Below are 131,654 nucleotides of genomic sequence, written 5' to 3' on the forward strand. Positions count from 1 at the left end.
GACACTGGAGGATTTGAAGTGATGCACAAGCGGTGTTCACTACACCTTATACAGGACCTGCCAAAGAGAAATTCTTGAGCTATTCTATAGAGTAGTGACAAACAGAAGAGCACTTTGTTTGTTGCACCTGCTATTTTTAAGCTCACCCACATAATTTAAGCCTAAACTGAAAAAGTTTGTTCCCCTTTCAATTAGTATTAATGAATTAATGCCACTGAGATTGGTTACCATGGTAAGCACCATGGAACTGATGAAAAATTGATTTTTTATTAGTATTTTATTCTTATTAGCAAGGAAATTCCACAATCATGCCATTACACATAATTTTGAATCAGCAGCTTCTCATAATTATGAAATATAGAGTTGTGGAATCTAATTTAAATAATTCTGCTTCTTCTCTGAGGGTTTTAATCACATCTGTGATTTTTCTTTTCAAGACCAAAGATGACAGGTTTGCCTTTTGTGAAAGAAGACAATTTACTTATCAACAAAATCTTATTGTATCATAATTACTAATGCGTCTATTTCTCTTTCTGGCGTTGATTTAAAATATTTTGAAATAACAAAACTGCTGTAACTTAACTTTGTGCATATGCTTCACAATTCTCCTACTTGGCCTGGTTTACTAAAATTACCCAAGTATGTATCTATGTGTATGGAGTTTGGGGTGGAGCATTGAGGGGAGAGTGGAGAAAGTTCATTTTGGAAGGCAGTATTATTAATACCTGCCGTTTGCTGAACTCTTGAAATGTGCTAAACAAATGATATTTCTGTATCATGTCATTTAATATTCATCAACAGGCATTTTAATCTGCATTTCATAGGTAAGGACAGTGAAGGTGGGTTGAGCAATATGTCCACAGTCACATAGCAGTAAGCGATTTGCGTGCATGCGTGCATGCTCAGTTGTGTCTGTCTCTTTACGATTTAGCCAGGATTCAAACAAGTGTCTTTTATTTCAGCATTCAGGCTGTTATTCAGTACAGCTAGCTGCCTATGATTTAGATGTCTGCAATGACCAGGGGAGGACCTATAACTCTTGTACACTGAGTCCATTAGAAATTGGGTCTCTTGCTTAATGTCCGTAGTCAAGTGTCTGGAAGCATCTGTCACTGCTCTCTCCTTTTGCAGTTTAGAGCCATGGACACCCTGTCCAGCTTGGCTGCCAGGTACTGTCCTTTCCTTGTCAGCTGGTCAGATCATATTGCTTGGCTTTCTACTGGTATATTCTCATAGCATTCTAAGCAGCACATTATTCCCAAGAAATGCAATGCATTAAAAACAATCACATCTCTATTCATCAATTTTTCATCAACCTTACAGATGTCCATTTTGAGAGTTTTTAATGAAGTTTTTAAATATTACTTCCTCAATTGCACTAATAATTTGAAAGCTTTGCTGTTGTTTGGGCCTCTTTCACAGGAAAAGTCCATATGGCCTCCCTATTCACTTAAAACCCACATAACTCCCATCCATATTCTCAAATAGTGAATTAAACAGTATTCATTAAATTCATTAAAATCACCTATTTTTTCTTTTAACATGTCTAAGTAGGGACATGGGCAATTAATGAAATTATTGTTCTTCATTTCTCATCAAGCAGAAATGACCCAGCCTCACTCTAATGGCAAAAAGTGAAGAGGAACTAAAGAACCTCTTCATGAAGGTGAAAGAGGAGAGTAAAAATGCAAGCTTAAAGCTCAACATTCAAAAAGCTATTATCATGGTATTTGATCCCATCACTTCATGGTAAATAGATGGGGGAAAAGTAGAAACAGTACAAACAGAAAAAGTAGAAAACAGGCAGATTTTGTTTTCTTGGATTCCAAAATCACTGTATTGTGACTGCAGCCAGGAAATTGAAAGATGCTTGCTCCTTGAAAGAAAAGCTACGACAAATCTAGAAAGTATATTAAAAAGCAGAGACATCACTTTGCTGACAAAGGTTGTACAGTCAAAGCTGTGGTTTTTCCAGGAGTCATGCATGGGTGAGAGTTGGACCATAATGAAGGCTGAGCACCAAAAAACTGATGCTTTCAAATTGTGGTGAGAATCCCGTGGACAAAAAGGAGATCAAACCAGTCAATCCTAAAAGAAATAAACCCTGAATATTCATTGGAAAGATTGATGCTGAAGCTGAAGCTCCAATACTTTGACTGCCTGATGTGAAGAGCCAACTCATTGGAAAAGACCCTCATGCTGGGGAAGATTGAGGTGAGGAGGTGAAGGGGGTGACAGAGGACGAGATGGTTGGATGGCATCACCGGCTCAATGGAAATGAGTTTGAGCAAACTCTGGGAGATACTGAAGGACAGGGAAGCCTGGCATGCTGCAGTCCATGCAATCGCAAAGAGTTAGACCCAGCAACTGTACAACAACAAGGCAAAGTGGGTTAGAGGCAATATTCTGGGTTTTTTATTTCTAGAACATGTATGGCTCAACTTGGAGACAATCACCTTATCTCTGCCCGAGTCTCAGCAAATGTTTCTCTGTAATTGGTAATGCTTGACCAAATTAGCCTGTATGTCTTGAACCAAGACTGCTGAAAAATGCTGAGCTTAATTAATTGGCAGGTAGAATGTCTTTATACACATCCTAGTTCCTGTTGGAACAGTTTGTGTTCAAATGGGTCATCACACTAAAAGAGAGGTTAAATCTTTCATCTTGTTTTGCCACAAGTTTCCAGTTAATGTATAATACCATTTGTGGTTATAAGAATGATTAAAGCCCTGCAAAAGAGTCTATAGCAATAATTAGCTAACTATACATCAGAAGGATAAAAGACACTAAGAAAGTGTGTTTACCTAACTAAGCTTTACTCTGGGAGAGGTCAGAGTTCTTTTGCTTTGGGAGATTGTTATTGTCGCTTCCTCAATAGAGCAATGGGCATATGATGAGGAGAGTTAAATTACCTACAGAGTAATTCCTGAATTGTGGGGTCAAGATTCTTTGTGACAACCCCCAAAAGGGAATAAATGCTTTTCTGAGATAGTCATATCTCTGTCTCAAGTTCTTACATTGATCCTGGCCCATCAGAGGCTACAATCACCCGATAAGTCAAGAGAGTCTAACTGCTGTAACAGACAATTTCAATGTCTCACGGACTACACCGAATAAAGATTTAGTTCTCATTCTCCACGTAGTCCAATTAAGTCATGAGTGGGAAGCCGTCTATAAAGTCATTTAGGACCCCATACTCTCCCCATTTTGTGGTCTGCCATCCCTAGGTGCCTCAGAGTCCTCCGCTGGATCCTTTGCTTCAGTGACAAGAACAGGGAAAGAATATGGAAAAGGCTCACCTATTTTTAGCATCCTTACCCAAAGTGTGACATGCATGGTGTCACTCACATTCCATTAGCAAGAACTAGTCACATGCCCCATCCAGATGCAGGAAGATTAGGAGATGTAGTCTAGCCATATGCCCAAGGAAGGAAAGGAAATGTGTTGTGCCTGACACTGGCACAACAGTCAACACACTCCCAAAGTGTCCTTTAGTAGCATTCTCTTTGATTACTTTCTAACATGTCACACAATCCTATTTATTTGTTGATTATTTTAAGATTTACCTGTTGTTTTGTCTTATTTGTCTGTCTCCACATCAAGAATGTATTTAGGGCATGTCTGTGTTTTCCGCTATTGTATTCCCAGAATTTGTCATAGTGTCTGGTACTTCATAGGCACTTCAGAGTTGCTAAATGAGTGAATGTCAGCGCCACAGTAACAAAGATGAGGGAATAATGCAATTGTTCTTTAATTCTAAGATGTGCTATCTAATGAGTAACAGATTTTCAATGGAGTGAGGAAATACCACCATAATAAATATCTTTGTTGATGATAAGACACATTCAGATTCCAAAAATATTGATCAGAAAAATATATGAAAATGGATCATAATTCTGACAGACTCTGGAAAGTTTCACTGACAATATGTTATTTGAGCTAATGGAAAGATGGCATTGTCAGGTTTTAAAAAGTTGGGGAAATACGTTTTGGACATGGAAAAGAGCATGCACAAAGGCAGCGTAGCTTCCTTCCTTTGGGAACAGTCAGAAATTTGGTAGTTAACTTGAAGCGTGCTTGAGGGGGAGAACTGAAGATGACCCGGAAAGGCAGGCTGGAGCAATGGGGTGCCATTGACAACTATGAAACCAAAACCTGTCATTTTCAGGCTTGTGTTTTACCAAGTTCATTCTGGCAACAGTAGGAAGAATAAAATTAAAGGGGTCTAGAATGGAGTCGAGGAAGGAAGTTTTAAGGTTACTGGAAGTATGGAAAGTACCCAGAAAGGTTTGTGTTCATTCTATACATCAGTTCCACAAAATGGAATATGAAAACATACAATTTAATCCCTTCTTTACAAAAGATAATATAAATTTAAGGAGTAGGCAAAACACTTGTTGTATGGGATTATTTATTGCACACAATTCTTTATTACCCCAGCAAATGAACTTGAACTGCCCAAAAGAAATAGAAATGGTTTTGTTAATACAGAACTCTTTTTCATAACGATATTCTTTATAATGCCCTGTATTAAAACCCAGTTTTTCCTTCTGTTTGTTTTAGCAACTAAGAACATTCCATCTCCTTCATCTATTAAACTATGGTATATGTGGAGATGGAATATTTTGCCTTCTTTATGCCCATTTCCAGGTCTTTTTTCCTGTGTAAATAAGGATTTATTAATTTTTTCAATATTTTATTTACAGATTTGGCGCTCTGCTAACACACCTCTTATTCTTAATAGCATTGTGATTGTGGAACTAAGAAAAGTAAACCTTCTGAGGGCTATACATTCTACTAAATATATTGCAAGGATGATCTTATGCTTTCTAGATATATCTCAGTTTAATGGGAAAAACACAGGCTTTATAGTCAGAGCAACTTTGCTGAGTTCCAGCTCTGCCACTTACTAGCTGTGTGACCTTGGGCAGATGACTTCACCACCGCCCCATGGGTTAGTTGCGGAAAGGAAGAGGAAGTACCTCCCTACTCTGGATAGAGGGTCTACGACATTGTCCTAGGGCTCAGCTAACAAGAATCTGATCCATCCTCCAGGGCCCTAGTCAGCCATCCAACTGCTGCCCAGTTTCATCCACCCTTTTTCTTTTCATGTCAGCGCTAAATTTTGACTGGCAGTCAAACAGTGTTTTTTCCTTTTCTTATATTATTTATAGAAAATATTTTTGCATAATATTCCTTGTCTCTAGTGTTCCATGTAAAGTTGTTTTCCTAAGTGGCATGGCGGGCAATTCTGCCTATTTCTTCCCATCAGTTTTTATAGAATTTTCTCCCACAAGAGTTTATTTCTTTAAAGTTTGTTCCTTAACAGCAGTAATATTTGGGTTTTTTAATATAAATGTATTTATTTTAATTGGAGTTTAATTACTTTACAATACTGTATTGGTTTCGCCATACATCAACATGAATCCACCACAGGTATACACATGTTCCCCATCCTGAACCCCCCTCCCTTCTCCCTCCCCGTACCAGCCCTCTGGGTCATCCCAGTGCACCAGCCCCAAGCATCCAGTATCATGCATCAAACCTGGACTGGTGATTCATTTCATATATGATATTATACACGTTTCAATGCCATTCTCCCAAATCATCCCACCCTCTCCCTCTCCCTCTGAGTCCAAAAGTCCGCTATGCACATCTGTGTCTTTTTTGCTGTCTTGCATACAGGGTCATCATTGCCATCTTTCTAAATTCCATATATATGTGTTAGTATACTGTATTGGTAGTTTTCTTTCTGGCTTACTTCACTCTGTATAATCGGCTCCAGTTTCATCCACCTCATTAGAACTGATGCAAATGTATTCTTTTTAATGGCTAATACTCCATTGTGTATATGTACCACTGCTTTCTTATCCATTCATCTGCTGATGGACATCTAGGTTGCTTCCATGTCCTGGCTATTATAAACAGTGCTGCCAGGATTTGTTATAAAAATTAAATCAACAGCAATTGTTTCTTAACTGTCCCCTGTAATAAATGCTTTGCCTTGTATCTTTCTCCCAGTTAAGTAGTAGCCTTGTGACATGTCCATATGATCCTCTTTTTACCTTAAAAAAATTGTTGTTGTTTTCTAAAAGTTGGAAGCAACACTTTTTTCCACTGAGGAGATAGTTTCAATGAAATCTCAATTCTCTAATTTCCAGTTTAGTGTACACAACTATTTTAGTAATTGTTAATATTGATACTTTGGATCCAATCTTCTTGCCCTGAACCTTTACTGAGGCATCAGCATTGTATAATCTTTCTTACACTCCCACATCTAGTTATTCTTGGTCCATAATCATTCCATTTGGAATCTGGCTCTGTTAGGTTTTACTTAACCTCTGTAAACATCCTTGCTTATTCCTCCTATTCAATTGCTTTGGCTATGTAAACTTGATTACAATAAAATAGATTTTCTGCAACTTATGATATTCTTTCTTGGTGGTGGTGGTTATAGGGAATTCCTTTTAACATTCTTATGTATTTTAAGACTCTTTTATTTCTTTATTATACAAGGTGAGCAGGAATCACTGCTTCTGTGCAGTTTTTAATCTATACATTAAAAGCAACTTAAGACATATCAGTCTTGAAATCACTTGGAAAATGGAGAATGTCCCCCACACTGATATGGAGTATCATATTTTCTACTGAAAGTGTTGAAAGGGACATTACAAATAGTACCCCTTTCTTCCAGCTTTAAGCAAAGGACCACCTCCCAAACCATTGAATACACTCAGAGAATTGTTGGGGAGGAAGACATTTTTGTCTACCCTTCTAAGTACTTTTATTGGAGAAGGCAATGGCACCCCACTCCAGTACTCTGGCCTGGAAAATCCCATGGATGGAGGAGCCTGGTAGGCTGAAGTCCATGGGGTAGCAAAGAGTTGGACACGATTGAGCGACTTCCCTTTCACTTTTCACTTTCATGCATTGGAGAAGGAAATGGCAACCCACTCCAGTGTTCTTGCCTGGAGAATCCCAGGGATGGGGGAGCCTGGTGGGCTGCTGTCTATGGGGTCGCACAGAGTTGGACGATGACTGAAGTGACTTAGCAGTCGCAGCTAAGTACTTTTGGCTGGTCTAAGAATTAAATTGACATGAGACATATTTACAGGAGAAAAATTTTTTTTAAGTTTAATAACATATGTGAGAGAGACCCAAGAGAACTAATTCTCTAAAATGGCCAAAATCCTCACCTGAAGATGATATTCGGATAAAGACAAAAAAAGATGTTGAGGGGAGTGGTTTGTGACTTCAAAGGGGAGGGAAGCCTGTGAGTGTGTCATGTTGCTTGCTGATATATTACAGTAAGTGCATACTAAGGCTCAAGGTCTAGTGGAAGTCAACTCATCTGCCATCTTGGACCTAATTGGTTCTAACCAGTTTATGTTGTGCCACAGGTTATGTCATTTTTTTAAAGGTCGTGCTCTGATCCCTTCCTGTCTAACTTCTAGGCCCTAAATTCCTTGTTTCCAGTGGTAAGGGTGTCTCTCTATCTTCCTGGTACAAGGAGGATATCTTTCACATGGGATATTTAGCTCTTGCCTTCAGGAGGTCAAAATATCAGAGTGTCCATCTTGTGCCAGCAATTTCCTAAGTAAAATTCAAAATAATCAGTATTCCGAAGGGGCAAATTTTTGGGTGACATATCCTGCTACCCTTCATAAGAATGGTTTCCGGTCATGTATACTGGAGCTTTTACTTTGCAACTACATGAGGAAAAAAAAAAGTTTTGTTTGGAAGAGGGGCACTGAGGGAGACTGGAGTGAAGAACTCAAGGGGATGGAATAAGCTCTATCTACACTGGGTTTTTTCCTGATAGCTCAGTTGGTAAAGAATCCACCTGCAATGTGGGAGACCTAGGTTCTATCCCTGGGCTTGGAAGATCCCCTGGGATAGGGAAAGGCTACCCACTCCAGTATTCTGGCCTGGAGAATTCCATAGACTGTAGTCAATGGAGTCGCAAAGCGTCAGACACGACTGAGCGACTTTCATTTCACTTCACACTGGGTTTTTGGACTGGGTTTGGCCCTGTTACTACTGTTTCCTTCTGAAAAGAGTACATCAGAAAGAAAAGCTAAGAAACAAAACACAATCCTGCTACCCAAAGAGAAGATCCTTGACACAGAGGAAGAAAAAAAATTTTTTTAATTTTTTCATGTTTGGGGGTGGTTCATTCTGCTACCCTTCATCATTATGGTCTACAATAGCAGTGAGGTCCTGCCAGGATATTTTAAGGGTAGTGGTTATAAACAAATGGGAGTCAGAGGGGAAGAATACAAAAGACTCTACTCATGAAAGTAGTTGACAAGCTGGTTTTCAGGCTTAGGTAAAGCAATACTCTGAGGACTCTCTGAAATAACTGGGGGAACATTCATAGGTTGTAAGTCTGAGACCCTGTTTCTACGCAGTTGGAAGTTAGTAAGTCAATGACTATCTGGGTTACAGTTGATAACACTTTCCCATACTAGCACACAAAGCACAAGGTGTGGAGAGCTACAACTCAAAACTGTCATGTTCTGGCCTCAAAAAGAATTTGTTACTAAATAACTAACGACTTCTCCAGAAATGGAAAACTCTCCAGCTACTCTGTAAGGAACCCCAACTCACACTGACACTCATATCAACATATATGCACACACATCATTGTGTTGAAAAGCAGCTCACAAGGCTGCATTGTCAGTTTACCATATACCGCACCTCCATCCCACATCCTGGAAGTCAAGTGGGTCTCAGGAAGCACCACTACAAACAAAGCTAGTGGAGGTGATGGAATTACAGTTGAGCTATTTCAAATCCTAAAAGATGATGCTGTGAAAGTGCTGTACTCAATATGCCAGCAAATTTGGAAAACTCAGCAGTGGCCACAGGACTGGAAAAGGTCAGTTTTCATTCCAATCCCAAAGAAAGGCAATGCCAAAGAATGCTCAAACTACCACACAATTGCACTCATCTCACATGCTAGTAAAGTAATGCTCAAAATTCTCCAAGACAGGCTTTAGCAATATGTGAACTGTGAACTTCCTGATGTTCAAGCTGGTTTTAGAAAAGGCAGAGGAACCAGAAATCAAATTGCCAACATCTGCTGGATCATCGAAAAAGCAAAAGAGTTCCAGAAAAACATCTATTTCTGCTTTATTGATTCTGCCAAAGCCTTTGACTGTGTGAATCACAATAAACTGTGGAAAATTCTGAAAGAGATGGGAATAACAGGCCACCTGACCTGCCTCTTGAGAAACCTGTATGCAGGTCAGGAAGCAACAGTTAGAAGTGGACATGGAACAACAGACTGATCCCAAATAGGAAAAGGATTACGTCAAGGCTGTATATTGTCACCCTGCTTAGTTAATTTATATGCAGAGTACATCATGAGAAACGCTGGGCTTGATGAAGCACAAACTGGAATCAAGACTGCCAGGAGAAATATCAAGAACCTCAGATATTCAGATGACACCACCCTTATGGCAGAAACTGAAGAAGAACTAAAGAGCCTTTTGATGAAAGTGAAAGAAGAGAGTGAAAAAGTTGGCTTAAAGCTCAACATTCAGAAAATGAAGATCATGGCATCTGGCCCCATCACTTCATGGGAAATAGATGGGGAAACAGTAGAAACAGTGGCTGACTTTATTTTGGGGGGGCTCCAAAATCACTGCAGATGGTGATTGCAGCCATCTGCAGCCAACTTTACCCCTTGGAAGGAAAGTTATGACCAACTTAGACAGCATATTACAAAGCAGAGGCATTACTTTGCCAACAAAGGTCCATCTAGTCAAGGCTATGGTTTTTCCAGTAGTCATGCATGGATGTGAGAGTTGGACTATAAAGAAAGCTGAGCACCGAAGAACTGATGCTTTTGAACTGTGGTGTTGGAGAAGACTCTTGAGAGTTTCTTGGGCTGCAAGGAGATCCAACCAATCCATCCTAAAAGAGATCAGACCTGAGTGTTCACTGGAAGGACTGATGTTGAAGCTCCAATACTTTGGCCACCTGATGTGAAGAGCTGACTCATTTGGAAAGACCCTGATGCTGGGAAAGATTGAAGGTAGGAGGAGAAGGGGACGACAGAGGACGAGATGGCTGGATGGCATCACTGACTCAATGGACATGAGTTTGAGTAAATTCTGGGAGTTGGCCATGGACAGGGAAGCCTGGAGTGCTGCAGTCCATGGGGTCACAAAGAGCTGGACACAACTGAGCAACTGAACTGAACTGAGGTATATATTCTAGGGTTCCTTTTCTCTGAAGAGTTTGATACTCCCTTATTGGTCTAAAATTCAAAATAACAATAAAAGTTCTTCTGGTAATTAATGTAAAACTGTCTTAATATGGTCTCAAAACAAGACCAAAATGGCTGGGAAAAGGCCATCAGTGGGAAAATTGCTCTTGGTCTAGTTTGCGGTAATGAGGACAGGACCTTAGTGGGTGAACCTAAATTATGCTCTTTTGTTATTCAGAAGCAGTGGGATGGAGACAGAGCCACAGGAATTGTACTTTCATAAATAGAAGTAGGTTAAAGTAATTAATCCTATGTCTTGTAGCTCCAACATTCTCTCCCTTAAGAGAAAGTATCTAGGGTCCAAGGCAGCTACAACAAGGTGAAATGATAAAGTGATCAAGTTCTCTATGATTTGGGACCTGTTATTTGTTTCAGTGTATGTTGTGTTCAAAGCACATGTTTTAATGAAAGAGCAAGTGTAAATTTGGTGTAACCTCATTTGCTTTCCAGTCACAGATATGGAGAATCCTTTTAGAAACATAAAGTCACATTTTTAAAAGCAACTCACTGGAACTGTTTGAGAAGCAATTAGATGCCATCCTGGGGGGGGAAGAAAGCTTCAATAAAATGAGTGGGTGATTTCTCTTAGCATTTCTTATATTTCTAGTCTCATGCTTAATGAAATGGAAGCATGAGAAAGAGGTTCTGCCCAGTACTGGTGGTTTTTTTTTTTCTTTCTTTCTTTCTTTTCTTCCTGGGATAACTTTGAAGTCATTTTTCAAAAATTCACCATTATTTAGACTCCAGAAAAATAACTGCATTTAGAAGTCTTATTTCTACCATGTTAACCCCAGAACTAAATGCTTCGTCTCCCCTTGTGGCTCAGCTGGTAAAAAATTCATACATTAGAAAACACCAAAACAACCTTCAGAAATCCATTTACATAACCCCCCAAAAAGATGAATCTGCAATTTTAAGGCTTTGCCAGCACAGTAGTACGCATATTCCTTTAGAGCAGAGTGCCTATTATGTGCCAGGCATGGTGCTAAGTGCCATGCCTAAGTTAACTCACTAAATACACAAAATCCTTAGACAGAGGAACTTAAACATTCCCACTGTAAATGTGAGGCAACTAAAAGCTCAAAGAGGTTAAATGGTTTGCCCCATGGAGTGTGGAGCTGCTCCAAAGTGGTTGAAAAGCCCATGAATTTCCACATATTCATCCCAGTACATAGCTTCATGGGTACACAGCATGCTTCTAAGGCACATAAGTAAAGACATATGCCAGTCTGTGGGCATTAGCATTAAAACTCCGTCTGACACTGATTAGAAAGAGCCTGAGACAGGTGTGGAACAGCAGAGTTGAAATATACTATGCCCAGAAAACACAGTCTTTTGTTGATTCAGCAACAGATCAGAAACACAGGGTCTGTTGGTTCTCCTTAAAGCCTTGTCTGAGCACAGATGCAACCTTGATCTCACTAATAAACAATGCTGGCCTCGGTTTTCTCATCCATGAATTAGAAATGTAGACTTAGAATACTTCAAAACATACACAGGTGACAGGAAATTTTAAGAACCTAAGCTCTCATACTTAATGTACAACACATAGTTCTGTATGGAGTTAAGTATATGCTCTATACAGAAATGTGAATCAAAGACCTATTCCCTTTTAGGGGAATAAAAAATATTTACCAAGTTTCTCTCTGCTAATAATTGTCACCTTAATAGATGTGACTAAATAGAGCATTGAAGGAATGGAAAGAGCTGCCATTTTGAAGAATAAACTTTCTGAACATTCTTTGTTTCTAGACTTAGTCAAAGTAATATGGCTTCAATAAATATGGAGCTAATAAGATAGTATTATTTTGAGCTTATGGATTGTTAAGCTTATTTTTTATAATGATTAATGATGAATCATTTTATAAAGCTTGGGTGATTCATCAACAGAGCAACATGACTTTAAAACAGGTGTTCTGAGAATTTAGAAACTCTCTAATATACAGTTTTTTATTCTCTAATTTGGAAATTTCCAAATTACCTACAAATAGGAATAGAAACCAGGACGGTAGGAGACATATACTCTTAGCTCTTTATATTGCTTCCATCATCATGAAATCTTAACAAATTCATCTATAATAACATGTAAAACAAGCAGAGTCCAATTTCAAAGGAGATCTAGCACCATTATCTAAAAAAGACTGTGTGGCTTTTATACTAGTATTTTCTTTCAAGTATTTTGTCCCTGCAGTTATCATAAAAGATTTTTTTAAGTGGAAGAGTAGCAAAGCTATGTCTGCTCCAGAGCTCAGATGTTTTACAAAATGTAGACTGCTTCCCTGAAAGTAGTTTTCAGAAGGAAGAGTATAAACTTTATTTTAGGTTGAGATATAAGGAGATGTGACAAAGACTAAGGAGGAAAAAAAAAGATGATAACTATCCACTTAATTCCACTTCTCTGAACTCATAAAATCATCATTTGATGGAAAGACAATGATCATGACTATACTTTTATCTCATGATATTTTTATCTGGAAAGAAAGTCAACATATATTAACAACAATGAAGAAATGCTTAAATTATGATATACCTATTAGATAGAATATGCTGCAGCCATTATAACAAATGTTTTAGAAGAATATTTAATAACAGATGGCTTAAAACATAAACAAAAATGCCAGAATACAAAACTATAAAGAGACTGAACTCAATTTAAGATACACAACTAGAAAAAAAAATAAGGTTAAGCAGTATTTCAGTGGTGGTTTTATTTGATCCTTTATACTTTTCTGTATTTCTCAAGTATCCTACAATTAACATATATTTGTTTTTCTATTAGAAAATAAATAAGCATTTTTAAAGTTTAAAACTTGTACTACCTTTCAGATGAGTCATATATGTTGACTTATTTTTATCACTTATTTTTTATTTTTCTAGAAACAAAACAAAAGTTACTTGCATAAGGTCAAGAGTGAGAGAATTTTACTTTTTATACTCTCTCTGTGTCAGGTTATATGACCCTCATTCTTGAGAGTTCTGTAAGCCCAAGCTTGAGCGCTCACATTCTATATGATGTTCAGCTTTCCTCTGTAAAGAAATCCATTGTGTTTATACTTATCAAGTGTTAATGTTTGTATAATCAGTTATACATTCATTTATTCGCTCAGCATTCTCTTATTGAGAAACATAGGCATAATAAGAACTCAATGTGGGGGATAGTTTGGAAGAAGAGAAACTCAAGATGGTAGACCAGTCAGACAAGGAAAGATACATGCCTAAAACAGGCTGGTTAGCATGAGAATGTGAAGGTAGAAATTCAAAAGTTATTCTGAGAGAGAAAGACAAATATCATATGATATCACTTATATGTGGAATCTAAAAAATGATACAAATGAATTTATTCGCAAAACAGAAATAGACTTACAGACAAAGAAAACAAATTTATGGTTGCCAAAGGGGAAAGGAGGGAGAAGGATAAATTAGGAGTTTAACAGATATAAACAGATATATATATATATATATATATATATATATATATATAATAGATAAACAACAAGAGCCTATTGTATAGCACAGAGAAATATATTCAACAATTTGTAATAATCTGAAGTGGAAAATAATCTGAAAAAGAATATATATATATACACACACATACACATACCTGAAACATTGTACACCTGCTGTATACATGAAGCACTGTAAATCAACCATACTTCAAAAAATAAAAAGATATCCTGAAAATATAAAGAACAGAATGCAGTGACTTTTTGTTTTTGTTTTTGTTTGTTTGTTTGTTTGTTTGCTTGTTTTTAGTTTTTTAATTTTAAAATCTTTAATTCTTACATGTGTTCCCAAACATGAACCCCCCTCCCACCTCCCTCCCCAAAACATCTCTGTGGGTCATCCCCATGCACCAGCCCCAAGCATGCTGTATCCTGCATCAGACATAGACTGGCGATTCAATTCTTACATGATAGTATACATGTTAGAATGCCATTCTCCCAAATCATCCCACCCTCTCCCTCTCCCTCTGAGTCCAAAAGTCCGTTATAGACAGCTGTGTCTTTTTTCCTGTCTTGCATACAGGGTCGTCATTGCCATCTTTCTAAATTCCATATATATGTGTTAGTATACTGTATTGGTGTTTTTCTTTCTGGCTTACTTCACTCTGTATAATCGGCTCCAGTTTCATCCATCTCATCAGAACCAAAGCAATTTACAAATTCAATGCAATCCCTATCAAGCTACCAGCCATATTTTTCACAGAACTAGAACAAATAATTTCAAGATTTGTATGGAAATACAAAAAACCTCGAATTGCCAAAGCAATCTTGAGAAATAAGAATGGAACTGGAGGAATCAACTTCCCTGACTTCAGGCTCCACTACAAAGCCACAGTCATCAAGACAGTATGGTACTGGCACAAGGACAGACATATAGATCAATGGAACAAAATAGAAAGCCCAGAGATAAATCCACACACATATGGACACCTTATCTTTGACAAAGGAGGCAAGAATATACAATGGAGAGAAGACAATCTCTTTAACAAGTGGTGCTGGGAAAACTGGTCAACCACCTGTAAAAGAATGAAACTAGATCACTTTCTAACACCGTACACAAAAATAAACTCAAAATGGATTAAAGATCTAAATGTAAGACCAGAAACTATAAAACTCCTAGAGGAGAACATAGGCAAAACACTCTCAGACATAAATCACAGCAGAATCCTCTATGATCCACCTCCCAGAATTCTGGAAATAAAAGCAAAAATAAACAAATGGGATCTAATTAAAATTAAAAGCTTCTGCACAACAAAGGAAAATATAAGCAAGGTGAAAAGACAACCTTCTGAATGGGAGAAAATAATAACAAATGAAGCAACTGACAAACAACTAATCTCAAAAATATACAAGCAACTTATGCAGCTCAATTCCAGAAAAATAAACGACCCAATCAAAAAATGGGCCAAAGAACTAAATAGACATTTCTCCAAAGAAGACATACGGATGGCTAACAAACACATGAAAAGATGCTCAACATCACTCATTATCAGAGAAATGCAAATCAAAACCACAATGAGGTACCACTTCACACCAGTCAGAATGGCTGCGACCCAAAAATCTGCAAGCAATAAATGCTGGAGAGGGTGTGGAGAAAAGGGAACCCTCCTACACTGTTGGTGGGAATGCAAACTAGTACAGCCACTATGGAGAACAGTGTGGAGATTCCTTAAAAAATTGCAAATAGAACTACCTTATGACCCAGCAATCCCACTGCTGGGCATACACACCGAGGAAACCAGAATTGAAAGAGACACATGTACCCCAATGTTCATCGCAGCACTGTTTATAATAGCCAGGACGTGGAAACAACCTAGATGTCCATCAGCAGATGAATGGATAAGAAAGCTGCGATGACTTTTTATGTGTAGTTATGCCTAGTACCAGATAGTGTGATAATTTTGATAATATGACAGTAAACAAAACATCTTCTCATTTCTCAAACCTCCAACCCAACCTCACTTATTCCCCCTCACTCTCAACTGATGTTCTGGGAAAATATCTGGGGGGAAGAAACAACTTGCTTCTTAACGTCAGAAGAATTTGTATTTTAGTTTACTGCTGCTTAGTCGCTCAGTCATGTCCAACTCTTTGCGACCCCATGGACTGTACACCACCAGGCTCCTCTGTCCATGGGGATTCTCCAGGCAAGAATACTTGAGTGAGTTACCATGCCCTCCTCCAGGGGATCTTCCCAACCCACAGATTGAACCCAGGCCTCCCGCACTGCAGGCAGATTCTTTATCATCTGAACCACCAGGGAAGCCCAAGAATACGGGAGTGGGTAGCCAGTCTTCTCTCCAGGGGATCTTCCCAACCCAAGAATAGATCCTGCAATCAGTTCAGTTCAGTTCAGTCGCTCAGTCGTGTCCAACTCTTTGCGACCCCATGAATCGCAGCACGCCAGGCCTCCCTGTCCATCACCAACTCCTGGAGTTCACTCAGACTCACGTCCATCGAGTCAGTGATGCCATCCAGCCATCTCATCCTCGGTTGTCCCCTTCTCCTCCTGCCCCCAATCCCTCTCAGCATCAGAGTCTTTTCCAATGAGTCAACTCTTCACATGAGGTGGCCAAACTACTGGAGTTTTCAGCTTTAGCATCATTCCCTCCAAAGAAATCCCAGGGCTGATCTCCTTCAGAATGAACTGGTCAGATCTCCTTGCAGTCCAAGGGACTCTCAAGAGTCCTCTACAATACCACAGTTCAAAAGCATCAATTCTTCAGCTCTCAGCCTTCTTCACAGTCCAACTCTCACATCCATACATGACCACTGGAAAAACCATAGCCTTGACTAGACGGACCTTAGTTGGCAAAGTAATGTCTCTGCTTTTGAATATACTATCTAGGTTGGTCATAACTTTTCTTCCAAGGAGTAAGTGTCTTTTAATTTCATGGCTGCAGTCACCATCTGCAGTGATTTTGGAGCCTCAAAAAATAAAGTCTGACACTGTTTCCGCTGTTTCCCCATCTATTTGCCATGAAGTGATGGGACCGGATGCCATGATCTTCGTTTTCTGAACGTTGAGCTTTAAGCCAACTTTTTGACACTCCACTTTCGCTTTCATCAAGAGGCTTTTTAGTTCCTCTTCACTTTCTGCCATAAGGGTGGTGTCATCTGCATATCTGAGGTTATTGATATTTCTCCCAGCAATCTTGATTCCAGCTTATGCTTCTTCCAGTCCAGCGTTTCTCATGATGTACTCTGCATATAAGTTAAATAAGCAGGGTGACAATATACAGGCCTGACGTACTCCTGTTCCTATTTGGAACCAGTCTGTTGTTCCATGTTCACTTCTAACTGTTGCTTCCTGATCTGCATATAGGTTTCTCAAGAGGCAGGTCAGGTGGTCTGGTATGCTTATCTCTTTCAGAATTTTCCACAGTTTATTGTGATCCACACAGTCAAAAACCTAGAGCCAAACATCCTGGAATGTGAAGTCAAGTGGGCCTTAGAGAGCATCACTACAAACAAAGCTCGTGGAGGTGATAGAATTCCAGTTGAGCTATTTCAAATCCTGAAAGATGATGCTGTGAAAGTGCTACATTCAATATGCCAGCAAATTTGGAAAACTCAACAGTGGCCCCAGGATTGGAAAAAGTCAGTTTTCATTCCAATCCCAAAGAAAGGCAATGCCAAAGAATGCTCAAACTATCGCACAATTGCACTCATCTCACATGCTAGTAAAGTAATGCTCAAAATTCTCCAAGCCAGACTTCAGCAATACGTGAACTGTGAACTTCCAGATGTTCAAGCTGGCTTTAGAAAATGCAGAGGAACCAGAGATCAAATTGCCAACATCTACTGGATCATCAAAAAATCAAGAGAGTTCCAGAAAAACATCTATTTCTGCTTTATTGACTCTGCCAAAGCCTTTGACTGTGTGGAACCTGCAATGCAGGTGGATTATTTTAGTTTAGCAGACTAAACTAAGACTCTAAAGAGCTCAACATTCAGAAAGCAAAGATCATGACCTCTGGCCCCATCACTTCATGGGAAACAGATGGGGAAATAGCAGAAACAGTGTCACACCTTTTTTTGGGTGGGGCCCAAAATACTGCAGATGGTGATTGCAGCCATGAAATAAAAAGACACTTACTCCTTGAAAGGAAAGTTATGACCAACCTAGATAGCATATTAAAAAGCAGAGACATTACTTTGCCAACAAAGGTCAGTGTAGTCAAGGCTATGATTTTTCCAGTAGTCATGTATGGATGTGAGAGTTGGACTGTGAAGAAAGTTGAGCACTGAAGAATTGATGCTTTTTAACTGTGGTGTTGGAGAAGACTCTTGAGAGTCCCTTGGACTGCAAGGAGATCCAACCAGTCCATTCTAAAGGAGATCAGTCCTGGGTGTTCTTTGGAAGGAATGATGCTAAAGCTGAAACTCCAGTACTTGGGCCACTTCATGCGAAGAGTTGACTCATTGGAAAAGATTCTGATGCTGGGAGGGATTGAGGGTAGGAGGAGAAGGGGAGGACAGAGGATGAGATGGCTGGATGGCATCACGGACTCAATGGACGTGAGTCTGAGTGAACGCCAGGAGTTGGTGATGGACAAGGAGGCCTGGAGTGCTGCAATTCATGGGGTCACAAAAAGTCAGACAGGACTGAGCAAATGAACTGAACTGAAGAGCAAGTATGTATTCTCATAGTGATATGGTTTTGTAAAATTTATTAAGATACAAATTATTCTGATGTTGTGAAGCCAATTTGAGAAGATACTTTGGAAACATTCCATAAAACAAGTGGAATTATATAGACTCCTTATTTGGTTGAATATAAAATGAACTCCTTTTTTCATCTTTAAATTTATCTATTAAAGCACAGAGAGAAAATTCAGATAACAAATTAATAAAATGTGAAGCAAAAGTGAAGTGATGTGAAAAAGATGAGTGATGAAATCAATAGAAATTATACTGACATTGAGAAGTGAATTGAAACATTTTTTCCAGATTATGCCAAAAGCAATAATTCATTAAGAGGAAGAAATAAATTTTGAATAGAAGCAATGAATGGGCTCTTAGATTGTTTAAGAGTTCAAAAAGTGAAGAGAAGTTAATCGTATGACTATATCGGGAAAAGATTTAAATTTCTTGCTGGTTTGATACAAAATATTGACATTGATGAAGATAATGTAAAACCCATAATAATGCCACTTACAATGAGCACATTGATGCAAAACTGGTTCATGGGTGTCATCAATTCAAATTGTATTTGATATTAGGCACTGTACAAAAAATTGAAGTACTCTGAACTCTTACAGCTTATAAATTAAATAAACTTGATAGAAGTTTCTCAAATTTGACAAAAATCCTTAATCCTTATACATTTTACCAATATATGTGGAGATGAAGGAAAGTGCAAATGTTATCAATTTAAAAAAATTGATCAACTGTGATAGACTGACTTCTCAAAGAGTTGCAGACAAAAACTATACGGGGGAAAAGAAAAGATACTATAGCATGTACCAGACAGTTAATTGCTATGAGTATTATGTTATTTGCCTGGATTTGTGTCATGTTTGTGGTATTTGCCAGCTTTTTAAACAAAATGGATGATTTATTGTGATATCTTTTCTTATTCTATAAACAACTGCTACTGTCAATTGCTGCGATAACAAATGAGTCCAAAACTTAAACAATAACACATGTATTATTTCATATCTGTAGGTCAAGAATTCAAAGGGTCTTAACTTGGTAGCTGTCATTTGAGGTCTTTTAAGAGGCTGCAGTTAAGATGTCAGCTGCTATGCTAAGTCACTTCAGTCGTGTCCGACTCTGTGCGACCCCAGAGACAGCAGCCCATCAGGCTCCCCTGTCCCTGGGATTCTCCAAGCAAGAACATTGGCATGGGTTGCCATTGCCTTCTCCAATGCATGAAAGTGAAAAGTGAAAGTCAAGTCACTCAGTCATGTCCAACTCCTAGCGACCCCATGGACTGCAGCCTCCTCCGTCCATGGGATTTTCCAGGCAAGAGTACTGGAGTGGGGTGCCATGTGAAGGCTTGAGTGGTGATGGTGTTGCTAAACTTTCCATCCTGTATATAATAAGGATTCCCTTTCCTGCAGTTTCTAACATTCCCCATTTTCCTTAAAGCCCTCATCTGAAGCCTCATTAAAGCCCATCAGGATGCTATGAACAGTCTTAGCAGTGATAGCCTTAACACAGCACTTCATCAAAATCCTTCCACCCTCTGATTACTAACTAATTTCAAAGTTTCTGCATAGTTTAGGTCTTTATTATGGTGGTGTTTCACTCTTGGCACAAAAATCTGTGTTAGATGTTTTTTCTTACAAAACAAATTAGCCCCAAACTTAGTGTCTTAAAACGTTTAGTAACTCACACAGTTTCTGTCTGTTGGGAATTCAGGAATGGCTTCACTGGATAGTTCTAGCTCAGGATCTTTTATATTTACAGTTAAAATATTCTGGGATGCACTCAAGATCAAAGGGGACCACCTTGGAAACAAACCACAACACATTCAAAATAAATATTTGCCTTCATATCTTATTTTTATTTGCAATTTTATATTTATTACATGTAGAATTTTCCTTTTCCACAACACTTGGATCTCCAATAAATCAGACCAAAACTCATGACTTCTCTCATCGTCTCAGACCACATAGGTGGTCTATTAGTATTACACATCCTGTTAGGTCTACCTTCAAAATATATCCCTAATTCAGGTACATATCACAACTTCAATTGTTACCAAATTTCCTTAAATGATAATCATTGCTCACTGGTATATACTACAATAGTCTTTTCATTGGTTTCCCTGCTTTTGTCTTTGTCCTCCTCTCATCTGTTGGCAACATGCAAAATGATCATTTAAAAATAATAGCCATGTCATGTTACCACTTTTTCAAATCTCCAATGACATTTTTTCTGACTGTCAAGCAAAAGCCAACTTCCTTTTATGTTCTGTAAGACTCTAGGTGATCTGGTCCCTGTCTCCCTCCCTGACAGCATAACCACCTCTCTTCTCCTGCTCACAGTACTCCAACTAAAACGGCTTCCATGCGGTCCCCACCTCAAAAACTTTGTACTTTCTATTCTATTGCCTGAATGCTCTTTCCCCCCAAACACCTCTTTTTATATGTAAACACACTATATACTTTACTCTCTAAAAAATAGTTTGTATTGCCTCATGACCTCCACTAAAATGTAAGGTCTCTAGGGGCCAGAACTTTGTTTGGTACTTGGCAATATTTCTACCACAAAGAACAAGGCCAACACATGATAGATAGCCAATGAATATTTACTGAAAAATAAATAGATTAAGGAATGAATAAATAATTGAATGTTTTAAGAGATCACATCAGAGTTAGAACTGTGCAGTGTTCATACAGCCAAGAGGAAAAAAGATTCAGGAAAACAAGGGTTATTATAGGCTCTGTTAAATGCTGTAGAAAGGTAGAATAAAATGAGACTGGAATACAGAGAAGGGGGGAAAAATTCAAATTTGGTGCTTAGAAGATTCAGTTCAGTCAGTTCAGTTTCTTAGTTGTGTCTGACTCTTTGTGACCCCATGGACTGCAGCAGGCCAGGCTCCCTGTCCATCACCAACTCCCAGAGCATGCTCAAACTCATGGCCGTCGAGTTGCTGATACCACCCAACCATCTCATCCTCTGTCGTCCCCTTCTCCTCCCACCTTCACTCTTTCCCAGCATCAGGGCCTTTTCCAGTGAGTCAGTTCTTCGCATCAGGTGGCCAAAGCATTGGAGTTTCAACTTCACTATTAGTCCTTCCAATGAATATTCAGGACTGAATTCCTTTAGGATGGCCTGGTTGGACCTCCTTGCTGTCCAAGGGACTCTCAAGAATCTTCTCTAACATCACAGTTCAAAAGCATCAATTCTTCACTGCTCAGCTTTCTTTATGGTCCAACTCTCATATCCATTCATGACTACTGGAAAAAGCATAGCTTTGACTAGACAGACCTCTGTCAGCAAAGGAATCTCTCTGCTTTTCAATGTGCTGTCTAGGTTGGTCATAGCTTTTCTTCCAAGGAGCAAGTGTCTTTTAATTTCATGGCTGCAGTCACCATCTAAAATGATTTTGGAGCCCCCCCCCAAATAAAGTCTCTCACTGCTTCCATTGTTTCCCCATTTATTTGCCATGAAATGATGGGACCGGATGCCATGATCTTAATTTTCTGCATGTTGAGTTTAAAACCAACTTTTCCACTCTCCTCTTTCACTTTCATCAAGAGGCTCTTCAGTTCTTCTTCATTTTCTGCCATAAGTGTAGTGTCATCTGCATATCTGAGATTATTGATATTTCTCCCAGCAATCTTGACTCCAGCTGTGCTTCATCCAACCCAGCGTTTCTCATGATGTACTCTGCATATAAGTTAAATGAGCAGGGTGAAAGTATACAGCCTTGACGTACTCCTTTTCTGATTTGGGACCAATCTGTTTTCCATGTCCAGTTCTAATAATTGCTTCTTGACCTGCCTACAGATTTCTCAGAAGGCAGGTCAGCTGGTCTGGTATTCCCATCACCTGAAGAATTTTGCACAGTCTGCTGTGATCCACACAAAGGCTTTGGCATAGTCAGTAAAGCAGAAGTAGATGTTCTTCTGGAACTCTCTTGCTTTTTTGATGATCCAACGGATGTTGGCAATTTGATCTCTGGTTCCTCTGCCTTTGCTAAATCCAGCTTGAACAGCTGGAAGTTCACTGCTCACATACTGCTGAATCCTGGCTTGGAGAATCTTGAGCATTACTTTGCTAGCGTGTGAGATGAGTGCAATTGTGTGGTCGTTTGAACATTTTTAGCATTGCCTGTCTTTGGGATTGGAATGAAAACTGACCTTTTCCAGTCCTGTGGCCACTGCTGAGTTTTCCAAATTTGCTGACATATTGAGTGCAGCACTTTCACAGCATCATCTTTTAGAATTTAAAATAGCTCAACTGCAATTCCTTCACCTACACTAGCTTTCTTCAGAGTGATGCTTCCTGAGACCCTCTTGACTTCACATTCCAGGATGTCTGGCTCTAGGTGAGTGACCACACCATCGTGGATATCTGGGTCATGAAGATCTTTTTTCTATACTTCTTCTGTGTATTCTTGCCACCTCGTCTTAATATCTTCTGCTTTTGTTAGGTCCATACAATTTCTGTCCTTTATTGTGCCCATATTTGCAAGGAATGTTCCCTTGGTATCTCTAGTTTTCTTGAAGACATCTCTACTCTTTCCCGTTCTATTGTTCTCCTCTATTTCTTTGCACCGATCACTGAGGAAGGCTTTGTTATCTCTGCTTGCTATTCTTTGGAGCTCTGCATTCAAATGAGTATATCTTTCCTTTTCTCCTTTGCCTTTTGCTTCTCTTCTTTTCTCAGCTATTTGTAAGGCCTCCTCAGACAGCCATTTTGCCTTTTTGTATTTCTTGATAGAATAATTGTAATGCAGTTGTGGAAGCAGAAATCACTGCCAGAAGTTAATGAGTAAGGTAGAATATCATATATTCATAGATGCTATGAATATCCTTTTGAAAAAGAGGATAATGAAAAAAGGAACAGAGGGAGATAAGAAAGGAAAGAGGGAGGAAACAGGGAGGAGAGAGAGAGAGGAAGGGAGGTATATAAAGAGAAGGAGAAATGAGAGAGAAAGAGAGAATGTGAAAAAGAATACCCAGCACAGTGGTTAAGATCTTGAGTTTTAGGTTCAGACAGTAATGCTTTCAAGTCCCAGCTCCACTACTAAATACTTGCATGATTTGGAGGTAAGCTGCTTAAACTCAAGTGCTTCAGTTTTCTCTGTCAATTGAGGATAATATTACCTATTTTATAAGGCAGGTTTGAGGATTAAATAAAATAACTCATGTAAATAGTTGAGTTTGATCCACTTTCCCAAACACAGTAAAAGCTTAGTGAATGCTAGCTTAAGAATAAATACCATTTTAAAAGTCACAGGGTTGAAAATGGGAGTTGTGGGGTTTTGTTTTATTTTTTTTTCTTTTCAGATATGCAAAGACTTGATTGTGCTTAACAGCCAAGAGGAATAAGTTAGTGGAGGGAAGAGAATGAATATGTAAAAAATGTTCAAGTGAAATGGAAGTTGACAAGTACTGATATTGCTGAAAAGAGTGAGGTTGAATGAGAAGAGCTTCTTTCTGACATTGAAATAGGTAAGTGCAATTGAATGAGTGACATTAAGGGAAGAGGGAAAGCTGACTTGTATTTAATAAAAGAGAAAAAATAAAGACATCTGCTGAGAGGATGTAGATGTGGGGTTTAAAGCTGTACAATGCACTGGCTTGTTTCAAATTTCCGTTTGCTTTTTAGAGGCTCACACATTATTTCTACTCAAACAAATTCATGTTTTCGTTTTCTCCAACACAATCAGATATTGTCTTATGCTTGTCTTTGTAAGAGAGAGAAAAATGGAAGTTCCTTTTTAAAAGATGATATGTATCACTTGGTAGATTATATTATATATTATATATATATAATGTAAGTGAATTATGAATAGTACATTCACAACATGTGGACCATGAACCTCCAGATGGTCAACAATTTCAACAACTTTATGTTGAATTTCCAGATGTTCAACAACAGTACATGAACTGTGAACTTCCAGATGTTTAGTACGTGAACTGTGAACTTCCAGATGTTTAGTACATGAACTGTGAACTTCCAGATGTTCAAGTTGATTTTAGAAAAGATAGAAGAACCAGAGATCAAATTGCCAACATCCATTGGATCATCAAAAAAGCAAGAGAGTTCCAGAAAAATATCTACTTCTGTTTATTGGCTATGCCAAAGCCTTTGACTGTGTGGATCACAACAGATGGTGGGAAATTCTTCAGGAGATAGAATTACCAGACCGCCTTAGCTGCCTCCTGAGAAATCGGTATGCGGGTCAAGAAGCAACCACTAAAACTGAACATGGAACAACAAACTGGTTGCAATTGGGAAAGGAGAATGTCAAGGCTATCTAGTTTTACGCTGATTATGTAACTTATATGCAGAGTACATCATGGGAAATGCCAGGCTGGATGAAGCACAAGCAGGAATCAAGATTGTGGGCAGAAATAGCAATAACCACAGATACACAGATGACACCACTCTTATGGCAGAAGGCAAAGAAGAACTAAAGAACCTCTTGATGAAAGTGAAAGTGGAGAGTGAAAATGTTGGCTTAAAGCTCAACATTCAGAAAACGAAGATCATGGCATCTGGTCCCATCACTTCATGGGAAATAGATGGGGAAACAGTGGAAACAGTGTCAGACTTTATTTTTTTGGGCTCCAGAATCACTGCAGATGGTGACTGCAGCCATGAAATTAAAAGATACTTACTCCTTGGAAGAAAAGCTATGACCAACTTAGACAGCGTATTAAAAAAAGAGACATTACTTTGCTGACAGAGGTTCGTCTAGTCAAAGCTATGTTTTTTCCAGTAGTCGTGTATGGCTGTTCGAGATGGAGCATAAAGAAAGCTGAGCACTGAAGAATTAATGCTTTTGAACTATGGTGTTGGGGAAGACTGTTGAGAGTCTCTTGGACAGCAAGGAGATCCAACCAGTCAATCCTAAAGGAAATCAGTCCTGAATATTCATTGGAAGGACTAATAGTGAAGCTGAAACTCCAATACTTTGGCCACCTGATGCAAAGAACTAACTCATTGGAAAAGGCCTTGATGCTGGGAAAGAGTGAAGGTGGGAGGAGAAGGGGATGACAGAGAATGAGATGGTTGGATGGCATCACTGACTCAATGGACATGAGTTTGAGTAAGCTCTGGGAGTTGGTGATGGACAGAGAAGCCTGGTCTGCTGCAGTCCATGGGGTCACAAAGAGTCAGACAAACCTGAGCAACTGACATGTGTGTATATATGTGTATATGTATGTGTGTGTATGTATGCAAAAAATTAAGTTCATGGCATCTGGTCCCATGAAAGTGAAAGTGAAGTCGCTCAGTCATGTCCAACTCTTTGCGACCCCATAGACTGTAGCCTACCAGGCTCCTCTGTCCATGGGATTTTCCAGGCAAGAGTACTGGTCTGGTCCCATATATATATAATAAATTGCTCAGGATGCATCTCAAAAGCAATTTTAGGAGGTTTTTATGTCTCTCCTACTGGGTCATTGATAAATATACAAAAAAAAAGGGGCTAAAGATTTACTGAGCATGGCCCAACCCATCAGAACAAGACCCAGTTTCACCCTCAGTCAGTCTCTCCCATCAGGAAGCTTCCATAAGCCTCTTATCCTGCCCCATCAGAGGGTACACAGACTGAAAACCACAATCACAGAAAACTAACCAATCTGGTCACATGTACCACAGCCTTGTCTAACTCAAAGAAACTATGAACCATGTCATGTAGGGCCACCCAAGATGGACAGGTCATGGTGGAGAGTTCAGACAAATGTGGTCCACTGGAGAAGGGAATGGCAAACCACATCAGGATTCTTGCCTTGAAAACCCCATGAACAGTATGAAAAGGCAAAAAGATAGGACACTGAAAGATGAACTCCCCAGGTTGGTATGTGCCCAATATGCTACTGGAGATCAATGGAGAAATAACTCCAGAAACATTGACGAGAAAGAGCCAAACCAAAAACAACTTCCAGTTATGGATGTGACTGGTGATGGAAATAAAGTCCAATGTGTAAAGAGCAATATCACATAGGAACCTGGAATGTTAGGTCCATGAATCAAGGCAAATTGAAAGAGGTCAAACAGGGGATGGCAAGAGTGAACATCAACATTTTAGGAAGCAGCAAACTAAAATGGACTGGAATGGGTGAATTTAACTCAGATGACCATTATATCTACTACTGTGGGCAAGAATCCCTTAGAAGAAATAGAGTAGCCGTGATAGTAAACAAAAGCATCCAAAATGCAGTACTTGGATGCAATCTCATAAATGATAGAATGATCTCTGTTCATTTCCAAGGCAAACCACTCAGTATCACGGTAATCCAAGTCTATGCCCTGACCAGTAATGCTGAAGAAGCTGAAGTTTAATGGTTCTATGAAAACCTACAAGACCTTCTAGAAATAACAACCAAAAAAAAATGTCCTTTTTATTATAGGGGACTGGAATGCAAAAGTAGGAAGTCAAGAAATACCTGGAGTAACAGGCAAATTTGGCCTTGGAGTACAGAATGAAGCAGGGCAAAGGTTAACAGAGTTTTGCCAGGAGAATGCACTGGTCATAACAAATGACTAGACCATTCTGGTATGACCTAAATCAAATCCATTACGATTATACAGTGGAAGTGACAAATAGATTCAAGGGATTAGATCTGATAGACAGAGTGCCTGAAAAACTATGGATAGAGGTTCATGACATTGTACAGGAGGCAGGAATCAAGACCATCCCCAAGAAAAAGAAATGCAAAAGACAAAATGGCTGTCTGAGGAGGCCTTACAAATAGCTGAGAAAAGAAGAGAAGCAAAAGGCAAAGGAGAAAAGGAAAGATATACTCATTTGAATGCAGAGCTCCAAAGAATAGCAAGCAGAGATAACAAAGCCTTCCTCAGTGATCGGTGCAAAGAAATAGAGGAGAACAATAGAACGGGAAAGAGTAGAGATGTCTTCAAGAAAACTAGAGATACCAAGGGAACATTCCTTGCAAATATGGGCACAATAAAGGACAGAAATTGTATGGACCTAACAAAAGCAGAAGATATTAAGACGAGGTGGCAAGAATACACAGAAGAAGTATAGAAAAAAGATCTTCATGACCCAGATATCCACGATGGTGTGGTCACTCACCTAGAGCCAGACATCCTGGAATGTGAAGTCAAGAGGGTCTCAGGAAGCATCACTCTGAAGAAAGCTAGTGTAGGTGAAGGAATTGCAGTTGAGCTATTTTAAATTCTAAAAGATGATGCTGTGAAAGTGCTGCACTCAATATGTCAGCAAATTTGGAAAACTCAGCAGTGGCCACAGGACTGGAAAAGGTCAGTTTTCATTCCAATCCCAAAGACAGGCAATGCTAAAAATGTTCAAACGACCACACAATTGCACTCATCTCACACGCTAGCAAAGTAATGCTCAAGATTCTCCAAGCCAGGATTCAGCAGTATGTGAGCAGTGAACTTCCAGCTGTTCAAGCTGGATTTAGCAAAGGCAGAGGAACCAGAGATCAAATTGCCAACATCCGTTGGATCATCAAAAAAGCAAGAGAGTTCCAGAAGAACATCTACTTCTGCTTTACTGACTATGCCAAAGCCTTTGTGTGGATCACAGCAGACTGTGCAAAATTCTTCAGGTGATGGGAATACCAGACCAGCTGACCTGCCTTCTGAGAAATCTGTAGGCAGGTCAAGAAGCAATTATTAGAACTGGACATGGAAAACAGATTGGTCCCAAATCAGAAAAGGAGTACGTCAAGGCTGTATACTTTCACCCTGCTCATTTAACTTATATGCAGAGTACATCATGTGAAATGCCAGGCTAGACATGCTAAGTTGCTTTAGTTATGTCTGACTCTGTGCAACCCTATAGACTGTAGCCCGCCATCCTCCTGTGTCCATGGGATTCTCCAGGCAAGAATACTGCAGTGAGTTGCCGTGCCCTCCTCCAGGGATCTTCCCAGCCCAAGGATTGAACCCCTGTCTCATGTCTCCTGTATTGACAGGCAGGTTCTTTACCACTAGTGTGACCTGGGAAGCCCCCTACAGTAGGGCAGTCACACTGAAATAATCCCACTGAATATAGTTGCTGTTCTACCACTTTGGTAGTGAAGGCTGGTATTTAAAAAATAAATAAAAATAATTTTTTAAAAAGATTTAATAGCACTTAGTGCTTCCTGTTAACAGCAATCCAAGGACTAGCTCTATTTGTAGTTTTAAATAAACTGAGAGTGGCAGGAGCAGATGACGGGGAGAAATGGTGAGTCAGTCCTTAGATTTGAAAATGTTTTTTGGTCTGAAAATACCATCATCATCAAGAACAGCAAACATCTGTTGAGCATTTAGTAGTTGAGAGCATTTCTAAGGTCAGAGGAATGATTTTTAAATGTCACTCCTTAGTGTTGGGAGATTTATCAAAACAAAAAGAACATATCAGCTGGGAATTACTTGAACAGCTTTTTAAAAGACAAATGGGTTATTTAAATCATCCTCCTCATGTGTCTTCTATGTTCTTAAGTCAAGAAAATATTATTAACTTAATGTGGAATATGTATTTTATTTTTCATGCCTTTGACTTAGGATCATGATAGCTGCATTTTTTATGTGATAATACATGCTTAATTCATTTCAGAAACATACAGTACAGCATATTATAAGGATCACATGTATTTTTTTCAATTTCAAAATTTCTCTCTTGAATCCATACCTTAAAGTTACTTACCAGCGGAGTGTCTTTTATTTTTTTAGGTTCATTGAAATGTTGTTTCTTTTTAAATTTTTTAAATTGAAGTCTAGTTGATTTACAAAGCTGCATTAGTTTCTGCTGTATAGCAAAGTGATTCAGTTATACATATATATATATATATACACACACATTCTTTTTATAGCTTTTCTGTTATAGGGTGAGCAGCTTGATTGGAATCAGCTGAAAAAGCATGCCCTCTCCTCCCCCACAGGGAGAGAACATTAAGTCCTAGAGAAATACCAACTTGTTAAAATCTCAGGTACTTAGAGAGTCGCTCTGGAAACCTGTTGCAGAGAGAATCTCAGGGAGAGAGGTATGAGGCAGGAAGAAAGAAAAAAAAAGGCTAGAAGGGAGGTTATGTTCTAAAGAAATGGCTTTTTAAAAGGAAGGGTACTTCAGGATGTTCCAAGAAGAGGCTATTCTGAAACTTTGAAGAAGCTGCTGGCCCTTCTTTATTTTAACAGAGTGGTGAGAAAGTAAGTACTAATATTAAACTGAAGTCGTAAAAGAACCTTGAGTAGCTTAGAAGCATCATCCGTGAGTATGCTCTGTATGGTGAAGTGGCCCCAAGGATATATGTTACAAGGTAATGTGAAAATAGAGGATCTGACTTGTATTTCAGTTTTGCTTCTTTTCTCGGCTCTGTATTTTACTGTTGTTTTATTTACTTGGGGCTCATAAAGTGAATGAGAGGGAACCGGCATAACCAAGTCACCAAAAGTTTCAGCAAAAAGGAATGTTCGATAGGAGGAGGAATTGGTACAACCTTTTTTTAAAGGGAATTCACATTGAATTTCAAGGCACTTACAAATATTTGTAGGCTTTGACTCAAAAATTCCACTTTAAGAAATCTTAAGGAAATCAAATGTTCATAAGAAAAAACATCATAATAAAAATCACCTGTAATTCCACTCCCCAGAGACAATCACTCTAATTACACTCTTCTTGGTGTTTTCTTCCAAACTGCGTTGTTAAGCTTCTCTTTGAGGCTACCATAACAAATCATCAAAAACGTAGAGACTTGAAATAATACAGACTTATTATTTTACAATTCTGTAGGTCACAAATCAGATGCAGGTCTTAGTGGGCTAAAAATCAAGGTGCCTTCAGGGCGGCATTCCTTTCTGGAGGCTCTAGGGGAAAATTCATTTTCTTTCATTTTTAAGCTTCTGGGGTCACCCAGAAGCTTAAACCCTAACCCTAACCCTATTCCTTGGCTAAAGTTCTCCTTCCTCCAAAGCCAGCAATGTTATCTCTCTGTGCCTTCCATAGATATAGCTTCCTCTGACCACAGCAGAGAAGGATTCTCTGCTTTGAAAGACCCATGTTATTAGACTGAGCTCATTCAAATAACCCAGGATAATCTCCCCATTTTAAGGCCCTTAAACATAATCACATGTGCAAAGTTCTTTTTACCACATAAGGGAACATACTCACAGGTTTTGAAAATCAGGGCATGCAAAGGCATCTTTAGAGACTTCTGTGGTGAAGTAAAGAATCACCTGCAAGGTAGGAGACCTGGGTTTGATCCCTGGGTTGGGAAGATCCCCTGGAGAAGGGAATGGCAACCCACCCCAGTATTCTTACCTGGAGACTCCCTTGGACAGCAACATGAATTTTGTGACAAACACTTCTAGGAGAGAGAGAGAGAGATAGGCATCTTCGGTTGGGGAGGCAGGCATTATTCTGTCTACTACACGAACGTTTTAATGTATATTCAAAAATATATATTTTCTAAAAGTAGAAACATAAATGATTTTGTATCATGCTCTCTTTCTATTTACACGTGTATAATACCAGCATCCCAGAAGCCCATTTTGGAACACTTTCTAGTCACTACCACCAAAGTAACCACTATCTTAATTTATAACAGCATAGATTAGTTTTGACTGTTTTTGTAGTTATACAGAATGTATGCATTTATATGTGGTTTCTTTCTTTCATGCAACATTATATTTATAAGATTCATCTGTATTGTTCACATAGTTAGTTGTAGGTTGTTAACTCTCTTACTCTATAATATTCAGTTGTGTAAGCATACTACAATTCATTTATCCATTCTACATTGAGTATTTAGGAAATTTCTATTTGGGGTCTGGTGAGCATATGAACAGGTTTCCCAGGTAGCTCAGTGGTAAAGAATCTGTCTGTCAATGCAGGAGACACAGGTTCAATCCCTGGGTTGGGAAGATTCCCCTGGAGTAGAAAATGGCAAGACACTTCAGTATTCTTGCCTGGGAAATCTCATGGACAGAGGAGCCTGGCAGGCTACAGTTTATGGGACAGCAAAAAGTCGACACAACTGAGTATGGATGAGCACGTGAGCACAGTGTTTTGGTTATTAATCTAAGAGAGGAACTGCCGTATCATAGAGTATGCATATAATTTTAGCATAAGTAAATACTACCAAACCATTTTCTGATGTGATTATACCCATTTCACTCCCATTAGCAATGAGTGACAGTTTCACTTGCTCTATAGTTTGTCAGCACTTGTTTGTTTTTTTTTTAATTTGAAGATACTTTATTACACTCAATGTTTTCCCATTACTTTTAATTGTAAACTCTTACTAGTCAAAAAGAAAATAAATAATAATCTATATCTTCAGGAAACTTTTAACAACATAGTTTTCCTTTATATGCTTGTCAACTTTAAATTATTACAAGTTAGATACATTCAGTCATTACATGATACCAGGAAGATCAGCCTTAAAGATATCAATAATGACTACACATTCCTGTGGTCATGTGTGGATGTGAGAGTTAGACTGTGAAGAAGGCTGAGCACCGAAGAATTGATGCTTTTGAACTGTGGTGTTGGAGAAGACTCTTGAGGGTCCCTTGGACTGCAAGGAGATCCAACCAGTCCATTCTGAAGGAGGTCAGCCCTGGGTGTTCTTTGGAAGGAATGATGCTAAAGCTGAAGCTCCAATAGTTTGGCCACTTCATGCGAAGAGTTGACTCATTGGAAAAGACTCTGATGCTGGGAGTAATTGAGGGCAGGAGGAGAAGGGGACGACAGAGGATGAGATGGCTGGATGGCATCACTGACTCGATGGACGTGAGTCTGAGTGAACTCCAGGAGTTGGTGATGGACAGGGATGCCTGGTGTGCTGCGATTCATGGGGTCGCAAAGAGTCAGACACGACTGAGCAACTGAACTGAACTGAATGTCTACACTGGTAAGTAAAATAATGGTAATAAATGGTATTTCAATTTTACCTTAAACCAGAGTCCAGTTTGTTAATGATGGGAATACAGACTTATCTTCTTAACTTTGGATATTAAATATTTGGACTTAAAAAAAAGTAAATATTCCTGTTCTCTCAAATAGTGGCTCACATTGTCTTGGGAGCAGGCTGCCTAAAGAACCAGTCTCTCCTCCCTCAAGAGGGATCCAGGGGTACACCAAGTATAGGATCAAGAGCCCTTTGCAACATTTATCACCAAGCCTATGGAGCTACTAGCCCTGCCTTACTAAATTAAAGAGAACTGAATCTCTTTCTAAGAAGTATCAAGGTGGCCATGTGGACATCACTAGCAAGGCTGCACATGTGTACTACTGATGAAAGATTTTTCAAATTGCTGAATTTCCCCTTTTCATTATTTAAAAAAAATATTGTTCAGCTCTACTGTAAAAAGTGAGAGAGACTGGACAATTCTATTTTTATAACACTTCCATCACCACCCCTGCCACCAAAAGGGATTCCATTTTTATCACAGGATCTCTACCTCCACAGTAAATAATTGAGGCAAAACACAAAAACAAACCATGTTCTATTTCTGAACAAAGAATTCGGACTACCTAAATTATAATTCATTCCCTAGGAAATCAATTTATTGGAAATTTCAATCAGTGTTCAAAAAGAATATCCTACACAAACCATCCAAGGAAGACTTGTACTTTCTTAGACCAGCCACACAACCATGAAGTATGGCTTCAGTATTAGACTTGGCAACCCCCAAACCCTTATTAAATTGAATTGGTTGCTGTTTACTTAATTAACTTAGAACTTGCTGTCTGGATGAGGCCGTCAGGTAACATTGGTTATCTGACTATTTAGCTGCGAGTGTGTATCAGGCATGAAATCTCACACACATGAAGGAAATCCGGTGACTCATGCTATCAGACGTGCACAGAGCACACGTGTGGATCTGAGTACAAAGGTCAAAATATTTACATGGAATGTTGACCCTGACTTAAAAAGCTACAATTTTAAGTTACAACATCTTTATATACAATCTGTTTTATGAATAGCCTCATTTGATAATTTTAAAAAATATGCCTTTCAAATACTTGATAAACATAAAATTTCACTACACTTATTTTTCTTTAAACAGGACATCTAAACTCTTTAGAAATCAAAAAAAAATTTTTTTCTGTTTGAAAGTCACAGATGCAATGATTCTGAGTGGCAGGGTCTTACTGCATGCAAGAATGGGACACACATTCTCTTATACAACCATGCACATTTCTAGTATCTTGGGCTATATAATTTACTTGCTGAAGATCACTAGTATCAAAGAAAAGTGAGAGATCCCATCTACATATTCACAATATCATACACCCATGGCTGATGCATGTCAATGTATGGCAAAATCCACTACAATATTGTAAAGTAATTAGCCTCCAATTAAAATAAAAATTAATTATTTTTTTGAAGAGTCTTTCTTAAACTTCTTTAAAAACAGCAAGATTAGGATGGTATGTGGCCAATGTTAAGAAATATTTTGATGACAGACATAAGTTAACATTACATGAACAGTTTTCTAAAATACATCTTATAGTGCAATTTAAATATGGTGATCAACTGCACATATTTGGGAAAATGATCACATTTTCTTTAACTGTATCAGTAACATGTAAAACCTACATTTAGAATAGGATTCACTCTTGTAATCTACTGGGAAAATGCAAAACCAGGTGAGTCCAGAAAGAAATGTCTGAGAATTTATAAATAAAATTGTCCTCTGAAATCAGTGCTTTAGGGTGTGTAATTACCATTCTAACTATGATTAAGCCATAAGGAAAGGTTTTTAGTTTCATATATAATAATTTTCAAAGCCTACCTTCCCTTATTAAGCATTTGTTGAGTCACTGGTATATGTACTCACAAAACCTTCTCAAACTATAACATGAAGGCCACTCACTAAGGCAGATTTTCAATAATTCCTTTAAAGAGAGATTCTTGAGTGCACACACTGTGACTATACTGTGTCTATGTAAGAGAAACGGTCACACTTTTAGGATAGTAAGAGGACTCCACCTTAATGCCAGTCCACATGCATCTATGATGATCCACCCAAACTACACCTAAACTGTCTTGTCTAGAGTTGCTCAAGGCTGTAAACATAGCATCTTCCATGGCTAACATGCAAATGCAAAGGCAGCGACCACGTCTGAGACCAGCGGAAGCACTGGATACCCATGAACATTCTCTAGCTAACTCTCTCTATAAAAAGCTCAACCTCCTCTTGGAGGTAAGAGCTCTGTATTCAAGACAGTCAGAAGGTTCAAAGTTCTGCTCAGAATATAGTACTGAGTACATTTTAATTCTGGATCTTATACTCAAACACTGTGTTTGAAATAAGACTGTAAAAAGATACAAAACAAACATTCAGTTTTAACCAAGATTGTACATCTCTAACAGTGATATAGATTTTAAAAACCCTACCACCAAAATGGTAACTGATTTAATCATGCACTCCACAAAAAAATAAAAAAAAAGATAATTAGGAAAACTTTTTTTTTTTTTATTTATTACATTTTAAAATCTTTAATTCTTACATGCATTCCCAAACATGAACCCCCCTCCCACCTCCCTCCCCATAACATCTTTCTGGGTCATCCCCATGCACCAGCCCCAAGCATGCTGCATCTTGCGTCAGACATAGACTGGCCCTTAGTTACTAATGTAACCAGCTCACTGGAACCCAATGAGTATCTGTCTCCAATTTCTCAAAAGTTGTTTTCAGCTCATTGAAGCCCACAGCGAGATCATCATTTACTATCAGTTCAGTCGCTCAGTCATGTCCAACTCTTTGCGACCCCATAGACTGCAGCATACCAGGCCTCCCTGTCCATCACTAACTCCCAGAGTTCACTAAGATTCACGTCCATCGAGTTGGTGATGCCATTTGACATCTCATCCTCTGTCATCCCCTTCTCCTTCCACCTTCAATCTTTCCCAACATCAGAGTCTTTTCCAATGAGTCAACTCTTCACATCAGGTGGCCACAGTACTGGAGTTTCAGCTTCAGCATCATTCCTTCCAAAGAACACCCAGGACCCAGGAGCCCAGAAAAATAGTCTGACACTGTTTCCACTGTTTCCCCATCCATTTCCCATGAAGTGACAGGGCCAGATGCCATGATCTTCGTTTTCTGAATGTTGAGCTTTAAGCCAACTTTTTCACTCTCCTCTTTCACTTTCATCAAGAGGCTTTTTAGTTCCTCTTCACTTTCTGCCATAAGGGTGGTGTTATCTGCATATCTGAGGTTATTGATATTTCTCCCGGCAATCTTGATTCCAGCTTGTGCTTCTTCCAGTCCAGCATTTCTCATGATGTACTCTGCATATAAGTTAAATAAGCAGGGTGACAATATACAGCCTTGACGTACTCCTTTTCCTATTTGGAACCCATCTGTTGTTCCATGTCCAGTTCTAACTGTTGCTTTCTGACTTGCATATAGGTTTCTCAAGAGGCAGGTCAGGTGGTCTGGTATTCCCATCTCTCTCAGAATTTTCCACAGTTTATTGTGATCCCCACAGTCAATGGCTTTGGCATAGTCAATAGAGCAGAAATAGATCATTTACTGTAGTTTTGTCCCAAAAATGACCATACTGACTCTCCATTATCTGAGCAGATTTAATCATTTCTTGAAAGTTGTCTTCCATAAAGGGCTTCACAGCACCTTGGTTGTCTCTGCCTGAGATAATCTTTGCATTTTTTCTTGTCTCCCTCAAACGCCCTATTGACAGAGGCTTTATAGATATCACATACAGCTTAAACTCTAGTATCCTTAAGTGCTTCATTGTATGAGGCTGAACATCCAACAAACTTTGTTTTTAGCCAGGACAGACCGAACTGAGTCTATACTTGTGCTGTAATAGCTGTTTTTATATTCACCATACTCAATAAACTTGTTATTTCATCTCAAACAAATGCTTGGAAATGAAAATATATTCAACACCATCACTCTCCTAGCTTCTTCTTGGTCTAATAGTATAGGGCACTGTCACATCGTATTGCTGTGTGTCACTGATCAGCAGCTTTTGTTTCACTTCATTCAAACCTACTCCAACAGGACCAACCAATACCAACCAAGTCTGTATTTCTCGTTTGTCTACCTGTGATATGGTGTTACTTCCTCATAAGGGGGCACATCAGCTGTGTCATACTGGTCACTCTTCTTGAACTCATACATGGACTAATTTGTTTTCTTATCTTTCCTACTAAGATGGAAAGTTCTTCTAAAAGGAGATGATTTCCTACTGGAAACTGTCAGGGGCTGGACTAATATTTCTGGTCGCCTCAGAGCCAGTCTCCTTTCCTGGAAATGTTTAGAGGGATTCAGTCCTGCTCTGGGGTTGGCATCTCCTTCACGCTTTCCTTGCCACCACGTTGCATCATCTTGGCTCATAATCTGAAGAATATCTCCCTTTTTGAAAGAAAGCCCGGCTTCCTTACATGGAATTGCTTTATCCTCATTAGGGTCATTGTCAAAGAGGGCTTTGATAAACATCTTGCCTTCCTTCAATGGCCTCTCTTCTTTAATGCTGTGTATAATCTTAAACGTTATTGCATCCTGAGACTGAGCCAAGATCGGGATGATTTCCTGGATTATTACCCTCAACAGGTATCCCATTCACTTCCCTAAATTCATCGCCAATGTGAATAAGACCACTTCTGTCTGCAGCTCCTCCTCTCATGATCCTGGCCACTATGATGGCCCCAGTCTGTTCATCCTTTTTAATAGTGGCTCTCAGTGGTTCTCTATTTTTGGCGGGGCAGATGATTTTCACCAAGTCTTCCTCATCATCAGTGTCATCGGGCATAGGAGGCAATACAGGATTTCTTCTGAGCCACAGTCTCATGCACAGAGAGCAAAGCCTTCACCTTGGGTTTTGACAGTAGCTTCTCAGCAGCTCTCAGATCTCACTGTTTATTGGCTTGTTCTGAAGCTCCTCCGCCAGATCATTGGCCAAGCCTGCCACTCCCTGGAGGATGGGCATGGGGTTCTGTTTCTCGTAGTAGTGAAGTTTCTCATGAATCTTGACTAGTCAATGCAGGCTTTTTTCACCAAACACATCCCAGAGGAAGGTCAGGTCTTCCTGGCTATCCACGTGTGGCTGCATCTGGGCTGGCAGAGCCACCAACAGCTCATACAGACCTGTGTTGCTCCCTGAGCCTGTGGACAGAGCAGGCGTGATGCTGAGGCCAGCCGGGTGCTGCCAACTCACTCCCCTGGAAGGTCTGTGTGTCCCCGTGCATTATGGCCACGGCAGGAGCACCTCTCCGGTGTCTGCAGGCCGGGCGGAAGTACGGAGGCTGCGACCGCAGCCACTGCTAAGGACAATCAGCAGCCTGCGGGTTCAGTGCTGCCATGGCAGGCGCAAAACTCACGAGCCCAACACTTGTTATTTTCTATCTTTCTCATTTTGGTGGGTGGACTCAAACATTTTTATGTTTATTATTCTCATTGTAGTTCTATAGTTGTATCTATGGATTTTCTTAGTTGATTAAATACAGATCTTCCTCAACTTACCATGCGGCTACATCTCACTAAACCCATTATAAGTTTAAAATATTGTTAAGTCAAAAATGCATCTAAGGCACCTGAGTTCCAGAACATCATCACTTAACCTAGCCTACCTTCAGTGTGGTTAGAACACTTACATTAGCCTACATTTGTTCAAAATAATCTAACGCAAAGCCTCTTTTATAATGAAGTATTTAATATCTCTTGTAACTTATTCAATAGTATATTGAAAGTGAAAAACAGAACCGTGTATGCTTTGTAACTGTGTCAGTTGTGTATCCTCATGATCTCATGACTGACTGGGACCTGGGGCTGGCTGCCATTGCCCAGCATCATGAAAGCATATCACACCACATATCACTAGCTCAGGAAAACATCAAAATATAAAATTTGAAGTACAGTTTCTACTCAGTGTGTACTGCTTTTACACCACTGTAAAGTCAAAATATCTTAAGTCTGAACATTATAAGTTAGGGACAATCTGTAGTTATTTAGGAATGTGTTTTGCTTTTAATTATAACTAGTTGTGTCTTTTCCTTTCAATTGTTGTTAAATTTTAGTTTTAGCAGATTGTGATCAAATACTGTGGTCTTTATCATCACAGATTTTAGATTTGTTTTCTTTTAGAATATAATGTATGATCAGTTTTGTAAATGTAAAAAGAGTGGTTGAAAGTAATATATATTCTCTGTAGTTTTAGTTTGTTATGACAGCCTGATTAATATTTAAATCATTTATTGTTCTTTCTACTTAATCTAAGACAGAAAAGGCAGATTAGAGATTTCCACTTAAATTGTGTTTGTCTCATTTTCTTGGACATAGCACATGTAGTGCAGCAGCTCTCAAATTTTAGCATGCATAAGAATAGACTGGAGTACTTGTTAAAATTCAAATTTCAGAGCTCTAGAATACATCTGAGGTGACTTCTGGAGTTTGCATTTTTAGTAAGCAAGGATTAACCTTTCAGATACAATAAGGTAGTGTCTCAGTGCTCTTCAAGTCATAAAGACCTGGGTCCAAATCCCAGATGTGCTCTTAACAGTGAGTACTTTGAACAATTCATTGAACTTCCCTGTACTCAGTTTTTTCATCTGTAAAATGGGAATAATTACCATGTCTACCACATTGTGTTGTTCTGAAAATTAAATTAGTTAATGCATGTGAAAATAGTAGTGCAGAATCTGGCCACACTGTTAATTACTATGTAAGGCTATTCACTGACCATATCCTAGTTTTTCAATGTAAAGTGACTCTGCCTCATTTATTGAATTCTTCTTTGATTATTATTCATCACCACCTATACATTTTATTATATTTTTCTATTATATCTTTGCTCATTTAAAAACTAGTTTTAACTTCTAAGGTACTTTAGATGTCTCTCATAAGTTGCAAATAGTATTTTCTTGTCAATTCAGTCGGAAACTTTATTAGAGGAGTTAACTCATTTATATTTGCTTTATCCTCAATAGCCTCTTTTTGCTTTAATATTTTCATATCTTTATGCTGTTGATTTAATGTACTATATTTTTCTTTGTTTTTTGTTCAGATATTTGGAAGAAATTAAGCATCTTACAAATTTACCTTTGTGTTTAAAAAAAATTTTTTTTAGATTAAAGTGCTTTTTTAAAATTTAGTTTTAAATGGAGGATAATTGCTTTACAATATTGTGTTGGTTTCTGCCATATATATACCTATTTTTATCTTGTCAGTGTTAGGTATTTCTTGATTCTTTCTCCTGAAAATATCAGTAATGTAAATAGGGTAATGTTTTACATAGCTAGATATTCATAAGACATGAATTTTAAAAATTTAATCAGGAAATGTCTGATCTTGCCTAATTTATTTTGTATTATATTGACCTTTTTCAGCTAACAGTTTTCTTCTAAACTTTGGTTTTTCATTTTATTTGATCTGTTCTTCATGTAATTGGAAAGTTTTGATCCTCTAGATCAGTTCTTCCTACCTTATTACATTTTTTTTTTCATCCTGGAATAATTTTTTAAAGGCCTTTAGGATTTGACTGTGACCCCTAAACAGTATCAAGCTCTCCAGTATTATTTCCATATCCCTTACTGTACTCAAAAGGCACTTACTCAACCCTCACAAAATATATAACTTATCTCTGATATAGAATAAAAATAAAATGCATGTAATGTAACCACAATAAAGTAACTAAATGGACTGAGCTTTGGTGTTTATAAGAACAAAGTTCTAAATGGCGTAAGTCTGCTATATCTTTCTCTCCCTCACTGTGTGCCTTTGGTGGAAGAACTCTTTCTATATAGATGCCCTGAACTTAGTGTGTATTGCCTGCAGAAACAAGGCCCACAGACTTAGCCTCTGCCTGCTCCTCCAGCTGTATTTTGTTTTACTTCATAGTCTTGTTATACTGAATTGTTTCTACCCTGTCAAATACTCTATCAGTTAGAATACTTGTGACTTTAGACAGAAAACACGTACTCAAACTAGCTCAAGTAATGAGAATATGAATTGAAACTAGAAGTCCAAAGAATAGAAGGCTCTAGATATGATAGAAATCAAGTCACTCAATTACTACTATGAAATAGTTCAGTTTATTTCAGTTTTGTGTTAAGCTCCCCACAGTTTGTCATGTTAAGGCTGGTGTAGTAAGGGAAATAAGGGTTATAAGTTGTTGTTGTTGTTGTTGTTGTTTAAATCACATCCAGCAAGAAAGAGAAAGGAAAATCTCTCCTTGAAGCATGGACTACATATTTCCCTTTAAATTGTATTGGGCTAAACAAATAATAGTCACCAAGGAAATGCCACACACTAGTTTAAACTAATCAAAATTCTCCTGATTATCCAGAGATCGATTTGGATATCTGAACAAAATTGAAATCATATTCTGGGTAAGAAAAGATATTGAGGCTATGAATCGTATCTACCGTGGATGCTGCTCTTTCTGAAATACCAATCTTTGCACACATTGTTTCCTCTGCCTACGATACTTTTTGCCTCCCTCTTTTCCTAGCTTGACTTCCCTGGTGGCTCAGATGGTAAAGAATCTTCCTGCAATGCAGGAGACCGGGTTTGATCCCCTGGATCAGGAAGATCCCCTGGAGGAGGGCCTGGCTATCCACTTCAGTATTCTTGCCTGGTAAACTCCATGGAAGGAGGACCCTGGCGGGTTACATGAGGTTGCAAAGAGTCAGACACAACTGAGCAACTAACACTTTCTTTTATTTAGCTTACTTTTACCGTACTTATCTTTTAGCTCTCATTTTTTCCCCTGATTTTTATTGAGGTATAATTGTGATATAGCACTGTATAAGTTTAAAGTACATGGCATCATGATTTGACTTACATATATTGTGAAATGATTACTACAATGTTCAGTTAACATTCATCATCTCATATAGATACAGAATTTTTTAACAAGAGGTTTTTATTTATTTATTTTTGGCAATACTGGGTCTTCATTGCATGTGTAGGCTTTTCTCTAGTTGCGGCAAGCACGGACTACTCTCTAGTTGCCGTGTGTGAGCTTCTCATTGTGGTGGCTCCTCTTGTTGGGGACCATGGGCTCTAGGGCACACAGGCTGCAGTAGCTTTGGCACACGGACTCAGTAGTTGTGGCTCCTGGGCTCTGGGGCACAGGCTCAATAGTTGTGGCACGTGGGCTTATTAGTTGCTCTGTAGCGTGTGTGATCTTCCTGGATCAGGGATTGAACCCAATGTCTCCTGCATTGGCAGATGGATTCTTTACCATCTGAGCCACTGGGGAAGCCCTCATATAGATACAAAATTTTTAAAAAGAAAAAAAAAGAAATTTTTCTTTTTATGATGAGAACTCTTAGGATATACTATCTTAAAATTTTTCATATACCCTGTAGCAGTGTTAACTGGAGAAGGAAATGGTAACCCACTCCAGTATTCTTGCCTGGAAAATCCTGTGAACAGAGGAGCCTGGTGGGCTGCTGTCCATGGGGTCGCACAGAGTCGGACACGACTGAAGCGACTTAGCATGCATGCATGCATTGGAGAAGGAAATGACAACCCACTCCAGTATTCTTGCCTGGAGAGTCCCAGAGACAGAGGATACTGGTGGGCTGCTGCCTGTGGGGTTGCACAGAGTCAGACATGACTGAAGTGACTTAGCAGCAGCAGCAGCAGCAGCAGTGTTAACTACAGTCATTAGGTTGCACATTACATTGCCAGAATGTATTTATCTTATAACTGGAAGTCTGTACCTTTTCACTGCCTTCATCCAATTCCCCTACCCTTTCACCATCCATATTTCTGATAACCTACAAATCTAGTCTATTTTTCTATGAGTTTGTTTTTTCCTTCTTCCTCTCTTTTTTTAAGAAATTTTTTTTTTATATTTCACGTACAGTATTTTTCACATAGCATAACGCCCTTAAGTTCCATCCACGCTGTCACAAATGACAGGATTTCTTCATTTTTAAGAGTTGGACAATGTTTCCATTGAATATACATACTACAACTTCTTTATCCATTCATCCATTGAGGAATACTTAAGTTGTTTCCATGGGTTAGATATTTTAAATAATTATTTTACCATGATGGTGCACATATCTTTCCACACAGTGCTTTTGTTTCCTTCAGACATATTCCCAGAAATGGAATTGCTGAATCATATGATAGTTCTATTTTTAATTTTTTGAGGAAACTCCATTCTGTTCTCCATAGGAGCCAAACCAATTTACAATCCCACCAACAGTGCCCAAGTGTTCCTTTTACTCCATATCTTTGCCAACACTTATCTTTTTGATAATAGCCATTCTGACAGATGGCTTCCCTGATAGCTCAGTTGGTAAAGAATCCATGTGAAATGCAGGAGACCCTGGTTCAGTTCCTGAGTTGGGAAGATCCCCTGGAGAAGGGATAGGCTACCCACTCAAATATTCTTCGGCTTCCCTTGTGGCTCAGCTGGTAAACAATCTGCCTGCAATGTAAGAGACCTGGATTCAATCCCTGGGTTGGGAAGATCCCCTGGAGAAGGAAAAGGCTACCCACTCCAATATTCTGGCCTAGAGAACTCCATGGACTGTATAGTCCATGGGGTCACAAAGAGTCGGATGCGACTAAGCGACTTTCACTTTCATTGTGACAGATGTGAGGTGATATCTTATTGAGGTTTTGATTTGCATTTCTCTAATAATTAGGGATATTTATCCTCTTTTCATGTTTCTGGTTTTTTGGAAATTGAGTTGTGCAAGTTCTTTATATATTTTGAACATCAACCCTTTAATAGATATATCATTTGCAAATATCTCCTCCTGTTCAGTTAGTTGCTTTTCCATTTTGTTGGTCATTTCTGTTGCTGTATAGAAGTTTTTTAGTTTGATATAGTCTCACTATATGTATTTTCTATTTTGTGGCTTTTGCTCATAGGTATCATATCCAAAAAATCATTGCCAAACCCATGTCAAGCAGCTTTTTTTCCTATCATTTTTTAGGAGTTTTATGTTTTTTTAGTCTTTCATTTCACATTTAGTCTACTTAGAGTTAGTTTTTGTAAGTGGTATAGGGTAGGGGTTTCATTCTTCTACATGTGAATGTACTACATGTGAAGCTACTAGTTATCATCAGTAGTAGTTATTACACTGCACAATGCCCCCTACAAATGAAAACATGGCCAAGGAAAGAAGTGAATTGTATCTCAACTGGGCAACCTGTCTTCACTCTGTCTCTACTCCTGGGACTGGTGGTATTTTTAAAGAAAACCTAAATCTGATCATGCTATTATCTTGCTCAAAATCCTTTTATGACATCTTATTGCTCTAAAATTATTAATGTGGTTCAAACTGTTCAGCACACAACTATTCATGACATCGCCTCTACCTACCTCTTAAGCCTAATTTTATGTAGTTCAGTTCAGTTCAGTTCAGTCACTCAGTCGTGTCCGACTCTTTGCAGCCCCATGAATCACAGCACACCAGGCCTCCCTGTCCATCACCATCTCCTGGAGTTCACTCAGAGTCACGTCCATCGAGTCCGTGATGCCATCCAGCCATCTCATCCTCGGTCGTCCCCTTCTCCTCCTGCCCCCAATTCCTCCCAGCATCAGAGTCTTCTCCAATGAGTCAACTCTTCCCATGAGGTGGCCAAAGTACTGGAGCTTCAGCTTTAGCATCATTCCCTCCAAAGAAATCCCTGGGTTGATGTCCTTTAGAATGGACTGGTTGGATCTCCTTGCAGTCCAAGGGACTCTCAAGAGCTTTCTCCAACACCACAGTTCAAAAGCATCAATTCTTCAGTGCTCAGACTTCTTCACAGTCCAACTCTCACATCCATACATGACTACTAAGTCAGGCTATTTCTCAAGTTATTTTTTGTGAATATACATTTTTCTGAAAACTCATCTATTCTGTCTAAAATTCTAATTTCCCCTCTGTAGCTGCTTCCATCTTGGTACCTTTGCATTTGTTGTTCCCTTTCCTTGGAATATTCTTCACCTCTACTCTTCTCAGCTCCCCACTTCCCTCTATGCTGAGTCAACTTCAATCCATCTATTAGATATTAGTGTAATTTTTCTGGGAGGTCTGACGTGATCTCTCACTGTCATTTCAATATTATTCATCTATGCTTTCATAGCACCCAGTACTTTATCACTTATTATATGATTATTATATTGAAACAAATTAATTACTTAATATGTCTTTCCCCAGTAGGTAGAATACAGACTCCCTGAGGGCATGGACTTTGCTTATAGTATTCAACATTGTACTTATAATGCTTTCAATAGTGTCTGGCATATGGTGGGAAGAATTATTGAATTAATCTTTTGGCTTTGTACCTTTTGCAAATGAGTCAGGAACCAAGGCAGAGCTGGGGCTCCCTATGTAGTATATAGTTGGCATTATGCTAGCTTTACTGCCTTTCATGAATCAACTTTGTAGACTGGAATCACAATTCACATTTGGTTCTAAAGCATATTTGAGTTTATAAAAAAGCGTCATCTTTCTGAGTAATTGGACCTTGAGTTTTCTGCTATTGACAGGCTCTGACTTTTTCTTTTTTTGACAGGCCATTTGTAAGAAATAGAGCACAGAGTTGCCTTGTTAGTCTGGGGCAGTTCAAGCATGCTTAAGTCCCTGAGCTCTTTATGAATATGGCTATGACTACAGATCATGGATATAGTCTACCGTAATAGGCCTTATGTGTGCTTTTAACAGCAAATACACCATTCTAGTTGCACTTATTTGAGTTTATTACTATTTCACTTACATTTTTTTCTATAAGAGAACACATAAAATTATAAGAAGTAGAAAATTTTCTGAATTTTTCCCTCCTTAAAGCAATGAATTAATGAAAACATTCAATCTTGCTTGATTGCCCAGTTAGACTATGTTATTTTTATTCCATATTCACAAACTTTTATTGAGCAGCCTAGCACTTAATCCTCTTTAGGTGAAAGCAGTATAAGATATAGTCTTTGTCTTCAACAAGTTCACCACCTAGAAAAAGTAATCAGGTGCAACTTTCCAAGTAAATATTTTTATACCATACATCCTCATAAGACTATTAGCCATCAATATAGATTGATAAATCTGCTTTTTTTACTGTCGTCCAGTAATGTGATTAATGGATGCTGCTGCTGCTAAATAGCTTCAGTCCTGTCCGACTCTGTGTGACCCTATCGATGGCAGCCCACCAGGCTCCCCCGTCCCTGGGATTCTCCAGGCGAGAACACTGGAGTGGGTTGCCATTTCCTTCTCCAAAGCATGAAAGTGAAAAGTAAAAGTGAAGTCGCTCAGTCATGTCCGACTCTTAGTGACCCCACAGACTGTAGCCCACCAGGTTCCTCCGTTCATGGGATTTTCCAGGCAAGAGTACTGGAATGGGGTGCCATTGCCTTCTCCAGATTAATGGATACGTGTGTATAATTTTAAAATGTTAAGTTTAAGTACAACAGATATAGAAAACCATCTATTCAAAAGCAAGAGAATTCCAGAAAAATATTTACTTCTGCTTCACTGTCTATGCTAAAGCCTTTGACTTTGCTGTGTGGATCACAACAAACTGAAAAATTCTTAAAGAGATGGGAATCCCAGACTACCTTACCTGCCTCCTGTGAAGCCGGTATGCAGGTCAAGATGCAGTACAGCAGTTGGAACTGATTCCAAATTGGGAAAGGAGTATGTCAAGGCTGTATATTGTCACCCTGCTTATTTAACTTGTATGCAGAGTGCATCATAAGAAATGCCAGGCTGAATGAAGAACAAGCTGGAATCAAGATTGCCAGGAGAAATATCAATAACCTCAGATATTCAGATGACACCACACTTATTGCAGAAAGTGAAGAAGAGCTGAAGAACCTTTTGATGAAAGTGAAAGAGGAGAACGAAAAAGTTGGCTTAAAACTCAACATTCAGAAAACTAAGAACATGGCATCTAGTCCCATCACTTCATGGCAAATAGATGGGGAAACAGTGGAAACAGTGAGAGACTATTAGCTTGGGCTCCAAAATCACTGAAGATGGTGACTGCAGCCATGAAATTAAAAGACACTTGCTCCTTGGGAGAAAAGGTATGAAAAACCTAGACAACATATTCAAGAGCAGAGATATTACTTTACCGACAAAGGCCCATCTAGTCAAAGCTATGGTTTTTCCAGTAGTCATGTACGGATGTGAGAGTTGGACCCTTAAGAAGTCTGAGCACCAAAGAATTGATGCTTTTGAACTATGATGTTGGAGAAGATTCATGAGAGTCCTTTGGACTTCAAGGAGATCAAGGTAGTCAATCCTAAAGGAAATCAACCCTGAATATTCATTGGAAGGACTGTTCTGAAACTGAAGCTCCAATACTTTGGCCACCTGATGCAAAGAGCCGACTCATTGGAAAAGACCCTGATGCTGGGAAAGATTGAGGGCAGGAGAAGGGGACGACAGAAGGTGAGATGGTTGGATGGCATCTCCAACTCGATGGACATGAGTTTGAGCAAGCTCCGCAAGATGGTGAAGGACAGGGAAGCCAGGAGTGCTGCAGTCCATGGGTTCCCAAACAATTGGAGATGACTGAGTGACTGAACAACAACAATAGCATAAAACAGAAGATAAAGCAGCAAGAACCTGCATGGATGCAAAGACTTTCCATTTATCTCAGTTTTTCATAGTGACTTAGAACTGTTGCTGACAATATGGTGTGAGGAATCTAACAAGTGTGAGTCACTCATCTTTGTTCTGTGTGTCTGTGAACTCCTGTCCTACCCACACCCTCTTCCCTTAATGGTTATAGAAACTATGGTCACTGATCTGCATGCTCCCCAAGTGCAAGTAAAAGGGGCAAAAAAAAAGCCTGTTGTATTTCTATTGTTTAGAGGTAAGGGTAGAGAAGGCAATGGCAACCCACTCCAGTGTTCTTGCCTGGAGAATCCCAGGGACGGGGGAGCCTGGTGGGCTGCTGTCTATGGGGTCGCAGAGTCGGACAGGACTGAAGCAACTTAGCAGCAGCAACAGAGGTAAGGGTAGTCAATTTCAAGTCAGTTTCCGCACATGTAGCAACTCTCACAAGGCCACAAGGCCTAAAGACAAGGTCTGTTGTATGTTGTTCAAGTCAGAGGATGGCTTTTTTGTTTGTTTTTCTTATAAAGGAACACATAGTAAATATTTTTAGCTTGTAGGCCATGCATCAGTAAATATGGATGTGCTTAAATAAAACTATTTACAAAAGGAGGTGGTGGCTGGATTTGGTCCATTGGTCATATTTTGAGGACCCCATGACCCTAGTCCTGGAAGTGTCATTCAGTTGTAGCACACAGCCTGTGAGGCCATACTGTACAGTCCTTCTCTACCACAAGACATATTCTAGGAACAATAATTTCTGAAATTGTTGAGCTATCCTCACCTTCTTTGCAAAACTGCATAAAATCTACATAGGCCCCCAATTCTGTAATGTAGTTTGCATGGGTCGGGAGATTCAGTTTAAGATGAGAACTAAGTCAACTAATAATTGACAAGAGTGTCAAGAATACTTAATGGAGGCATAAAATTGTCTCTTCAATAAGCAACTTTAAGAAAATTTAAAACTAAAACAAAGCTTTTTTGCTTATATGTAAATTACTTCATGGCAAATAGATGGGGAAACAGTGACAGACTTTATTTTGGGGGGCTCCAAAATCACTGCAGATGGTGACTGCAGCCATGAAATTAAAAGACGCTTACTCCTTGAAAGAAAATCTATGACCAACCTAGACAGCATATTAAAAAACAGAGACATTACCTTGCCAACAAAGGCCCATCTAGTCAAAGCAATGGTTTTTCCAGTAGTCATGTATGTATGTGAGAGTTGGACAGAAAGCTTAGCACCAACGAACTGATGTTTTTGAACTGTGGAGTTGGAGAAGACTCTTGAGAGTCCTTGGACAGCAATGAGGTCCAACCAGGTCATCCTAAAGGAAATCAGTCCTGAATATTTATTGGAAGGACTAATACTGAAGCCTAAACTCTTTGGTGATCTGATGCAAAGAACTGACTCATTGGAAAAGAGCCTGATGCTGGGAAAGATTGAAGGCAGAAGGAGAAGGGGTCAACAGAGGATGAGATGGTTACATGGCATCACCAACTCAATGGACATGAGTTTGAGTAAACTCCGGGGGTTGGTGATGGACAGGGAAGCCTGGCGTGGTGCAGTCCATGGGGTCACAAAGAGTCAGACACAACTAAGGACTGAACTGAACTGAACTGATCTTAACTGGTAGACTGTACTACAGGTCGTCTTCATTCCAGAACTCAAGCTGACAGAAGTGATCTAGAGTGTTACCTATTTCTGGGACATTCACTCGGGTTTACTTACATCATACAGCACACTACCTCCTAGAAATTCCACCTAGAAGCTCTTCCACACATTACTTCTCTTATCAAGGAGAAATGTAGTACAATAACATGATTTAAAAGAGTAGAATGAAATTATTGTGATCAAAAGACAATCTACAGAATGAGAAAAAAATTGCAAATCATGTATCTGTTGAGTCTAGTATGTAGTGTGTATATATATATATATATATCTTAAAACTCAACAATAAAAGAGACTACTCAGTTCAAAAATGGGCTAAGGACTTTAGTAGACACATTTACAAAGAAGATATACAAATGGCCAACAAAAACGTGAAAAGATACTCAACAACATTAGTCACTAGGGAATGCAAAACAAACCACAATGAGTTACTATTTCACACCCACTAAGATAGCTAAAGGGCTTCCCTCGTAGCTAAGCTGGTAAAGAATCTGCCTGCAATGCAGGAGACTTGGGTTCAGTCCCTGGGTCAGGAAGATCCCCTGGAGAAGGAAATGGCAACCCACTCCAACATTCTTGCCTAGAGAATCCCATGGACAGAGGAACCGGCAGGCTACAGTCAATGGGGTGACAAGAGTCGGACACAACTTAGTGACTAAACCACCACCAAGATAGCTAAAAAAAAATTATTGGAAAATAACTAGTGTTGGTGGGGATTTGGAGAAATTGGAGCCCTCATACACTCCAGGTGGGAACATAAACTGACTTAGCTACTGTTGTTCCTCAACAAGTTAAATATAGGATTACCACATCACCCAGCAATTTCACTCTTGGGTTTCATACTCCAAAGAATTTAAAACAGATATTCAAATACAATACACATGAATTCACAGCAGCACTGTTCACAATAAACCAAATATCCATCAGATGATGGGTAAACAAATTCTGGTAAATATATATAATGAAATATTATTTAGCCATAAAAAAGGAATAAAGTACTGATACATGATGCAACATGGATGAACCTTGAAAACATGCAAAGTGAAATAAGCCAGACACAAAGGGTCACCTATTATGTTGTTCCTTTTATATGTATTATTCCATTTTTATGAAATATCAAGGATAAATAAATTCATAAGATATAGAAAGCAGATCGATTGTTGTCAGATGCTTGGGGGATAAGAGAGTGGAGAATAATGACTTAATTGGTAAAGGGTTTCCTTTTGAGGTGATGAAAGTGTTTTCAAACTAGATAGAGGTCATGGTTGCACAACACTGAAATGTACTAAATGCCACTGAATTATTCACTTTAAATGATTAATTTTGTTACATGAATTTCCCCTCAATAAAAAAAGTGTTTACAACAAGAGCTAATGACTACCACACCTCTTTCTAAAAATCTGTCAAGAGGGAGCTTGTAGGATATTTTGAAATATTTATTTAAGGTACAAAAATACATTTTAGAATATAATATGATTCTTTAGGAATTGCTTTCTTTTAACTATAATCTCCATCTTCCTTTGTAGTGCTATGACAATATCGGATATTTTCCTACATACTTACATATTTTAACTTTCTCTCCAGAAAGGTCATAATCAGCAAGAAACTCTGACAAAGATCCACTCCCTGATGATCATTAGGTTTTCCCTTTTCCTTTTGTATAGAGATAAGGCATGGCTTCCATCTGAATATTTAGAGCCAAAGTTAGCAGAGTATTTGTTATAATTGTTCAAGAGGAGCCAGTTTTAGTAGGGGTCAAAATGATCAGAATCTTCAGATCTGGCTCAAAGTGCTTATTCTGTGTTTTTTAATGACATATTGGCCAGCCCTGAAAAGAATCCATCAAAGTGGCTAAGAAATAAAGAAGGTTAGGTATGCTTACTAAGGAAAGGAGAACAGGCACCATTACCATTTCAGGCTGCAGAGTTCATGCTATTCAGACTTTAATATGCTTGCTGATTAAGAGCATATTGATAAAAATCTGATCGCTCAAGGTCACTCGGGATTGTACTTTCTGCCCAGAGATGGTTTCATGGTGTGGTCAAGTGATGAAATTCAAATTTTTTTATTTGCAAAATAAAATGAAAGATATTTAAATTGTTAGAGCAGGTCAAAATAATTTGTCTAATGGTTCCCCAAACAGTCACTGTCCTTTGTAATCTAAGTTGACACTGCTGACAATGGGGTTTTCTATGTCAGACTTCTCTACCTCAGCAAGCAATACACAAAGAATCACTCCAGTGGTATGGCCAGTACACCCACCCCTTCATCTCTGACTAGCCTCATGCCAAGCATTATGGATGTTCGAGAGCAACTGGGTCCAAGAAAGGTGTAGATAAAGCAATAGGTGGTAGTTTTGCTTTAGCGCAGAACACTAAAGGCACAAAGACATGGGAACAGGCTATGATATCAGAAAAGGGGAGGAAGTAAAAAGAGACAGAAAGGCTTGTCTGAAGAAATTTTTTGAAATTTTGAAAATTTTAAAATGAGGTTAAAAACTTTGTTTCCACTTCTTATTGGCTATCTCACCTTTGTCACTTACTTTCCTTTTTGATGCCTCAGTTTCTTCATGTTTAAAATAGAGAAAATAGTACCTACCTCATTGGGTTGCCATGAGAAAGTAATGAAGTCAATTCACATGAAATGCTTACAACAATGATTCTCAATCTTTTGTGGGCATCACAATCACCTGGAGGGACTTGCTAAAACAGAGTGCTGATTCCCATCCCCTGACTTTCAGATTCAATGGCTCTGGGATGGGGCCAGAGACAGCACCCTTCTAACAAGTTTCCAAATGATTCTGAATCCGCTGGTCTGGGGAACCACTGTGGTACATATACACAATGGAGTATTACTCAGCGGTTAAAAAGAATTCATTTGAATCAGTTCTGATGAGATGGATGAAACTGGAGCCGATTATACAGAGTGAAGTAAGCCAGAAAGAAAAACACCAATACAGTATACTAACACATATATATGGAATTTAGGAAGATGGCAATGACGACCCTGTATGCAAGACAGGGAAAGAGACACAGATGTGTATAACGGACTTTTGGACTCAGAGGGAGAGGGAGAGGGTGGGATGATTTGGGAGAATGACATTCTAACATGTATACTATCATGTGAATTGAATCGCCAGTCTATGTCTGACGCAGGATGCAGCATGCTTGGGGCTGGTGCATGGGGATGACCCAGAAAGATGTTATGGGGAGGGAGGTGGGAGGGGGGTTCATGTTTGGGAATGCATGTAAGAATTAAAGATTTTAAAATGTAAAAAATAAAAAACTAAAAATAAAAAAAAAACAAAAAAAACCCACCATATTAGAATGATGCTTGACATGTGGTATATTAGAAATTACTGTTTTATAAAATTACAATTTATTAAGAATTTACTGCTTGTCCAGTACTGTGGAGACTATGTGTATTGCCTCACTTAGGCATTACAACAGCAATCTGAGAAGATGCTCTGACCAGCAAATGATCGAGAGGAACAATGAATACCCAAAGTAGTTGGGGAAATTGACCGAGACCTCATAGCTTATAAATGGAAGAGATGCAAATTAACTCAGACTGACTCTAGAGATTATGTAGCTGACGGCTCCAGTCTGGTAGTGCCTTCCATCTCAATAGGGCCTTGACACTGCCCCAGGTACTTTTGTGGTGGTCTGTTTGGTAGCACCAAGGAAACATTCTCCTTGCTAGGCTGCACTAGACCTTTTGAAATGTCTGTTTATTCTTCTCTATCAACCCCCACCCTTTATCTTCTTCATCTGTTAATCCCAATCAAGGAGTATTTTCCAAGTCATCACAGTCTATATCTAGAATGCCCCCCAATACAAATGTATGCTATTTTCTATTTTTCATCAATACATAGCTCAGATGTCATCTTTAGAATCTGTTGCCTAATCATTTCTTTCCTTCTCTCTCCCCTCCCCATCTCTCTCTTTCTCCTCCCCACATTGCTCTTTTTTTCTCTCTCTCCATCCCTCTCTCTCAACCTAAGAGTTGATTGTAGTCTTTTCTGAGGATGTAGCATAGTGAATAAGAGTACAGGACTGGATTTTAATTCTAAGCCTACCTCTGCTCCTTACTATCTGTCCTTTCCTTGAGCAAGTTACTTAACCTCTCTGGGCTTTAGTCTCCTCATCTCTAAAATGCTGATACTAATGGTGCTTACCTTTGGATTGTTGAGGACTGAATTAGCTTACTTGTGGAAAATACCTAATACAATTTAGAGGATATATACTCTGATATGGGTTTCCCAGGTTGAGCAATGATAAAGAATCCACCTGCCAATGCAGGAGACTTGGGTTCCAACCCTGGCTCAGAAAGATCCCCTGGAGAAGGAAATTGCAATCCACTCCAGTATTCTTGCCTGAAGAATTCCATGGACAGAGGAGCCTGGTGGGCTACAGTCCATGGGGTGGCAAAGAGTCAGACACAACAGCATGCACCATGCATTCACTGTGATATACAGAAAATACTCAATAGTAGGTATGATTCTCTTCATACTATCTTTATATTGTTGCTGTTTAGTCACTAAGTCATGTCTGACTCTTTGCAACCCCATGGACTGTTGCCTTCCAGGATCCTCTGTCCATGAGATTTCCCAGGCAGGAATACTGAAATGGTTTGGTATTTCCTTCTCTAGAGGCTCTTCCCAACCCAGGGATTCAACCCATGTCCTGCAATGCAGGCAGATTCTTTACCACTGAGCTACCAGGGAAGCCCACCTTTATAATATAGTCCATATCTAAAGTTTATCACACTGTATTATAAACCACCTGTTTCTGTACTCATGCCCTTTACTGGGCTAGGAGCTCCCTGAGAAGCTTTTCGCCTCTGCAGTCTCTACACCAATCATACTCAAAGTGTGGTCTCTGCTTGTAACCCACTGCTTGGGTTTGTGGCCTAGGTCATGAGCCTGAGTTCACTGCCCACTGGGACCCCATTTCTTTGACTCCAGGCCATATACTTCCATCAGCTCTCTAAGCACAGTGTAATTCTCTAGGGATGCTGTAAAGTGGAAGGTTTAGTTTATTTTTTTTCTCCTTTTTAAAAAAATTTTAATATTTAATTTTTTTAACACAAAAAACGTTTTGTATTGGGATGTAGCCAATTAAAAATGTTGTGATAGTTTCAGGTGAGCAGTGAAGTGACTCACCCATACATATGCATATATCCCCAGGGCTTGTGAAAACACAGATTGCTGGGCCCCTCTCCTGGATTTTGCTTTTTAACTAGTGATTCTCACAGTGTAGTCCTTGAATCAGCAGCATCAGCATCACCTGGGAACTTGGTAGATCAGAAACTCCAGGAGAGGTGCCCAGCAATCTGTGTTTTCACAAGCCCTGGGCTGAAGTGTGAGAACTGTTCTCTCCTGCCAAGCTTAAAAAACGTATGATTTCTTAAGGGTCTACACTTTATTTGCTTTCTTTTTTATTTACAAAGCATAGTATATTTGAGATTTTTCCAGGGACATACTCTACTAACATCCCAGTGAACTAGATATTACTGGACTTGGAATTCATACCAAGGTTATGAGGAGAAAAAAATATAGATCTCAATATTGTGTGTAATATTCTTAAAATCACTGACCGTCGGGCAAGCTGAAATTTTCTAAATATATGCCATTCCTAAGAGGAAAATATAATTTTTAACCATCCTTATCACAATTAATAAAGCATCAAAAGACGTAGGGAAAATAAGCTTCTCTTGACAACGACAATAACAACAACAAAATGCCTTCTTTTATGCTAAGCTAAGACAATTTCTCATTGATTTCAAGATATCTCTTAATCACTTATTTAACTCCTCTATTGAATTGCTCTGCCTATTTATGCATACACACAATTACTGACAACTGTAGAGAATTTTAACTCCTTGAGAGGTTTCCAGAGGCAAATCCTTAGTGGAAGAACAAAAGTGGCAACTTTATCAAAATGCTGTAGACTTCATTTCCACACTGCAGTGTATTCAGGACTCTTGATAGCTCCTCAAAATCATTACCACATGCTTTGTTTGCATAGATCTAAACAAGAGTCTGGGTTGGTGAGGCAAGAAAAGCTTACTTTGGGGGATACTTGGAGAATCCCATGGACGGAGGAGCCTGAAGGGCTACAGTCCACGGGGTCGCAAAGAGTCGGACACGACTTAGCTACTTCACTTCACTTCACTTTCAGAGAACACTGAATAGGGAGTTAGGACACAGGATTGTACCCCAGGCCCCCTGCACACTAGCTGTGCGACCTTGAGCAAATCACCCCTCCTCTCCACTGCATTTCCCCATCTATAAAATACAGAGGCTTGGACCATGTGACATTAAGTTTCCAGACAGGGTGAAGGTCAAGATTTAGAATTAAAATGATAGCAAAAAACAAAAACAAAAAAACCCTAAGCTCACCTTCTTGTATATGCAACTGTAGGAACCAAAATCTATACGGATCTTGCTAAGGGCTATGTCGAAGCTGCTGAAGACAACATAGTCGTCATCAGACTGATGAAGCTGGATGCTTGCCAAGCTTAGCCTACTTCTTGATTGCCGGTTGAATAAAACACCAGACCCAAGGAAGGCGGCTTAGTGGTAAAAGAATCTGCCTGCCAATGCGGGAGATGCAGGTTTGATCCCTGAGTCAGGAAGATCCCCTGGAGGAGGGAATACCAACCCATTCAGGTATTCTTGCCTGAAGAATCTCATGAACAGAGGAGCCAGGCGGGCTACAGTCCATGCGGTCATAAAAGTCAGACATGGCTTAGCAAGTAAACAAGGGCCTCCTAGATTCATTCTTCTCTTAAGGACCATTCAGACTCATGCTGTTTAATTTCTAACCCCCTTCCAAAAAATTCTGATCCCCTCTTTGTGTCTAGCACTCTTGAACATCTCTTTTTGGTGTTAGTAACTGTGTCTCCAGTGTTGCAAAAGTAGCATCACTCCCTCATGGGTTCATCTGGAGATCTGTAGGGCTTCCTAAGGCAGTTATAGGCTTGGTGTACCAACTCTCTCTTCTCTTAACTCTTAGGCCATTCTGCTTTAGAGGATGCTGCCATCTCAAAGGAGCTTCCCAGGTGGAGCTAGCAGTAAAGAACCCGCCTACCAATGCAGGACACATAAGAGATGCCAGTTTGATGCCTGGATCAGGAAGATCCCCTGGAGGAAGGAATGGCAAACTACTCCTGTATTCTTACCTGAAGAATCCCATGGACAGAGGAGGCTGGAGGGCTATAGTCCATCGGGTTGCAAAGAGTCAGACACAACTGAAGCAACTTAGCATGCATACACGCCCTCTCAAAGGCTTTGTGATGTAGGGACATACTTTAGAGCCTCTTAGGTGTCAAAGAGTGATCCAGAAAATATCTTTGACTGTGGAAAATTTGTAGATCATTGAGTATGAAAAGGGAAGTCATAATTTTAAGTCAGTCAGTCACTTCAGTTGCTCAGTCATGTCCAACTCTTTGCATCCCCATGGACTGCAGCATGCCAGGCTTCCCTGTCCATCACCAACTCCTGGAGCCTACTCAAACACATGTCCATCGGGTTCGTGATGCCATCCAACCATCTCATCCTCTGTCGTCCCCTTCTCCTACCACCTTCAATCTTTCCCAATATCGGGGTCTTTTCCAATGAGTCAGTTCTTCACATGAGGTGGCCAAAGTATTGGAGTTTCAGCTTCAACATCAGTTCTTCCAATGAATATTCAGGACTGATTTCCTTTAGGATGGACTGGTTGGATCTCCTTGCAGTCCAAGAGACTCTCAAGAGTCTTCTTCAATACCACAGTTCAAAGCATCAATTCTTTGGTGCTCAGCTTTCTTTATAGTCCAACTCTCACATCCAAACATGACTGCTGGAAAAACCATAGCTTTTACTAAATGGACCTTTGTTGATAATGTCTTTGCTTTTTAATATGCTTTCTAGGTTGGTCATAGCTTTTCTTCCAAGGAGCAAGTGTCTTTTAACTCCATGGCTGCAGTCACCATCTGCAGTGATTTTGGAGCCCCCCAAGATAAAATCTCTCAGTGTTTCCATTGTTTCCCCATCTATTTGCCATAAAATGATGGGACCGCATGTCATGACCTTAGTTTTCTGAATATTGAGCTTTAAGGCAACTTTTTCACTCTCCTCTTTTTGTTTTTGTTTTTTTTTTTTTTTTCCACTTTCATCAAGAGGCTCTTTAGTTCTTTGCTTTCTGCCATAAGGGTGGTGTCATCTGCTTATCTGAGGTTATTGATATTTCTCCCAGCAATCTTGATTTCAGCTTGTGTTTCATCCAGCCCAGCATTTTGCATGATGTATGAAATGCTATATAGTTATAGCTTATATGCTTATATAATGCATCTAAGTTAAATAAGCAGGGTGACAATATGCATATTAAACTAATTGTCTTCATGGTAATACGTTTTTCTTCATTCTTAATTCTTCATTTCTTCATTCTTAATACATTTTTCAGAAACAGTGACCAAAGTAAGAGAGAGCTTCTGATTCACTCCCAAGAAAGGTAGTGATACATCAACCCATTCTCCACAAAAGCCAGCCTTTAAAAGCTTTGTATTCGGTAGTGCTGACAAAGCTATGCTAAAGGCATGTCAAAAATTACAATGTGCTGCAAAGTTAATTGGCTCATTCTAAAGAATTTTCTATTGCTGCCTGAACTTCTAAATGGTTGTTTGGGTCCACAGTTATAAGTGTGATGGCCTCCTGATTTCACCTGCCTGATTTTGGATCATTACCCTTATTTTACTGTTGGTTATCATATTTCAATTCTGAGGAGATTTTGTTTGTTTGTTTGTTTGTTTAAGCTAGTAAATACTAAAGCAGCTTCAAGACGAACATAAGCATCTGAGTGCCCCGGGATCTGGCAGTTAGACAAACAAATACAGTCTAAGCAGATGCTTGAACAGCCAGGGGAGGCCTTAGGCAGAACAGAGTACTCAGACTACAGGAGATGCTGGCAGAGCCCAGAGACCATCATTTCCTAGCTTGTAAACTGCCTAATCCCCCAACATTATGCCTCCAGCTTGGGGAATTTTATTTCAGGTCTCAAAGTACCTTCCAGTAGCATTGCCTCACTCCTCCCAAACCTCTGCCTGAAATGCTCCATCCCTCAGAGACTAAGGCCAAGAAAACCCCACGGGGAAGTACAAACTCAAAGCAACAGAAGTGAAATCCCCATAGTTCTAAAAACACTTCCATGAATTTTAAAAGAAGAGTTAACATTTGTAGAGCACTTCTGATTTGCCAGACACTGTGCCAAATGCTTTACTGGAATTATTTAATTTAATCCCCCACAGTAGTCAAGGAGGGGAGACAGTGTGATTTCCTCACAGGATAGCAACAGGGAAAAACTCAGGCTGAGGGAAGTTAAGAGTCTTGCCTAAGGTCCTAGAGGTAATAAGGGATGGAACTAGAATTTGGAGTCAAACAGCCTGATAGGGGGGCCCAGGTTCCTAACCTCTACATTATGCTGGGTGTAGTGGGGGAGGAGGGAGAAACAGGCTTCCCAGGTGGCTCAGCAGTAAAGAATCCGCCTGCAATGCAGGAGCCACAGGAGACATGGGTTCAGTCCCTGGGTAGGGAAGCTCCCCTGGAGGAGGGCATGGCAACCCACTCCAGTATTCTTGCCTGGAGAATCCCATGGACAGAGGAACCTGGCAAGCTTGTAGTCCATAGGGTTGCACAAAGTTGGACACAACTGAAGAGACTTGGCATGTACACAAGCAGTGTGGGCGACGGGTGGCCTGGAGGGACAACTCATGCAGGATTGCTACTGCTGAAGACAGCCCCAGGCGTGCTGTGTTGCAGGTCAGTTGTATGTACACAGCAGTTTTGCAGGACACTCAAGCCCAGGGCCATGGCCCTGCCGTCCATTGCCCAAATGTCTGTCACTGTCTCTAGAGCATAGCTTTGCCAGGAGAGGTGATTCTGCCAGGCACAACTCTGCAGATAAAAACCACCGCAGTCAAAAATTGGCCTGACAGGACACCAGGCGGCAAGAAATAAGGAAGGGAACAGCAAAGGCCTGGATGATTTGATGGGAGCCTGAGAGTCCTTGGAGGCAGAGAATAAATAGCTTCTACAGATCATTTGCCAAATACACCTAGTGAATGTCTCATTAAAAAAAAAAAAAATCCTGCCAAGACGCTGAGCAGGTGAATAAGTGGTTAGTAGCAGGTGCGCAAAACCGTAAAAAAAAAAAAAAAAAAAAAATCCTGCATAGTCCCATCCTTGATGGCTGTTCTTGCTGATTCTAGCCTGGCATGCCAAGACTGATTCAGCACCTGTCCTTTGAAACACCATTATCTTCCTCAGAGGAGTCCAGAGACTCTGCAGTCAGGGAGAGTTCTGCAGGTCAACCAAGCCATTCTCCTGGACAAGGAAGTGATGCAAACAGGAAAGCTTTCTGGAGTCTTGATGAAAATACACCAGGAGGGAGGAGTGTGCCAAACAGGAAAATAATGCTGCAGAGAATCCAAGGTGGTAGTGGATCCTCAAGAAGGCCCCGTGTCTCTTCCTCATGTTCCCTATAACACATTGAACTTTGTCCCATAGGCATTAAAATCCACTTGACTTAGGAGCACATGCATTAGTAGTCAGTGGCATGATGCACCTGCATTTTTATCATCCAAGTTGATCCTGTTCTGACCTCCTGGAGTATTTCCCCACCATGACTCTGCCCCACACTTCTCAGTTGTTATGTCTGGAGAACTTGGGTACCAAAGCTCGAGTCTCAGATGATCCTGGCTCCCTGCCTTGGATGCTATGCTCCATTCATTCATGTGTTGAGGGCCCACTCTGATCCAGGCTCTGTATGAAAGCATCATCACGGCTATGAAGACACACACAAAAAAAAAATAAGACCCTTAGACACAGCCTCAAAGAGGAGAGAGAGCTGTAAAGAATTGTTTCCCAAATTTGAATTTTCCCCAGCCTCGGGAACTACAAGTACAGATGAGGTCACTTAATGGCAATGACCTGGTTCTCCACAGCCTCTGCCCTCCTGCTGTTGTAGGAACTGCAGGCTCTGTGCCAATAAAGTTAATCGTTTTCAGCAAAAAGGCACTTGCAAGTTTTTACTTATAGACCAGGCCCTGTTCTCTGTGGGATTGCTGCTGCTGCTGCTAAGCCGCTTCAGTCGTGTCCAACTCTGTGCGACCCCCTAGACGGTAGCCCACCAGGCTCCCCCGTCCCTGGGATTCTCCAGGCAAGAACACTGGAGTGGGTTGCCATTTCCTTCTCCAATGCATGAAACTGAAAAGTGAAAGTGAAGTTGCTCAGTCGTGTCCGACTCTTAGCGACCCCATGGACTGCAGCCTACCAGGCTCCTCCGTCCATGGGATTTTCCAGGCAAGAGTACTGGAGTGGGGTGCATTGCCTTCTCCACTCCATGGGGTTAGACAGGAGCTAAATGGGGAGCTGAACCAGGTGCTTACTCCAAGTGGCACACAGTAGATGACGGGACACAGATTCAGCTCTATTTGATTTCAGGACCTGAATTCAGGACCTGTTTCCATACACTTAAGATCTTATTTTACTTTGGGAAGGTGAACCTTCCAGTGGAATTTTTTTTTTTATCCTTCCATTTACACATTCCAAATTTGAGTTAGGAGTGTGGGCATAAGGGACACTGGAGAAGGCAATTTAAAAAAAAAAAAAAAGAAGAAAGAAAAAGATGAAAGCCTCATTCCCCTATAAAGCTAAGTTTACAGTCTGTCTCGGCTGTGGAAACTGAGAATTGGGCTTTTGACAAAGTACTTCCCCAGTCTGAGGGTAGAGAGTTTCCAGAATTTGAAAGCAGAAACACTAGACTGACAAGGCAAGCTACAAGCTACTGAGTACAGAGTCCTCAACAGCCTGTTCTCCATCTTTATTTTTAGATTCTTTTGTGTGTAATAGTGGTGGCTAAGGCAGCCTGCAATCCCTTCTTGGAATATATTCTGCCCTATTTTCCTCCCCTAAGACTATGCTTTCAAATTCACCTAATTACTTCTCTGTGCAGCATCAAATTATGGTGGCTTCAAAATGGAGATGACCCAGTGAGTTTATTCTATAACATGCCTCACTGTGACAAAGATGTGTTTATTACATAAATAACAATTCTAGAGGACAGCAAGTGTTTTTGTTTGGTTTTATTTTGTTTTGTTTTATAAAGACAGAATGTAAGATTATTCTGGGTTTTAAACCTTGAGTTCCATCTTTTTTTTTTTTTTTTAAGAGACCAAGTCTTATTTTTAGGGAAATTGCATTAACTATTGCTGTAATGATTCTTTTTTCCATGGAAATCATTGATATATTAATCAACATCTGTCCTACTTATCCAGGGGTTAAGTGGGAACACAGCAATGCATGGGTTAAAATGAGAACAAGACAAATGCAAGTGTAGGAAAAGAAAGTTTGTTGACCTTTTACCCTTCGACTCATGTCTATTGGAAAACCAGAATTTTATTTCTCTTTGGATCATTCTTGATTGCCCTTTTATTTTTTTCCTGCTAAAGTGTGGCTCTCAAATAAGATGACCATCTCTTAATTATCAGGTGTTATTTCTACTCCACACTTGGAAATGAATCTACAGATAAAATTTTTTTTTGTTACTTTTTTGTTTTTGTTAACCACAGACAGATTTTCTAGAAGGGCTTTATATACCTATTTCACGAGGGGGTAGAATCAGTTGCTCTGAGATTTCTTTGAGTCATAACGTGGAATCAGGCTTTGGTACCCATGGTTCCAAATAGGAAAAGGAGTACATCAAGGCTGTATATTGTCACCCTGCTTATTTAACTTATATGCAGAGTACATCATGAGAAACGCTGGACTGGAAGAAACACAAGCTGGAATCAAGATTGCTTGGAGAAATATCAATAACCTCAGATACGCAGATGACACCACCCCTATGGCAGAAAGTGAAGAGGAGCTAAAAAGCCTCTTGATAAAAGTGAAAGAGGAGAGTGAAAAAGTTGGCTTAAAGCTCAACATTCAGAAAACGAAGATCATGGCATCTGGCCTCATCACTTCGTGGGAAATAGATGGGGAAACAGTAGAAACAGTGTCAGACTTTATTTTTGGGGGCTCCCAAATCACTGCAGATGGTGACTGCAGCCATGAAATTAAAAGACGCTTACTCCTTGGAAGAAAAGTTATGACCAATCTAGATAGCATATTCAAAAGCAGAGACATTACTTTGCCGACTAAGGTCCATCTAGTCAAGGCTATGTTTTTTCCAGTGGTCATGTATGGATGTGAAAGTTGGACTGTGAGGAAGGCTGAGTGCTGAAAAATTAATGCTTTTGAACTGTGGTTTTGGAGAAGACTCTTGAGAGTCCCTTGGACTGCAAGGAAATCCAACCAGTCCATTCTGAAGGAGATCAGCCCTGTGATTTCTTTGGAAGGAATGATGCTAAAGCTGAAGCTCCAATACTTTGGCCACCTCATGTGAAGAGTTGACTCGTTGGAAAAGACTCTGATCCTGGGAGGAATTGGGGGCAGGAGAAGGGGACGACCGAGGATGAGATGGCTGGATGGCATCACGGACTCGATGGACGTGAGTCTGAGTGAACTCCAGGAGATGGTGATGGACAGGGAGGCCTGGTGTGCTGTGATTCATGGGGTTGCAAAGAGTCGGACACGACTGAGCGAATGAACTGAACTGAACTGAACTGAACCCATTTTAGTTAAACCCCACTTAACTTTACACTGCAAAGAGCATGGTGAAGAGTCTGTAGGGGTCCCCAGAAGAAAGGAGTCAACATTCAAGAAGAGTTTGCTCATTTCATTTTTCATTTATATAACATTTCATCCTTGGGAATACCTATAATCGACTCATACCAAAATAGAGGATAGCAAAAGAGTTATGTTGAATTAAATCCATTTAAGATCATGGGGCTCCACTGCTACCAAAGAGAATTGGACTCAGGAGAAAGAAGGTAGTATTCAATAGACCACATTTATTTGTGCAGCCCTCTCTTATCCAAACATTGCAGGGCCTGGCAACCTTTGCATATCATGCCTCTTTCACTAAGATGCCAAAGTTTCCCATCCCTAACAAAAACAACACAGGGGATAGTATGACACTAGGGATTCTTATGGGCTTCCCAGGTGGTGCTAGTGGTAAAGAACCTGCCTGCCAATGCAAGAGATATGAGATGTGGGTTGGATCCCTGGGTCGGGAAGATTCCCCTGAAGGAGGGTATGACAACCCACTCAAGTATTCTTGCCTAGAGAATCCCATGGACAGAGGAGCCTGGCAGGATGGGATTTTCCAGGCAAGAGTACTGGAGTGGGTTGCCATTGCCTTCTCCATAAGGCTATAGTCCACGGGGTCACAAAGAATCAGATACAACTGAAGCAATTTAGCATGCATGCAGAGGTTCTTATATAGATTAAGAATTTTTGCCAGATCAGTTCAAACTATGGGATAGCATTGTCCTACAGAGACCTGAGTTCTAGGGTAAGATTTGTTCATCTCTAACCTGGGTATTTATGAGCTTCAGTTTCCTCATCTTTAAAATGAGAAGGTTGGAAAAAGATTATCTCTGTAATAGCTTTTAACTCCAGCATTCTCTGATCTTTCCCTTCTCCTCCTCTTCCTCTTTTGGTTTAAAGCAAACCACTGAGCCAAGGACTGGCTGATTCAACGCCCTTGTCAAAGGACCTCTGGGATACGTGAGGCACTGGGGCTCTGCACACATGACCTGAGCATATTCATGGCTAGATCCATCTTCATTTCCTAGGCAATGAACCACTAACCTCACCCAAACTCTATGTAAATGTATTCAATATCTGTCCTCTGGGATCCAGGGCTATAAGCCACATTGGGTCACTCTACTATTTTGGTTTATGATCTCTTCTGCTTTTTTTTTGGCTAGGTAATGGTGATGGTTGGAGGCTTCCCCAGTGACCCATCAGTAAAAGAATCTGCCTGCAGTGCAGGAGATACAGGACACACAGGTTCAGTCTCTGGATCAAGAAGATCCCCTGGAGGAGGGAATGACTACCCCCTCCTGTATGCTTGCCTGCAGAGTTACATGGACAGAGGAGCCTGACAGGCTATAGTCAATAGAGTCACAGAGAGTCAGACATGACTGAAGTGACTGATCATGCAGTGGTGATGGTTACACTTTCCTTTTTCATACACCTTCAATTCTACAAATATTAATTAAACATCTGCCCAGTTCTCACTACTGGACTAGAGGTCATGGTGGGTTGAGTGTGTGTATATATATATATATATATACACACACATATATATATAATATTTATGTGTTTTACATTTATATTATTGTACACATATACACACATATTGGAGAGATGAGATTTACACAGGAAATAGTTGTATATGGGCTACCATTTGTAAGTGGGATGTCCAAGACAATCGAATGTCATATTATGTAATGGAAGCTGTATGATCAATGGGCCATCAACAAGGAGAGAGGAAGCTGTAATGATTTAAGGAAGACTTCATCAAGGAAATAGGGTTATAATTGACTCAAATGATGAGCAGGATCTGAAAAGCAGGAAGGCCTTACAGAACGGGGTTGCAATCTGAGAAAAGATACTGTATTAAATTAAGGTTCTTTTGGTTTCAAGCCACAGAAACCATGCAGAGCTTTGCTACTCAAATGTCATCCTAAAGTAGTAGCATTGACATCATCTGGGGAATTATTGGAAGCAAAGTATCTTGGGCCCCACCACAGACAGACCTACTGAGTGAGGATGTTCAATTTAACCAGATCTTCAAGTGAGCCACATGCAAGCTAAACTTGCCTAACATTGGAGTAATATAACTGTTCTCAGCCTTGAACGCATATTGGTGTCCAAAATCCAGAAAGAACTAAATTAGAACTACCAAATCAATACATAGTATTTAGTAAGAATTTATTATACATATAAGAATATTTCACAAACTGACAGCTTTCAAGTTAAAAGACTGGTATGAAGCTCAGGGGCATGAAGTTACAGAATGGCTCATAAAGTGAAAGTGAGCAAGTTGTTTATCCTTTATAATGATTGGTTACTACATTGGAGGTTTCCAGACAGGGGAGGGAGAATTGGTTAGAAGTGATTATCTCATACCATTTTTAAGATGACTTGAGTTTCTTTTATGATTGTCAGAGACATTTACAATAAATAGCTTAAGTTTCATTTATGTTCATGAAGTAAGATAGATTCAGTTTTGTTTATGTGGCTTAGATGGTTTGTCTGCTCAAGAAATTCTCAAGTCTGCTCTCCATATTGTATTGAATTTTAATATTGGGATCACCTGGGGAACTTTAGAAACAAACAATACTCCCACTGACCTGAAGCTAGTTTAAATAGTGTACACTGAAGAGGGTGAGTTCATTGAAATGTCACTAGAATGTTTCCTGGAATTAGTGAAGAACAACTCAAGCTGTCCAGGAATTGTTAGCTACATAGAAATATGAGGCATATTTCTTGAATCCTCCTAGAGCAGTGTGTCTCAGTTTTAATATCTACCACTAAATGCAATCAGCTTTGGGTAGAAGGAGACAGAATGATTACTTTATATTCAGAGTCATTTTCAGAGAAGGGGAAATGAATGAGGCAGCTGCCCTACAACCAGTACTATACCCACCAGGGCGAAAACGAGCATGGAGGAAGCACTCAGATGAAAACATAGAGTTGATACCTCCTTTCAGTCGAAAGCTTTTTGGTTTAGATAACCATGATCATATTCATATGTAATCTTATTTCTTCTTTGTTTTGAAGGTGTGGAAAAAATTTTCCTTCTTCTCCTCTAGGTTCTTTGGCTGGTCTAGTAGTTAAATTGATATAAGACCAATTAACAAGAGAGAAATAAACACATTTTATATATACAGAAGGCCCATAAAAATGAGACCCAAAGAGCAGCTAGGCAATTGAGGCTTACATAACATCCTGAGCTAAGGACAGGTTATTGGGGTCTGGGGATGCAAAGGAGAGGAAAGCCATTCACAGGAAGGCAGAAAAGATGTTTGGAAGACAAAGTTTACTCTGTTGTGCAGATAAGTTTCATAGGTAAAAAGGTACCTCTAGTGCAGGCTGTCTTCCTGGTCCAGGCTCCCTTTTCATGTTGAGGCAGTAAGCTTTTCCTGAATCAGATGGATTTTGCTTGCCTTTATCTCCAAGTAATCCTCAAGCCAAAGAGATGTATTGTGGTACTGTAAAATCTGCTCCTCTTTGGTTTCATTTGTTTCCTTTTAGGTATTTTGTAAATGGTTAATTTTTTAAATAAAATCTATAACAGTAAGAAAAAAAAAAAACAGTAAAAAACTTACAATGAAAAGTAAGTCTGCGTTCCACTCTAGGCTATCCACCCCACAGTCTTTTCAGATCCCCTGGTAGCTCAGCTGATAAAGAATCCACCTCTAATGCAGGAGACCCAGGTTCAATTCCTGGGTCAAGAAGATCCCCTGGAGAAGGGCATGGCAACCCACTCCAGTATTCTTGCCTGGAGAATCTCCATGGACAGAGGAGCGTGGCAGGCTCCAGTCCATGGGGTTGCAAAAAGTCAGACACGACTGAGTGACTAAATGTACACAAAGATACCAAGGTCTCTTGCACTTGTACTTTGCAAAGACCATGGTTTCTAGCTCTGAGTTTGATGCAATAAGCCTATAGCGTTTGGAGAGTTTCCATAATCATATTATTATGGAAAGACTTTCCAGGAAATAAATTGTATGTTAACCATTTGAAATGGAAACAAGTAGATCAAATTAGCACCCTAATACCACCTTACATTGTATCACAAGACTTTAAATTTTACAAAGCACTTTTGTATGCATTATCTCATTTGATCTTTATATTGATTCTGTGAACTTCTGCAGGGCAGGTATTTTCCCCTAATTAAATGGTTTCTGAGGTTCAGAGAGGTTATGGTTTGTCCCATAATTACATTTTTCACCAAAGTAAAAGTACTTCTAAGAATGCTTTGCACATTTCATGGGTAAAATTGAAATATTGTCAAATATTTTTTCTCAGCACTTCTCTTAGGAGGCCTCTTGACCCTGCCTGCAAAATCCTACTTGGATCACCCACTATGGTATGGCACCTGACCCCTTTCTCTAATACATTCTCTAGATTTTCCCAGGCCCAGCTCTTATGATTAACCAAACTCAGGTAATAATGACAATGCTTCGCCATTAAACTTGAGTTTTCCGGTTTACAACACAGCTTCCTCTTTAAGCAAGCATCAATTCATTCAACAAATATTCCATCCTGCTCTGTGTCGGGCACTGTTACAGACACTGGGGACAGGAAACAGGCAAGCTCCCTGCTCTCTTGGAGCTTACATTCCACTGGGGGTGGGGGGAAGACAAAGAAAAAAAAAGAATACAGATTTTAGATGATGGTCAATGCTATAAAGAAAGGAAAAAAACAATGATGGGAGATGATACAGAGAATTACTCATGGAGGGTGCTGACTACTTTAGAGGAGTCAAGAAGACTGAAGAGGTAAGCTTTGAGCTAAGAATTGAATTCTACTCCTGGAGCTGTGCTATTTGCTCGCTGTGTGAACCTCAGGCATGTTCATTAACCTCTTTAAGTATTACAGTTCACTCTTTTTTAAAACTAATTTATTTATTTTAATTGGAGGCTAATTACTTTATATTGTGGTGGTTTTGGCCATACATCAGCATGAATTAGCCATGGATGTACATGTGTCCCTCCCGTCCTGAGCCCCTCTCCCACCTCCATCCCCACCTCATCCCTCTGGGTTGTCCCGGTGCACCATCTTTGAGTGCCCTGCCTCATGCATCAAACTTGCTCTGGTCATCTATTTTACATGTGGTAGTATACATGTTTCAATGCTATACTCTCAAATCATCCCACCCTTGCCTTCTCCCACACAGTCCGAAAGTCTGTTCTTTATATCTGAAAGCATTACAATTGACTCTTGAACAACACAGGGGGTTAATCTGCCTATAACAGAGTTGGCCATCCATATCTACCATTCTTTCACATCTATAGATTCAACCAGCTGCAAATCTTGTAGTTCTGTAGTGTTTACTGTTGAAAAAAAATCTGTATATGAGTGGACCCACACCATTCAAATCCACCTTAGACAAGGATCAATGGTAGTGTATTCTTCTGTAGAACATGAATTATATATAGTAGTATAATAAAATCTACTTCAAGGTATCATTTCGAGGATTTAGTTGAGCTCATGTATGCAGCAAATTGCGCACAAAGTTCACTACATAGATCAGTGCCCAACAAAGATTAGTGTGTGCTTATCCATGGTTTCACTTTGTCCATGTAAGGAAATTGATATTTATAGAGGTGAAATGATAATAAGTTACCCAATGTGATGATAACTTGCCCAGGTTGTCTATTTGCAGTTAAACAGAGAGTTCTACCAGCAATGATATCTTTGAGATACTTTGGCAGGTTAAAGACCAAAGGGAGACTTGGTGACAGCCAACCATTTTATGCTATTCAAATCAGAACAGGGCTTGCTATCCCATTCTCAGACTTCTAGAGGGGTATGAAGCAACCATTATAATGGTTTTTAGAAAGGAAGCATTATAAGGGATCTGCTGCTGCTAAGTCACTTCAGTCATGTCTGACTCTGTGTGACCCCATAGACGGCAGCCCACCAGGCTCCCCCATCCCTGGGATGCTCCAGGCAACAACACTGGAGTGGGTTGCCATTTCCTTCTCCAATGCATGAAACTGAAAAGTGAAAGTGAAGTCTCCCAGTTGTGTCCAACTCTTAGCGACCCCATGGACTGCAGCCCACCAGGCTCCTCTGTCCATGGGATTTTCCAGGCAAGAGCACTGGAGTGGGGTGCCATTGCCTTCTCTGTTATAAGGGATCAGTAATGCTAAATACAGTAGGTATAAAGCATCTTCATTAGGTTAGTTGAATGTGTGCATCACTTGCTCCTGAATAATAAGCAATACTCATTCATTAAAATGAATACTCTCCTGTAAAACTCCAACCTATTTTTTGCTTAGCCCAGTACATTTCTAATCTAATAGAGCTAGAAAAAATTAATTCTCATGTGCTCAAATCATTACATTTTTATATTCAACAGTGTCTGATATATAGAATCTATAAAACTTGTGTTATTACAAACTGATAGGTTGTGATGGTGCATAATAAAGTTAAACCAACGTTTACAGGAATGATTCGCAACCCTAGGAGAAAAAGAGCAAATTTCTTAGTGAAATAATCTTCTTCTTAAGGAAATGTTAAGTATGTCTTCCTATACCCATCAGAGAGTCAATCACAACATACCTATTAGGATCCCTAGAATCTGGAATTCCCTTCAGGATAGAATCTGGGGTCTATTTTCATCCAGGTCTTTAGCAAAATGAACAGGAAGGGGCATGACTCCTGTCCCAAGTAAGGTCAGAGGCCAATGTGCAGGTGGCTTTGAATTATCCTCAACAACAAAGATAGTCCCCTTTTGTTGTTCCATGCAGTAGCTAACATACAGTTATGTTGAGAAGTCAGAGCTGGTGTATTGCATGAAGAATATGCAGATTGTGACCTGCTGGATGAGGAGGCACCAGCTATCACATGGGGGCGCCAGGGAGCTCCCTCTGCATCCTACCTCTCACTTTGGAGACCTGAAACCCATGGGGTCAGTTTGATTGAAGGCACAGTTTCAATCAATACAAACACAAAGGAAGTCAACACAAAGCAAGTCAAATCACAAGATTTATTATTGCTTGCAGATCCGGGGTTGGGGGTTGTTGGCAGCACAATGAGCCAGGGGAAGGGCAGTCTTCCAACTCAGGTCACAGCCAGCAGGAGATAGAGAGCAAGGCAGCAAGTACCTATTACTTATAAGGTGCTTGGGGGCAGAGCTCACTATCTTTTTGCAGGCTTAGCTTTAAGTGTGGTTATTTTAAAGCACAGGAAAAGCAAAGAGGGGACTTATGGCATCCATCCTAAACTCAAGTCCTTATCTAAATGTCCAGACTCTGGGTGTGAACAGGATTGCCTACTGTAAAATTCCTGTGCAGCAAGTCAGAAAAACAAAAGTTGTTTGTTTGTTTGTTTGTTTTTTCTCAAAAGTTCTTTTTCTCATCACAAGTGTTAACTAGGTGCCAGCCTTAATTTGGGGCATTTCACGTGGATTAACTAATTTAATTCTCATAGCACCCTTATAAGAATAAGAACTACATAGTAGTTTGTTAGGGCTCCCATGACAAAACACAAGAGAGTGGGTGGCTAAAGCAATAGAAATTAATTTTCTTGAAGTTCTAGAGGCTAGAAGTCTGAGTTCTAGGTCCTGGCAGTGTTGGTTTCCTCTGCAGCTCTCTCCTTGGCTTATTGAAGGCCGCCTTCTTGCTGCCTCTCCTCTATGCATGTGCATCCCTGGTGTTTCCTCCTCTTCTTAGAAGGCCAAAAGTCATATTGGAATAGGACCCCATTCTATTGGGCTCATTTTAACTTAATTACCTCTTTAAATATCTTATCTCCAAATAAGGTTGCATCCTGAGGTACTGGAGGTTAGAACCTTGCCTAATGAATTTTGAGGGAAGGGAGAGACAATTCAGCCCAAAACATAGTATTACAGTGAATAAAAAATCTACCTATTGGTTAGCTTCAGAACTGACTGTGGATTATGCTTCTCCCTCTGCCATTGACAAGAAATGATCTTGCCAATCTATTCTTGAATTTTCAAATTCAAAGAATATCAGAGATTACATAGCCCAGCTCCTTCGTAGAGCATGGTGGAATCATTAAATTAGCTTCAGGGGTATGGAGACGGTTTTTCTTGTTCACTGTTGTCTTCTCCAGAGCCTAGCACAGTATTTGGCCTATGATAGGTATTCAATAAATAATTTAAAATGGGGAAACAATTAGAAACTCTTGTGAAAGAAAGTCAAGTCGCTCAGTCGTGCCTGACTCTTTGCGACCCTACAGACTGTAGCCTACCAGGCTCCTCTGTCCATGGGATTTTCCAGGCAATAGTACTGGATTGCCATTTCCTTCTCCAGGGGATCTTCCTGACCCAGTGATTGAACCCGGGTCTCCCACATTGTAGACAGACGCTTAACTGTCTGAGCCACCAGGGAAGTCCTGAAAAAGACCTTAAGAAAAGCCATATAATTAATTTCCCTAACTTACTAAAAACTGTTAGTCACTCAGTCATGTCTGATTCTTTGTGACCTAAAGGACTGTAGCCCACCAGGCTCCTCTGTCCATGGAATTCTCCAGGCAAAAATACTGGAGTGGGTTGCCATTCTCTTCTCCAGGGGATGGTTCTAACCCAGGTCTCCTTCATTGCAGGCAGACTCTCTACTATCTGAGTCACCAGAGAAACCCAAAAGCCATGTGAAATCTTCTATAAAGTGCACACTCATCATGTTGCTGAAGGCTATAAAAGAAAGAAATTGCACAACCTCTGTAGTGAAATATTCCAAATGCTAATGACCTTCGCTGATCAGAAATCTCTCTGATAGCCTCTCTGTTCCTGGTTTGCAGCATTCCCAAGTTGATTGTTTCTTTGAAAACCAACATTCAGTTGCCCCTCTGTCGCTGTTTCTCTAGCCTGAATAGCCTTTACCATTTTGACTCTGTTAGTAATCTCCTTAGTTCTCATTTAGAACCTCTAAGTTTTTCTTGTCCCTCTTAAGAACTAAAATGCTCTGAATGTACAGAGGTCAAATATGAAAATGATTAAAAAAATGTAAATGGGATTTAGATAAAATCTATTTCAAATGCAAATACACACTAAAATGTAAGGATAAGCCTTTCTCTTTCTTTTAATGGTACTTTCCAATGGGAACTAGGTTTGGCAAGTAGAGAAGAGTCAAGAGATTTTTTTTATGTTTTCCCCCATTTTCCCTGATGAATTTTTTCAGTTCCCCTTACCGTCTGTGCTTGATAATTCTCTAGGGGACTGCTATTTCAAATGCATCGTCCTGCCTGTTAACTGAACTGCAAATTGTCACCTCTCTCTCTTGGGAGTTCTAACGCCTAATAAGACTAAAGAAAGATCAAGAAAATCATTTCTTTTTTTTTATGTCTGATTCTTATTTGGCTGCATCTAATTACTGCAGTATTGAAGCTGACCAGAAACAATTCAGATCCAACCTTATTTTTCACATGAGCAGCGGAGTCTGTGTTGCTGGCTGCTTTCCTGATTAGCAACAGTAGTTGATTTTTAAGAATATGCCATGGTTTCCCAGAACAGGACTGTAGACTGTAGGTACACTAGAGGAGATGATAAAGGACGTTTCAGACCTTAATGATAAATCATCATGGGGTTTTGTTTATTTATACAGCTTGAATGCTCCAGAAAATTGAATTTTTATTATGTTTTTATACCTTTAGTTCCTAAGCCTCATCTCATTCCTATGGTGAAAAAAATATTACAGAAAGCAGTTTGCTAGCTGAAGCACACACTGAGAAGGCAGAGTGGACACATAGCCTGTCAGTACGGGTAGTTTCTTGCCATCCTGCTTCTTTTGAAAACATTTCCAATATTTCCCTGGCTCCAGAGAATAACATCAAGTGTAAATGAAAATAGGTGTAGTCCTGTGAAGCTGCAAAAATATTGAGAAATTGCTTTTCCCTTCTTGTTTTTTTCTTTGTCAACATTATACATACACAAAGATTAAAGAGTCAAATATGCAACAGAGTTCTGTAGTAATAAAATCATAATTTTATAATATAATTCTATGACATATGAAAAATAGTAGTCCCTTGACCTTCCCTATATCCTGTATCTTGCTCTGTGGAGATAGTGAAGTAAAAGTGTTAGTTGCTCAGTCATGTCCGACTCTTTGTGACCCTATGGACTGTAGCCCACCAGGCTCCTCTGCCCATAGGATTCTCCAGGGAAGAAGACTGTAGTGGGTTGCCATTTCCTTCTTCAGGGGATTTTTCCCGACCCAGGGATTGAACACGGGTCTCCTACATTGCAGGCAGATTCTTTACCAGGAGATAACTTTCATTTATTTTAGTGCTCTTTTCTTTCTATTTAATGCCATCAATCGAAATCAGCATTGGCCAGTAAAAATATTAGAACCCATATGTCAGTTGTAAATGTTCTAGTAGAAGCATTTAAAAAGTTAAAAATTTTTCATTTAACCCACTATGGCCAAAATATTATCTTTCAAGATGTATTCAATGTAGAAAAAAAGTTTACATTTTTTCCATACTAAGCTTCTGAAATCCAATACATAGTTTACATTTACAGCACATCTCTGTTTGGATGTTAAATTTTCATTAGAAATGTTTGATCTGTGTTTAAGCTCCCTATAGTTTGAAAAAGGAAATTCACATACCCATGTTGTTCTAGATACACTTAGAAGCTTTCTAATAACTGAATTGAGTTTATTAAGATCTTTAACTTTTAATTGGTAAAAATTAAATCAGTTTAAAAATTCAATTCCTCAATTGGTCTAGCCATACTTCAGGTGCTCCATATCCACATACGGACAGTTCCTATTTTGTTGGATGTTGCAGGTCTAAATGATATGACTATATTGTTTCTTTGTTAGATTTTTGTTTTTGATGTAATCTACTAGCATCCTGCTATTGAAAATTAGACAACTTTTTCATCATCCTCAGCCTCTCACAGACATAGATACATACTCTCTTCCTATCTTCCCATCCTTCCCTAGTTACATCATTTGATAAATCAAACTTAATAGTTATCTTTTTCCCCCTTAGCTTGTGTGTATATATATATATATGTGTGTGTGTGTGTGTGTGTGTGTGTATAAAAATGTCCTTTAATACATTTGGATACATCAAGTTTTCTATTAATTTCATGTTCTTGGCCAACACATCTCCTATGGCCTTTAGAGTAGAGTGTGCTGAGTCTGCCTGTCACCATCATTCTAGGAATTCCCTACGCCTCTCTTCTAAGTTGGAACCCATGTAACTTTTATTACCAGCCTTCCTCCTTCTTGGTTTATTCCTCCATTTTGGTAGAAGATATGTCCCAGTTATTTTCTGGAAAAGTGTACATGGAAAGAGAGGTATTTTTTGAGATTTTTCAAGTTTGAAAATGTGTTTTCACATTTGTTTGGTTATGTATAGCATTCCAGGTTGAAAATATTTTCTTTGTAACATATTGAAAGTTTGTTCTATTGCCTTCTGGTTTCCAATACTGCAACTGAGAAAAATTTTGCCATTCCAAATCCAGTTTATTCTCTCTGAAAGCAAGTAAGATCTTCTTCTTGTCCTAAGTATCTGTGGATTGATGTCTTTGGAAATGGGATTTTTTTCTTGAATAATTACTTTGATTTTCTTCACTACATTTTCTCTGTTATTTTTCTGAAACTCATTAGTATTTTAATGTTGGACTTCTTATACTGTTTCAGTCACCCAGTTGTGTCTGACTCTGCGACCCCATGTACTACAGCATTCCAGGCCTCCCTGCCCCTCATCATCTCTCAGAGTTTGCCCAGGTTCATGTGATTCTCTAATTCCACTTATCCTTTCTCTCCCTTTCCTATCACTTTGTCTTTTTGCTCTACATTCTAAAGAGTTCTAGTGACATTGTCTTTAAAGCATTCTACTCTTTTGATCGTTTTCATTTTTGCTATGTTTTTAAATTTCTGAGATATCTTTCTTAATCTATAAATGGGATATGTGTTTAAGATTTGTTATTGTTTCATGGATCTTTTTTTTTTAATATCTCAACTGCATAGTCTATTTTTCCCCAGTTCCTTTTGTTCAACTTTTGTATATGGGTTTGTTGGTTGTTTTGGTCTCTATCATTCATGAGACTTTCCTCAAATCTCCAGTCATCATTTGCTCTCTGTTTATGTTGAAGGATGAGAAATTGAAAAGCCAGCTATAAACTCTGAGCCTGCATGTTTCATTGTAGGGTATTCTGGCTGAATCATTTCTTTAGAGAAGCCTTCATTTCAGTATTTCTTAGGTCTTCCTGTTATGTTGGTTAGATTCACCAAAAGCACTTCAGATTTGCTGCCTGGATAATGATGTCATGAGAAATAAGTGGCAAGAGAGCACTGGGGATCTCAATATCTAACTAATGCTTTTGTTTTCAGTATAGTATGCAACCATCAATTGTGACAGGTGACCCCTGCCCAGAGCCTCTATTTTACCCTCTACAGAATATAAATTCCTAATCTTCTGTCAAAGTATGGAAAGACTGGTTTTCCAGTACATGGAGAAGAAAAGGGGATTTATTAGATCTGTTTTTTTAATGTAAAATTTGATCATGCAAGTTCATTGTTTCTCTTTCTCCATTGTCCGTTTAGGATTAGCTTTTCTTGGGGTTTCTAGATCAAGTATTACTTACTCATAAGCTTTCCAGCTTCTCAAAATTTACTGCTCTGGGAACCGTTCATGTTTACTTTTGACCATAGAAAGAAAGTGAAAGTGAAAGTCGCTCAGTTGTGCCAACATTTTGCGACACCATGGGTATAGTCCATGGAATTCTCTAGGCTAGAATACTGGAGTGGGTAGCCTTTCCCTTCTCCAGGGGATGTTTATGCCTTTTAAAATATCCCTTTAGCTTTTCGGAGGTATCAAAGGCTATATTTTTTGCAATCTGCCATCTTTAACTTGAAATCCTACTTGCCATTCTTCTGTGTTTTTGTGGAACATCATTGATTTTTCAGATACAAAAAGTATATGAAACACTTCCTCCCCTGAATCTCTAACCCATTTTTCTCTTTTGTGAGAAATTTCTGCAAATCCCAAGCTGCCATGGTAACATCTGCCATCCTATCCACTGTGTAGTGGTGGTACACAGTGAGGCAATAATTCCTGGATAAGGAAAGGTAGCCAAATCCTCTGTGTAATAAATGATACTAGATAGAATTAAGTGATTCTCTTATTGCATTGAATTTTTGTCTGTATTAAAATAAAACACTTTAGATTGAGATAGGGAAAATAAGAACAAATGTTAATGTTGCTCTAATTGCATTCTTTTGAAGTTACTTCAATTTTAATTTATTTTTATCTTAAATAATTTTCAAAATGTCACCAACAAGCTCTACCTTAACAACCCTCAAGTACTACACCTGCCCTCAGGTACTGTGATGTTGGATCAGATCTTTTTTCTCTTCCTTGCCTACTTCAGACTGTAGAAGAAATAAATCTGTTAAGAGTCCTATATGTCTTTGCATCTTACCCCATATGTCTTCTATAGTTCCAATTCTTTTTGTCCCTAAAGCGGCAGAATTTTTATTTTCTCATTCTGCAGTGGTCTGTTTGATTCCTTACCCATTAACTCTACTGGCTAGATCTCTGACGTAGACTATAATACATTAAAATGAGTCCAGTTTGTGATTCGCCACTATGCTTTGATGTTGTAGATATTAGGTTGGTTGCTTAAGTAAAGAGTATAATTAAACACCAAGCTGAGCCCCATATCTTACATATAACCTAAAATTCAAGATGAAAAACATGAACTGGTACTGCCACTATTTGCCTAAAATTATTGGAGTTGTCAGAGAGTGTGTAGGAAAGAGTATTCATCAAGAGTCCCAGAAATCAACCATATGAAATCCAACAGGTCTTAACAATCAGTAGGTAAAGCTCTAACTTCAGGCAGAAGTAATCTACTTTTCATGGAATATCCAGAATCATCTGCAGTAATGGTAGTCTATTTTGAAAGAAATCGTATATGTTATGCTAACCCTGCTGCTGCTAAGTCGCTTCAGTTGTGTCCAACTCTTTGCGGCCCCATAGACAGCATCCCACCAGGCTCCCCTCTCCCTGAGATTCTCCAGGCAAGAATTCTGGAGTGGATTGCCATTGCCTTCTCCGATGCTAACCCTAGAGGTACAATATTGTACTTAATTCAAAAGAGTTGTTAGTCCATGTAAGACTCAGAGAATTCACAACAATATTTCCAACATAATTCATTGTGCAATTGATACTCATTGGTTATTCTATTTAGCTCTTTATGTCAGAGTCAACAATAGGTGTGACTTTGCTGTCATGTTCATGGACTTATTAAAGATGTTGATTCCCATAAGTGAGCTGATATGTAGGAAATTTTTCAAAAGTTTAGTTATATGTGCAATTTTATCCCCACCTCTATGTAGTCATACCAAGAGTTGGAGGTGGGTAGTGTTGAGGGTTGGTGAAGTGTACATTTGCTAGAACTGATTCTGACTAGATTCTTGAATTCTATTGCTTATCTTCTTTTCAGCAATAGCCTAAGTTGACATTCAAAGATTGTAACTCATAAGATCTGTGATCTTTTTTTTTAATACTTTTAAAAATTGAATATAACTCTCCACACTATAATACTTTTTGGTGACAAAAACAAAAGAACTAAGATTCCAAAGGTTGATGACTGAAAAACTGGTTCAGGCAGGAAATTCTGTAGCAGTTGCTCAGTTGAATTTCTCAAGCTTCACTTTGCTTGGCTTCCCTGGTGGCTCAGACGGTAAAGTGTCTGCCTGCAATGTGGAAGACCCGGGTTCAATTCCTGAAGCGGGAAGATCCCCTGGAGAAGTAAATGACAATCCACTCCAGCACTCTTGCCTGGAAAATCCCATGGACGGAGGAGCCTGATAGGCTACAGTCCATGGGGTCATAAAGAGTCAGACACGACTGAGCAACTTCACTTTTCACTTTGCTTTGGTCTGATCATCAAAACCCCCAAAGACAGAGAACAAGGCCCAGATAACACCTGTCATCCTGCTAAGTGACTTGTGCTTATGGATATATTTTCTTTATCATGATAGCATCGTCTCTTGCAGAGCTACCCAGGAAGAACAGATAAATGTCTGATGGCAAAAGCCATTGCTTTGGGATAAACTCTCTGCAAAAGGTTCACAGTGTTCAGATCAGTACCCAAACAGATGTACATCACACCATCATGCTGGTCACTATGTTATACCACAGAGAGAAATGGCCTTTGAAACAAATGTCACATGAGGAAAGAGGAGCATTTTACACAAATTGCCTATACAAAATATACAAAAAAGTGGCAAAAAAAAAAAAATAGGGCCATGAAACCAAGGCTCCAGATAAGTTTGATTCACCCCAAACAGAGCTTCCCATGGCCAGTTCTAGAATCCTGAATGTGCCACTATACACTACAGTATAAAGACTGATTCTTCTGATTTGCCTTTGAGGGATCTTTATAATAGCATCTGTTCTTGGAAAGCTGTAGTGAAAGTACACTGCATGAGATCTGAAACACAAAGAAGCTTGTGGCTGACAGGGCATTGTGAACAACAGGATATCTTGGGCTGAGTTCTGCTGTAACAAAAGTAGGCAGCACCTAGCATGGAACCTGGTGGGTACTAATTGCTCAAGAAATAACAGAGAATGATGGATGGTGATGAGGATGATCTTAATCTCATATATTCCAACCATAAGTCTTGGACACAGGAGAAAATATAATTTTTTTTTCTGCCAATCTATTTTTTAATGCCTAATGCTGTGTTTTATGCATGAAATACTGGCCTTTTAAAAATTCAGCTTTGGAAAATCATCCTGGCCAGTATTCTGAAAAAAAAAGAAAAAATAGCTAAAAGCATTATGCTGAATAGCTAAAAGCAAAATGAGGGAACTTTTCTATAAATCAAGGAACCTGTAGTTTGTTTGTTTGTTTTAAATTGGAGGATAATTGCTTTACAATATTGTGTTGGTTTCTGCCATACATCAACATGAATCAGCCACAGGTATACATATGTTCCCTTCCTCCTGAACTCCCCTCCCATCTCCTTCCCCATTTCACCCCTCTTGGTTGTCACAGAGCACTAGGTTGAGCTCCCTGTGTCAGAGAGAAAATTCCCACTTACTATCTATTTTACATATGGTAATGTATTTGTTTCCATGCTATTCTCTCAATTCGTCCCACCCTGAAGTTTTAATCAAAGCAGTTAAATAGTGTATTAAGTAGGTGGAAATACAATCTTATTTTATAAATTCTAACTTACATATATATATATATATTTATTTATAGCATATATAATGTATTTCTCCCTTCTTTTCTCATTGAGAAAGAGAAAGAGAAACAGAAACTAAATGTTACCAGGAAAATATGGCAAATAACATGGTGAAGAGGACAAACTGTTGCTCCAAATAGCAAGGTGACTTTCTCTTCTTTGGGTTCAGTTCAGTTCCTTTGCTAGGTCATGTCCGACTCCTTGTGACCCCATGGACTGCACCACGCCAGGTCTCCCTGTCCATCACCAACTCCCAGGACTGACTCAAACTCATTTCCATTGAGTCAGTGATGCCATCCAACCATCTCATCCTCTGTGTCCCCTTTGCCTACCACCTTCAATCTTTCCCAACATCAGGGTCTTTTCAAAAGAGTTGGTTCTTCGCATCAGGTGGCCAAAAAATTGGAGTCTCAGCTTTAGCATCAGTCCCTCCAATGAATATTCAGGACTGATATGCTTTAGGATGGACTGGTTGGATCTCCTTGCAGTCCAAGGGACTCTCAAGAGTCTTCTCCAACACCACAGTTCAAAAGCATCAATTCTTTGGCTCTCAGGTTTCTTTATGGTCCAACTCTCACATCCATATATGACTACTGGAAAAACCATAGTTTGACTAGATGGACCTTTGTCAGCAAAGTAATGTCTCTGCTTTGTAATATGCTGTCTAGGTTGGTCATAGCTTTTCTTCCAAGGAGTAAGCGTCTTTTAATTTCATGACTGCAGTTACCAACTACAATGACTTTGGAGCCTGAAAAAATAAAGTCTCACTGTTTCCATTGTTTCCCCATCTATTTGCCATGAAGTGATGAGACCGGATGCCATGATCTTCGTTTTCTGAATGTTGAGCTTTAAGCCAACTTTTTCACTCTCCTCTTTCACTTTCATGAAGAGGCTCTTTAGTTCCTCTACACTTTCTGCCATAAGGGTGGTGTCATCTGCATATCTGAGGTTATTGATATTTCTCTCGGCAATCCTGATTCCAGCTTGTGCTTCATCCAGCCAGGCATTTTGCATGATGTACTCTGCATATGAGTTAAATAAGCAGGGTGACAATATACAGCCTTGACATACTCCTTTCCCAATTTGTAACCACTCTGTTGTTCCATCCACTCCAGTACTCTTGCCTGGAAAATCCCATGGATGGAGGAGCCTAGTAGGCTGCAGTCCATGGGGTCGCTAAGAGTCAGACACGACTGAACAACTTCACTTTGACTTTTCACTTTCATGCTTTGGAGAAGGAAATGGCAACCCACTCCAGTGTTCTTGCCTGGAGAATCCCAGGGACAGGGGAGCCTGGTGGGCTGCTGTCTATGGGGTCGCACAGAGTCGGACATGACTGAAGCGACTTAGCAGCAGCAGCAGCTGTTGTTCCATGTTCAGTTCTAACTTTTGCTTCTTTTTTATTTTATTTATTTATTTTTAAAATTAATTTATTTTAATTGGAGACTATTTACTTTACAATATTGTAGTGGTTTTGCCATACATTGACATGAATCAGCCATGGGTGTACATGTGTTCCCCATCCTGAGTCCCCCTTCCACCTCCCTCCCCATCCCATCCCTCTTTCTCAGGAGGCAGGTAAGGAGGTCTGGTATTCCTATCTCTTTAAGAATTTTCCACAGTTTGTGATCCACACAGTCAAAGGCTTTGGCATAATCATTAAAGCAGAAGTGGATGTTTTTCTGAAACTCTCTTGCCTTTTCTATGATCCAATGGATGTTGGTAGCTTGATCTCTGGTTCTTCTATCTTTTCTAAATCCAGCTTGAATATCAGAAAGTTAACGGTTCATGTACTGTTGAAGCCTGGCATTACTTTTGGAGGATTTTGAGCATTACTTTGCTAGCGTGTGAGATGAGTGCAATTGTGTGGTAGTTTGAATATTCTTTGGCATTGCCTGTCTTGGGATTGGGATGAAAACTGACCTTTTCCAGTCCTGTGGCCACTGCTGAGTTTTCCAAATTTGCTGGCATATTGAGTGCAGCACTTTCACAGGATCATCTTTTAGGATTTGAAATAGTTCAACTGGAATTCCATCACCTCCACTAGCTTTGTTCATAGAGATGCTGCCTAAGGCCCACTTGACTTCACATTCAGGATGTCTGGCTCTAGGTGAGTGATCACACCATTGTGGTTATCTGGGTCATGAAGATCTTTTTTGTATAGTTGTTCTGTGTATTCTTGCCACCTCTTCTTATTATCTTCTGTTTTTGCAAGGTCCATACAATTTCTGTCCTTTATTGTGCCCATCTTTGCAAGAAATATTCCCTTGGTATCTCTAATTTTCTTGATGAGATCTCTAGTCTTTCCCATTCTATTGCTTTCCTCTATTTCTTTGCATTGATCACTGAGGAAGGTTTTCTTATCCCTCCTTGCTATTCTTTGGAGTTTTGCATTCAAATGGATATGCCTTTCCTTTTCTCCTTTGCCTTTTGTTTCTCGTCTTTTCTCAGCTATTTGTAAGGTCTCCTCAGACAACAATTTTGCCCTTTTGCATTTCCATGAATAGTATGAAAAGACCAAGTACTTAGAGAAGAATAAAAGAGAGGAAAAGTTGTGATCAAAGGAGGTTTAGTAGATAGTATTTTCCAAAGATGATTGCAATGAGAGCTCCCAATCCTCATTCTCTTTAGAAAATTGCCACTTCTCCATCAAGATGTACAGTCTAGTTCCTCTCCCTCCATAAATCTGCCTGAGTTTGTGACTTGCTTGCAACAAGTAACAAAGCAGAAATAGTCCAGTAAGATTTCTGAGGCTAGATTCTTAAAAGATAATGCCATTTTTTTTCTTGTTTTCTGGAACAATCATTCTTATTTTATTTAATTTTTTTAATTGAATGAAAGTTTCTTCAAGTTGTATGGCACTTAACAATTTTCAAAAGTTTCACACACATGATTTCATAAGATCGCATAATAATCCTTTTATTTTTTATTGTCCCTTGACACATCCCTCTCCCCGCTGGTAACCACTAGTCCTTTTATCTATGATTCTGCTTCACTAGTTTATTGTATTTTTTAGATTTCACATATAAGTGATCTCATACAGTATTTGTCTTTCTCTGTCTGACTTATTTTACTTAGCATAATACTCTCCAAGTTCATCCATGTTGTTGCACATGGCAAAATCTCATTCTTTTTTAATGGCTGAGTAGTATTCCATTGTGTATTCCACCACATCTTGTTTATCTAGTCATCTGTTGATGGTCACTTGGGTTGCACCCATATCTTGGCAATTGTAAATAATGTTGCTATGAATATCAGCATGCGTGTATCTTTCCAAATTAGTGCCTTTTCTTTTTATCAAATATATACCAAGTGGGATTGCTGAATCATTAGACACTCCATAAAGCAGTCTAACAGCTACAAGGCTGCCACACTGTTAGGAAACCAAAATTAGCCTAGGTTAACTCTCCATGTGGAGAAGTACTGAAATTGCAAGAAGAGAGAGAGAGATGCCTGGCCAACATCCTCTGCTCCAGCCCACCACTCTCTGGCTCTAGCCACTGTCTGGCTGCAATCACATGAGTGACTCCAAGCTAGAATGTCCCATATAAATCCTTCCTGACTTCCTGACCCACAGAAACTATCAGAGGTGATAACGTAATTGTTGAGATTTTCAACCTGATATTTTGAAGTGATTTCGTACAAAACAATAGTAACTAGAATAGTTACCTCAAACCTACAGAATGGGAGTTAGAATATGAACTGCACAAGTAACTCCAAAGAATATCTGGCCTCTAGAGGAATGCTACTTATTCATCTCTCCAATAAGATAGTGAGTTAGGAAAGCATAATTAATAGATTATAGATGGGAAATGTAGTAGCAAATCCATCCTAACTACAGCTTTCTACAGTCATATAAGGGTCATTGACAAATAATCAAACAAAAACATTTGAGGGTCAAACCCTCATCAGAAGGGATGGGAAAATGTATTATTGTTAGCTGAATCTGTTTTCTCTTCAAAATGAGACTTCTTAAAAATAAATAAATTTAACCTTTCTTTAGAGCAGCACCATTTTATTTAATGATTTCTGTATCCATTGCTCCCATATGTGAAATGTGGTGATAATGTGCCGGATGATGGATTTGGTGGTGAAATTGCTTTGGTTACTCAATGTCAATCTGTAGTGATGTATAATCACAAAGAATGTGCTTATAGACAATTGAAGGGAAGGAAAAGAAAGAAGAGAAAAATCAATTTAGGTATAATAGCTTATTCTTCTTATTTACTAACTGACTTAATAGTTACTGTAAGTTCTTCTGATGCCCCTTACAAAATGATTGACTCAGATAGCAAATTACCCATGCAGGTCATTGTCATCCTTCTTTGTAGGATACCATATAACATGCACTATGTAACCAGGGAAACATGATGGACTGGAGAAATGTTGATGATGGACTCTGTGGATGAAACTGTGGCTTTGCTGTAGGTAATGTTATACTTAAAAGAATTCCTATGCAAACTTCCAACTTTAAGATAAAAAAAAATGTTTCTTCCTGACACTTTAGCAATAAAATGCAGTTACCTACCCTAGCTTTAGCACTCACAGAAAGCAGTGAATATTTTATCCACTAATTTCCAAGACAGCAATCTAATTTTGCCTGTTTAACTCAGTATATCAGAATAGTATATGTAGGTTTTACTCAGAATTTTAATTGCTTTTCCCAACTACATGTGAGAAGAACTTTGACAGTCTAGGAAACTATATTATTTTTCTCTTGGTTCCCAGAACATGGAAGCTGTAATTTGCCAAACGGCACCCTTGTGGTCTGTAAGTTGATGCAGCTTCCTCAAGTGTCTAACTTCCCCACGGGGACAAGTAGAAGCCCTTGGAGATTTGGCCTCATTAACAGTGAAATATATGTGAGGTTTACTCAATGAATGTGGAGCAGTGGTAAAATATGGCTCTTTTAGAGGCAGTTTGAGATTTTTGTCTCTGACGATCCCTTTTCACTACTCTCTAACAGACTATTGAGATTGGAAAGAAAGCACCTTGCAAGTGAAACATGTATGGCAAATGTTTATGAATACTAAGTTAGTCCTGCACTGCATGGAAATTTAAAATGCAATAGTTCTAGTTAAAATCAATTTCTGTACTCAGCAAGGATCTCATTTAAATATGACAGACAAAAGTTTTACAGACAAGCAAAAGATGAAAGAATTCAGCACTGCCAATCCAGCTCTTCAGCAAATGCTAAAGGATCTTCTCTAGACAGGAAGCACAGAAAAGGTGTATAAACTCGAACCCAAAACAACAAAGTAAATGGCAATGGGATCATACTTATCAATAATTACCTTAAATGTAAATAGGTTGAATGCCTCAACCAAAAGACAAAGACTGGCTGAATGGATACAAAAACAAGACCTCTATATATGCTGTCTACAAGAGACCCATCTCAAAACAAAAGACACATACAGACTGAAAGTGAAGGGCTGGAAAAATAAATTTCATGCAAATGGAGACCAAAAGAAAGCAGGAGTAGCAATAGTCATATCAGATAAACTAGACTTTGAAATAAAGGCTGTGAAAAGAGACAAAGACACTACATAATGATCAAAGGATCAATCCAAGAACAAGATATAACAATTATAAATGCAATTGCATATGCACCCAACATAGGAGTACCACAATATGTAAGGCAAATGCTAACAAGTATAAAAGGACAAATTAACAGTAACACAATAATAGTAGGAGACTTTAATACCCCACTCACACCTATGGACAGATCAATTAAACAGAAAATTTGCAAGGAAACACAAACTTTAAATGACAAAATGGACCAGTTAGACCTAATTGATATCTATAAGACATTTCACCCCAAAACAATCAATTTCACCTTTTTCTCAAGTGCACCCAGAACCTTCTCCAGGATAGATCACATCCTGGTCCATAAATCTAGCCTTGGTAAATTAAAAAAATTGAAATAATCTCAAGCATCTTTTCTGATCACAATGAAGAAAGATTAGATGTCAACTAAGGAAGAAAAAAACACTATTAGAAATACAAATATATGGAGGCTAAAAAACACACTTCTGAATAACCAACAAATCACAGAGGAAGTAAAAAAAGAAATCAAAATATGCATAGAAATGAATGAAAATGAAAACAAAACAACCCAAAACCTATGGAATTCAGTAAAACCAGTGCTAAGGGGAAGGTTCAGAGCAATACAAGCTTACCTCAAGAAACAAGAGAAAAATCAAATAAATAACCTAACTCTATACCTAAAGCAACTAGAAAAAGAAGAAATGAAGAACCCCAGGGTTAGTAGAAGGAAAAAAATCTTTAAAATTAGGGTAGAAATAAATGCAAAAGAAACAAAAGAGACCATAGCAAAAGTCAACAAAGCTAAAGGCTGGTTCTTTAAGAAGATAAATAAGATAGACATACCATTAGCCAGACTCATCAAGAAACAAAGGGAGAAGAATCAAATCAACAAAATTAGAAATGAAAATGGAGAAATCACAACAGACAACACAGAAATACAAAGGGTCATAAGAGACTACTCTCAGCATCCATATGCCAATAAAATGGGCAACTTGGAATAAATGCATGAATTCTTAGAAAAGTTTAACTTCCCAAAACTGAACCAGGAAGAAATAGAAAATCTTAACAGACCCATCACAAGCACAGAAATTGAAACAGTAATCAGGAATCTTCCAACAAACAAAATCCCAAGACCAGACAGCTTCACAGCTGAATTCTACCAAAATTTAGAGAAGAGCTAACACCTATCCTACTCAAACTCTTCCAGAAAATTGCAGAGGAAGGTTAACTGCCAAACTAATTCTATGAGGCCACCATCACCCTAATACCAAAACCAGACAAAGATGCCATAAAAAAAGAAAACTACAGACCAATATCACTGATGAACATAGATGCAAAAATCCTTAACAAAATTCTAGCAAACAGAATCCAACAACGTTTTTCAAAGATCATACACCATGACCAAGTGGGCTTTATTCCAGTGATACAAGGATTCTTCAATATTCACAAATCAGTCAATGTGGTATACCATATTAACAAATTGAAAGATAAACCTATATGGCTATCTGAATAGATGCAGAGAAAGCCTTTGACAAAATTCAACATCCATTTATAATAAAAACCCTCCAGAAAGCAGGCATAGAAAGAACATACCTCAACATAATAAAAACTATATATATAATAAATCCACAGCAATCATCATCCTCAATAGTAAAAAATTGAAAGCATTTCCTCTAAAGTCAGGAATAAGACAAGGATGCCCACTCTCACCTTTACTATTTAACATAGTTTTGGAGGTTTGAGCCGCAGCAATCAGAGCAGAAAAAGAAATAAAAGGAATCGAGATTGGAAAAGAAGTAGTAAAACTCTCACTGTTTGAAGATGACATGATCCTCTACGTAGAAAACCCTAAAGACTTGACCAGAAAATTACTAGAGCTAATCAATGAATATAGTAAACTGGCAGGATATAAAATTAACACACAGAAGTCCCTTTCATTCCTATATACTAACAATGAGAAAACAGAAACAGAAATTAAGGAAACAATTCCAGTGACCATTGCAATGAAAAGAATAAAATACTTAGGAATAAATCTACCCAAAGAAACAAACGACCTATATATAGAAAACTATAAAACTGATGAAAGAAATCTAAGATGACACAAATAGATGGAGAAATAGTCCAAGTTCATGGATTGGAAGAATCGATATAGTGAAAATGAGTATACTACCCAAAGCAATCTATAGATTCAATGCAATCTCTATCAAGCTACCAATGGTATTTTTCACAGAACTAGAACAAATAATTTCACAATTTGTATGGAGATACCAAAAACCTCAAATAGCTGAAGCAATCTTGAGAAAGAAGAATGGAACTGGAGGAATCAACCTGCCTGACTTCAGACTATACTGCAAAGCTACAGTCACCAAGACAGTATGGTACTGGCACAAAGACAGAAATATAGATCAATGGAACAAAATAGAAAGCCCAGGGATAAATCCGCACACCTATGGACACCTTATCTTTGACAAAGGAGGCAAGAATATACAATGGGAGAAAAGAGAATCTCTTTAACAAATGATGCTGGGAAAACTGGTCAACCACTTGTAAAAGAATGAAACTAGAACACTTTATAACACCATACACAAAAATAAACTGAAAATGGATTAAAGATCTAAATGTAAGACCAGAAACTATAAAACTCCTTGAGGAAAACTTAGGCAAAACACTCTCTGACATAAATCACAGCAGGATTCTCTATGACCCATCTCCCTGAGTAATGGAAATAAAAGCAAAAATTAAAAAAATGGGACCTAATTAAACTTAAAAGCTTTTGTACAACAAAGAAAACTATAAGCAAGGTGAAAAGACAGCCTTCAGAATGAGAGAAAATAATAGCAAATGAAGCAACTGACAAAGAATTAATCTCAAAAATACACAAGCAGCTCCTGCAGCTCAATTCCAGAAAAATAAATGACCCAATCAAAAAATGGGCCAAAGAACTAAATGGACATTTCTCCAAAGAAGACATACAGATGACTAACAAACATGTGAAAAGATGCTCAACATCACTCATTATCAGAGAAATGCAAATCAAAACCACAATGAGGTACCATCTCACGCTGGTCAGAATGGCTGCTATCCAAAAGCCTACAAACAATAAATGCTGGAGACGGTGTGGAGAAAAGGGAATCCTCTTACATTGTTGGTGGGAATGCAAACTAGTACAGCCACTATGGAGAACAGTGTGGAGATTCCTTAAAAACCTAGAAATACAACTCCCACATGACCCAGCAATCCCACTGCTGGGCATACACACTGAGGAAACCAGAATGAAAAGAGACACATGTATTCCCATGTTCATCGCAGCACTGATTACAATAGCCAGGACATGGAAGCAACCTAGATGTCCATTGGCAGATGAATGGATAAGAAAGCTGTGGTACATATACACAATGGAATATTACTCAGCCATTAGAAAGAATGCATTTGAATCCATTCTAATAAGGTGGATGAAACTGGAGTTTATTATACAGAGTGAAGTAAGTCAGAAAGAAAAACATCAATACAGTATATTAATGCATATACATGGAATTTAGAAAGATGGTAACAATGGCCCTCAGAGAAGGCAATGACACCCCACTCCAGTACTCTCGCCTGGAAAATTCATGGGTGGAGGAGCCTGGTAGGCTGTAGTCCATGGGGTCGCTAAGAGACAGACACGATTGAACAACTTCATTTTCATGCACTGAAGAAGGAAATGGCAATCCACTCCACTGTTCTTGCCTGGAGAATCCCAGGGATGGGGGAGCCTGGTGGGCTGCCATCTCTGGGGTCGCACAGAGTCGGACGCAACTGAAGCGATTTAGCAGCAGCCGCAGCAACGATGACCCTATATGCAAGACAGCAAGGGAGACATAGATATAAAGAACAGACTTTTGGACTCTGTGGGAGAAGGCGAGGGTGGGATGATTTGAGAGAATAGCATTGAAACATGTTTATTATCATATATGTAATAGATCGCCAGTCCAGGTTCAATGCAAAAGACAGGGTGCTCAGGGCTGGTGCACTGGGATAACCCTGAGGGATGGGATGGGAGGGAGTTGGGAAGGGGTTCAGGATGGGGCTTCCCTGATGGCTCAGAGGTTAAAACGTCTGCCTCCAATGTGGGAGACCCAGGTTCGATCCCTGGGTTGGGAAGATCCCCTGGAGAAGGAAATGGCAACCCACTCCAGTATTTTTGCCTGGAGAATCCCATGGACTGAGGAGCCTGGTGGTCTGCAGTCCACAGGGTCACAAAGAGTCGGAAAAGTGACTTTACTTTACTTTACTTTACTTACTTACTTCAGGATGGGAAACACATATATACCCACGGCTGATTCATGTCAATGTATGGCCAAATCCAGTACAATATATAAAGTAATTACCCTCAAATTAAATAAATAAATTTTTAAAAAGTTATTTTCTTCCAGGAAATAAGGATTGGTTCCATCCAAAACAGTACATAATAGAAAAATGCCCTGACTTAACAACTATATATTTAGTGATAAATATACTCATCTACCTAGCCTGATGTTTGTGGTCATTTCATTATAATCATCATTATTTTATTGAATTAGCATAGTTTTAAGAATAATCTGGCTAGAAAACAGATGCCTTGACTCTGATAATGTACAGTTACTGTATTCCTAGGCCAGCATGATTTCTTTTCGGCTTCATTTATTTCTTAAGAATGTCTATTGAAATAAGTAACTCAGCCTTGAATGACAGAAATAGGCAAAAAAAAATTAAAAAAAAAAACCACTGTGGGTGCCACCCCCCACCACCATCCTCTTACCTGCCAGAGAGAGGGCTCCAGGTAATTGTGTTTATTGAGGTGACATTCACATAGCATAAAACTGACCATTTTAAAATATAAAATTAAGTGGTATTTAGTACATTCACAGTGTTGTATGACTATCAATTCTATTTAGTTCCAAAACATTTTCATCACTCTAAAGGGAAAATCCATACTCATTAAGTAGTAATTCCCCATTCCCATCTCCCAGAAGCCATAGCAAACACTAACCTGTGTTCTGACTCTGTGGATTTATCCATTCTGGATATTTCATGTGAATGTAATAGTCATGCTACGAACATTTGTGTATGAGGGTTTTTTTGTTTTGTTTTGTTTTCAATTCTTTTGGGTATGAGTGTATGCATGCTAAGTTGCTTCAGTCATGTCTGACTCTTTGCGACCCTATGGAGCCACCAAGGCTCCTCTGTCCATGGGATTCTCCAGGCAAGAATACTGGCATGGGTTGCCATGCCCTACTCCAGGGGATCTTCCTGATCCAGGGATTGAACCAGCATCTATCATGTGTCCTGAATTGCCAGGTGGGTTCTTTACCACCAGCACTGCATGGAAAGCCCCTCCTTTGGGTATATGGGAGTATAATTGCTGAGTCATATGGTATTTCCACGTTTAATGTTTTGAGCAACCACTGAACCATTTTCCAGTGGCTGAATCATTTTACATTCCTACCAGCAATGTACATGGGTTCCAATTTCTCCACATCCTCACTAACACCTTTTGAAAAAATTCTAGCCACCCTGTTGAGTGTGAAATAATAACTCATTATGGTTTGGATTTGCAGTTCCCTGACCACTAATAATGTTGAGCATCTTTTCATTTGTTTATTAGCCAGTTGCATATCTTCTTTGAAGAAATGTCTATTCAAATCCTTTGTCCACTTTTTCATGAGTTGTTTGTCTTTATGTTGTTGAGTTATAAGAGCTCTTTATATATTCTGGATATTAGCCCTTTATCATATATCCAGGTATCAATAATTTTGAAATGTACTGAATTAGCTATAATATTATGCTTTCCTAGTGCTGCAGTTCATGGGGTCACAAAGAGTCAGACGTGACTGGACTGAACTGAACTGAGTGACAGTTAGTAGTATTCTTTCATGGAAATTCTTGGACCTTCTTCAACAGAAGAATTGGATCTAGATCAATGACCTGGCCTTATATACAGAAAGACTCAAGTGAAAAAGATAATTTAGCACACATGTCTCAGAACCTAACTTCAGAAGTAAATGTCTAAGTCTCCTTTTGCCCTGGATTCAATGGAATATGTTTGGGGCATAAATCGAATCCCTCTTACCTTGGAAGATTAGTGCAGTATAACAAGCTAGAGGAAAGTCATTTTCTCATTCATAAAAGAAATGGTTGAAGGAACTAGAATTGTCCAACCTAGAGAGTAGAAAACTCAGGGGATATGATAGCTGTCTACAAATACTTTAAGGGCTGTCATGTGGAAGAGCAATTAGAATTGTTTTACACATCCCAAAAGAACGAAACCAAGACCAATGGGTGGAAAAACTTCAAGGAGACAGATTTTCAATTCTATTAAAGGACAAAGCATTCTAATAGTCAAGGTGACTCAAGGCTGGAATAGGCTGCCATAGCAGGAAGTAGCCTTCACATCCCTGGGTGCAGGAATGCATGTCTCTTGAGTCAGACATACAGGTTAGAACTTCAGCTCTGCATACGCACTAACTTTATGACCTGGGGCATGATTTAGTCTCTTCAAGTCTCAATTTTCTCACATATAAAATGGGGCTAATAGTGGCTAAAATTATAGGAATGCTATGATGACTAAGGCATGTACCTATTGAGTGCAAAGGTAATTAAAATCAACTGCCCTGTTTTCGTGGTGTTTTTTTTCTTTTTCTCCTCTGTTTCTCTTTTCTTCTTTTCCCTCACTCTCCCTCTCCCTCCTCACCTCTTTCTTCCATTCTGATCTATGTTCACAGTTAAATTTGCCTGTTAAATATGCATATGAAAAGTGAAAGTGAAAGTCATGTCCAACTCTTTGCGACTCCCAGGACTGTAGCCCACCAGGCTCATCTGTGCATGAAATTCTCCAGGCAAGAATACTGGAGTGGGTAGCCATTTGCTTCTCCAGGGGATCTTCCAGACCCATGGGTCGAACCTGGTTCTCATAGTCTTTAACTATCTAAGCTACCAGGGAAGCCCAAATATAGTGTATGTTGTGTAGCTGTTTTCTAGTATAATAGTTATAAAGTGTTCAGGCAGCAATTAGATAACTCTTTGTCAGACATGCTAACTAAGGAACTCAACGTTGGGTGGTAAATGAGACTAAATAGTCCCATCCCCACTTTCAACATAGGTTATATTAACAAGAGTCATTAAAAAAAAAAAAAGAGCATCTTAATTGTTCAGTTTGTTTGCTTCAGCAAAGCAACAAACAAACCAGTCTACTTACATTTCCCTTCCCTTTATTTCCAGAACTATTTGATCCTAAAGTCATTTGAAGAGGCCAAGCTAGGTAGGTGTCCATACTGTGAGAGACATGCATAGCTAATGGGCTAATGGGCAGAGAAAGGTGTTGGAGGCAAAACAGGGTGAGGGAAGCATCCACACATATGGGTGACCAAGTAAGGGTGAGAAAACAACAACAAAAAAAGAGTGAAGAGGGTGTCCTGCAGAGGGACAGCCCAGAAAGAGGTAGCCTAGGAGGAGTGTCCAGGCTTCCCTGGTGGCTCAGCAGAAAAGGATCCATCTGCCAAGCAGGAGACACACGTTCTATCCCTGGGTCGGGAAGATCCCCTGGAGAAGAGAATGGCAACCTACTCTAATATTCTTGCCTAGAGAATTTCATAGACAGAGGGGGCTGGGGGCTACAGTCCATGGGGTTGGAGGAGTCAGTCATGACTGAGTGACTAAACAACAACAACAACAACAACAGGGAGAAGTGTCAGAGCCTGAGCCCATGTTGGGGATGGCCTGGTAAGGTCTGGGAGAGCACAAGCAGGATTAGAAGGAATCCACATTGGGGACAGTGACAGCTGTGTAGCATGGAGTTCAGAGCCTAAGACATGAATATTTGCTCAGGGGAGGGTGTGACATCAACAATGGGAAGTTACATGTAGGAGGATTTGTCAAATAATCAAATGCACTAAGAATAATGAAAGCAAGGTTTCTCAGTATCTGAGAAAACTTAAAATATGGGAAAGGAAAAACTAGAATGAACCCTGTGATGGGGGATTGGAATTAGAGTTATTGGTGTCAACTTATAGCTACCCTGCGCTACTGCTGCTAAGTTGTTTCAGTCATGTTAGACGGCAGCCCACCAGGCTCCCCTGTCTCTGGGATTCTCCAGGCAAGAACACTGGAGTGGGTTGCCATTTCCTTCTCCAATGCATGAAAGTGAAAAGTGAGAGTGAAGTCGTTCAGTCGTGTTCGACTCTTAGCGACCCCATGGACTACAGCCTACCAGGCTCCTCCATCCATGTGACTTTCCAGGCAAGAGTACTGGAGAGGGGTGCCATTGCCTTCTCTGACTTATAGCTATAAATATACATAATTTGATAAAATTAAATGTAGATGTTAACCTGTGTATATATGTATGTACAGTAAATAATACACATGTCCCCTAGTTCTATTCATGCAAAAGGCCTGGAAAAAGTGACAATGAGCACATCTACCACTCAGATCTTCACTCATCAATACCCTTCTTTACTAAAAGGAACAATGACTCTTTGGAGAAATGGATGATTTGGAGGCTAGTGCAAGGAAAATACAAAATGATTATAAAACAGTGTAAGGTAGAAAGTAAGAGGGTGCTTAAAGGATAATGAGGATATATCCAAAAGACAGAAGAGCCAGTTTGAATGACTCTCTCACTAGCCAAATCTGGGACAATGTAAGCATCAAAGTAAATACTAAATTTATGGATGACACGTATCTATATATATAGAACATGCCAATGAACCCACCAAAAAAACTTTTTGTGCTAATAAAAGAATTCAAAAATGTTGTAAAATATAAGATAAACACATCAAAGATAATTATTTTTTATATACAATAGCAATGAATAATCTGAAAAGGAACTGTAGAAAACAACTCTGTTTATGGTAATATCCAAAAGAAGAGGCTTCCCTGAAGGCTCACATGGTAAAGAATCTGCCTGCAACATCCAGGTTTGATCCCTGGGTTGAGAAGATCCCCTGGAGATAGGAATTGCTACCCACTCCAGTATTCTTGCCTGGAGAATTCCATGGATTGAGGAGCCTGGTGGGCTACAGTCCATGGAGTCACAAAGAGTCGGACATGACTGAATGACTAACACTACCCTTTTCCAAAAGAATAAATTACCTAGGAATAAATTTAACCAAGTAGGAGCAAGACTTGTACACTAAAAACTATATAATATAATTGAAAGAGATTAAAGAAGGTGTAAATAAGTGGAAATACATTCTATGTCCATGAATTGGAAAACTTGATATTGTTAAGATGGCAATATTCCTCAAATCAATCTATAGATTGTGTGTGTTCCCTACCAGATTATCAAAGGCCTCCCCCCTCCCCACAAATGGAAAAAAAACTGTCTTAAATCTATATGGAATTTCAATAGCCAAAAACACACTAACAAAATTGTAAAAGGAGAACAAAATGAAAGTACTCATAATTCCCAGTTTCAAAGCTTAACTACAAATCTACAGCTATCAAAATACTGTGGTGCTGGCATTGTCATTGATATATAGGCCAATGGAATAGAATTGAAAATCCTGCAATAAAACCATACCCTTATGGCCAACTGATTTTCAACAAGGGTACCAAGACCATTCAGTGGAGGAAAGGATAGTCTTTTTAAGAAATGGTGCTGAAACAATTGGATATCCACAAGCTAAGGAATAATGTTGAACCCCTACCATGCAACAATACAAACATTAACCCAAAATGGATCAACAATTTAATTAAACATCTAAAAGAATAAAACTGTTAGAAGTGAACATAGGGGTAAATCTTCATGATGTTGTGTTTGATAATAGAATTCTTCAAAATTAAAAACTTTTTTGCATCAAAGGACATTATCAAGAAAGTAAAATCAAGAAAAGGGGATAATATTTGCAAATTATAATATCTGGTAAGGGCCTGTTATCCAGAATATATAAAGAACTCACACAGACTTTTCTTATAGAAAATATAAAGAACTCAACCTCAAAAGAATACAATTCAATTTGAAAACAGGTAAAAAAAATAACTTTAATAGACAGGTCTGTAAAGAAGATATTCAAATAGTCAACAAGCATATGCAAAGATACTCAATGTCATTAGTCATTAGGGAAACACACATGAAAATTTCAATGAACTATTACTTTAGACCCACTAAGTTAGCTAGAATCAAAGCAACAGAAAATAGCCAGTGTTGGTGACGATGTGGAGAAATCAAAACCCTTACACACTGCTGTTGGAAGTGGAAAATATTTCAGCCACTGTGGATAATAGTACAAGATTTTATCTGGAGATTATGGGAGTGTTTTGGAACTAGGTAAAGATAATGATTACACAGCACTGTGAATGTACTAAATTCCACTGACCTGCTGACTTTATAATAGCAAAATTTATATCATATGACTTTCACCTCAATAGAAATCAATAGTAATAGTAATGGATTATTCTCCTTTCAATAAAATAGGAAGTCCTGAGCCTATGATGACATAAATTTTAAAACTGAATGAATTGAAAGTTTGATAAGGAATGAATATCTACGTGGCTTCCGTGTACCCTCTCATAAAATATTAACATGGTAATTCAAGATGCTTACATTAGGGGAAAGTGAGAGACAGATGCATGAGATTGGCCTATAATATATATTTGCTGTAAATCTAAAATAACTTTCTAAAAAATGTTATAATATGCTAAAGGAAAGAAGATTAAATTTACAATAGAGAGGCCTGGCAGATATTAAGTTAATCAAGTTATCAAAGTGAATACCACTAATAATGGAACAAATAGAAATTACATGGCATGTGATAGGATGTAGTGAGAAGAATGTGTCATCACTTCTGTAATATTCCTGCCAAAGGCCTGTAACCTGATCCTCATTAGAATATAACATAAGACAACCCAGGCTGGGAGACAAATGACAGAATAACTTGGCCTGTAATCTTTGATAGTGTCAAGGTCTAGAAAGTCAAACTAAGGCAACTTCCCAGGCTCAAGGCAGAGAAAGAGTTGTGAAAACTAAATCTAAGTCTCTATTTTGAACTGGATCCTCTTGATTTACAAGACATTATTAGGACAACTGGCAAAACTTGAATGAGCTCTTAGGAAGCTGTCAAAGAGGAAGAAATTTTCTCTACCCTTCTCGATTCTTCTGACTGGTCTAAGAATTAAATGGACAGTTCAGTTCAGTTCAGTTCGGTTCAATTCTGTCGCTCAGTAGTGTCTGACCCTTTGCGACCCCATGAATCGCAGCACGCCAGGCCTCCCTGTCCATCACCATCTCCCGGAGTTCACTCAGACTCGCATCCATCGAGTCCATGATGCCATCCAGCCATCCTCGGTCGTCCCCTTCTCCTCCTGCCCCCAATCCCTCCCAGCATCAGAGTCTTTTCCAATGAGTCAACTCTTCATGCAATAGGTAAATGGGAGAAAATCAGTTTAATAGCATGCATACATGGGAAAGCCCAGAAAAACTGAGCAACTTCCATGTCTGCTGCTTCTTAGAAAATAACCAGGTTAGTGACTTCCTTGGCAGTCCAGTAGTTAAAACTCTATGCTTCTACTTACTGTAAGGGGCACAGGTTCAATCCCTGGTCAGGAAATTAAGATCCTGCATACCCCATGGAAAGAAAATAAATAAATAAATAAAAGAACATCCCTAGAAAATACCATGCTTAAAAAAACATGCCAAAAGACATATTTTAGGGTGGCAAACTGCTCCCTACAGAGTGATGGTAGTAATGAATGTCCTGGTTTGGGTGGTAATATTGTGGCTACATGGGAGAATGACTTTATAGGAAATATACACTGAACTAGTACTATGGGATGATGGGGCATCCACTGACTGTTAAATGGTTCAAGACAAAAACATTATTTGTACTGTAATTACAACTTTTTCTGTAAGTTTGAGGTTACTAAAAACAAAGAGCAAGAAGCTAAGCAGTTTAGTAAAAAGGTACTATTCTGACTAGGTACACAAAATGTCATCCTATACCATCTAACATGTGAGAATCAGATTGCAGTGACTCTTTTGTCTGTGGCTTGAAAAGTTTAGTTCTATCATTTATCTTAATCTTTTTTTTTCTTGGGATAAGTTACCCATGACATAGCTCATTACCAAGATGGGGGATGGTTGAAAAGAGAAGCCAGGGAAGCATGACACTGCCTATGGAATTGTTACTGAACCAAACTCAGGTCTGCTCACCTGCACTTTGTAAAGCTGATCTACTATCACCGGGGTATGGTGAAGGAGTGTGCAATGTTTATTGAAAGGTGCCAAACAGGGAGTCTGGGACAGCTAGTGCTGAAAAACTCCCCATGGGTTTCAAGGAAGTATTTATTTATTTACTAACTTATTTCTGCAAATAGCCGAAGAGACACTTTTATATCATCTTTATGTGGTAGCAGGAGAGGGACAGAGAAGACCTAAGCAGATGGTGGATGGGGTGAAAGGGTAAAAGACACAAGTGTGCTTTTGATCTTGAGTGGCCTCAGCCTGCCACAGCTTAAAGCAGGATTTTGGTTCTTGGCCAGAGATTGAAGTCAGGCTGAAGCAGTGAGAGCACTGAGTCCTAGCCTCTAAGACTGCCAGGGACCAATAGCCAGCGACAAGGACCTGGCCTAATGGCTTTGTAGAAATGAATTTCCAAATAGAGATGGAATGTAGTGAAACAAGTAAAGTGTTTATTAGGAGGAAAAACAGTATGTGTGAATAGACTCACATGGGCAGACTCAGAGAGAACCACGTGCTCACGGTAGTTTGAATCATTTATGTTGCACATTTCTTTATGGCTTCCTCTGGCCAATCATCTTGTCTGCCTGGCTCGGAGTCCATATTTGGTTTTACTCTGGGTCTTCCCCAGTGTGCGTGTTCATCTTTCAACCAGATAGTTTCTAGTGAAGAGCCCCATGGGTAGGCTGACATCACTTCCTATGGAGTGGAGCCCCCTCCTTTTTTTGACCCCAAGGACCCTTTCTGCACATGTGTAGTTGGGAAGGTCTCCTTGACCTCAAGAATGAGAAATGTGTGATCTCTTTAACTCTTATCTGGGCCGGGCTCAGCTTCTCCTCCCTCCTGCTATTATCTTCATCTTGGAGTATCTGTCCACAGGAGACAAACTCCAGCTGTTCAGTCTGAGGCCCGTCTATCTACTGCCTTATTTTGCTGGAGTGTATATTGCATCAGCTGAATGTGCCAAGTTCCACTGAAACCCAGCTGATTTGTTTTCCTGTCGTCTCAGGAAAAGCCTGGATTGGCTGGTATGCAACAAGCTGTTGCCATTTCTGCTTGAAAGTATTAGGCATCAAGGCAGTAAATATACTCTGAATTCTCTGCTGCACTGGTAGATACTTCACTGGCTATGACTCACCCAAGAGTAGTAGAGTAGTGAATAGCTTCTACCTTCAAATATTTGTGGTTCATCCTTTAGTGTGAGCAGAATCTGCTGGTGTTGGACTGTCTCCCAGGGAGATGGGGGTGGGGGGTGGCCCCAGTAGCTCACCCTGGGGTCCTAAAAGCTGATGGCAGAAGTATGCCCATCCATGCAAACTCTAACTAGGGGAAGACATCTTACTTCGGTTCCCAGCACCAAGACCTGGCCCAGAATGTACTTTAAAAGGCCAAGTAAGGGATGGGAGTTGCAGAGTATGTGATCCGCTCATGCACAATTCTCTGACTGATTGATAGTGAGGTCATAGGACTGTGTCACAGGGGTTAACATTATCAATCCTCAGGCTCCAGGAGGTCTGGGAGCTATATGCTAATGATCATCAAGTAGTTAATGACTTCGTTTGGGTGGGGATTTTAGCATCTGTAAAACAACTTGGAAAAGTACATCAAAATCTGTTAGCTAGGTACCTCAGAGAAGAGCTAAAGCAGAGGATATGGGGGAGGGGTCTGTACTGGAAAGGCCCCATAGGGTCCTACTCTGTTACAGGAGGAGCTATGTGGAAGAGGGTGGCCTAACTCTTCAACCCTGGCTTTGAAGAAGTGGATGATTAGGAGCTAGTGCTTACCACGGCTCTCCTCATTGCCTTCTCCTCCCCACAGTGGCTGGATGATTGCCCCACACTTTGAGCACAGCTCTAACAGCCCTTAATTAATGTGTTGACTCGACTAGCACCTGGCTATCTTCTTAACAAATCTGTCCATTTTCAGGGCCCCAAAGTCTGTTCAGAGTAGACTCTTACTCTTTTTAGTTGAGAAAGAGGGAGCTTAGCTTTATAGTTAACACTGCCAGAATCTTTTATTAGGACATAGGGTAAGAGCAGGGGACTTTAACTCAGAAAGGTAAGTGAGCCTCATTTCTTAGCATAATGACCAGGGAGTATAAAACAGTCCAGGAGCCACAACATAAAAATAACGTCTATCAAGTGTGCAGTTAAGCATTACCTAAATATAATAAACTGCAGGCAACAACATCCACCCAACCACACATGGTCAAATTACTTCCTTATCCTTTTATATTACAGTATGACAAAACCACTTTCAGAGAGAAATTGGGGTTTCTTCATAGCACTTGTGAAGTTATTACAAGCTTAGCCCCAGCCACATGGGCTGCATCTACAAACACAGACTCTTTAAAATAAAAGTACATTTAAAACTCTCTGCCTCTCTACTTGACAAACAATCCATGCAGTTGATGGTAGCACACATTGGTTCCAGTTCCTCTCATTGTTTGGACCCATGTTTTCTTTCTCATACTATATTAAGGAGCTTAAGAAAAGGTATCCTGTAAAGAGAGAGACAACAGCACCTGCTAAAATCTTTCCCAGTTAAAATGTTGGTCCAGGGTTGGCAAGGGCGGGAGGAGGAACACACCAATTGTTTCTATCAAAATGAAACAATTCTCATTTAACCAGTCTTTGAACTTGGTTAATTATACCATCCTAGCACACTCACTCACTCTCACTTAAGTAACTCAGGTGAGTATGACTTGATCCTTAAAGTGCCTTCTTTTCTCTCTTTCTTGCTGCTCTAGATCTTGGTTGCAGTATGGGGGATCTTTGATCTTCATTGCAGCATGCAGGATCTAGTTGCCTGATTGATCTTGGAAAGGCAGCAGTGAGCAGTGGTGTGAAGCGAGATCTTAATTCCCTGCCCAGGAATTGAACCTGGATAGCCTGGATGAGAACCAACAGTCCTCGCCACCAGACCAGCAAGGGCTAGAGGCTAGAAGTCATTTTTCCCTGGATCTTTGTCCCCAGTGAAAAATGTATATATCATGGAGGCAAAAACTGTAAACGCAGGTACAAAGTGTATTATTAGAGACATAACATAACAACAAGTGGGAGCACACACAGAGAAACGGTATGTTTAGTTAAGATAGAAGCAAGGCAGAGATACACACCCAGAGAGGAAGAGTGCGGGTGCACCCCTAGTGAGGAGGAGTGCAGTAAATAGGTGATTTAGTCATTGATATAGGGCAGCTGTTCCAGATCTTTGTTTTTCCTTCAGCCAATTATCTGGTTTCTTTTCCACACCTGACCTACCCTAGGAACCTGCTCGACATGCATGTACAATTTTTTTAAAGATGGATTCCAGATCAGAGGCCTATGGGATTACATATCATCATCACATATTATGGGGTGGTCCCCTCTCCTTTTGACCGCCAAGGAGCCTTTCTGCACATGTGAAATGTCTCTCTTGCCCCAAGGACAGGGAATATATGACCTTCTGATTCTTTAGTGATAAGTTTTAGCCCCTCTCTGTTCCTGCTGTAACTGTTATCTTAAGGAGACAAAGCCTGGCTAGTAAGCCTGTTTCAGTTGTTTCTTTTATTTCAGAGAGAAAACAGAAGGCTGGTTGCAGATATCTAACCTGAAGCCCACCTAACCCCTGTTTCAGGAAATATAAACAGAAGGCCAGTTGTAAGTGTCCAGTCTGAAGCCCACATTTTTTCCTGCCCCAAGAAATGTAAACAGGAGGCCAGTTGTAAATGCCTAGTCTGGGGCCCATCTATCTCCTGCCTCATGACCAGGGATCAAACCCAGGCCTCCTTGTATTGGGAACATGGAGGTGTAGCCATTGGACCACCAGGGACATCCCTAAAGTACCCTTCTTGTAGTAGAGCAAAACACTTACATTCTCTGTTTAACAGGAGGTTCGGCATCTTAACAATTAGACCATTGTAGATCACTGATTGCTTAAAAAAAAAAATGAAAAAGGAAGATATCAGTTAAAAAAAAAAACAGAAAAATGTCATTGGTCCAGAGAACCAGAAGCTAGATAAATGGGAATTCACACAATTAACATATTTTCTAGTGAGACCCTTGTCTAAGAAGAAGGGTCTTCAAGGTACAACCCTCAGGCCAAGGCCAGCTTGCTGATTATTTTTGTATTTATATTATATTGGAACACCACCACAGCCATTCTTTTACTTACTTTCTATGGTTTCTTTTGCACTATAATCACCGAGTTAAGTAATTGCCCGAACAGATTGTCTGGTCCTAAAACACTAAAATATTTACCACCTGGCACTTTATAGAGAAAGTGGCCTGACCTCTGCCCTAGTTGCCTCTGGCATATAGCACAGTTCTTTTCTGTGTCTCTGGCTCCTGACCTAGTCTAGAGATGTCAGTCATATCCTCCTTGCCTATATAACTTCTTTAGGGAATCTGATCCAAACACTGGTCAGAAGGGGTAGCTCATGTGGCTCTATCTTTTGATCACAGCTAATAGGGTCCAGGCTGGAAATCTAGGCCAACTGTCCATGAAAATTGGCAATATAAATTGTTTTACCTGGTATCTATGAAGTTAAAGCCAGAGTCACTATTATGGCCAACCAAACGAATGTGCAAGCTTATGAGAAGAGGGAAAAGGAGCTATAAACTTTGCAGTGAAGCTTCTATCTGAAGAAAGAAAACTGGGAGCAGACATATGAGAGACTCCAGGGCTGCAGAGACAGAAGAAACATACCATCTATCTCAGCACTTTCTAAGACCCATGTGATCTGGCTGTATTTCCTGTCATTTGGGGCCTGCGGGATTTCCTGTATTTCTTAGCCTAAATCCTTTTTGCCTAACCTAGTCTGAATGTATTTATGGTTCTGTTGCACGAAGAGGGACCCTTTCCAGGACCCACGATTGGACTCTAGTCTAACATTTGTAAATGAATTGTCCAAGGTGACACACGTTGCTGACAAAGTGAGAGACTTTTTTTGGAAATGGGCGCCCAGGTGGAAAGCAGGAGGGTAAGGGAATCCAGAAGGACTGCTCTGCCACGTGGCTGCTCGCAGTTTCAGGTTTTATGGTGATAGGGTTAGTTTCCGGGTTGCCTCTGGCCAATCATTCTGACTCGGGGTCCTTCCTGGTGGCGCACGCATAGCTCAGCTAGGATGGATTCCAGTGAGGAGGATTTTCAGAGGTCAGTAGGACATGAGGCGTTTCCTTTTGACCTTTCCCAAATTCTTCCAATTGGTGGTGGCTTGTTAGTTCAATGTTCCTTACCAGAACCTCCTGTTGTAAAATAACTCATGCAAATAGTTACTATGGTGCCTGCCAGGGTGGGTGGTTTCAGTCAGTGTTTCCTCTAACAGTTCTTTTTTTAAAATAAATAATTGAAACTCTAGATAAACATACGTGTGAGGCACCATTTCATCCCAGTCAGAATGGCTGCAATCCAAAAGTCTACAAGTAATAAATGCTGGAGAGGGAGTGGAGAAAAGGGTACCCTCTTACACTGTTGGTGGGAATGCAAACTAGTACAGCCACTATGAAGAACAGTGTGGAGATTCCTGAAAAAACTGGAAATAGAACTGCCTTATGACCCAGCAATCCCACTTCTGGGCATACACACCGAGGAAACCAGAATTGAAAGAGACACATGTACCCCAATGTTCATCACAGCACTGTTTATAATAGCCAGGGCATGGAAGCAACCTAGATGTCCATCAGCAGACAAATGGATAAGAAAGCTGTGGTACATATACACAATGGAGTATTACTCAGCCATTAAAAAGAATACATTTGAATCAGTTCTAATGAGGTGGATGAAACTGGAGCCTATTATAGAGAGTGAAGTAAGCCAGAAAGAAAAACACCAATACAGTATACTAACACATATATATGGAATTTAGAAAGATGGTAATGATAACCCTGTATGCGAGACAGCAAAAGAGACACAGATGTATAGAACAGTCTTTTGGACTCTGTGGGAGAGGGTGAGGGTGGGATGATTTGGGAGAATGGCATTGAAACATGTACAATATCATATAAGAAATGAATCGCCAGTCCAGGTTGGATGCAGGATACAGAATGCTCAGGGCTGGTGCACTGGGATGACTACGGGGAGGGAGGTGGGAGGTGGGTTCAGGATGGGGAACATGTGTACATCCGTCACGGATTCATGTTGATGTATGGCAAAACCAATACAATATTGTAAAGTAATTAGCCTCCAATTAAAATAAATAAATTTAAATTTAAAAAATACGTATAGGTATAATATTTATTGAGAGACTGTTATGTTGCAAACATTGTTCTTGAAGCTCCAAATTCAGTTGTGAAAGATGAAAACTAAAACTGTCCTTGTAGAGTTCATATTTTAGATATTTGGCTCAATTTTCTTGCCTTTCTTTTTTCATTATTCCCATTTGGAAAAAAAGACATAAAATAGTTTTCATCTCATTCAGGTTATCAAATGAAAAAACAAAAACACTTTAGTAACTAGTTTAATGTCCTTTAATTCAAGGGAAAACAATCCATGGATGTGAGGACTGTGGTGCCTCATAAGCACATAAGTGGAGCACTCTTCCCAGGGAGTGTAGGGGCAAGAGTGAGTTTTCTAGAGTGTTAGAAGAACCCTCCCAGAAACAGGGTATGATTGGCTAGGAGGTGTAGGATTTTCTTACAATGCTGATAAATTCTGTTTTCTAGGGGAAGGTTAGCCAGCGAAAGCTGAGTTGAACAATTATGATTGGAGTTAGATTTCCTTGACAGTGAGCGGTTTTCTCTAAGCACAGGTTGACCTACATTTAGATTTGTGACATGGGCCAGCCTACAAGGGTGGCATCCATTTTCTGGGTCCTGATACAAATTAACTTTATCTGCATTCATTTAATGATTAAATGGAATACATATATGCAGACTCTCTAGCAATATATGATGGTGATGGTTGAAAGCAGAAGCTGAAAAGAAACAAAGGCTAGAGCCAGGAGAAGGCTCATGGAGGAGACCAAATATAGACAGGGTTGGTACAGAGACTGCAGAGGTTAGAATCCTTTGTATCTTTGAACTTTGTAATCCAGAAAGTACTTGTCATTCATCACTATCAGTCTGCCTTCCTACCCTTGTGATTCATTTATGTTCTTACTCTTTCTTACCCTCCCCAGCAGAAAGGAGTGAGGAGAGGAAGAGTGAGCTAGCATCATAACTTTCCTAAGTTTCTCTCTACAACAGTGGGTAGTTGCTGTGTTTGGGGCCCATATATCCCTAGATGATTTCTATCTGCCCAACAGAACAAACCTTATTATAGCCAACCTCATAACTATTTACAGAAAGAAACGTCAAAGAGATGGGCCGGAACTGGTTCTAAAGAAAATAAGCTTATTTTGAAGAAACTTACAAAGACTTTTCCTTTTAAGAATTTTCTTAAAGTATTAATATTTCACAGAATGAACTAAAGATGTAGGCAACCTCCTAGACCAAAATGATCTGTGGGTCAGCTGCACTGGCATCATATGAGGGTTCATTGAGAAAGTAGATGGCTGGGATTCCCTTAACAGATCCTTTGAATCAGATTCTCTGTTGACAGGACCTACAAATCTGTGATGATAGCAAGCTTCTGCTGTGATTGCAAAGCTTGCTAAGCTTGAGAATCATAAACCTGAAATGCCACCATCCCAGAAGATTCTGGGTTTCTTTTTATCTTTTTTATTCTACAGAAACATTTACTGAGCTATGCTAATCTGCTTAATTCTATAACACAAACCTCATCCTCTCATGACACAAGGCTAATGATATCAATGGGTTACTCAGTGGTGCCCACAAAATATAAACTTGAACATCATCAGAATGTGAATTAACTTAATATATAAAAGACTGAAGATAAACCATTTTTTATCTTATTCAAAAATTCTTTGGTTTTAGGCTTTAGCATAAATCATAACTATTTCTAGAAAAGATGACACATATGTGAATATAATGAATAAGTTAATGTGTCCAGCTAAGCAACTTAGCAGCAGCAGCAGCAACCAACATCAAAGGACTGATGCTAACGCTGGAATTCCAATACTTTGGCCACCTGATGTGAAGAGCTGACTCATTTGAAAAGAACCTGATGCTGGGAAAGACTGAGGGCAGGACAAGGAAACGACATAGGATGAGATGGCTGGATGGCATCACCAACTCGATGGACATGAGTTTGAGTGAACTCCGGGACTTGGTGATGGACAGGGAAGTCTGGCGAGCTGCAATTCATGGGGTCGCAAAGAGTCAGACACGACTGAGTGACTGAACTGAACGGAACCAACATCAAAGTTCACAGAAAGGATGACTGGAATGGGGAGAGAATGAGGGATCAGCAAGGCACTGACTCCTGGTTTCGCCAGAGGAAGAAAGGGTGGAGAGAACTTTACTGTTTTCCACAGATCCGTTCTGCCTCCGTATCTGACTCTTTGCGGCCCCATGAACCGCAGCAAGTCAGGACTCCCTGTCCATCCCCAACTCCCGGAGTCCATCCAAACCCATGTCCATCGAGTCGGTGATGCCATCCAGCCATCTCATCCTCCGTCATCCGCTTCTCCTCTTACCCTCAATCTTTCCCAGCATCAGGTTCTTTTCAAATGAGTCAGCTCTTCACATCAGGTGGCCAAAGTATTGGAGGTTCAGCTTCAACATCAGTCCTTCCAAAGAACACCCAGGACTGATCTCCTTTAGGATGGACTCAGTGGATCTCCTTGCAGTCCAAGGGACTCTCAAGAGTCTTCTCCAACATCACAGTTCAAAAGCATCAATTCTTCGGCACTCAGCTTTCTTCACAGACCAACTCTCACATCCATACCAAAGCCTTGACTAGACAGATCTTTGTTGGCAAAGTAATATCTCTGCTTTTAAATATGCTCTCTAGGTTGGTCATAATTTTCCTTCCAAGGAGTAAGTGTATTTTAATTTCATGGTAAGCAGTTCAGTTCAGTTTAGTCGCTCATTCGTGGCCAACTCTTTGCGACCCCATGAATCGCAGCACGCCAGGCCCCCCATCCATCACCAACTCCCAGAGTTCACTCAAACTCAAGTCCATCGAGTTGGTCATGCCATCCAGCCATCTCATCCTCTGTCATCCCCTTTTCTTCATGCCCCCAATCCCACCCAGCATCTTTTCCAATGAGTCAACTCTTCGAATGAGGTGGCCAAAGTACTGGAGTTTCAGCCTTAGCATCATTCCTTCCAAAGAACACCCAGGGCTGATATCCTTTAGAGTGGACTGGTTGGATCTCCTTGCAGTCCAAGGGACTCTCAGGAGTCTTCTCCAATACCACAGTTCAAAAGCATCAATTCTTCAGCACTCAGCTTTCTTCACAGTCCAACTTTCACGTTCATACATGATCACTGAAAAACCATAGCCTTGACTAGACAGACATTTGTTGGCAAAGTAATGTCTCTGCTTTTGAATATGCTATCTAGGTTGGTTATAACTTTTGTTCCAAGGAGTAAACGTCTTTTAATTTCATGGCTGCAGTCACCATCTGCAGTGATTTTGGAGCCCCCAAAAATAAAATCTGACACTGTTTCCACTGTTTCCCCATCTATTTCCCATGAAGTGATGGGACCGGATGCCATGATCTTCGTTTTCTGAATGTTGAGCTTTAAGCCAGCTTTTTCACTCTCCTCTTTTACTTTCATCAAGAGGCTTTTTAGTTCCTCTTCACTTTCTGCCATAAAGGGGGTGTCATCTGCATATCTGAGGTTATTGATATTTCTCCCTGCAATCTTGATTCCAGCTTGTGCTTCTTTCAGCCCAGCATTTCTCATGATGTACTCTGCATATAAGTTAAATAAGCAGGGTGACAATATACAGCCTTGACATACTCCTTTTCCTATTTGGAACCAGTCTGTTGTTCCATGTCCAGTTCTAACTGTTGCTTCCTGACCTGCATATAGGCTTCTCAAGAAGCAGGTCAGGTGATCTGGTTAGGTGGTCTGGTGAGATCTCATCTCTTTCAGAATTTTCCACAGTTTATTGTGATCCACACAGTCAAAGGCTTTGGCGTAGACAATGAAGCAGAAAGAGATGTCTTTCTGGAACTCTCTTGCTTTTTCCATGATCCAGCAGATGTTGGCAATTTGATCTCTTGTTTTCTGCCTTTTCTAAAACCAGCTTGAACATCTGGAATTTCATGGTTCATGTATTGCTGAAGCTTGGCTTGGAGAATTTTGAGCATTACTTTACTAGCATGTGAGATGAGTGCAATTGTGCGGTAGTTTGAGCATTCTTCGGCATTGCCTTTCTTTGGGATTGGAATGAAAACTGACCTTTTCCAGTCCTGTGGCCACTGCTGAATTTTCCAAATTTGCTGGCATATTGAGTGCAGCACTTTCACAGCATCATCTTTCAGGATTTGAAATAGCTCCACGGAATTCCATCATCTCCACTAGCTTTGTTCATAGTGATGCTTTCTAAGGCCCAGTTGACTTCACATTCCAGGATGTCTGGCTCTAGATGAGTGATCATACCATTGTGATTATCTGTCTTGGTCATGAAGATCTTTTTTGTACAGTTCTTCTGTGTATTCTTGCCACCTCTTCTTAATATCTTCTGCTTCTGTTAGGTCCAGACCATTTCTGTCCTTTATCGAGCCCATCTTTGCATGATATGTTCCCTTGGTATCTCTAATTTTCTTGAAGAGATCTCTAGTCTTTCCCATTCTGTTGTTTTCCTCTATTTCTTTGCATTGATCACTGAGGAAGGCTTTCTTATCTCTTCTTGCTATTCTTTGGAATTCTGCATTCAGATGCTTATATCTTTCCTTTTCTCCTTTGCTTTTCACTTCTCTTCTTTTCATAGCTGTTTGTTAGGCCTCCCCAGACAGCCATTTTGCTTTTTTGCATTTCTTTTCCATGGGTGCAATAGTGATATATAATTCTGAAGAAAATGCCTCACTTGCCCCTCAGTCTCAGAGCAATCTGTGGAAAAAAATGAAAATAGCATATATCTACCTCTCAAATGGGGGGAAAAAATCTACAGTTGAGTCTATCAAACATTTTGTTCATTACATTGCACATACACATAACTCACTGAGGATTTCTCGTTAGTGCCTTGGCATTCTAAATTTAAAGAAGGTATGGCAGCCTCCCTGGTGGCTCAGAGAGTAAAGAATCTGCCTGCAGTGGGGAGACTCAGGTTCGATCCCTGGTTTGGGAAGATCACCTGGAGAAGGGAATGGCAATCCATTCCAGTATTCTTGCCTGGGAAATCCCATGTTCAGAAGAGCCTGGAGGGCTGCAGGCCATGCGACTGCAAACAGTTGTACATGACTGAGTGACCAACACTTTCTTTCTTATGGCAGCCTCCAATGATTTGGCAATGAGCTCTTTTGGAAGAAATTGAGGTTAATCTTGGGAAAATACCCTCATAATTTTTTTGTGTTTGATTTTCCCTCAGCTATCCTGCAGGAGAACGAGTGTCCTCAAACATCATAAAATGGGGTCCTCCTCGCAAGAGCAAATTTCAACATTAAGTGTCTTGCTTTTGGCAAATCTTTGTAGAGATTTTAGGTATCTTCTGATGTCTTCTCACCCATAATCCCTGGCTAAGAGGTCAGGGCTAGTCAATGTCCCCTCCCCTCATCTTAAAACTTCCATTGGTGCATAAATTCCAGTAGGCAGATGCTGTCAATAATCTCACAATTGATTATCTTTGTGTGTGTAGTCTGTACTACCCCATAGGATAAGCTGCTTTTCACTTTCTACAATGATTGCCTCTACTGTGTATAATCATTAAGTTGCATGGTCTTGCATCTTCTCACAATTTATTTTCATTTCTAATGAAGCAGCAAAATAATAATATAACCAATATGTTTATCATGGGCTCCTGTGGTTCATTTCTGGTGGTCTTCTAAGGAAAGAAAGTACACAAGGGTACTTTTCAGCCAAATAAAATGAGTGCAGGAAAGCTATTTTAGCAGATTTGGCTGACAGGAAAGGCCCCTTCTGTCCAGATCAAGTGGGTCCTAATTTGGGGATTGTATGGCTGAACCACACCAACTCCATTTTGTCAGCTCCATTTTAGTCCTCACAGTGCTAACTTCTCCCTTTCTACATGACTAAACTTTAGCCTAATTTACAAGGAGTGAGTCCAAGCCAGATGAATACCCTATCAACTTTTGCCCTTGCCTTCATCTGATGTGAGACCTGCAAGAGTACTTTTGCTGACACAAATGGTTAATGGTCATGAAAGCCCTGAGGGGAGGAACCCCGATTCCAGGTGCTGCACCTGTGCTTCTGTCTTGGCAGTCAGATTCTACTTTTGGCCTTGGCCCCTTTCAATTCTTTGTACCCTTTTTGGCAGTCAGTGTGCAGTACAACCTCGAATGCCTCTGAATTATCTGTCGACTCTATCCTTTGTGCTTGTTTGTGATTTACCCACAGTGAACTTCATAATTGCACTCCATGGCATTGCTCCCTTTGTTTTTTTTTGTTTTTTTTTTTTGGTCTCAAAGTTCCATCTCAGTTTGCAGGATATCATTCAGCATATGTGCCTCCCAACAGGGATGCTAAGTGCTTTTCCTGAAAGTTGGAATTATAAAGATAGAGAGCCTTGGGAGAAGAGGTCACATAGACTAGCCCCTTTGTCTCAGAAATGAGGAAATGAAAACAAAGGGTCTGAATTGATGTTCTAAGGTGTATAAGGGCTGGAATTTTAGATGCACTCTTCTTGCTTTTTGGAAAGTATTTTTCAACTAAGGTCAGGGGACATGAAAGGCTGGGGTTGGATGGGGAGGGACAAGAGTCTCTTGCTAACATCCGCTTTGCTAAGCACATCACATGTTTCATTGGGCATCAGCTCAGATATCTAATACCTGTTAATGAGCTGCAGCACAGAACTTCTGGTCTGGTTCTTGTCCTGAACAGAATTCACTGTTTTATGAACCAAGTATTTTTGGTATTTGTAGTGAGCACAGGTGCTATGAACCTAATTGGCTCCCCTCCAAAAAATTAATATGTTGAAGCCCTAACCCCAAGTGTGACTGGATCTGGAGATAGGGTATTTAGGAAATTAATTGAGATGGGGGAGGAGCATAATTGGATAGGCCTGTGGCCATACGGGAAGAGGAAGAGATACCAGATCTTTCCCCTACATGTGAAGACCCAACAAGAAGATGATCACTAGTAATACAGAAAGAGAGGTTTCACCAGAAACTGACACTGCTAGATCTTGATTTTGGCACTTCTATCCTCCAGAACTGTGAGAAAATTAACTTTTGTTGTTTATGTCATCTAGTCTACAGTATTTTGTTATGGCAAGCCTAGCTGATGAATATAATCAGGAATACATATAAATAGATGAGCCCAGATCATGGCCCTAAAATGATACATTTATCACTTGAAATTTATAAGAACCAATCACCTATAATCCTATCAATTAGACATGTTAGCATTTAAGTGTATAAGCATCCATACTGTGATGTATTAATACTCACATATTTTCTGACTAAAGGGGATTATGCTGTTGCTATTTGCAACCTGGAGTATTACCTTACCACTCCCTTCTAAGAGGTGACATTCTTGAATAATAAATGGGTTTACAGGAAGTGAAAACAACTATGATCTCTGCAATAGCATAAATGTTCCTAAGCATAAAAGGGCTTGGGGGGTCACTTCTACTCAAATATCAATGAGGTGACACAATCACAGGTCTTAGAGTTGTTGTTCAGTTGCTAAGTTGAGTCTGATTCCTTGTGACCCATGGACAATAGCATGGTAGGCTCATCTGTCCTCTACTGTCTGCTAGAGTATGCTCAAATTCATGTCCATGGAGTTGGTGATGCCATCTAACCATCTCCATCCTCTGCCACCTCCTTCTCCTTTTGCCTTCAATCTTTCCCAGCATCAGGGTTTTTATCAATGAGTCGGCTCTTCAGATCAGGTGGCCAAAGTATTGGAACTTCAATTTCAGCATCAGTCCTTCCAATGAACATTCAGTGTTGATTTCATGTACAATTGACTGGTTTGATCTTACAGTCCAAAGGAATCTCAAGAGTTTTCTCCAGCAGCACAGTTCAAAAGCATCAATTCTTTGGTGTTCAGACTTCTTTATGGTCCAAATCTAACATCCATACATGACTACTAGAAAATCCGTAGCTTTGACTAGACTGACCTTTGCTGACACTGTGATGTCTCTGCTTTTAATGCACTGGAATGCAAAAGTAAGGGCTACATGGAGTAACAGGCAAATTTGGCCTTGGAGTACAAAATGAAGCAGGTCAAAAGCTAACAGAGTTTTGCCAAGAAAATGCACTGGTCATACCAATCACCCTCTTCCAACAACACAAGCAAAGACTCTACACATGGACATCATCAGATGGTCAACACCAAAATCAGATTGATTATATTCTTTGCAGTCAAAGATGGAGAAGCTCTATACAGTCAGCAAAAGCAAGACCGGGAGCTGACTGTGGCTCAGATCATGAACTCCTTATTGCCAAATGCAGACTTAAATTGAAGAAAGTAGGGAAAACCACTAGACCATTCAGGTATGACCTAAATCAAATCCCTTACAAGTATACAGTAGAAGTGACAAATAAATTCAAGGGAAAAATCTGATAGACAGAATGCCTGAAGAACTATGAATGGAAGTTTGTGACATTGAACAGGAGGCAGGGATCAAGACCATCTCCAAGAAAACGAAATGCAAAAAGGCTAAATGATTGTCTGACGAGGCCTTACAAATAGCTGAGAAAAAAAGAGAAGCTAAAGGCTTCTCTTGGCAAAACTCTGTTAGCCTTTTCCCTGCTTCATTTTGTACTCCAAGGCCAAACTTGCCTAATACTCCAGGTATCTCTTGACTTCCTACTTTTGCATTCCAGTCCCCTATGATGAAAAGGACATATTTTTGGGGGGTTAGTTATAAAAGGTCTTGTAGATCATTATAAAACCATTCAACTTCAGCTTCTTAGGCATTAGTAGTTGGAGCATAGACTGAGATGACTGATATTGAATGGTTTGTCTTGGAATGAACCGAGATCACTGTTGTTTTTGAAATTACACACAAGTACTGCATTTCAGACTCTTTTGTTGACTATGAGGGCTACTCCATTTAATTTAGATGACCCACAGTAGTAGATATAATGGTCATCTGAATTAAATTCACCCATTCTTGTCCATTTTAATTCACTGATTCCTAAATGAATATGTTCACTCTTGGCATCTCCTGTTTGACCACTTACAATTTACCTAGATTCATGGACCTAACTTTTCAGGTTCCTATGCAATATTGGTTTTTACAGCATCGGACTTTTACTTTCACCACCGGCCACATCCACAACTAGGTGTCATTTCCACTTTGGCTCAGCCTCTTCATTCCTTCTGGAGCTGTTTTTCTGCTGTTCTCCAGTAGTATATTAGATCTCTACTGACCTGCGGGTTTCATCTTTCAGTGTAATATCTTTTTGCCTTTTCATCCTGTTAGTGTCAGTGTAATATCTTTTTGCCTTTTCATCCTGTTAGTGGGGTTCTCAAAGGAAGAGTGCTGAAGTGGTTTGCCATTTCCTTCTCAGTTCAGTTCAGTTGCTCAGTCGTGTCCGACTCTTTGCGACCCCATGAATCGCAGTACACCAGGCCTCCCTGTCCATCACCATCTCCCGGAGATCACTCAGACTCACGTCCATCGAGTCAGTGATGCCATCCAGCCATCTCATCCTGGATCGTCCCCTTCTCCTCCTGCCCCCAATCTCTCCCAGCATCAGAGTCTTTTCCAATGAGTCAACCCTTCACATGAGGTGTCCAAAGTACTGGAGCTTCAGCTTTAGCATCATTCCTTCCAAAGAAATCCCAGGGTTGATCTCCTTCAGAATGGACTGGTTGGATCTCCTTGCAGTCCAAGGGACTCTCAAGAGTCTTCTCCAACACCACAGTTCAAATGCATCAATTTTTTGGCACTCAGCCTTCTTCACAGTCCAACTCTCACATCCATACATGACCACAGGAAAAACCATAGCCTTGACTAGATGGACCTTAGTCGGCAAAGTAATGTCTCTGCTTTTGAATATGCTATCTAGGTTGGTCATAACTTTTCTTCCAAGGAGTGAGCGTCTTTTAATTTCATGGCTGCAATCACCATCTGCAGTGATTTTGGAGCCCTAAAAAATAAAGTCTGGCACTGTTTCTACTGTTTCCCCATCTATTTCCCATGAAATGATGGGACCAGATGCCATGATCTTTCCTTCTCAAGTGGACCACATTTTGTCAAACACCCCACCTTGAAGATCTATCTTGAGTGGCATCATATTATATCTCTTGAAATAAAATATGCTTTCCTTCACATTGTGGAACTATTAATATTTTGTTAGAAGCAAAATTAACTCTTCCTTGAAAGTTTAAGCAGATGCACCCTTGGAAGATTGCCATTTGGCAGATGGTAGCTCATTGATCACCTCCATTTCTTGAGTTGTTGTTTAAGTCCTTGTTGGATCAATTTCTATAATTTGTTTGGCTCATTTCTATATGATTTTACATTCTTATGTGTATAAATATTTTTGCATGTATTACCAAAGATTATTGAAAAGATTTTGTTTTTAAATTATTTTACACTTTATTTATGTTTTCTGTCCCTAAGGAGGTTTCTTAGAGAATTAGGTGCATATATATTTTCCACCCATAGGGGTTCATCAGTTCTAGCCTTTGGAGTATTTTTAGAATCTAAGTATTATTAAGAAAACAATATTAAACTTTGTACATGATTAAGGAGGTGGAGACATGGTCAACCCATACTCTAAGGTGGGCAACCTAATAATGGGAATATAACAGCAATTGAAGAAGCTTTCCTCAAAGAATAAGTGGTCCAAGCCCCACATAAGTCTTTCCAGACTGGGGGCCCTGTACCAGGAAGATGAGCCCCCAGAATGCTTGGCTTTGTAGGTCAGTGAGGCTTACTTTCAGGAGAGCCAGAGGGCTGTGGGAAATAGAGACTCTACCCTTACAAGGTGCACAGAAAATCTTAACAAGCTTGGGAACCTAGGACAGAAGCAGCAATTTGAAAGAAGCCTGGGTTAAACCCATCTGCTGATCTTGGAGAGCCTCCTGGAGAGGTAGAAGGCAACTGGAGCTCATCATGGGGATATAGACATAGGTGGCAGCCATTTGGGGGAGCTGGTTCTACCACGTGGACCCTGGTGCTAGAGTGCCATTTTGTAATCCTTCTAGCTTATTCATGCTATAACCCAGACCTGACCAACAAGCCTATCAGAACCAGTACTGGGATTCCTTAGGCCAAGCAAAAACCCAGGCAGAGATACAGACCCACCTTGAGACCCCTGAAGCCTGCAGTTACGCTGGAACCAGCTTTGGCCACCCCAGGACCTGGCCCCACATACCAGTAGTCCAGAACCAGCTGCAGCACCAACCTCACCCATCAAGGGGTAGCTACCATCCCATGATACTCTGGACCCTAGTCCAGCTTACCGATAGGTTGAAACACCAGCTCCAGGACATTCAGGGCTATGCAGCCCATGTTCCCAGGACCCATCTCCATCTATCAGTGAGTTTGTGCTAGTCCTGGGAATCCCTGGGCCTCACCCTCCCCACAAGCAGGCCAAGAACACAAGCTCTGTGACCCATGGGTGCTGCAGCCAGAGACCCCAGGACCCACCTCTACCTGTCAGGGTGGTACCACCACTCACCAGTGGGGAGACACCAGCCCCAGAACCATTAGAGCCGTTCATCCTGCCATATCAGGACCCATCCCACAACAAAGCTGGCTGGTGCCTGCCCCGGGACCCCGAGGATAACTTGGGCTGCTCAGCCAGTGCTGAGAACTAGAATTTGGCTGTACCTACCTATGGGCTGAGACCAGCTTCAGGACACCCCCCCGGCCATGTTTCCCCCTACCAGCAAGTGAATACTGCATCTAGGACTCCCAGGCCTACAGCTACACACTCCACAGCTCCTTGGGGTCATTGGAGTACAGATTTAGGCTAAATGAGTCCCCTTATCAGGGTTATTTATTATGTTTGTGGAATATTAGAAAAATCATTTTTTATATTCATTTATTTGGCTGCATCACGTCTTAGTTGTGGCATATAGGATTTAGTTCCCCAATCTGGGATTGAACCCAGGACCCCTCACTGGGAGTGCAGAGTCTCTGCCACTGGACCACCGGGGACATCCCCTAGAAAAATTTGAAGAAATAATTAGAAAAAATGATATGGTTCACAATGATATCAGGAAAAACTTCCATCAAATCAACTGCAATTAAATTTTTCTGGATGGGACCTTGACATGGTCTTAAACAAGCAGAATATAGTTTTGGGAGTGAAAAGCTCACTGCAGAGCCATCACAGATTCAAAACAGGACTGTGGACCCATAAGAAAACTAGTGTTTTACAAAATGACATAATTTCTGTTGTGTTCATTGTTGCTCCTTCAGTATCTCAGTGTCTGCCCACATGATATACAAATATTTTTCGGAACTTTTCTGGCATGCTGGTCAGAAATATAAACCATGTGTGAATTCCTGTGAATGAACTAGGATACTTTTTTATTGTGCTAGGTGTGTTTTCCATCTAGTGAATCCAATAACCAAATATAGGCATTAATAAACGAGTGTTACAACTGCACCATATGGGCCATGAAGCAGAAATGCAAGGGCGAGTGACACACACGACATCTAGGAAGGAGGGAGGGAAAGTGGGGTTCGATGTTAAAGACCTGGAGGGGAAATGAGAATAGGTCATTATTCACTTTAGAGGGTGACTGAGGAACGCGGACACCTAAAGAGTAATCCTGATCTAACAGTGTTAGCTACTGAAAATTCAAATTAGAGCAAGGACTTTACAGCTTAAATTACAAACTATACGTTCCAACCTTAGGAAAATAGTATTAATTTGACAAGCATACCCCATTCAAACTTTCTTCAACATTGTCTGTATTATAGAAATCCTTGTAAAGCATAAGTGTTAATTGAAACACTTTGCAGAAATAGCTGAATTTGAAAGTTGAAGAAATAATTCCTGTTTCAGCCTTTCTGGTGATTTCTAGGGTCATTATCATTTTATATACCTCTTTTATTCTCTAAGAGTACAGTAAAGTAATCCAGGGTACAGTAATTCAGAATTTAAATGTGGGAAATGATGAAAAAGTAAAGTGAAAAAACTGATAAGAAAAAATCACAATTACCTCAATCAAACTTCTTTCAACATATCCCATATTCAGAATTATTTAATATACATAAATGAGAAACCAAAAATAGTACAAAAATATCAGTTTACTTCCCCGGATCCCTGAATTCTGAACTTACTATTCCTATATGCTCAGATTTATCCAATTCCAATTTTTCACCTTCTATTTCTCACCACATTTAAAAGAAAATCTATTGCGGTCAGTAGATTGGCTTAACTGTGTGCAGGCTTGCAGACCCGAGTTTGGTTTGGTAACAGTTTTGGTAACCCAGATTGGACAGCAACCCTGACTGTGCGTCTCATCCATGGCACATCAATATCTGTTCAATGACAAGTCCTTGGGGCTGTCTCACACACAAAGGTACTCAAGCAGCTGCTGGATAGGATCCAAAAGCAGCCTAGATCTAGATTCGACCTTCTGTTGGATGGGGCCCTTTCCTGATAGAGCTGGCTGCAAGGTCTAGTGTATCCAAAAACTAACACTGGTTCACTGGCGAGTGGGGCTGGGTCCTGGCACAGCTGGCTGAGGAGTCCAAGGTATCTCAGAGCTGGTGCTGACCTGCTGGTGGGTGGGACTGAGTCCCAGGCTGTCCTAGGGCTACTAGCAGCTCCATGGTGGGCAGAGCTGGGTCCTGGGGCTCTGGCTGCAGGGCCCTGGGTGTCCCAGGTTTAGCGCCTGTGTTCTCATGTGTGGGGCAGATCCTAGGCACTCTGGTGGGCAGGGTTGTATCCAGTGGCACCTGCGGGCTCAGGGCATCATAAGGCACACTGGATGCTGGTGGATGGGCCTGTGTCTCTGCCTGGCTAGTTACCTGATGTGAGACATCCAATCCTGGTGCCCATAGGCTGGTGGTCAGGAGCAAGGCTTGGTCCTGAGACTTATAAGCCAGGAGGAAGATGTCAAAATGATACTTGCCAGCACCAGTGTCCATGGGGCAGAAAAAGCTTTCCAAAATTGCTTCCACCAGTATCTAGGTCCCCAGAGTGAGCTCCAGATTACTCCTACCTCTCCAAGAGACACTCCAAGATCAGTAGGTGGGTCTGACCTAGGCTCCTTTCAAATTACTGCTTCTCTCCTGTCTCTATTGTATTGATTTCCTCTTTGATCTTTATTATTTCCTTCCTTCTGCTGACCCTGGGCTTGGGTTGTTCTCTCTCTAATTCCTTTAGATGGTAGGTTAGGTTCTTTATTGGAGATGTTCCTTGGTTTTTGAGGTAGGCCTGTATGGCTATAAGCTTTCCTCTTAGAACTGCTTTTGCTGCATCCCATAGGTTTTGGAAAGATCTGTGTTTATTTTCATTTGTCTCCAGGTATTTTCTAACTTCCTCTTTGATTTCTTCACTGATCCATTGGTTTTTTTCCTATCATATTCTTTTCTCTCCGTGTGTTTGTGGTTTTTGCATTTTCTTTATGTAATTATTTTCTAATTTCATACAGTGTGGTTAGAGAAAATGCTTGGTACAATTACTGTTCTCTTAAGTTTGTTGAGACTTGGGTTTTTTGTGGCATAGCATGTGGTCTATCCTGGACAACGTTCCATGTGCACTTGAAAAGAATGTATATTCTGCTGCTTTTGGATGGAATATAATTTGGATGGAATATATTTCTATACATATTTATTCCATCCAACTGGACTAACATGTCATTGAAAGCCAGTGCTGTCTTGTTATTGATTTTCTATCTAAATTATCTGTCTATTGCTGTAAGTGTGGTGTTGAAGTTCCCTAACATTATTGTATTCTTATAAATTTCTTCCAAGAAATTTTAAGCAGCAGAAGATACATAGCTGGATGGAGAATTGTTGATTTAGAATATAGATGAAAGAAATTATATAGACTACCTCATAGAAAGACACATGAAGTATAAAAGATTAAAGAGATGGCAAGAGACTTAAGAAATGGACTTAATGCTAAGGAGGTATTAAGTACATCTTGTAGGCATGCCAGAAGTGGTAACCTGGCTAAATTTTAGAATGATAATATTCACAGAGAAACAGTTGATACTTTCCAGAATTTAGGAAGGCTATATTTCCATAGACTCAGGAAACACAGCTGGACACATCATATAGATCATACTAGCAAACAAAAGACACATTGTCTACAGTCCCGTGCCAAAGACTATGGCCGTAAATCTCCTTTCATAAACAAATGGAAGCAGAAAGCAAGTAGTGAGAGTAAGCAACCACACACATAGTGTTGCATTCCTAGCCTAAGTATCATGATAAGGCTTTGATAGATTCAAAGATGGACCACTCAGAACACCACAGCTTATGACTGTTCCTTAGTCATAAGCCACTTCAGGTGTACCTCAGCTGCACAGAGCTGCATTGAACTTCTCGAGTCGGCCCACTTCTAAGGACTGGTCAAGGAGGTGGTATAAAGTTCTGACTCTGTTGGGCCAGTGTGAAGTGACTTTAAAGGCTCATTTTCCCTTCAGAATTCAGTATGGGATCAGAAAATAATTTTGGAGAGTCAGCATTAGATATGCACTTCTTCCTCTGCCCACACCTGTCTTCTTCCCATCCCTTTCTCGGGCAATGAGAGTGCATAAATGTCCTGCACACGAAAGACCACATCATTCTTAGAACTTAATTTGTAAAAAAAATACATTGGAGACAACATGAAAAATCATATTTATAACAATAGACACTATTGTTAGGGAAATTATATTAAGTCTTGTTTAGGCTTCAGAGACAAAGCAGAACAGGCCTCTGACCTTGCTTCTGATCTACCAGGACACTGCCCTGACTACTGCTGTGGGTGTCAGCCACACCTGCTGAGAATGTGGAAGAGAATCTATTATCTATTGTGTAATAGATAAGAAGAGGATCTTGGAATTTAAGTCCCTGGAGGAGGTCTGACCAACCACTCCCTGGATTTAGCAACATTCCAAGATTGGTAGAACAAAGCAAACAGTACTGGAAAACATTTGCAAAATACCAGAGCTGTAGTTTTGCTCACATATTGATGGTGATAATTCGTTTGCAGCCTTGGATTATAAGGGGGGAAGCTGGCAGTGCAATCTTTGAAGTCTCACTCATGGAGTGGAAGTGCTACCAGGGACCTTTTCCCAGTTGGAGCTCCAGATGTGCTGTGTCACTGGCCTTCCCAACTCTGATTTGGTATCCTCTGCTCTATTTCTCTCTCTTTTTTAAATGTTAGTTGTATTGCAAGTAAGTTAGATTATTCTCTAATAAATACTTGTATTATTTATTTATTATTTATTTGTGCATAACAAGTGGCTAATTTGTTAACAAATCCTTTGAACCAGAGATGAAACTGAAAATTTATGACAAAAGAACTATGGTAAAGGAACTTCCAAGGAATGTTTGTCACTTCTGGTATGCCAAGGAGATGTATTTTCTTAGTCCATTTCTTATGTTTCTTGACCTCCATTTAATCCTTTTATACTCTTTATGAAGTATTTTGTAGTATTTCTTTCATCGATCTTCTAGGTCATATATTCTCTGTCCATTTGTGTCTCAGATGTTTAAAATTCCTTTACTCTTCTATTCCAGTGGTTCATAACCACTGTGAGTGTTCAGTACTAGAAAGCTTATTTGCTTTTTGACAATTAGCTATTTATTACTCATGTTTTATTTATGTTATCATCTATTTAAATATGTTAAGTACATTTTTTGTACTTTGTATCTGATTATAAGTCTTTACAGGTTTCCATTTGGTTTATTATTTATACTGATGCTGTCATTTTGGAAGGAAAAGTTATCTTTGTTTAGGGGGGCTTTAACTGTAGGAATACATGTAGAAGCCTCAGTTAGGGTTCAGCTCCTCTAGACGCAATTAGATTTGCATTTGCCATATATATGAGTTCGCAAATAGAAATTACTTGGGCCATGTTGACAGTATTAATTAGAATACCAAAGATACATCAGGGCACTCTTTTGGTTACAAATTCTTTAGGCAACATTTTATTCCTCACCCATCAATTTAGTTCAGTTCAGTCACTCAGTCGTGTCTGACTCTTTGTGACCCCATGAACTGCAACACACCAGGCCTCCCTGTCCATCACCAACTCCCGGAGTTCACTCAGACTCACATCCATCAAGTCGGTGATGCCATCCAGCCATCTCATCCTCTGTCATCCCCTTCTCCTCCTGCGCCCAATCCCTCCCAGCATCAGAGTCTTTTCCAGTGAGTCAAGTCTTCTCATGAGGTGGCCAAAGTATTGGAGTTTCAGCTTCAGTATCATTCCTTCCAAAGAACACCCAGGGCTGATCCCCTTTAGAATGGACTGGTTGGATCTCCCTGCAGTCCAAGGGACATTCAAGAGTCTTCACCAACACCACAGTTGAAAAGCATCAATTCTTTGGCACTCAGCTTTCTTCAGAGTCCAACTCTCACATCCATACATGACCACTGGAAAAACCATAGCCTTGACTAGACGGACCTTTGTTGGCAAAGTAATGTCTCTGCTTTTGAATGTGCTATCTAGGTTGGTCATAACTTTCCTTCCAAGGAGTAAGCATCTTTTAATTTCATGGCTGCAATCACCATCTGCAGTGATTTTGGAGCCCCCCAAAATAAAATCTGACACTTTTTCCACTGTTTCCCCATCTATTTCCCATGAAGTGATGGGACCAGATTCCATGATCTTCATTTTCTGAATGTTGAGAGCTTTAAGCCAACTTTTTCACTCTCCTCTTTCATCAAGAGGCTTTTTAGCTCCTCTTCACTTTCTGTCATAAGGGTGGTGTCATCTGCATATCTGAGGTTATTGATATTTCTCCTGGCAATCTTGATTCCAGCTTGTGCTTCTTCCAGTGTTTCTCATGATGTGCTCTGCATAGAAGTTAAATAAACAGGGTGACAATATACAGCCTTGACGTACTCCTTTTCCTATTTGGAACTAGTCGTTGTTCCATGTCCACTAAGGACAAAAATTAGAATTTTCTTTGGTCCTTCCTTTCTTATGAGAAAGAAAGTCCAGTTTTTCACTATGAGTATAGTCAGTTAATCATTTAGAATTATGTGTGTGTGTCAACTGTCTATTGATTTGAGCCACTTTTCAAGCACATCTGAGTATTTAAAATACTGTTTAACATAACTTTTTATATTACAATTTATAATGGGAAGATTTTAAATTTTTTATACAATTTCCAAATATGAAATGTAAATATCCCTTAAAAACATAAAGCATCCTAAGACCACTCAGTGATCTTCATCCGATACCTAAGCTACACTGCAAGGTTCCAGATAACCTTCACACACATACCTGGTGCTGAAAGGGGCCTCTTTTCTTGTGGAGCAGTCCAGCAGGACAGACTAATCGTTTCCATGGTAGCCCTATGTCCTCAAACAGCAAGGCAGAAGGACTTTTCTTCTTAAAACTCAGCCCTGTTATTGGTATAATATAATTTCCACTGTATTTTATTCATTGCTCAAAATAATCAATCACAGGCTTCATCAACTCAAGAGGAGGGGGAAACAGACAGGACCCCTCACTGGAAGGAGTATTCAGGGATGAGCTATACTCCTCAATCTAATAGCCACTGAAATCAAAGACAAGCTTCTTGAGATGTTTTTGGGTGCCATACACAGGGTATGGCCATAGGAATAATTGTTTTGTTCACTATACTATGGTGATTGTCTTTGCTCTTTCAGTTCAGTTCAGTCGCTCAGTCGTGTCCGACTCTTTGCGACCCCATGAATCACAGCACGCCAGGCCTCCCTGTCCATCACCATCTCCTGGAGTTTACTCAGACTCACGTCCATCGAGTCCGTGATGCCATCCAGCCATCTCATCCTCTGTCGTCCCTTCTCCTCCTGCCCTCAATCCCTCCCAGCATCAGAGTCTTTTCCAGTGAGTCAATTCTTCACATGAGGTGGCCAAAGTACTGGAGCTTCAGCTTTAGCATCATTCCTTCCAAAGAAACCCCAGGGTTGATCTCCTTCAGAATGAACTGGTTGGATCTCCTTGCAGTCCAAGGGACTCTCAAGAGTCTTCTCCAACAGAGGAGCACCTACTATTTAGTGGAATCTTCTACTGCATGCCACAGCTTTCACACCAAAGTGGACTGAAAATTCTAACCATTATAGACATCCTCTCCCACTTGTAGGGCCATTTATATAGACAAAGAAACACACAGGTAGGCAGCAAGGAGAATGTAAGTACAGATTTCTTGGTGAAAGGAACTCAGACAAACCTGGTCTGAATATCTTTTTTTTTTTTTCTAACTTAGGGACACAGAGTTTTCTCATATACCTCATGGTCCTCTTCTTTTTCGGTCCTCCAACATCTGACATTATAGCTGTAATCCATCCTTCTCAATTGTGAAAAGTGCATTTCCACAGAATCATAAATGGGGCAGGTTTAAGGAAAACATTTAGGGGGAGTGAAAAACACAAGAAGCTGTCCTTGCATGATATTGGAGTATGGTTAAGGGAAATACTTCATTAAACATTCTTCACTTGAATTAATTTCCAAATGGAGATTTGAGATCATTGAAGGTTATTCTTTTATATTGAGATATTTCCTATTAAGCAGGTTCATCAAAAGACACATGGTTTCTGTTATCCTCTGATAGAACCACTCAAAGGCAAAACCATGCCTAATGGATCATACACTGAAGTGAGATTCACGGAATCAACTGGATCCTGGTGTCAGTTCTAATTCGGTAGCCATGTGGCTCTGGGCAATGCCCTTCACCTACCAGAATATGGTAAAGGACTCTGATTTTTCAGACAGATATATTACACAAGCCAGGGTATTTACTTCCACAAGCACAGTAACCTTATATATTACTCCTACTTAAAACAAATTTCCCTCAGGTGCATGACAAAATACCTGCTCAAGCATCAGGCCCACCACGCTATATGATTTCTGCTTATCTTCACTTCTTAAAGATTGATGAATTTCACAATGCCTCTGTATAGAGGAATACTGCAGTTATTTCTGCAGTAGCTTGAACTGGATGAGTTTCAGCTCTCGTGTATATTTCACAATAAATTCTATCATACAGATTATGTTGAAAAAAATTTGAACTGTCTTCCTAGGGTTTAAACTTATAGTTTGTTATTTAAGCAGAAAACCCTGTCCTAACTTGTATTTGCAATAGCCAACACCATTAGATTATGATTATTCATTAGGTGGCTGTGTTCTTCAATCACCCTCTGAAGTGAACAATTATATATGCTCATTTCCCCTCTTGGTCTTCAACATTGAGCCCCATTGTCCCTCCCTTCTTCCTAGATATCAAGTGTCAGTCACCCATGCACTTCTGCCTTCATGGCCTACATGGTGCAGTTGTAAAACTGGTTTCCTATTGCCTGTATTTGATTACTGGATTCACTAAATGCAAAACACACCTAGCCCAATAAAAATATGCTAGTGGGTTAGATTTCTTACAGGAATTCACACATAATAGCAATGGATAAGAATTGCTTGGAAAAAATAGTTGTATGTCATATGGGTAAACATAGGGATATTGAAAGCAACAACAATAAGCACAATAGAAATGAAATAATTCTGTGAAATACTGTCTCTTTCCTATGGGTCTAGAGTTCCCTTTTCAAAAATGCAATAGCTCTGAAATTAGCTTTTCATTTCCAAAATTATATCAGGTTTTCTACGATCATCTCAAGATCCCACCTAGAGATATTTTCTTAACATTGCTTTAGTGGAAGATTTTCCTGGCCTCCTTGGGAATCATATTTAAAAAAAAATCTCTCATAAGATTTCTCTAATTTTCCACAAAATACTAAATAATATTCTTGACAATGAGGCTCATTTATCCTAAACATTTACTGCATTGACCAAAGAGAGCCATGGAGGTATAATAGTCCATCAGAATTCTTCCATATTGGACTGAAAAATACAGACCTTCATTGCCCATTTTGAAATAGGTACTGTCCACTTCAAACCTGTACTACTAAGGGAGGTGCTCTCTAGTATCTTGCCCCAAGACCTCACTTTTTTTAAAAAATTCTAATCCTTTTTTTTTCTTTTCAGCTTTATCTATTTATTTTACTTTACAATATTGTATTGGTTTTGCCATACATTGACTTGAATCCACCATTGGTGTGCATGTGTTCCCCATCCTGAACCCCCCTCCCCATCCCACCCCTCTGGGTCATCCCAGTGCACCAGCTCCGAGCACCCTGTATCATGCATCGAACCTGGGCTGGCGATCTGTTTCACATATGATAATTTACATGTTTCAATGCCATTCTCCCATATCATCCCACCCTCGCCCTCTCCCACAGAGTCCAAAAGACTGTTCTATACATCTATGTCTCTTTTGCTGTCTCGCATACAGGGTTATCATTACCATCTTTCTAAATTCCATATATATGTGTTAGTATACTGTATTGGTGTTTTTCTTCCTGGCTTACTTCACTCTGTATAATAGGCTCCAGTTTCATCCACCTCATTAGAACTGATTCAAATATATTCTTTTTAATGGCTGAGTAATATTACATTATGTATATGTACCACAGCTTTCTTATCCATCCGTCTGCTGATGGACATCTAGGTTGCTTCTATGTCCTGGCTGTTATAAATAGCGCTGTGATGAACATTGGGGTACACGTGTCTCTTTCAATTCTGGTTTCCTTGGTGTGTATGCCCAGCAATGGGATTGCTGGGTCATATGGCAGTTCTATTTCCAGCTTTTTAAGGAATCTCCACACTGTTCTCCATAGCGGCTCTACGAGTTTGCATCCCACCAACAGTGTAAGATGGTTCCCTTTTCTCCACACCCTCTCCAGCATTTATTGCTTGTAGACTTTTTGATAGCAGCCATTCTGACTGGGGTGAAATGAGGACCTCAGTTCTTTTTCTTTATCTCATGAGGTTCTGCCAGTTTAAAGAAAGTCTTCTGTTTTTTCTGTCCTGTAGAGCCCTGTCCCTTTCCTGAAGGGCTCAGGAAAAGTTTGATTTCATGGATTATCAGAATTTTATCTCAATGTTTGGCTGAAAGTGGTGTACTTCACAGGCTCTTATATCCTACACAATAGCAAATAATTACAACTGTAGGTGTAAAAAATACTTTGTAACAATTGAGAATGACAGACTATCTTCTCCCTCAAAGAGGGAAGAAGAAATAAAATACTAAAATGAAATTACTGAACATTCACAGAATTGTGACAATGACTGTGGTGGGGCCACCTTGTTTCTCGTAAGTGGTCACCAGTGTTCTCTTAATAAGATGGAAGAGGCAGGAGATATGCCCACAATTAGTTCAAAATGCAGATCTCCTATGGGTTGATTTTGTGCCTCTAAAATTAATGTATCTATGCCATAAACACTCATATTCATATGTGATCATATTTGGAGATAGAGTATTTACCAAGTAATCAAGTTAAAATATGTTCATTCAGTTCAGTTCAGTCACTCAGTTGTGTCCGACTCTTTGCTACTCCATGAATCGCAGCACGCCAGGCCTCCCTGTCCATCACCAACTCCCAGAATTCACTCAGACTCATGTCCATCGAGTCCGTGATGCCATCCAGCCATCTCATCCTCTGTCGTCCCCCTTTCCTCCTGCCCCCAATCCCTCCCAGCATCAAAGTCCTTTCCAATGAGTCAACTCTTCGCATGAGGTGGCCGAAGTACTGGAGTTTCAGCTTTAGCATCACTCCTTCCAAAGAAATCCCAGGGTTGATCTCCTTCAGAATGGACTGGTTGGATCTCCTTGCAGTCCAAGGGACTCTCGAGAGTCTTCTCTAACACCACAGTTCAAAAGCATCAATTCTTCGGCACTCAGCCTTCTTCACAGTCCAACTTTCACATCCATACATGACTACTGGAAAAACCGAGTAGGTCTTAATCCAAATGAGTTATATCTATATAAAAAGGGAAGAGCCTCTTGATGAAAGTGACAGAGGAGAGTGAAAAAGTTGGCTCAAAGCTCAACATTCAGAAAACTAAGATCATGGCATCCGGTCCCATCACTTCATGGCAAATAGGTGGGGAAACAGTGGCTGACTTTATTTTTCTGGGCTCCAAAATCACTGCAGATGGTGATTATAGTAATTAAATTAAAAGACGCTTGCTCCTTGGAAGGAAAGTTATGACCAACTTAGCAGATTAAAAAGAAGAGACATTACTTTGCCAACAAATGTCTGTCTAGTCAAGGCTATGGTTTTTCCAGTAGTCACGTATGGATGTGAGAGTTGGACTATCAAAAAAGCTGAGTGCCAAAGAATTGATGCTTTTGAACTGTGGTTTTGGAGAAGACTCTTGAGAGTCCCTTGGACTGCAAGGAGATCCAACGACTCCGTTCTAAAGGAGATCAGTCCTGGGTGTTCACTGGAGGGACTGATGTTGAAGGTGAAACTCCAATACTTTGGCCACCTGATGCAGAGAGCTGACTCTTTTGAAAAGACCCTGATGCTAGGAAAGATTAAGAGCAGGAAGAGAAGGGGACGACAGAGGATGAGATGGTTGGATGGCATCATTGACACAATGGACATGGGTTTGGGTGGACTCCGGAAGTTGATGATGGACAGGGAGGCCTGGTGTGCTGTGGTTCATGGGGTTGCAAAGAGTCAGACACGACTGAGTGACTGCAATGAACTGAACTGAACTGAAAAAGGGAAAATAAGACATAGATAACATACATATCGGGAAGAAAATTTGGAGAATTATAGGGAGATTTCAGCTATTTACAAGCCAAGGAAAGTGGCCATGAATGGAGGCCCCTTATGCATTCACACCTTGCATAAGATCCAACTCAGATGAAACTTTGATTTGGACTTAAAGGTTCCACAAGTATGAGACAATAAATGAATGTGTTTAATTGACCCAATCACTAGCATTTTGTACAGGAGCTCTAGAATACTTGAAAGTGTTGAAACTATTAGTCGCTCAGTCGTGTCCGACTCTTTATGACTCCATAGACTGTAGCCTGTCTCACTCTTCTGTCCATGGAATTTTCCAGGCAAGAACACTGGAGTTCCCACTCCATTTCCTGCTCTAGGGGATCTTCTGGACCCAGGGATTGAGTCTCCTGCATTGCAAGTGGATTCTTTACTATTTGGCCATTTTCTAATACTTATATAATATTTAAATGATCTTAATTAGTTTTATAAAATGAACAATAAAAGAGATAAATAATCATACTTCTTACACTACTGTCACCAGACCCGAACACCCCAGAAAGACCATTATTGCTTTAGTCAGGATAACCTCGCTGTAGTGTGGCTCAGTGACTGTGGCTACCAGTTTGAGTCCCTTCTTGGCTGACATGGAGTCAACATGAACTTTTTAGCTTCTCTGACTGAATGCCCTCACCATCCCTATGATGTTAAGCTGAAAATCATGAAGGTTTGCCACTTCAAAAACAAGAGAATAAGGGCTGGAAAAGAATGACATTAGATCATCTGAATGAGTTAGGGTAGAAACTTCTGATTCTAGGCAGTGTGAAATAAGTTTTTTCCCTGAATTTTTTGTTGCACTTAAATTCTATGCTGTGTTGGGGTCCTCTTTATAAGTGAATCCAGAAACAATGGTAATGTTGAAAAGGTTTCTGAATGAGGTATGCCTATCCTATCAACACCATCATCCATGAGTTGAGACTTGCAATTGTTAACTCAGCTGTGAAGCCATTTCCCTTATTTTGCCTTCACAGTGAACCACAACATTGCACAGTAATTGCTCATTAGGCTCTCTTATTTCCTCAATCATCAACTGAAGTGAATAATTACTAGTGTTACTCCCCCTTCCAGTCTTCAACATCAGACTGCTTTTCCCTTCTCCATCCTAGATCTCCTCTGTATCAGAGACCTTTGAGGTCCCAGTTATCTCTTTAAAACCCAATTGTTTTGTATTTTTAATTTTTTTTATAACTGATATGTTCACTTAATTTCTGAATTTACAAATGTGAAAGAAACACAGCTCATTAAAATATCTAAAGGTTTTTGTTTCTTAAAATGACTTCCTACATAATATATGTATTATATTTAGGTCTTTAGTCCATTTTGAGTTTATTTTTGTATATGCTGCTAGAGAATGTTCTAATTCTACTTTATTGCATGTAGCTATCCAATTATCCCAGCATCACTTATTGAAGAAACTGTCTTCTCTCCACTGTATATTCTTGTCTTTTTTATTATAGATTAATTGACCATAAGCACATACGTTTATTTCTGGGCTCTCTCTTCTGTTCCACATGTCTGTTTTTGTGCCAATACTATACTGATTGGATTAATGTAGCTTTCTGATAGAGTTCAAAGTCAGGGAACCTGATTCCTCCAGTTCTGATCTTCTTCCTTAAGATGGTTTTGGCGATTCATGGTCTTTCATCTTTGCATACAAAATTTAAAATGGTCTGTTTTAGTTCTGTAGAAAATGCCCTGGTATTTTCATAGCAATTGCACTGAGTATGTGGATTGCCTTGGATAGCATGTTTATTTTAACAATATCAATTCTTCCAATCCATAAACAAGGTAAACTTTTCCCTCTGTTTGTATCTTCACTTTCTTTGATCAGGGTCTTATTTTTTCTAAGTACAGGTCTTTCACCACCTTAGGTATGTTTATTTCTAGGTGTTTTATTTCTCTCTTTTTGTATTCATTTTCTCTCACCCTGGTGGCTTCTCAGCAATAAGAGTGATCATTTTTTGAGAAATAACCACTATAAACCATTAATCAATTCCAGTATGTGTGGTATTTGGGGGACCTAAATAATGTTTAAGAAAACAATTTATAATTTGAAAAATGTTACATATTTTTAGTGTGTAAGTGTAAAGTATTCCTATTTCTGTTTGTGTTCTGTATTTGGAGAATGGGATTTTGTCATTCTTTTCATACTGATCATTGGTTTTGGTAAATTCTGGAGATAATAGCTGTTCATTTAACTCCTATGATTTTCAGGAGCACTCTGCTGAGGAAGCCAGGACATTCTGCTCATGCCACTGTAGGTCAATCAGAAGATTCTGTGTTGAAGTAAAATGTCCACCAAGTGACCTGAGTCTGAAAGATGTGACCTGATGCCTGAAAGAGCTGGAGTTATGGAGGTCTGTCATATTCTCTCAGGAAGCTCTAACTGATTAATTCATTTTTCATCTTAAGTGACTTTCACTGAGTTTGGCTGAAAGTGAAAGTGCAGTCGCTCCGTGGTGCCCGACTCTTTGTGACCCCATGGACACCAGGCTCCTCCGTCCATGGTATTTTCCAGGCAAGAATACTTGAGTGGGTTGCTATTTCCTTCTCCATGGAATCTTCCCGACCCAGGGATCGAACCCACGTCTCCCACATTGTAGACAGACACTTTACAGTCAGAGCCACCAGGGGAGTTTGGCTGACTAGGGGTTAAATGTGGGGGAGGGGCGCAGCAGGAAACGGGGGGGGGGGGGGGTGCGATGTCTGGTGTCATGTGACATGGGCTGCCATAGTAACAGGCCTCCCTGCCTTGCATCCAATCAGATATGGACAGTGTCTGTGACGTCAGGAAAGCAGGGCCTATAAATTCGGCCAACGGCCTTCAACGCCCTCACTCTTCTTCCAGCTGAGCTGGGGGAGTGGTGGCGCTGCCATGTCTGAACCAACCCCTGACACCTCGGAGGAAGACGTGATCCCCAAAGAAATGGGCACCTCTGAAATTGAGCCCTCTGATACGGAGATGGCGGAAGCAGGGCCCTCCAATCCAGACCCGTGTGATGCGGAACCAAAAAAGGCAAAGCGGAAGACAGCTAAGGGCCGCCGTTGCAGTTGCCGTCGCCGCCGTCGCCGCTGCCATCAGGGCAACTTCTCAAGCTTTGCTACCTATTTCCCTAGGGTGCTGAAGCAAGTACATACAGGCCTGAGTCTTTCCCGTGAGTCCGTGAACGTCCTGGACTCATTCGTGAAAGATATGTTCGAGCGGATTGCCGAAGAGGCCGGGCGCCTGGCCCACTGCAGCAGGCGCTGCACCATCATGACCGAAGACATCCAGACAGCCGTGCGTCTTCTGTTGCCTGGGGAGCTTGGCAAGTACGCCGTGTCCGAGGCCAGCAAGGCGGTTGCCAGATACCGCACCAGCAGATGAACTGCCTCAGGACTCTGACCATCGCAAACCAGACTTAAGGGGTCTCCCCTTAGGCCCTGCATTTAATCTTTAAATCATTTCTACCCCAAAGAAAACATTAAAAACCTCATTAACTGCTGCAATATGTGTCCGTTGTGTCGTTTGTTCAATGGAAAATCGTGTACTTTTTTCTTAACGTATTGCAACTCGTCACTTTCCTAAATGGTTATTTCTATTCGTGGTTTCTCGGTGACTTTAGGGATTTTTATGGTCAAAATTCTTTCCATAAAAGTCTCATTGGCCTTTTCTATTTCATTCTGCCATCTATATTTAGGTATCATCCAGAGATATTTATACGGGTTATAGCAACCGATAAAGAACACTGTGGTCTTCCCAGGCGGATCAGAAATAAAGGTTCCGCCTGCAACGCAGGAGTCGCAGGAGAGACAGGTTCCAGCCCTGGGTCATAAAGATCCCAGGAAGAGGGCATGGAAACCCGCTCCAGTACTCTTTCCTAGAGAATCCCATGGAAAGAGGAGCCTGGTGGGCTACAGTCCATACGGTCTGCAAAGAGTCAAGCACCACTGAAGCAAGGTAGCACGCAGGCTCACAAACAGCGGTGTGTGTGTGAGAGTGTGTGTGTGTGTGTATGCGCTCGTCATAAATATCGCCGGAGGGGGCATGGTAACCCTCTCCAGTATTCTTTCCTGAGAATCCCATGGAGAGAGGAGCCTGCTGGGCTACAGTGCATAGGGTCTGCAAAGAGTTGAGCACCACTGAAGCAAGGTAGCACGCAGGCTCACAAAGAGCAGTGTCTGTGTGTGAGTGTGTGTGTGTGTGTGTGTGTGTGTGTGCTCGAGTCATAAAGATCCCCGGAGGAGGGCATGGCAACCCTCTCCAGTATTCTTTCCTGGAGAATCCCATGGAGAGAGGAGCATGATGGGCTACAGTCCATAGGGTCTGCAAAGAGTCGAGCACCACTGAAGCAAGGTAGCACGCAGGCTCACAAAGAGCAGTGTGTGTGTCTGTGTGTGTGTGTGCGTGAGTGTGTGTGTGTGAGTGTGTGAGTGTGTGTGTGTGTGTGTGTGTGTGTGCGTCATAAAGATCCCCGAAGGAGGGCATGGCAACCCTCTCCAGTATTCTTTCCTGGAGAATCCTATGGAGAGAGAAGCCTGGTGGGCTACAGTCCATAGGGTCTGCAAAGGGTCGAGCACCACTGAAGCAAGGTAGAACACAGGCTCACAAAGAGTAGTGTGTGTGTGAGTGTCTGTGTGTGTGTGTGTGTGTGTGTGTGCACGTCATAAAGATCCTTGGAAGAGGGCTTGGTAACCGTCTTCAGTATTCTTTCCTAGAGAATCCCATGGAGAGAGGAACCTGGTGGGTTACAGTCCATAGGCTCTGCAAACAGTGGAGCACAACTGAAGCAAGGCAGCATGCACGCCCACAAGGAGCAGTGTGTTTGTGTGAGTGTGTGTGTGTGTGTGTGTCTGTGAGCACGTATGCGTCAAAGATCCCCAGAGGAGGGCATGGTAACCCTCTCCAGTATTCTTTCCTGGGGAATCCCATGGAGAGAGGAGCATGGTGGGCTAGAGTCCATAGGGTCTGCAAAAAGTCGAGCACCACTGAAGCAAGGTAGCACACAGGCTCACAAAAAGCAGAGTGTGTGTGTGAGTGTTTGTGTGTGTGTGTGTGTGTGTGTGTGTGTGTTCACGTCATAAAGATCCCAGAGGAGGGCACGGTAACCCTCTCCAGTATTCTTTCCTGGAAAATCCCATGGAGAGACGATCATGTTGGGTTACAGTCCATAGGGTCTGCAAAGAGTCAAGCACCACTGAAGCAAGGTAGCATGAGGCTCACAAAGAGCAGAGTGTGTGTGAGTGTGTGTGTGTGTGTATGCATCATAAAGATTCCCGGAGGAGGGCATGGAAACCCTCTCCAATATTCTTTCCTGGAGAATCCCATGGAGAGAGGAGCCTGGTGGGCTATAGTCCATAGGGTCTGTAAAGAGTCGAGCACCACTGAAGCAAGGTAGAACCCAGGCTCACAAAGAACAGTGTGTGTGTGTGAGTGTGTGTGTGTGTGTGTGTGTGTGTGCACGAGTCATAAAGATCCCAGGAGGAGGGCATGGTAACGCTCTCCAGTGTTCTTTCCTGGAGAATCCCATGGAGAGAGGAGCCTGGTGGGCTACAGTCCATAGGGTCTGCAAAGGGTCGAGCACCACTGAAGTAAGGTAGTACACAGGCTCACAAAAAGCAGAGTGTGTGTGTGAGTGTGTGTGTGCGTATGTGTGTGTGTGTGCGCACGTCATAAAGATTCCAGGAGGAGGGCACGGTAACCCTCTCCAGTATTCTTTCCTGGAGAATCCCATGGAGAGAGGAAACTGGTGGGCTACAGTCCATAAG

The 131,654-nt window shown here is 40.0% G+C and overlaps 1 protein-coding gene and 1 pseudogene across 1 annotated transcript; one reads left to right on the plus strand and one right to left on the minus strand.

Annotated features, from left to right (window-relative positions):
* Positions 1 to 35,028: 35,028 nt before the first annotated feature.
* On the minus strand, positions 35,029 to 116,218 carry LOC138930889 (MAGUK p55 subfamily member 7-like; annotated as a pseudogene).
* A 12,563-nt stretch (positions 116,219 to 128,781) lies between these two features.
* On the plus strand, positions 128,782 to 129,273 carry LOC138930890 (histone H2B-like). Its single transcript, XM_070291277.1, has one exon. It carries the CDS (start codon positions 128,782 to 128,784, stop codon positions 129,271 to 129,273), a length of 492 nt encoding a protein of 163 aa, XP_070147378.1.
* Positions 129,274 to 131,654: the final 2,381 nt, after the last annotated feature.

Source organism: Ovis canadensis, chromosome X (genome assembly GCF_042477335.2).
Source record: "Ovis canadensis isolate MfBH-ARS-UI-01 breed Bighorn chromosome X, ARS-UI_OviCan_v2, whole genome shotgun sequence".
NCBI lineage: Eukaryota > Metazoa > Chordata > Mammalia > Artiodactyla > Bovidae > Ovis > Ovis canadensis.

Bases quoted from the DNA above. Each gene is read 5' to 3' on its own strand.
- LOC138930890 (XM_070291277.1), top strand. From the start codon at position 128,782: ATGTCTGAACCAACCCCTGACACCTCGGAGGAAGACGTGATCCCCAAA.